Source organism: Ictidomys tridecemlineatus, chromosome 6 (assembly GCF_052094955.1).
Source record: "Ictidomys tridecemlineatus isolate mIctTri1 chromosome 6, mIctTri1.hap1, whole genome shotgun sequence".
In the NCBI taxonomy this organism is placed as follows: Eukaryota; Metazoa; Chordata; class Mammalia; order Rodentia; family Sciuridae; genus Ictidomys; species Ictidomys tridecemlineatus.
The window spans coordinates 15,492,960-15,637,138 of record NC_135482.1 but is presented as its reverse complement, the minus strand read 5'-3'; the positions used below and the strand labels follow the sequence as shown (position 1 = coordinate 15,637,138).

Genomic DNA, 144,179 nt, shown 5'->3' with positions numbered 1-144,179 from the left:
GAAAAATTTCCTCCCAAATTTTACCAAGGTTTTCTTTTTTTTGTTGTCAATGGTGCTGAGAGCCACAGCCAAGTCAGAATGGCCCCTGGCATTTTGCCAGAAGTAATGGTTGAGAGGCGAGCCATTAAGATGATGCTGCATTGAAACAGGCTGTGCATTCAATTGTATATAGACACCTGCTGTCCTCGGGCACCCACTACTTTGGAGTTCTCACGGGGATTCCTGGGGAGTTCAAGTTGGTTGGTGAGATTCTGGTGGAGGGAGTTTCGGTGTGTGTGGTGTGCCTGGAAGGGCCGAGTGGGTGGCGTTTGCGTGAGTTTGGAAATAAAGTTTGTTCCTGCTTGAGTGGCTCGTGATTTGTGCCCAGCCAGACTGCGGCAAATGGACCTTTATTTTTATTTATTTGTATATGGTGCTGAGAATCAAACCCAGTACCTCACACATGCTGGGCAAGTGCTCTACCACTGAGCCACAACCCCAGCCCCAAATTTTACCAAGTTTAAATAAATACAATCTTCCTCTAAAAACTCAGCCTACATTTTAACATCAAAAATAGAGAAAAAAAAAGGAGCTGAGGTTGTAGCTCTGTGGTAGAGCGCTTGCCTAGCATGTGTGAGGCACCATGTTCGATCCTCAGCACCACAGATAAATAAGTAAAATAAAGGTCCACTGACAACTAAAAAAAAAAAAAAGTTTAAAAAAATGTAGAAAAGACAAAACCTCAGACTAAAGAGCAGTCCTTTCCACTGGGTACATTTGGATTTATGGAAAGATCCCTTCCAGGTTCCCTGCTACAACCTTGTCGTGGTTGGGTCAGAGGGTGTGTGACTTAAAGGAAAAGAAATACCAGGCACTCCTTTATGAGTTCAACTGCAGTTATAAAAATCCAACATTATTGCTAAAATTGTTTATTTTTAAAAGTTGAGGGAAAAAAGTATACTATATATGTGTGTGTTTACTAAGTCAGACTCTTTTTTTTAATATTTATTTTTTAGTTGTAGTTGGATACAATACCTTCATTTTAACTTATTTATTTTTATGTGCTGCGGATGGAACCCAGGTCTCCCACATGTAAGGTGATCGCTTTACCACTGAGCCACAACCCCAGCCCCTAAGTCAGAATCTTGGAGAAACCTGCCCATTGTGCCTGAGGAGTTATTCTATTCCATTGCAAAAGTTAAATAGTGCTTAGAATATCCAGCAAAGGCCAGGCACAGTGACGCACACCTGTATTCCAGCTGCTCAGGAGGCTGAAGCAGGAGGATCGCAAGTTCAAAGCCAGCATCAGCAACAGCAAGATGCTAAGCATCTCCGTGAAACCCTGACTCTAAAATAAAATAGAGCAAAAGGGCTGGGGATATAGCTTAGCGGTCGAGTGCCCCCAGGTTCAATCTGTGGTTAAAAAAAAAAAAAAAAAGAACATTCAGCAAAGCTGTGTTGGCAGGTATTAATTGTGCCTAATCATTCTGAAAGGTATGAATAGTAATTTAACAATTCATAACAATAAATAAGAGTTTTGATGTAATCTATTACCGGTAATTATCACATTTGGTCAAAACTTTAAAAACATGTCACCTGCCACACCACGGGAGGGCGACACTGTCTCCAGGGTGTCAGGTATGGCCATGAGAATGCTTAGGCCATCGAAGGGCAGCAGGAACAACCCAGTTTATTGATATAAACATATTTATATCAATACACTAAAAACCACTGTCCCATCACACCCACAGAGGCACACAACCACCCACTCGTGGGTCATACTTTGGTTATTACCTCTTCTTTCTTAAGCCCTCCTGCAAGCATGTTTTCCGCTCCTTTCAGTTCCTCTGTGTGTCTGATGTTTCTTTTTGTTATTAAAATGCACTAATCACAAAACAAGATATGTTATGTAGTCAACTCAATTAACTTCTAGAAAGGCCATGCCAAACAAAACCGGACCTCAGCTGATACAGTACAAATTATTTTCTTGTTTGATAAATTGTTTTTATTCCTTTGAATAACACTCAGTACTTCATTGTGGGATGGGTTCATAAAGATAAGGATGATGCTCACTCCACTTGCTCTTTGCAGCACTCAAGCAGCAAGCTGATTCTATGGCTGCTCAATTTTCTTTAATTATTTTCATTTAAAAATTCAAATCTGAATAAATTAGGCTTCACTCATTTTCCCTCTTTTTTTTTTCTTTTAAATAAAGATACCAGGGGCTGGGGATGTGGCTCAAGCAGTAGTGCGCTCATCTGGCATGCGTGCAGCCCGGGTTCGATCCTCAGCACCTCATACAAACAAAGATGTTGTGTCCGCTGAGAACTAAAAAATAAATATTAATAAACTGTCTCTCTTTCCATCTCTCTCTCTCTTTAAAAAATAAAGAAAGAAAGAAAGATACCAGGGGTCATACAGGGTCTCACACATGCTAGCCAAATACTCTACCACTGAGCTACATTCCCCGTGCTTTTTTTGTTTATTTTTGAAATTACGAAATTGTGCCTGCTGGCCTTGAACTTGCAATCCTTCTGTCCCAGCTTCTTGAGGAGCCAGGATTACAGGTGGGCTCCACCATGCCCAACTCCTCTCATTTTAAAGAGAAAAATTTAAAGTCCTAGCAGACTATTAGACATTAGTTTTATGATTCTGAACTTAGCTTCTTTATTTCTAATAAAACAAAAAATCCCTCTTGCCTGAAGAAGCTACCATGAGATCACATGTCTCCAAAGAGTTCTCCCTTGGGTTTCCATAAGAACATATCAGAACCCGCAAAGACCATGAGTCTTGATAATGGAATCACACTGAAGTCGTCTCTTCTCCACCTTGACTAGCTCTAAGCTTTTATTAAACCATTTTTACCTTTTCATTATTCTTATCCACAGGGCTTCTGAGAAAAATCTCAACTTTATTGGCTTAAACTGGAAGCTTTCTGCCTAAACTCAGCTCCAGAGCTCACAGTTTCATTTAGGGCAACAGGTAGTGACATCAAACATTTTTGACAAGAGGGGAAAATGAGAGAAGAGTGAAGGGCATTTAACCTCCGCATACACAGATTGCTATAAAACTGGTGGCCTCGACCCGGCACACAGAAGCTTGAGCAGTCCCAGGCATAATTCAGCTACTGACACCCAGAAGCCAGCAGAACTCCCTGAAGCCACCTCTCACTTCTAAGGTCGCCCACGGACAGGAAAGAGCAATGCCATAAAAGGTATTAACCCCAGCGTTTCTTCATGCCAAAGAGATAGCTGAATATTTGCAAAGAATTTGTTTAAGCCTGCAGAAATAATAGTGGGAATGATAAATCCTTTGTATAATAAATCCTCAATATGTGTCATAACCTTCCAAATGACCCAGAGCAGCTCATTTCATTCTCAGAATCATGAGAACCTCTAATCCCCCTCACTAACAAAAGAAATTTATTAGTTATTTTTAAAGAATCTTTATTTGGAAGAAGGCTACACCAAAAAAAAAAAAAAAGCCAAAATCAGCTACTGGGGAGACTAAGGTGGAAGGCTTGGCTAAGCCCAGGAGTTCCAGGCCAGCCTGGGCAGCCCAGTGACACTATCTCAAAAACAAAACAAAAACAGAAAACAAAATCAATAAGCCAATGGATCAACAAAGACGGAATCAACTGTTAAAGCAACTCTACCCACTGGGAAAATGTTGACAGATTAAATACCGTAGGTGTCCAAAGAACAAGGTGCACCGCCTAGGACAGTACAGTGTGTTCTACCAGGGCCACCAGGCAGGTCTTATCTACCCCCATGGAAACCAACTGGAAGGCGAACAATATCATGGAACTAGGGATTTGATTAAATAATAGCAACAAATAAGCAGTTTTATAATATAGGAAGCAATTATTCTAAGTTTTTGTGCCGCTATTTGGAACAGGACTAAGAAGGGCTGGAGGGCAAACAAGCTGAACCAGAGAGCTATTCTGAAGTTGAGGAATTGCCCTCAAACAACAGAAAGGGTGTTCCCCCCCCCCCTCTCTCTCTCTCTCTCTCTCTCACACACACACACACACACACACACACACACACACACACACACACACACGGAGCCTTGACACTGGAATACTGGTATTTTTGCTTTTCTTTAATAGAGATGGAGCCATCTGTTTTTAGCAGGGAGGAAACAGCTCCATCTGAAAGTCAAATCTTATGATCAACTTATTCACCTAATATTATATTCCTATTCTGGAATGATTTTGTACTTCTATTTTTTTTAACTCAATATTTCTTGTAGGGGTTTTTATAAGCTGACACAACACTTGTGTAACAAAAGATAGAATACATGATAATAAAACATATCCTTAACTATTTCTCTAACACTTATAAATCTGTAATAAATCTGAAATCCTCATATTTAGAAGCTAAGCAACTATAGCTCATTATCATTTCAAATGAGTAGAAACTGTTATTTGGAATTCATACAAAAGTACACTTTCATATTTTATTCTTTTATCACATTCTAATACTCTTAGGGTCCCATTTTTAAAAATGCATACCCACTTCTACAACCAACTTAAAACATAATTTGACTCACTGAATAAATAAGCTAAAAGTTAAAAATAAAAGCTTCCAGAATTTTAAGGTGTAGAAAAGATGCCAAGGGGCCAACATTTAAAAGGAAGAAAAGAAGTCGATGTACCAATGTTTAACAGAAAAATGAACTTTCAAGAAAAGTGAAAGGGGAAAAAAAAAAAAGTACTTGCCACAAGTAATCATTTCACTCCAGGCTCTAAGATCATGAAGGCCCCATAATTTTCCAGGCTATCGCATTTCAAATATTTACTCAGAGCACTTCTGCCCATCCTCCATATGTCCTTCCCTTTCCCTGTGCCCAGCATGCATTGACACCCTCCACCCGCGAGCTGGCCACTGAAGTCCCTTACCTCCTCTAGGTGACTAAGCAGCACAGACAGCTCCCACAGAGGGTCCCTGGGGACACCTTCACACTGAGGATGAAGCTAGACCTTTTGCCTCCCCAAACTGCTCTCCCTAAGAGGTTGAGTGCACAGACTCCTGAGCAGAGACTCCATGCTGCTGAGGTGAGGGACAGGTACACAGTGTGGTTTCAATTGGCATCCAATTGAAACAATGACCTATTTCAGTACCTTTACCCCCTGCAATCATCTCTCTTCTCTACACTTTGGTCAGGGCCGAGCACTTTTTAAAATTCAATACCAGTTAACACAAAAGAAAAACAAGGAGCCCTTTTCTGGAGGACTCGCAGTCCAACTCAGAGCTCAAGATCAAACTACTCCCAGGCCACCCACCCAATTTCCCTGCCGTACATGGTCTTTGCTCAGAAAAACACTGGACAATCCTTTGCTTCTCATGTCCACAGAGTTCTCTTTTATTCTTTTTCTTTCTACATAAAGAAAGAACTGAGGGTAGACAAAAACTGTCGATCCTGGAAAGCCATCATCCACAGATGATCACTGGTCTATGCAATGAACTTGACTGTTCCAAATACATGTATAAAACAAAAACGGGGTTCATGTTATACATAAGGTTTTATGTCCTGATTTTTGCATTTCATAAAGTATCAATAAAAATTTTCCTGGTCAATATTATTCTACACTTATTTTTAAAGGTTACTTGCAGTTTCCTCTATTTTTAAACTCCCAGGAACTCGAAAATCTCTTCTACTTTCTTTCCTCCTCTCTCCACACATTCTCCCAAAGAACAGCACAACTAAAAGACAACAGCCCTCATTCAGCTAATAGATCCCAAACACTCTAGGCAAACTCGTTAGTCTATGACATTCTATTTTTCATACCATGATTTCATTTATAGCTTTTATTTGTTGGGATGACTGTGAAAAATAACTACATCAGGCCCAAGCTACTTCAGAGGGCCAGAATACCATGAGGACTGAGGTACATCTTCCCCTAACCCATCACGTGTACTCAAAAGCCAAACAAAATAAGTTCAGGTGTCCAAAAGGCCTGATTTCTCCCATGAATGCTTCTTGTTTTAAGAATTATAAAACACTGTAATCCCAACAGCTTGGGAGGTTGAGGCAGGAGTATTACAAGTTCAAAGCCAGCCTCAGCAAGTTAGCAAGACCCTAAGCAACTCAGAAAGACCTTTTCTCTAAATAATACACAAAAATGGGCTGGGAATGTGACTCAGCGGGTAAGCCTCTCTGGGTTCAATCCCCAGTACAAAAAAAAAAATTATAAAATATTGAATTATTTAAGTTTTCTCTCTCTTGTGGTACCCCCTTGCTGATGCTCAAATACATGCCTACTAGCCTGCCTTTTAAACACTGCCTTTTAGGGATTGAGAAAGGAAGAGTATGTGTTCTTAGGAGAAATAGAAGTGCTTAAATTCAGATTATAAAAATCCATACATGATCATAATTCCAGACCTCAATTTATAGGTTTCGGTCAGGTACATTTTTTAAAAGGAGAATAATAACTATCTATTTAAAATTGTATTATTCATGTGGAATCTTTATAGCAAATGCTTTGTGCAATCTGCAACTGAACATAGTTTAGAGAGCTATTTCCTATGCTATTGTTAGGTACGTCAATAACATGATTTATATTGGGTGATTTTTATGGTGAAATAATAAGTGACTAATTCAACAAATTTTTCACACTTCAGTTAAGAGGGAAAATTTGTTTCCAAATTACATCTTGATTGTCACTAGCTATGGAACACTTGCTTCTAGACTTCAGTTTCCTCATGAAAAAAAATAAATATCCTCTTTATTGGGTTATTGTGAGGATTAAGTGACTTAATACATATCAATCACTTAGAAAATTGTACTGAGCTTTCAGTAAATGCTACCTAATGTTATCATAGTCACTATTAGTAAATATTTTTATAAAAGGCTCAAAACCTAACATCCTACCTCATTCTCCTCTTACTAATGAATATGCTATGTTACACAGTCACAAAAATGCTGTACATTGCTGTACTGAATCTCTGGTTTATAATTTTCAAATGAGCTGATACTGTAATAATTATAAATATCTCTTATATTATAAAAATAAAGACACGGGATTTGAATTCAGGACTCTCTAACCACTGTTAGTGATACAGAAGCCACTGCAGGTATTTTTTGGTATGATCTACACCAGCTTACATGGCCATAGGTACAAGGTCTGCTGCAATCCTACTGACTCTGCAGGCTGAGACAGGAGGATTGCAAGTTTAAGGCCAGCCTCAGCAACTTGGCATGACCCTATCTCAAAATCAAAAATACAAAGGGGTGGGAATGTAGCTCAGTGGTCTCACCTCTGATTCACAGTTTAACTCTCCATATCATTTATTAATAAATAAATGTTTTCTGAAGACCCAGAAACATAACCATAGCATAAACTGCCTTGGTTATAGACGTCGGACCACAGAGTCCAGAAGCTCCTGTTCCCATAGTGCTCTGACCTCCTTACATCTTACTGCACTCATATACATGAAGGTCATCCTTTTCAAGGCCATGAGCTTTGAAACAAATTCTACATATTCCCTACTCAGCATCCAACCAATTTGTGTATATGACAATATGTATTTATTCGGCAACTAAATGAATAACTAAAGAGATCATTAGCTGAACCTAAAGGAAAAGTAAGATTGAGAGATGGGAGAAGAGGAGAAAGTATATCTAACACAGAGACCAGCAACCGGCAGGAAACTGCAGGGATGTGGACAGGTCCCAGCAGAAGCTTCCCATGACCAAGCAGCAGGCGGCCATCTGTGCAGACCTGCAATTCCTAAGGAGGCGGCTTAGGACTTCATTTTCTAAACTGGACCAATTGTTTATAAACATTTGTTTTTAAGAAGAGCAACACTTTGATTAAATTAAACCCTATGTGAAATGCCAACACACCAAACGGTTGTGTGAACTCAAAGCACACCAGTTCCCGCACCCTGTACCCCAGCCACTCTGCCCCACCTTACCTGACCCAAGAAGACACCGAGACCCCTCCTCAAGATTGGAAACCACTGGGCTAGAAGAAAAGTCAGAAAGCACAAACATTAAGTGCTCAAAGAACTCACCTCTGGGGAACCGTCTGCCCAGGTGGGAGGAGAGAGGGAAGACTCGGGTTCAATGGCCTTAGGTGTCCTGCCGCAGGTTAATGCATCACTGCCCTACAGCAGGACGTTTTCTTGACAAAATGACATTGCAGTGAACAGCTGTGTGCATAATATTTTCCCACACCTGGAATTATTTCCTTTTGTGAATTTATACAAGTTAATAGTTTCCATTTGGTCCTATGGTGCGCTGCTTAAAACAGGACACAGTGGAACATAGAAGTATCCAATTCAATGAGTATTTTTAAAAAGCCATCATATATTAGCAAAATTTGACTCTAGCATTCTAGTTCAAGATGTGTATGCATGTGTGTGTATAAAATCTTACTACAAAACTAATTAGGAAAATTTCCACATCTCAAAAATACACTACAATAAACCTGAATCAGAACTGAAATCTCTACCTTTCATGAATTTTTCATAACTTCTCTTGCCACTTATCAGAACGATACACTGGAAGAATTTTCCTTTCGTGATTGGGTTTCACAATTAATTCTGTGAAGTCATAGTACTCTGACAGTAGATTCTCTGGCAACAAACTGAGACATCTTCATATTCTTATTTGTAAGATCTTTGAGGCATATGGATGTTCTATTCTTACTTCTAAGAGCAAAATCTATTTCCTCTTACCTCTAATGATTGATATGTTTTAATCTAACTTACCTCTCTTTGTCCCTAGCAGCCTCCTAAAACTACTTTTGGGCGAGTACTCAGAGAAATGCCTCTAAGTTCAAACAAAATATAAGATGATCCCTAAGCAGGCCGTGGGGGTTCTCGCCTGTAATCCTACTGACTCTGCAGACTGAGACAGGATAGCAAGTTCAAGGCCAGCCTTAGCAACTTGGCGGGACCTTATCTCAAAATAAAAAACAAAGGGTGGGAATGTAGCTCAGAGGCAAAGCCCCTGGGTTCAATCCCCAATACTGCCCCCACCAAAGGCAGAAAAAAAAAAAAAAAACAATTGCTGGATTGCTAGTTCCTATGAATCACCTGTGCAGTTTTCCTGTACTCTTTGGGAGGAGAAACACCAAAAATAGAAAGCATATTGGCTTTTTTTCCTTATCTCTAGTACTCTTTTATTAAATTTTGTTAAATTCACTTATTTAAAAGGTAATTTATTTCTATCACTAATATGACTTCAATTGAGAAAAAAATTCTAATAAAAACCTTTTTTTTTGTTCAAAAGCAAGTTATTACTAGGAGCAGCAAAGCCACGTCCACTACTACATAACATTTCTATTAACTGAATATAATTAGACTGTATTAACAAAAATTTTCTTAGTCTACAGCTGTATCAGGCACCACGCTACTTGCAAGATTCACTGTGAAAAGACAAAAGTAAGATCTGTTCTCTTTGCCTTCATGATGCAAAGGTAGGCAAAGAATCTTTATGAAATAGAAGATTCTAATAATAAAAACAATGGAAAGCTGCTTTAGAATGGACTGGAACCAGATTTTAGAATACCTGGAACACGAGGCCAAGAGACTTGAAGTTTGAACTTGAGTTGAAAGACTCCACACTGAATGAGACCTTCAGAAAAATATGGATCTAATCAGGCCCCAACTAAATTCAGTGCCTTCTCATTTCCTCTGAGATAAATCCAAACTTTCATAAGGTTAACTCGTCCTGCATAAACAACCCCACCCACCCTCACCATCTACTAAGTAGCTACATGTGACCCATCCTTCCTATTTTATTTCTTTTTTAAAAACACACTGGTGAGGGCTGGGGTTGTAGCCCAGAGGCAGAGTGCTCGCCTAGCACGTGGGTAGCCCTGGGTTCGATCCTCAGCACCACATAAAAATAAAGAAATAAAATAAAGGCATTGTGTCCAACCACAAGTAAAAAAAATATTTTAAAAATTAAAAAAAAAAAAAAGAAAAACACTGGTTTGCTGGGCACAGTGGCACACGCCTATGGTCTCAGTAGCTCAGGAGGCTGAAGCAGGAGGATGGTAAGTTCAAAGCCAGTCTCAGCAACTTAAGTGAGATCCTAAACAACTTGGAGAGGCTCTGTCTCAAAAAATAAAGGGGCTGGGGATGTGGCGCAGAGGTTAAGTGACCTTGGGTTGAGTCCCCAGTACCAAACACACACACACACATACACACACACACACGCTGTCACACAAGATACTAAACTGACGCCACAAAATACTAGTAAGCACTTGCAGTTAGAAAAGTTCCACCCTCAGGTACTGCACATTCTCTTCCCTTTCGCCTGGCTTCTCTGATCCTGCTCATGATCTTGGCTCTTAGACATCACTTTCCTGGCCTTTGAAATTCATTCCCCTCCTCTGGTCCCAAAGTTCTAGGCTGTAAACTCATGGCCACTGAATCCCCAGGGCCCAGCCTCATGCTTGTTAACATATTAGACACTCGGTAAATATTTGAGTAGTAACACAAGGAAATGGACTTGTATAATCTATGTATTTAACCACATAATGAAATGGTCACCCACTTTAAGTTTTTTTTTAAGAGGTTTAGTCTTTTCCAAGGAAAATATAATAGCAGTTATTTTTGTGAATGGTGACTGATTCCCTAGGCTAGCCCACAAAACCCTTTTACTCACCACACAACTCATGAGGAGACTGCTTGTGTCCCCCTCTGAACGGCAACAGAACTTTCACACGTCTAAGTAAAAGCAAACAAGATTAAAGAGACACTTCTTTTTCTCCATCCCTATCATTAGTTTCTCTTACAGTAACTTATCTAATTGCTAAGACAGGGATAAAGGTCAGTAAGACAGGCTCTCACTGGCTCTTTATGCGCTTATATTGCCTTAGAGAAAGTTTTCCTTTACATTTCACCTCCTATGAGGAAACACCTTAGGGCAGGACTTTCCTTCCAGCGAAGGAAAAAGTTTTTCAGGTGCTATGGTTTCATCTGAGTAGGTATGTAAATTAAGAAGAAACAGCTGGGCACAATGGTGCAAACCTGTAATTCCAGGTGCTTGGGAAGCCAAGTCAGGAGAATCACAAGTTTGAACCCAGCCTGGGCAACAGAGCAAGACCCTGTCTCAAAACAAAAACTTTTCAAAAGGTCTAGAGATGTAGCACAGTGGTAGAGTATCTACCTTGCACCCCAAGGCCCTGGATTAGACCCCCAGAATCACCTCCCCCCCAAAAAAAAATCTCAATAGCTAAAACAAAACAAAAACCACAAGTTATACACTGAAAATGTCAACCTTATTCTTCTAGTAAAGGCAGCAAGGCATAAAAGAGTCAATAATATTAGCACTGTTTATAATATTATTATAATAATAATAACATTATTATTATTATATTACCACTGTTTATAATCCATAGTTTGAAGTAGAGCTGAAGCTGCTCTCCACACACTTTATTTAGTGGTATTGGGCATTGAATCCAGGGGTGCTCTACTACTATGCCACATCCCCAGCCCCTTTCTATGTTTTATTTAGAGACAGGATCTCATTAAGTTGCTTAGGGCCTCGCTAAATTGCTATATTGCTGAGGCTGGCTTTGAACTCCTGATTCTCCTGCTCAGCCTCCCTAGCCACTGGAATTACAAATGTGCACCACTGTACCCAGCCCCAGCCCCAATCCTTGTTATCTTTTTTGTTGATAGGGACACGTCAAGTTGCACAAGGTAGCCTTGAACTTGAGATCCTCCTTTTTCTGCCTCCCAAATAGCTGAGATTACAGGATATTGGCACTGTACTTCACATACTTTTAATCAGTTGCTTTTTTCACTGTTTCTATTTCAAAATTTTTATTTTCTATAACGCTTCTGAAATTTGGTAGTACACTTTTAAACACTGACAAAGATTCTTGCATGACCAAACTCTAATCCAATTCCTGAACCTTCTCCTAGGGCCATCTGTGCACATTGTAAAATTCAGGTTTAGCAAAGAATCCTGCTGAGTTAGTTTAACCAGAAACTCCCACCCTGACTATCTAATCAGCTCCTCCTCCTCCACAACCCCTAGGTGATTGATCATGGGATCTATCTTTACTAAAATCCTGTTATGTTGGACTGGCCAGAAAACCCCAACCCCTGATGTTTCCCCTTTGTACTTCTCAAGGAGGCCTTTAAATTTTTATTTTACTAATTTTTTTTTTTTTTTTTTTTTAGCACTTGGGATCCAACCTAGGGCCTCAGGCTTGCCAGGAGAGCACTCTACCCTGAAGCCACACCTTAGCCTCCCTTTGTACTTTCCTATCCTTGGATATCAATTCCTACTTGCCCACACTGTATTCAGAATTGAGCCCAGTCTCTCTCCCCAACTCGGCAAAATCCTATTGCTATGGTCCCTATATACTTTTTCTTTTTTTAATATTTTTTATTTGTAAGTGGATCTTTTATTTCATTTTTTTATTCATATACAGTGCTGAGGATCAAATCCAGGGCCTCACACATGCCTTGCATTCATGGGGCACTGGGTTCGATCCTCAGCACCACATAGGTAAAATAAAGGTAGTGTGTCCATCTACAACTAAATTTTTTTTAAATAAATAAATCTTCTTATTATACTTTATCAGGTATTGTTGAATTTTTTTCTTTAATCTATTAGATTAGTGCAAAAATGAGTCTGAATTCTTGGAGGTGCTGTCAAAGCAATTTTTGCTATCAAGATCTGATGCTGAATTGGTGCATACTGAAAAATTAACAAGCAGTACGCATAACAGTGCTCATTCACCTGTAAGTGGCTCTTTAATGCCATCAAAAATATTTACCACCCATGGTTGTACTAAAAATGACACAAACTGAGGAAAATAAGGCCCTCTGTTTTGCAAGAAGCATATAAAATTCTGAGTAATTTAACTGAGTAAGCTATTATTAGCTCATCTAACTAGACACCAATATAAATTATTTGTAATTAAAGTGATAACCAGAACTTTTCAAACTAAGCACAGAATATATGAAAATAGCAAGTACAGATTAGCCCTCTTGACTCTGGTCAGGACTTCTGAAGCATCTCTCATAAGAGAAAATAGAAGGGGGACAGGAAAAAGGCCAATAATAAGTAGAGTGTTGTGAAAGGATTAAATAGCACTTATTCAACATCTACCCAAGTACCTGTATACCTGTATAAGCACTACAGGTGTAAGAATTACAGATTTTAGTATTGTGTTGGTTGGCTTTTTTTTTTTTAAATCAGTGCTAGTCCCAAAACCCAGAATGCCTTTTTTTTTTTTTTAATAAATGAACACCACAATTCAACAGTAAAAAGTCAAATAACCCAATGACAACTAGGGCAAAGAATTTGAATAGCTATTTCTCCAAAAAAAGATACTCAAATGACCAATAAGCATATGAAAAGATGCCTGATATCCCTACCATTAGGGAAATGCAAATCAAAACCACAAAGAGGTACCACTTCACACCCACTAGAGTGGCCAGAACTTAAAAGGGAGTCAATAGAAAATAACAAGTGCTGGTGGGGAGGTGAAGCAACTGGGAACCCTCATACACTGCTTGAAGGGAATGCAGAAAGGTACAGCTGCTTTGGTAAAGCCTGGGAGTTTTTCAAAAAGTTAAACAGAGTGATTCCACTTCTAGGTATATGCTCAAGTGCACTCAAAACATACGTCCGCAAATATTCATGGCAGTATCATATTCAATAACTAAATAAAACCAAACCCAAACGTACATGACCTGGTGAACAGATGAGCAAAAGGTGGAACTGTGTGACACTTCAGAGAATCATTCAGCTATTAACAAAAATAAAGTACTAATACACACGAAAGCATGAATGAAACTGGAAAACCCTATGCTACGTGAATGAAGCCCGACGGAAAGACACCCATCCTCGATTCCATTTATCGCAAAGGTCCACCGCAGGCAACCCACAGGGACATAGAGCAGCTCAGTGGTTGCGAAGGGGTGGGGTCGGGGGAAGCGAGAAGTCACTGCCAACGGGGACAGGTTTCTTGGGGGACGAGGTAAATGTTCTGAATAGTGGTGGCAGTGGCAAAACTCCGTGGACACTTCGAGGGACGAGTTGGATCGAACGTGGCGTAAATCTCGATTTTTAAAATCACTCATTTACCAAAAGATGACATGTGTAATCTCCACACAAACGTAATCCACAAGTCACAGGCATCAGTGTGTCATCTCTTCCCACAAATGAACACTGGGGTTTGTTATTATTATTATTATTATTATTATTATTATTATTATTATTATTTGTTCTTTTCTTAATGGAGACACACTGTACAGACAGAAAGACAAGACCCGGGTGACAGCCTCCAAGCCGGACTCGGTGTGCCCGAGGCCCCCGCCAGCATCCGCGTCCGCGCTCGGCCACCGCCCGCGCTCGGGTCGGGGCTGCGGGGCCGGGCGACAGGTCCGCAGCGGCGGCGGCGGCGGGGCGCTCGAGGAGGGTCCGGTGTGCGCGCCCCGGCCCGGCCCGGCCCCCCGCGGGTCCCCGCCCCACCTCCCTCCACCACCTGGGATGCGCCGGGACCCCGCGCCGCGGACGAAGCCCGGACTTTCCCTCCGCGACCACCTGCCGGGGCGGCGGCGGCCAGCGGGAGCGAGGCCGGTCCCTCAGTCGGGCCGCGGCCGCCGGGCGCGCGGGGAAGGGGCATTCACCTAGAGCCCGGCACCGGCGGCGGGGCGGGCGGCGGCTCCGGCCCGCGGTCCTTCCTGCTCGCGCGCCTCCAGGCGCCGTCGCGGCCCCGCGCTGACAGCCGGCGCCCGCGGCCCGCCCCGCCCCGGCCCGCGCAGGCGCACGCCCCGCCGCCGCCCGCGCTGGTGATGTGGCCGCCCCGCGGCGACCCGGCCACCGGCGCCGCCCCCGGCCCCGCGCCAGGACGGTGCCCACCGGGGGCCGCTCGGGGAAGCGGCGCGGTGGCCGCGGAGGACGTTCGCCCTGCGCGCCACCCCGCCCGGCACCCCCACGGCGCCCGTGCCGACGTCCGGACCCCCGAGTCCGCGACTCACGGCGTCTGCTCCCAGACCGAGGGCCTCGGTTCGGCGGGGATCGTGCTTCTTGCGGACTGGGATTAAAACCCGGGCACATGTGACCCTGCGCGTGCTTTTCCTCCGTGCAGCGCAGAGCGTGGGCCGCGCAAGAGCCAAGGTCCAAGGGAAGGGGAGAGATGCCGCGCAGCCCGCAGCACCTTCCCCGCGCGAGGGAGGTGGGAGCCTGGGCGAGGGGCGCCGGGAGGCGGCTGCACGCGGAGCGGCTCTGCCTGCCCACGTGTCCCTTCAAACCCAGGTGAAGGTGAAGCCCCTCCTGGGAACAGCTGCTTACGGGGGGCATCTATTGTCTGCGACTCGGGCGATGGGATGTGCCCCTGGGCAACTCCAGAGGAACACTTATTCTGAAGGGAAGACTCGTTTTAAAAATCAGATCACCGCTTCCACCAAGTCTGAGTTCCACCATGATTTAATAGGTTTTCAGGTGGTGAAGGGCACCAGCGAATGTTTATGCAGATTTCCCCTCCTTTCGTTTTACAATCAAACTTTGAACTTGAACCTTCATCTTCAGGGTGAAAGGTACTTCCATGTCATTCTTGGCCATTTGAAGTCATGCATGTGGAGGCCACTCTCTCCGTTCTGATGGTTTTTAGGACACCTTTTAAGAATGAATGTTCCATTGCAAACAATAGGGGTGTTAAATGCTAAATACAGGAAGCCACCGGGTTTTTTTTTTGGAATGGGCTCTTGCACTGGGCCTAAGAGCAGGCTAAAACTCAAAATGGAGTGGCCAAAGTTCTACATCACCAAGATGAAGCTAAACTGTTTGACCTCAAGAGCAACAGCAGTTTTGATTGGCCTGACAAGGAAGTGGTCTCTAACTTAATTCTTGTACAAAAAAAGGTAACCCGAAGTAACCTGATGTAAATCAGGTTTTTTTTTTTTCTATTATTCTGTTTCCTTGTCTCTACCTTAACAAGAAAACTCACTTTGAAATGATCAGTCTACTTTTCATTTTTCATTTCTTCTTTCTTCAGCCCTTTTGTGTCCATAAAACAAACCTGTTCTGCTTCGCTTATCTGCTTACTCTATTTTGTGGAGTAAAATGTTGACCCGTTCTACAATCAGAAAATAAAACCCATTAAAAAACAGTTGAAGTAAATTGTCATTTTGTCCTTTGACCTAGGAAAGCAGTGTTTTGACTGCATTTTCAAATGGTTCTTCATGTGTTGTTGTTGTTGTTTTAACTGCACTAGAAAATAACTAGGTGCTCTTGAAGATTTGCCAGAAGTTCCAACTTAATAGGTGTTCCTCCCCTGGGTCATATGTCTTTCAAGAATTCTACACACCGCACATATAGGAGAAAGCAACCTCTGGTGGTTTTGAAATTCCACCATTTTTTCCCTGAATGAGTTGGTGGTTTCTGCCACACTTCATTTCAATTAATTGGCATATAGCAGACAACTTTCTACTTATGTTCTTCATTCTGTGTGTCACAATGTAGTGTTGTTGGGAGCTATGTCATTAACCCAGACTGGACTTGTTTGTGTCTTTCCACAAGGTCAGAATTTATTGACTAGCAATAAATTCATAGCTGTATCCATTTCAGTAGCTTTAATTCACAGAGTTCTCATGGTTCACTTGGTGTCATGAGAGTAGCAATCACCAATTCTTTTATCCTGTTCCAATTTTAATTGTGAATCTCTATAACACTAGGGACATACATCACACGTTACCAATGACATATAGGTTGCAGAGCATCTAATAAAGGGTCAGTAGTGGCCACAGAGTTGAGAGGCATGACGAACAGCAGAGGCAAAGAGCTAATAGAGATGTAGAAGAGTCCCTGAGAGATATTCTGAAAAAGGAAGAACCAACCCAGCCTTGGAAATTTCTGGAGGCATGGAGCTGCTCAGGTTTCAGGGAGCTGGTCAAGGCCCAGAGGGCAGGAAGTTCCAAGTGGGCCACGTCAAGAGTGAGATCAAGCTGAGCTAAAGCCCCAGAGTTGGGATCTTTGTCACCTATTGATCTCAGGTGGTGTGAAAAGATGACAGTACAGGTTGGGGTCGCCATCTTAGGTGCCCTTCTTCTGAGTGTTTCAGGTGAGGGGGTTGTGTCATTTGATGGGCTTGGGTGTTTGATAAGCTCTTGGGCCTGGTTTCTCTAGCATGGATTCCATACGCCCCTGCATCCAAGTGCCTCAGATTTAATTCAGTAAGTTCCCAGGCAATGATTTTCATAAGCATGATGTTTTAGTCAGATTTTTCATGGCTGTGACCTAAAGACCAGACAAGAACACCTTAGAAGAGGAAAGGTTTGTTTTGGCTCATGGTTTCAGAGGCTCAGTCCATGGTTGACTTGGCCCAAGGTCAGGCAGCACATCATGGCAGAAGGGCTAGCAGAGGAAAGCAGCTCAGGACGTGTCCACCCAGAAACAGAGAGAAAACTCTGTTCACAGGGACGTCCCCAGTGCGGCACGTCCCCAGTTCCCTACTTTCTCCAGCCATACCCTACCTGCCTGTGGTCACCACCCAGCTAATCCTTATCAGTGGATTAATCCACCAGTTAGGTTAAGGCTTTCATAGCCTAACCATTTCACCTCTTAAACTTTCTTGAATTATCTCACACATGAACTTCTGGGGGACACCATATACCCAAATCATAACATATGATTGATTGATTTATCATATTGTGCCTTATGATTGTGCTATGCACCTGGGGATTATTTTTTTTCAATAAATTCTTTATATCAAATATCAGGTATTTATTTGCCTAGACGAGTTACCAAGTCATTCTGCCTTAGGATGGATACGCAAAATGGAGTGGATCATGGCAAACTGCTGCTTTATAAAAGGAGTGACTCGGGGTTAGGCACAGTCTGGAGACTGCTGTTCTACACCACCTGGAGTAACCCAGAGCAGGCGCATCTTGCTCTCCACGGGTGGGTGTTTTTGAAGATGTTCAGCTTCGAGTTGGAACTGAAATGTAAATTCAATTTCAGCCCTGAAAATAACTCGAGCTGAAATCAGGTGAAGAAGCCTCCCCTTCTGAACAGCAAGTCCGGAGCGTGCAGATAAAACAATCACATTACTCTCTCGTCTGCTGGCAACTCAAAATGTGAAGCAAGAGGCACAGAATTGAGGCCAGGGAGCAATCATTGTGATGATTGCCAGAAGAAAACCTGGGAGTTACAGAAGTGTGGAACAAAGGGGCCGGTCTGCTCTGGGCAAGCAAGATCTCGTTGAGGAAGTGACATTTAATCTGAGCCTTGAAGAACAAGGAGGAGGACAGAGAAGGGTTTAGGGGCAGGGAATGCACTTGCTGAAGGAACAGCCTTTGCCAGACCCCTAGTAGGAAGGGGCTCTGCCTGCTAAGGCCTTGGGCAGAGACCACCATGGTTAGCGTAAGATGGCTAGTCCTGAAGGAGGTGTGGAGCAGAGCCCTTGAGGGTCACGCTGAGGACTTTGGAACTGAGCCTAATGGTATTAGGAAGCCACTGAAGAGCTGGAGAGGGTCCAACTGGACATGATCAGAGTTGTATTTATAAAAGATGGTTCTGGCAGTGATGTGAGGAATAAATAAGAAGGTAGCAACAGAGGATGCCTGAAAACCAGTTTGTGAGCCATTGAAATTAGGAGATTGTGGATTAAAGATATAGACCAAGGTTAGAACCAGTTCTGTGTGAACCGTGGAGGAGAAGTGCCAATTGACTTCTGAGTTTCTCATTTGAAATGGGAAGCTACAGGAGAAGGCTGGGAGGGGACAATTTTGAGTTGCTATAGATACGTTGAGTTTTTTTGTCATTCAAGTGAAGTGGCTGGGTATATATTTGGGGGAAAAAAATCTGGGAGTAAAAGTAGAGATTTAGACAGAGATGACATCAAAATTAAGTTTAGGGGAAGCATGTTATAGGTCTTACGTGTAAGAATGTAACCTCTGAACTTTGGAGACAGCTTGAGCAGAAGCAAAGGGACCCTAATACTTACCAAGTGTGAGGCACTTCACAGAGATGACTCTATTTAATTCTTACATCCATGAAGATAGTATGATAATTCCATTGTGCATATGAGGAAACCAAGGTTTAAATCTTTGCTCAGGGACAGCCGGTATGGGGGTAGGAAGGAAGTAAAATGAGTGGGACATTACCCTATGTGCACATATGATTACATGACCAGTGAATTCTACATCACATACAACTAGGAGAATGAGAAGTCACGCTCCATTTATGTATGATGTGTCAAAATGCATTCTACTTCTATGTATAACTAATTAGAACAAAAATAAATCTTTGCTCAGAATTAATCCCCCAGCTTCACCCCAGGCCCGTTAAATAAGAGCCTCTGTGGATAATTCTGATGATCACCAAGGTTCAAGAACCACAGTGTAGACTACCTAAAAGGGGTCCCACAAACCATATAAAATGCCCCCCAAAGAAAAAGCATTGGAGGAAGCATCATTCAGGAGACACACAGCCCAAGCAGCAAATGTTCCAGACACACAATCTGGTTTCTGCCCTCAGCCCCAACATCAGCACCTTCCTAGGAGGTCTCCAGAACATTCAACCGTGCATAGCTATTGTGGGACTTTTGTGTACCAAATATGGGTTTTCATCTACTCATTTGCAAATATTTATTGAGCACTTAACTAAATGCCATTCTCTGTCCTAAGCTCTGGGAATGCAGTTGTGAGTAAATTAATTATAAAAGAGTTCCTGTTCCATTGAGGAAAGACAGTAAACAAGTAATAGATGCATAGATAACATAGATCAATAGATAGAGAGAGATATATATATGTAGATATATATATATATGTCACATATATGTAGATATATATATATATATATGTATATCTACATATGTCTACATACACGTATTCATATGGTGATAGCCACTATGAAAATAAATAAAGCAGGGTTAGGGGCCTCAAGAGTTTCTGGGCAGGGTGGGGAGATCATGCAGAGGAGGGGGCACTGTTTTATTTGAAGTAACCCTGGGAGATGTTGATGGCTGGATGGAAAGGCTCGTGGGAGCAGTCATGATACACGAGGAAAGCCCAGCGTGTGTCGTGTTGAAGAGACAGCAGGAGTCCTGTGGCCCGGAGTGCAGTGGTAGCAGGTGCAGCGAGAAGTAGCTGGGGTGGGGCATGAAGCTCACCGGCCTTGTGAAGGCCTTTGGCTTTGACCCTGAATGAGACAGAGCTGCTGAAAGGATCTGAGTGGAAGTGGTCCACTCTGAGTTAGGTTTCCATGGGGTCACTGTGGAGAGCTGACCAAGGGAGCCAAGGGTGCAGGACCCGTAAGGAGACTTTGACAAAACCCAGGTGAGAGGGAGGTGGCCTGAGCCAGGTGGTTGCCCAGTAAATAATAAGGAGGGTGGACTCTGGGTCCATTCATTGGAGTGGAGCCAAAGGATGGCATTTGCTCGTGGGTTAAGTGAAGGATAGGAAGGAAAGAGAGGGGTTAAGTGGCCTCCAAGGTTTTTGGCTCAGCAACTGGAAGAATGGAATTCCTGCCGCTGCAATGGAAGTGGGTATGGCAGTAAAGTCACGAGACAGGTATGAGATCACCTGGTGAGGGCTTGTGCATTGCTCTGTGGCCTGATCCATCTTGCTCCTGTGAACTATTCTGGCCCCACACCTCTCCAAGGTGGGTGCTGTGATTATCCTTGTTGCAAGGGATGAGGAATGGACCTCTACCCTGGGATGCACATCAGATTCTCATCTGAAAATGGAGGCCATAGACAGCTGAGTTCTCCACCTCGTTGCCTCTCAGGGAGATGGACAATGAAATACAAAATGACGAGGATGTGGAATTGTTCTGTGCAAGAGCAAGTCTGAGGTGCCATGGGTGTACCAACTAACTTCCGGTGGGGAGTAAGAGAGAAGATGCCTAAGAGGACACAATGTTAGACTGTAAGGCTCAATAGTCGTTCGAGGGGGATTTTTAGGAAAGATAGAGGACAGGAAGAAGGAAGAGCACTCCTAGCAGCACAAACTACTTAAGTAGGAAAAAACCAAGAGAGACACAATGTTAAGTAATTGGAAGTACTTCTGGGTGATATTGGTATTAGGGAGAACATTATGTTGACAGGGCCCTATTTCGAGATTCTCCCCACAAGCACAGGGTAATGCTGCCAGTATCCCTGTCCCTGTGTCTTTAAAGTGCAGCTCTGAGGAAGCAGAGGTGGATGTGTTCAGGTCTCTATCATTCCTCAGCTGTGCCCACGAGTTCCTGGCTTTGGACCTGCTGTTCTCTTTACCTAGGACACTCTGTTCTCCCAGATACCTGCCCGGAGTCACACAGGACAGGTAGATTTTTTTTTTTTTATTAGAGAGAGAGGGAATTTTTAATATTTATTTTTTAGTTCTCGGCGGACACAACATCTTTGTTGGTATGTGGTGCTGAGGATCAAACACGGGCCGCGCGCATGCCAGGCGAGCGAGCTACCGCCTGAGCCACATCCCCAGCCCGGTAGATTTAAGGTCCTCTCTTTTTCCCCAACAGCCATTGAAAACCATGATTGTAGCTCTTAAAAATGCCAAAGCATAAAGCTTTGCTGATCTTTCCACTCAAGAGTATCTTCTTTTTTTTTTTTTCTTTTTTTCTCACAGTGCTGGGGTGGAACCTGGGGCCTTGCACTCTTCCACTGAGCTACATCCTAACCACATCCTCAATAGTACCTTTATCTTAGGGCACAGTGTTGTTAGCCTTGGTTTTCCGTTTCTCCCTCTGCTTCTCTTCAGCCTCCCTCTTCCATCTTGAGGACCTTATGATTACACTGGACCCACCCAGATAATCAAGGATAATCATTTTTTTTTTTTTAGTACTGGGGATTGAACTCAGGGGTGTTTTACCACTGAACCACATCCCCAGCCCTTTTATTGAATTTTATTTAGAGACAGAGTCTCAGTGAGCTGCTTAAGGCCCTGCCGAGTTGCTGAGGCTGGCCTTGGACTTGCAATCCTCCTGCCTCAGGTTCCTAAGCTCTGGGATTATGAGTATGGTGGCTTGATTGCCCTATTTTAAAGTCAGCTGATTAGAAATCTTAATTGGACCACAATCTTCATTCCTTTTTTGCCATGTAACTTAAATATTCATAATTTCCAGGAATTAGTGTACCTAGGTCCTGGGAGAGAGGTTATTATTCTGTCTACTCCATTGTGTGATTCATTTCACATGCAATTCCAGAAAAGGCAAGGCTCATCTATGGTTAAGGAATAGAAAAAAAAAGGAGAAGGGGGAGAGGAAAGGGAAGAAGAAGGACTAGGGGGAGGAAAGAGGGGAGGAAGAGAAGAAAAGGAAAGGTGACTGCCTTTAGGTGGGAGAGACTGACCACAAAGAAACATAAGGGAACTTTCTGGAGTATTGAAATATTCTGTTTCTCAATATGCACATGGGTTTAACATGCATACAGGATACTGTCTCATCAAGTTGGACACATAAGATTGATGCCATTCATTACACGTAAATTTTACCCACAAAAAAGAAAATTATAATACAAACAAATATTGACCTCTAGATTTTCACAGTGCTATGGATAAGTAATTCTGAAACTAGTTTCTGAATATTCTGAGTAAATATATTGAGGATAATGAAAGTCAGGTTTTCAGTGATGTGTTGTTCACCTGGCTCTCTAGGGGGAAAAAACTTGATGTGTAGTATTTGCCGATTACTATGGTGTAAATTCTACCATAATTGATTTCAATTTACAGCCAGCTCACAGATATTTAGTAATCACCCCAATGAGCTGAATCAAGCCAGCCTATAGCTGTAGGTTTCTTTTGTTAAAGAAATACGAATAGGTAAATAGATACAAAAATAAATATAGATATAGGAGGACATGCGTGTGTTTGTATGTGTATACATGTTACACACCCAGCTTCTGGGTTTAACTTTCTAAATAGGATTCTCCACCAGAACACAGCCCTGTGCTCCTTGAAGAAAAGGCTCATTTCAGGGTTGTAGTAGAAAAAGTACACAATGTGCCTGCAATGACTTGTTGCACTGGAAATAAAGGAAGTGTTCAAAGAAATGGTGGAGACAGCTGAGCATGGTGGAGCAGGCCTGTAATCTAAGTAAGTCAAGAGGCTGAGGCAGGAGGATTGGGAGTCCAAGGCCAGCCTTCGCAATTTAGGAAGGCCCTAAGCAACTTAGAGAGACCTTATCTCAAAACAAACAAACAAAATAACAAAAAATAAAAAGGGCTGGGGATGTGGCTCAGTGATTAAGTTCCCCTGGGTTCAGTCCCTGGGAAAAAGAAGGAGAGGGAGAAGGAAGGGAAGAGGGGGGAGGAGGAGGAGGAGGAGGAGGAGGAGAATTGTGGGGACGTATAGCACAGAGATTTGCAGACTGAAAGAGAATCTATAACGATGGCATATGCCTGTCATCCCAACTACTCAGGAGACTGAATGAAGCAAGAGGATTCCAAGTTCAAGGCAATTTAGTGAAACACTGTCTCAAAATAAAATAAAAATAACTGGGGTCTAGTTCAGTGGAGAGTACTTACCTAGCATGTGTGAAGCTCTGAGTTCATTTCCTAGTATTGCAAAAAAGAAAAAAAAAAAGAAAAAAGAAAGTGCTGAGAGCCATTGCCAAAGGATTTTTAAGGGGTATATATCCCCCAAAGATAAACTTAAAATAACCCTTTTTACCCTAAACTTTTAAAATTTGGATTCATCAGGTCTCCATGCTGCAGAAAGGCATATGTGTCCAAAAAATGTACATAAGCCTCAGGTACTTTGGAAAGATATTCTAACAGGACAATGGAAAGGTTCTGACCCAATGATTGTCTGGAGTCGGGGTTCTGTTTGTGTTTTTCCACAGAGAGAACAGCAGCCGATTTGGATTCCAGAGAGATTAACTAAAGCAATTTCTACAGACCAAAAAGAAGATGATTTGACTCAAATCCATAACAGCTGATATCCAGAGCTCCAGCTTGGCTATTCTTACATTTGTGACAGTGATTAACCAGGATGCTTTTTTCAATATCTATTTTATTATTGCATTTTTCCCACATCATAAAGTTCTATTTTATTTTTTGAGCTCATACAGACCTAGGTTAATGTTTTTCTGATCAGTTTTATTTTTTTTTATAGGATTTTTTTTTAACAGAGAGAGGGAGAGAGAGAGAGTTTTTCTTTTGATATTTATTTTTTAGTTTTCAGCGGACACAACATCTTTGTTTGTATGTGGTGCTGAGGATCGAACTGGGCCGCATGCATGCCAGGCGAGCGCGCTACCGCTTGAGCTACATTCCCAGCCCCCTCATTTTATTTTTTGACTGTGGAGTTTTTAAACATTGCAATGGAGATTTCACATAGGTAAAGCTACAAGGCCTTTACTATTGTCTTATGTATATTGTACTATTGTCTTATGTTGTATGTCTGTGTGTGCGTATGTCCATAATCATATATGAGGAGTGCTCATGAAAAAATGGATCCGAATTATTTTTTTTTATTCATGTGATTTAAATGGTTTAATTTAAATTAGGTAAACAGCTGTTAAGGATTGTTTTTAAAGGAGGTTAACAGATCTGTTTGTTTACTTTCACCTTTCCTTTTCATTATATTTAATAATTCTTTTCAGGATAATGTCTCTTTGGCATCTTTGCCAGAATTCCCATCTCTATCCCAGTGCCGGTGAAGACTAAGATAAAACCAAACTACAGCTTCTATGATAGCTATCACAGTAAACTGTATAAACTGATGCATCAATGAATATAACTCAACAAGTAATGCTCAATCAAGGACTCAATTTACTTTGGGAGGAAATGGACATATTGATAGACTCCTCTGCTTTGAACTGCTTGCAGAACTTGCCTGGACTATATATCAGTTGTATGCATTGTGAACTATCGTCTGGTGCAGCAAATTGTGGTAGTGCTGGTATATCTTTGCTGATGATGTCACCAGTGATGCAATTTTTATTTCCTTGCCAGCGCACCCCATGTTAATTGTGGTAGTGCTGGCATATCTTTGCTGATGGTGTCACCAGTGATGCAATTTTTCCAAAGGAGCCATCAATTGGCTTGGTGTTGTGGCATTTCTGTATCCTCCTCCCTTCTGCTGATGATGGTCTAGAATTTGGGGGCCAACAGAGGTGAGGCAAGAACCTCACCCCCCCACTGGTGCATAGGCCTATCCACAAGTATGGCTGTATGCTGGACCGGTAGTCAGTGATGGGTATGATCCAATTGCAGTGGTATCAACCTAAGACAGGAGGCTGATGCCTAGAGGTCAGTTTTTCCCATGACGGGTAAGAACCATATGTTGAATTGGACAACCTACCAGGCACGGTCCTTAAGCCACATTGCTTGTTGTTTAATTAATCAGAAGGGGGGAGATGCTGAGAGCCATTGCCAAGTAGGAATGACGCATCGAAATTTTCTTGTCAGCCTACCCCATGTTGCTTAGAGGAAGGACTCTCCATTGTGGAAATGGGCTTGTCTTAGACTCAGGTCATTTGCAGTGACATTGCATGTATGCTTGAGTAAGGTGACCTTGCTCAAGGACCAGGGCTGATCCGGGTTTAGGGCGGATCAGGTTTTAGGGAGTATCCAGCTCCTTGGGTTTAGGGCGGTTCCAGGTTTAAGGTGTACCCTGCCCGGAATAGGGCGTATCCTGCTGATTAGAGCCTGGTGGAGTACGTGAATTTTCCCCAGAACGTGTTTGTAGAGGGCCGGTGTGAGTTCAGGAATAAAGAATTGCTGTTTAAATCTACAAGGCTGTGAGTGGCTCGTGATTTTGTGCCCAGCCAGACTGCGGCAAGAAAGAGCTCCCAGTGAGACAATTTTAGTATCAAAATAAATTAAAACAGCAGGACATGGTGATGCACGCCTGTAATCCCAGCTATTTGGAAATCTGAGGCTGGAAGATTGTAAATTCAAGGCCAGCCTGGGCAATTTAGTGAAACCCTGTCTCAAAATAAAATAAAAAGATCTCAGTGGTAGAGCACTTGCCTAGCATTCACAAGGTCCTGGGTTTCATCTTCTCCCTTTACTGCCCCCTCCCCACCCTCCAAAAAAAAAAAAAAAAGTTTGGGAGTAGAGAATAGGATAGAAAAAATGGGAAGTGGGAGGGGGATGCCCATTTCTGTAGCCATTTTTAAATCGGCACAATAGGAGTTGTGCTCCTTGTCTGTAAATACAAAATTTTATCAAAATAAAAAGCTACAAAAGTTAGGAAGGAGGACTCCGGGCTGAAGCTACTTTGGCAGGATTGGCCACAGGATGTGTTTTTCTGCTCCTGTTCTGTGAGGCCTCCTCTCTTCCAATACCTTTGTGTTCTTGGCTAAATAGACCAGGGACTCATAACCAGAGTGTGGGGAGTTTGCCTTGGCAGTTTGAAAGAGAAAGACAGGTATTATGACCCTATGAAAGTATTTATTCTAAAATAATTAAGCCCTCTCTGTCCTGGATAAGAACTGAGGGCGGGAATCTTGTAACCTTCTGTAATCAGAATGTATAAATTTGTAAAATGTTCTTAACAGGAGTTAAAAGGAGATAGTGTAGGATGAGAAAAAGGGAACAATACAAAGGGTACACAGTTGACTAACAGAAAAAGGAAGACACGTGCAGAATTAGGTCAGTTTCTATGCATTTCAACAATCGTGTTGAATAGGATCGTCAGAATAGGAATGGGCCTAATTTTGTACATATCTTCTAAATGGTTTTGAGGAGGTGCTGATGACCCAGTCCAAGGTACCTTGCTTTGTAGAATAAGATTCTGGAAACTTGACCTAGGAGAAAAAATGTAAAAGGTATGAAAATAGATAAAATGGTTTTGATCAAAACCCAATGAATTATTCAGCAGGAAATGGTCCTACCTCCATCTCTTACTATGGTCTGGGTGTTTGTGTATCCTGAAATCTAACCTCCAAGAGGATGGTATGAAAAGGTGTCACCTTGGAGGTGGTGATTAGGTCACCATATTGAATATGATTAATGCCCTTATGAAAGAGATCTTCAGGAGCTTATTCACCCCTCTGCCACGTGGGGACGCAGCGGAGGGACCGTCTTGGAAGCAGAGAGGGAGCCCTCACACACTAGCTGAAGTTCTTGGAAGAAGCCACATCCACATTTGAGACCCTGCAGACTGTTGAGCTTGGCTGACCAAACACTGTGATTGTGGAGGGACGGAACTTGACCGAGAGAGAGAGCCATGTTATCTTGGCTATATTTAGTCCCTTTTCGTAGCTATTTACTCTTCAACTCTGTATCAGCCTGAGACAGATTTTCCTGCATGGCTGTAGCCTCCCTATCTGATGACTCCATCCGTGGATTTGGCAAATGCACACTGATTTATGACTTTATTTTGTTAATGTAACCTCTTCCATAGTGGAGCACATCATTCTAGAAAACCTGACCGTGTTTCTGAGCCTTGGTCACTCATATTTGGCTCAGAATAAAATATTTCTTATTTCTTTTGGAGCAAGAGTTCCATTTTGTGTCCTTACACCAAATCTGCTGGTTCCTTCATGTTGGATTTCCCAGCCTCCTTTGGAAGCATGAGCAATAAATTTCTATTGCTTATAGGGCTGGGGTTGTGGCTTAGTGGTAGAGCACTCATCTAGCATGTGTGGGTTCCATCCTCAGCACCACATAAAAGTAAATAAATAAAACAAAGGATTGTGTCCAACTACAACTAAAAAATGAATATTAAAAAATTTTCTATTGTTTATGAATGACCCAATCTAAGGTAGTTTGTTATAGCAGCTTGAACAAACTAAGACAGCTCCCCTGTCCGACCCACATGCACACTTTCACCCTATATTGAAATACTGTGTTTTCATTAGTGCCACATGCCTTTACTACCAGTGTTTGGAAAGGCTGAAGCAGGAGGATTATAAGTTTGGGCCAGAGTCAGAAACTCAGTAAGACCCTGTGTCAAAATAAAAAAATTAAAAGGGCTGGGGATATAAGTCAGTGGTAAGTGCCCCTGGATTCAGACCCTAGTACTGGGAGAAAAAAAAACAGAAACAAAAAACCAAAAATCTGGGCATGGTGGGGTACGCCTGTAATCCCAGTGGCTTGGGAGGCTGAGGCAGGAAGATCAAGAGTTCAAAGCCAGCCTCATCAATTTAGCAAGGGCCTATCTCTAAATAAAAATATTTCAAATAAACAAACTCTATGTTGTCATTTCTGATCCATGGATAATTAGCACAATCTAACAACAGATTTTCTCTGTGACATGCCATTATGGAACTTCCAAGAGGTGATATCTTGCATTATGTACAAAACTCAACACTTAAAGACGATCACACAAAAATTCCAGCAAACGAGGCAGAGAATCAAAGTGACTCTAGTTTAAGATGACACTACTCAGGACACTCGTCTATTAGTAATTAAACCCTGCCTCCCCACCAATGAAAATTTTATGTTTCTAGAAAACTAAGCAGTTCTTTGACACAAACATTTGATTTTATCTGTAGAATTAAGAGCTAACCAAAATTAGTCATTTGCAATATAATTATACCATAGTTTTCAGGATTAAGCTCACAGGGCTTTAGAGAAAGAAAATAGTTTTGATTTGCAAATTGGGTCATTAAATCAAGTAGATAAAGGTTCCTATGGGCCTGGGAGCCAGGTACAAGCAATCTGATCACCAGGGAGGTGATTTGGTCAGTCTCCTGAAGGTAAAGAATAAAGCTGAAAGAATAAAAATAATCTTTTAGAAAAAACTCTTGAAATTATTTATGCACAAATAATTGTGCATAAATATAAATCCCAAATGAGTTTGCAGTAGACATTGTGAGGCTTTCTTATGCCCTTGACACCCTCCCCCACCACTGGACACTCAGACCTCCAGAAACAGGACTGGGACCTTTACCAATTAGGATAGTCCCTCCCCTAGCCTCCTCTGGCTCAAGGGTGGGCCTGGGACCCAAACTGATTAGTTACATTGTAACATTTGGATGCCCTTCTTATTTGCCTCATTTCCAATTTCTAGAAGAAAGCTTCCTACTATCCCCAATCAGCACTCAGGTACAGCTCCAGTTCTCTTATTGATACTGGTGTGGCCTCCAGTTGGGGTCCAGGTTCAGGTGTCCCAAACAACGAATTGAGCAAGACATGCAGAAGCGACAAAGCATACATTTATTGAAGGTGAAAATAACACTCTGTAAAGCAGAACAATTACACTTACGTGGGGGGACGGGGAGGGAAGTCAGGGAGGGAGGTGCCAGGCCCTGAAGTCAGGGATTCTTGTCTGATCTGCTGAGCTGGGAGCCAATCCCTTGCCTCCCGGGGGACCTGATTGAAGTGCGGGTCCCCTTTGCCAGCGAGTCCCCTTTGCCCTCCCGGTTACTGTATTTTCACCTAATAAGAATACTGAATCTGGGATGGGAATTGCCTCAAGAGACAAGCCCTCGGTGGCAGGGGTTGCCATGGTAATGGAACCTATCGTACACTGGGAGGTGATGACTCATCTCCGGGTCTGTCCTGCAGTCATTTTTCTTGTGTCCTGCCTCCACCGTCTTGATGTCCCTAAGCTCCTACCTAACAGCAGAGCTTGCCTGGACTCATCACTGCCAGGTCGATGTGAATCAGCCAGCGAGTGCTTACGCTGGGAGTCTTTCAAGTATCTCAAAAGGTATAATAACAGCTCCTCCTCTTTGCTCATATCATTTTCTTGTTGAATATAATAGATATTTACCCTGTAGGATTTCCCATGATTGCTTCCTTGAGTGGTTTCATTTGCCCTTTTATTCCTCATATTTCCTGTTAAGTGGTCATCAGTCTGATCCAAGAGGTATTTAATATTATTATTTTTTCTCTTCCTCTTCTTCTCCTTCGTTTTCAAGAAAACTGATCACGTGGCTCTGTGTACTTCCTGACATCAGAGGCATCTATGTGATATGTGGTTGTCACATTTTTAGTGGCAGCCGGGTGACTGACAGAGCCAGGTCTGACAGCTTGAGCTGCTCATTAGGAAGTTCCTAATCACCTTAGGTTACTGAATTCAGATTCCAAAGCTCACGCCACAGGAAAAAAAAAAAAAAAAACCCAACCTCTAAGAGGCTGGGGAGAAAGCCTTGGAGAGAAAAAAGACTTCAATCAGTGATCAAAGAGTGAGAAGAGGAATCTTTGCTCACCACCAGCTTCTCCATTTTCGGAGGCTGAGGGACTCCAGATGGAGGACGGCAATACTAAGGGCGAGGGAGAGGCTAATAAGGGGGAGCAATATTCCTGCCTTTCCTGAGTGGAAACAAGTGGGGGTCTTCCAGGAATTCAGATGCCACCTGTTTTCCCTCTTTTTCATGGCCTGGTGTTTCTGGTTAGAGTGGCTGGTAGGTGCTTTTAGCATTGAAGGGAGAAGGAGAGATTAGGCCAGTCTGGGTCAGGTGAATCCTACTTTATAGTTGTGGAAAAAAACATTGCTCAAATGATCGACGTGTCCCCATGCAGTGCTGAATAGAACCTGACCCAAAGGTTAAGGCGACCAACAGTCAGGTACAAGATGAGGACAGAGATGCCAGGCATTTCCATCCCTGTCCACCCACCCATCCCAGTCCACCCTCCCATGCCACATCTGTAGGTCCAAGAGTTGGTATGTTAGCAAAAGTGGCCTTGGGTCCCTGAGAGTAACCTAAGCCACAGTTATCACAACTCACGTCAGAGGTGTTATCTACAACAAAGACTGTGGGAGGCTAGTCACAAATGACCTATCTCTGTGACCTTTAAAATAAGTGATTTTTAAATCTACCAAGAACACAGAAGCTAGAGTTATTCAGGGTTTTTTCCCTCAGTAACACTTTTATTTAGTGGTTTTTAGCATCTATTGAAGGTTGTTGCTTTGATTTCTTACTTCCTCAAACTCTGTGATTCTGCCTCTATTGATCAGTAAGAATTATTTTCTAAGAACTTTCTTCCCACATCAACTGATGAGTACCCCGAACTACAGTTCTTGCAATCAAGTCTGGGTAAATGCTTACTTTTCAATTTTCCTTTATCAGTTTCCAGAGTAATAAGTTTGTGTTCCAACATCAGCAAAGGTGAATAATGAGAGGTTTTAAATTTTTTGTTGGTTTTCCTCTTTAACGGGGGCTTACAGGTTTTTATGGATTCAATGCATTTCAACCAACTCCAGACAGTGTTTTTATTTTTATATTTTGAGACGGCGTCTTGCTAGTTTGCCCAGGCTTGTCCTGAACTGAGCTCAAGCCGTCCTCCTGCCTCCTGAGCCACCAGGACGGCAGGCATGCACCCTTTATTTTCATTTTGAGATAGGGTCTTGCTGAGTTGCTAAGGAGCATACTACATTGCTGAGGCTGGCCTTGAACTTGAGATCCTGCTGCCTCAGGCTTCCAGGTTGCTAGGATTGCAGATGTGCACCACCGTGACTGGCTAGGGAGTTTACTTCTATATTTTTCTCTTGCATAAAAACTAGCATCCAAATATTAGTATCACTGCTTATTTTATCCAAGAATATCCATATAACAGTTTTAAAATAACCCTATCGATATTCTTATTAAAGCTTTTGATGATTGACTGCATTGTAAGATTTCTCAGTGGGTTTGTTGTCATTGTCCTTTAGCTGTGTCTTGTGAAGGAGGCACAGTCCAAATAGTGTGTTTTAAAATAATTATTTTCTGAATTGTTATGCCACAAACTTGTTATGTTAGATTCAGGTATTTCAGTTTGTTTTTAATTTGGGGAAATTTTCTTTCCTTCTTTGCTTCCTTTCTCTCTCTCTCTCTCTCTCTCTCTCTCTCTCTCTCTCTCTCTCTCTCTCTCTCCTTCTCTCTTTCTCTCTTGTGCATGTGTGTGCTGGGGATTGAATGCAGGACATCAAGCATACGAAACATATACCCTGCAACTAAGCTACATCCCCAGACTCTTTTTTTTTTCTTTTAAAAACAATTTTGTTTATATGTAAGGTATTTACATGACCCCAAAGTCAAAACGAGAAAACATCCAGCTGTTGTGGCATACACCAATAATCCCAGCAAGTTGGGAGCCTGAGGCAGGGGGACTGCAAGTTGAGGCCAACCTCAGCAACTTAGTGAGACCCTCTCTGAAAAATAAACAAAAAGGGCTGGGATGTAGTTCAGTGGTAAGTCCCCTGAGTTTATCCTCGGCACCAAAAAACAAAAACAAACAAAAAAATAAACTGTAAAACAAAGTATATTAGGAGATGTTAGAAGTCTAACATCCTGTCCTGTTCCTTCCTTTCCCTTCTGGTTAATTAGAATTTTTTTTTTGGGGGGGGGTCTTATTCTTTATTGTCTCTCTTTGAAAATATATGTGCATGGGTATATGTATCTCTATACACATGCATAGGTATTTCCTTCCCTTTATTACACAAAAGGTGGTAAGCTACGAATACTCTTGTGATTTGCCCCATTCATTTATAATATATCCCCAGGTCACCTCACAGCAGCACAGACAGATTTCTCCCATTCCGTGCTACAGTTGCATAGTACTCCATTGTGTGTCTAGGCAACCAGATCCCTGTTGATGGACATCTGGATTATTTCAGTTTCTGACTGTTACTAATAGTAGCACAGTATTATAGTAGCAGCACAAATTATTTTGTATTTTTCTCAGAGTATTGTTAAAAATTACTGAGGAAAAAGATAAATGCACATGTACTTTTGCTAGATAATGCCAATTCCTTTCCATTGCAACTCTACTATTTTGCATTCCCAAAATTAATGCTGACAGGGCCTGGTTCCCTACTACCTTCCCAAAAGCATGTTGTAATTTTTAAAAATTATTTCTAATACAATAGATGAGAAGTGGATTCTCAGTGTTGTTTTCATTTTCAGCATTTTTTTTTTACTAACAGTGAGTTTGAACAATCTTTTATATGTTTAAGCAACACTTGTATTTCTATTTCTGTGACTTGTATTTCTTTTCTATGTCTCTAACCCATTTTTCCATAGCATTATTGGTCTTTTTCTCCTCAGGTTTTAAAAGTTCCTTATGCTATTTATAGAGACACTCTTCTGAGATCTAAATTGGAAATCTCGTTTCCAAGTTTTTGCTGATTTTTGTTATGTAAAATTTATGTTTAAAATTTTATAGTCAAATTCATCAGTCTTTCCATTACTGCTTCTATATTTTTAATCATAGTTTTTCCCATTTTCAAGTTATAAAGAAAATTTCCCTCCCTCCTTCCTTTCTTCCTTTCATCCTCCCATCTCTGCTTTCCTTCCTTCCATTTTTTACACTTGAATCTCTGCTACATTTGAAATTGATCTCTGTTAGTCAGCTTTCTGTTGCTATAACAAAATACCTGAAGTAATCAACTTTTAAGAAAGAAAGGTTTATTTTGGTTTATTGTTTTGGTGGTTTCAGTCCATGAACAAGTGCCCCACTGTTTTTTGGCTTGTGTCAAGACAGCACTTCATGTCAGGAAGCATGTGGCAGAGCAAAGATGCTCACCTCTTGGTGGATGGGAAGCAATCAAGAGAGGAAGAGGAAGAGGCCAGGGTCCCAAAATCCCCTTTGGGGCATGCCCTAATGGCCCAAAACCTTCCAAGAACCTAAGACCTCCCATTAGGCCTAACGTCCTACAGGTTCTACCACCTCCCAGTTGTGCCACTCTGGGGAATGAGCCTTTATGTTTTGGGGGGCCTTTGGGGACATTTCGGACTCAAACTATAGCAATCTGGACGTGTGCTGTGCAGAGTAGATCTAATTTTGTCTCTTCCTCCGCTCCCCTCTACCCATGACCATCCTATTGTTCCAAAACCACTCATTAAAGAATCCGTTCAGCTGGGCATGGTGACACACCCCTGTAATTCCAGCAACTCAGGAGGCTGAGGCAGGAGAATCACAAGTCCGACACCAGCCTCAGCAACTTATCGAGGCCCTCAGCAACTAGGGAGACCCCCGTCTCAAAAATGAAAAGCAAAAAAGGGCTGGGGATGTAGCTTAGTGGTAAATCACCCCTGGGTTAAAACTCCAACACCAAATTAATTAATTAATTAATTAATTAAAATATAAAAAAATAAAGAAGCCATTCATAAAGACAGTGTTACTGATCTAACGACATTCAGTGTATGCATGCACTGGGATCTATTTTTGAATTTTATTTTTTTTCCACTGCTTTGTTTTTGCACCCATCCTGTTTTTAGTTATCATGCAGACTTCATGTTTTAATTTCTGCCAGGAGTAATCCCTTGCTATTCTTCTTTGTTCAAGTCTTCCTATTCTGTTCTGAGAGAGGGTATTATAATCTCCAATTATTAAAGTTTCTGCTTATGTCTCTTTGTACTCATTTTAGTTTATCTGAATGCTTGTGGCTGCGTTTCTAGGCACGTGGACATGAATGATAGATTCCCCTTTAACTTGTGGCACTTAGCGTTACAGCATCATCTGTGTCCCCTCTTCCCCCCGCCCTGTTATACTGGGGATGGAACCCAGGGTCCTGAGCATGCTAGGTAGGTGGTCTACACCACGGAGCTACACCATGAAGCTACACCATGGAGCTAAATCTGAAGCTCTTGTCTGCTCGCTTTTTTTATTTGCATATGCCTATTTTATCGATACCATCATTTTATTTTTTACCATTTTTATCTTTTATTTCACTTAATTTATTCTTGAGGTGAGTCTTCTCACTAAGTTGCCCAGGTTGGGCTCTAACTCCTGGGCTCAAGTGATCATCCCCAAGTATCTGGGACCACCAGCACACACCACCATGCTCAGATGTATCTTTGATTTTAAAGAAAGTCTCTTCCATGCACTATTAGGGTTGGACCTTCACTCTTTAACCAATCTGAAAGTCCTTCTCCTTTTATAGATGAGTTCAGCCCATTTTCAAGTATTAGAGGATTGAAGTGCCATGGTCCAGAATGTCACAAATCACACAGCCTTTCCCTTAAAAACTCTTTATTCTCCCTTTTCTCTGTCTCATTTATTTTGGTTTGAAGCAAGATGTGTGTTTTCTTCTAGTAACTTTACATCATACAGTCCAATTTTGATGGTGTTCATTGTCCTTCTATGAACAATGTTGACTTTAGCTAGTAACCTCCTCTTTTCCTTTCCTTTGACCCCAGACACCTAATTTAATGTATTATCATTTTATTTTCAGCTTTTTTTGCTGGTGGGGGGGGGTACCAGGGATTTAACCTAGGGACATTTAACCACTGAGCCACATCCCCATCCCTTTTTTGTATTTTATTTAGAGACAGGGTTTCACAGAGTTGCTCAGCGCCTTGCCATTGCTGAGGTTGGCTTTGAACTCATGATCCTCCTGCCTCAGCCTCCCGAGGTGCTGGGATGACAGGCATGCTACACCATTCCTAGCTATTTTCAGCTTTTGAAAAGCACAATTTTCTCTGGTGGTCTAGTCTCTGCTTTACTTCCCATTGCTGGTTTTTGTATTATAACTACTTGATTGACACCTGTAAGAGTTAAATATAATTCTTTCACGCTTTCCTTCATTATTTAGCCTCAGGTCTGCTGTAAAATGCTCATCACCACAATTTCTCCAATAATTTTCTGAGTACTCTGAACTTTTTGTCTGGTAGATTCCTCAAGAAGGCTATGAGAGCCATGTTTCCTGAGTCCTCGTGCATTTACAGCTATCTGTGGCTTTGAAACTTACATTTCAGAAACAACTAAGTCGAATCTTTAGCTTAAATTTTCTTTTTTGAGTATCTCAAATATGTCATGCAATTGCATTCTAAATTGCAACTGCTGTTAAAAAGTATGATTCTCATCTTTTCTTTCCCCACGACTGACTGGGTTTTCTTTTGTTGTTTTGCCAAAATATTTTCCCCCTTTTTAAAAAAAATGTTTTTGTAGTTGTTGATGGACCTTTATTTTATGTAGCAGTTCTGAGAATCAAACCTAGTGCATCACACATGCTGGGCAAGTGATCTACCACTGAACTACGACCCGCGCCCCTAGCCCTCCCCTAATATTTAAAGTTCAAAGTCTTACCAGAATGTGTTCTGATAGTAACTGTTTTGACTTGGTTTTTATAGTTAAAGGACATGTGTTTTTGATATATATGTATATCAATGCATATATATTCAAGTTGCTAGATATTTTAGAAAATTTTTCTTGATCACTTTTTAAAAATAAATTCTTAATTTCAAATAATTATAATTTTATGGAAAATAATTATAATTTTATGGAAAATTCTGAAAGACAGAGAGTTCCCATATGCCCTTCGCTCAATTCCTCTTCTGCCTTATTATCATATTCAACCATGGTTATTTTCGTCAAAACTAAGAAGCTGAGATTGATACATCACTGTTAACTAAAATCCAGATTCTATTTGGCGTTGAGTTATTTTCTAGTACATATTATCCTCTGTACCAGTCCATTTTTCACTGCTATAATGAAAGAGGTGAGGCAAACTACTGAGGAAGAAAGGAGATCTCTTTAGCTCATGGTTTTGAAAGCTGAAGGTGGGAACAGCATGGTGCAGACTCTGGTGAGGGCCCCCGGCTGTGTCATCCCATGGCCGATAGCAATGGCAGGATCATGTGCCTGAAGAAGGGGTCATACCTTGAACAGAAAGCCAGAGAGACACCCAGGGGTCATACTGAGGCTGTGATAACAACTCTCTCATGAGAACTCATTTCAGGAGACCATCATCCCCTTCGGCAGCAGCAGCCCCAATGACTTGAGGGCTTCCAACGAGGCCCCATCTCTTGAAGTTTCCATCAACTCCCACACCACCACAATGGGGTCCAAGGTGCCTACACATGGATTAGGAGGGACAACCCACATGCAAGCTAAAACATCTTCTATTCCTTAGCTCTTTCTCTTCAGGATGTATGGTTTGGATGCTTGTTTCCTCCAAAACTTGTGCTGAAATTAATTGCCATTGTAATAGTATCAGAGGTGGCATCTGAAGAGCTCTCTAGGCCAGGGGAGACTTGCCCTCAATGGCACGACTAATGTTCTCCTAAAAGGGTAGTTTGGCCCCCTTTCCTTTCCTTTTTGTTTTTCTGACTTCTGCCATGTGAAGAGGAGGCATTCTTTCCCTCCAGAGAACTCAGCCTTCAAGGTGCCGTCTTGGACTCTGTTGTGAATGAGCCATGCCAGTCACCGAGACTCGATTTACTATTCTTTTCACCATCTCAGAATTTGTCCAGTAACAATAAGTTCACAAGCTACATCAGTTCCACTGGCTTCGATTTGCCAGATATTCATGGTTCACTAAGTGTCATGACCGTGGCAATCGCAAGTTCTTTCATTGCATTTCAATCTGAATCATCTGGGACACCCAAGCCATATCACGCTTTGCACAATGATATATATATATATCGATTACAGAAAGGCTAAGAAAGGATCAAGTTTACCAGAGGATTTAAAAAGATGTTTATCTGAGAGCAAAGGCCGAGAGCTGATACAGATCACGTCCTGAAACATGCTGGAGAAATTGTTGGAGGCTTGGAACAAGTGCAAGGTGCAGAGTTTTAAGGGCACAGAGCCGTTCAAAGCAAGGGTGGAGTTTTGAAGTGGGCCACATCAAGCAGGGAGATCAAGCCGAACTGAAGCCACCAGGTCAGAGCTGGGAGTTCATCACCTGTCAATCTTGCAAGGCATTCGCCAGGAAGTATGATAAGAGGTCAGTGGCCACGGTCCTACCAAATCTTAGGTGCCCTTTCTTTTCTACCTATAAGGTGAGGGGGGTCACATCATTGAATGGTCGGATGTGTTTAATAAGTTCCCAGTCCTGGATTCCCCGATATGGATTTGATACACCCCTGCATCCACGTGCCTCTGACTTAATTCAGTAAGTTCACAGGTGGCCATTTTTTTATTAGCACAAATTGATTTATTTATCAGTTTGTGCCATATAGCTGGGGGTTCTCTTTTCTATAAATTCTGTATGCTCAACATCTGATAGTTGCCTAGACAAGTTGCCAAGACACCTGCCTTAGTCCTTACACTCCAAAGGGAGTGGTTCATGACAAACCGTTGCTTTCTGTGATGCAGCAACTCGGCACCGGGACGAGGCTGAAAGCCAAACACTGTGAAGAGACTCAGGGGAGGGCACAGCCTGCTCTCCACAGGATCAGAATTGCCACACCTGCCAGCACCATGATGGTGGGCTTCCCAGCCTCCAGAACGGTCAGCCAATCACTATGTGTTCACTATAAATCACTCAGTCTGTGGCATCCTGCACAAACAGACTAAGACAGAAATTGGTCCCCAAGGAGCAGGATGTTGCTAGAGCACATGCCTGAAAATATAGAAGCAGCTCTGGAATTGGGTATGGGATCGAGGCTGGAATAGCTTTGAAGTATAGACTGGCAAAAGCTATATTACTGTAAATGGAGCACTAAGAGCTATTCTGGCCTGCCGTAGTGTCACACGCCTGTAATCCCAGTAACTCTGGAGGCTAAGACAGGAGGATCACAACTTCACAGAGAGCCTCAGCAACCTAGAGAGGCCCTAAGCAACTCAGCGAGACCCAGTCTCTAAATAGAAAGTTTTAAGAAGAGGGCTGGGTATGTGGCCCAGTGGTTTAGTCTTCCTGGATTCAATCCCTAGTATATATATAAAAAAAAAAAATCTGGGTGAGGGAAAGTAGAGAAAGCCCGATTATTCTTAGAGATCACTTAGGTGGTCAAGATCAGAATGTTGGTGGAAATGTGGACAGTAAAGGCCATTCTGATGAGGTCTCAAGTAGAAATGAGGACTATCTTACTGGAAAGTGGAGAAAGAGCCATCTCTGTTCCAAAGTGACAAAGAGCTTGGCTGAGTCATGTCTGTACCCAAGGGTTTTAAGGAAGGAAGAATTTAAGAGCAATAAACTATTGCTCATTGGGCAACGGGGAGTTTTTGACCCTCATTGGTATTTTCCAGAACTTTCATGGGGCCACCCTATTCAGGAGGGCTTATCTATGAATCTTTATTACTTCAGCAATATCTGGCTGAGGAAATCTTTAAGCAAAATATGGAGAGGGCCACGTGACTTCTCTCAATTGAATGTACTGAAGTGAGAGGAGAGAGAAATTATTATTATTATTATCGTCATTATTATTATCATTCCAGGGATAGCATCCAGGGTGCTCTACCACTGAGCCACATCCCCAGCCCTGTGTGTGTGTGTGTGTGTGTGTGTGGTGTGGTGCTGGAAATTGAACCCAGGGCCTTGTGCATGTGAGGCAAGCACTCTACCAACTGAGCTATGTGCCCCTTTTTAATTTATATTTTGAGACAGGGTCTACCCCAGTTACTGAGGCTGGCCTTTAACTTGTGATCCTCCTACATCTGCCTCCTTTTTTAGATAGTAACTAGCAATGAGCAGTGGAAGGCATAGCAAGGTCACAGGTTTATTTTAAGTTACTCTTAAATTTTTCTTGAAGTTACTGCCAAGACAGAGGAGCAGATAACTTGTAGCTGATGATAACCTGTCGGAAAGCACAAATACCAGACCTTGAAAAGAAGCAAACGGTAGCTGGGGCTGGGGCTCAGTGGTAGAACGCTCACCTAGCATGTGTCAGGCCCTGGGTTCGATCCTCAGCACCACATACAAATAAATAAAATAAAGGTCCATTGACAATTAAAAAAAATATTTTAAAAAAGAAGCAAACAGAAACAAAAGGAGCTAAATGGGGAAAAGCATCAAGAAGGAAGAATTAATGGGACTAACTCCTGACAGGGTCCGCTGAGGTCGTGGTAAAGCTAGGAATTATGGCCCCAGGTGTCTCCGTATTTCAGAAAGGAGGTTTCTTTAGTAACTCAGGCCTACTAAGATCAATTCTGATAGATCGCTGACCCCAGCACCCACATTAACATAGGTATGACTTGTACATAAGCCCCCCTGAATAGGGTGGACACCATGACAGTTCCAGAAAAGACCAATTAGAGTCAAAAACGCCACTGCCCAACATGAAGGAGAAGTTTAACACCTGAGTGGCAGAAGGGGACCCCCAGATCTCAAGACAAACAAATAGTAATAAAGTTTTTTTTTTCTTTTTTTGTACCAGGGATTGAACCCAGGGAGCTTAACCACTGAGCCACATCCCCAGTCTTTTTGATTTTTTTGTTTTGCGACAGGGCTCACCAAGTTGTGTGGGGCCTCACTAAGTTGTAGGGGCTGACTTTGAACTTTCAAGACTCCCAAATCGCTGGGATTACAGGCGTACACCACTGCACCCGGTTTAAGCAGTAAAGAACTTAAGAGACACCATTGTTTCCTTTGCGGTTCTCTGCTCAGAGACGGCTTGCCCACTCTCTCCCTTGGGAGTGCAGTGCTCTCTGCTTGACCTTGACCCTCACCCTGCTCTCACTTCACTTCCACTTTACCTTCACTTATAATAAAATTCTCTTGCACGACTTTTGGTGTCTGACCTTAAGTTTTCTTTTGTTGGAACACAAGGACTGAGGTTTGGAGCTTCACTTCCCTGCTCTCCTGTGATATCCTGAGTTGCTAGGATTAGAAGCGTGTGCCACCACGCCTGGCTGTAAGAGGAGAGAGGATTTAAGTACAGAATTCATAATTAAAAGGGAAGCAGAACATACAGATTTGGAAAACTTTCAGTCTGGCTGTATAAAGCCCAAAAAAGCATGCTCAGGAGAAGAAGCCAAGATTGTGGTCAAGTGACCCTCTGATAAAGAGATCAGTAGGATAGAGGGAAGCCCGGTGCTGTCTCAGGATGATGGGAGAATGACTGAGCCTGAGAGCATTTTGGAGATCCTGTGAGATCTTCCAGGCTGCCTCTCCATCCCAGGGCCTGGAAAGGAGAACTGTTTCAGGGAAGAGAGGGAGAGGCCCAGGGCATCCCTGAAACCTCTGCATTCACTGCCCAGGGCTACCTCAATGTCCACTCTCTGCATTCCACATTCCAACATAGCAGCCCTCAGCCACCCCAGATAAGGCTCAAGAGGGCCCAGAAGTGGCTCCCGTCACCCCTGTGGAAAGTATAGGGCATAAACCTTGACGGCATCCATGAGGTGCTAATTCTGCCAGCCACAGAGCCCGGCTGCCTTCACCTGGATCTCACAAGATGCTGCAGAGATCTGCAGAAGTGAAGCCACCGTAGAGCATCCCCACTGAGGCAATGACTGTGGGGCTGTGGACATGGGGCCACCTCCAAGATCCAGAAGTGAAGTGCTACCTGTGGACTAGGAGAGCCGCAGGCAGGAGACTCCAGCCCTTGAGAGCTGCTGCATGAACTGAGCCTAGCAAAACTGCAGGGTGTGTCTGCCAGGCCTTAAGGGTTCAGCCCTCATTCCAGAGAGTCCAGAGGGAATCGAAGGTCCTTCATAAAGTTTAAATGTAGTGTTGTTTCCCTGGATGGGTTTTGCATTTACTTGGGGCCTGTGATCCTTTCTTCTTGCCCATTTCTTCCTTTTGGAATAGGAATGTCTGACCCATGCCTGTCTCGGCAGAGTATTTTGGAAGTGTGTAACTAGTTTTGATTTCTCAGGCTACCCACACAGCTGGAGGGAATTTGCTTCAGCATGAGTCACATCTCGAGTCTTACCCATATCTAATTTAGATGAAATTCTGGACTTTTCAGTTGGTTCTGAGCCAAGTTAAAACTTCTGGGGCTTTTGGGATGAAATCAATCTATTTTAGTTGTGAAAAAGATCAGAGTTTGAGGAGTTCAGGAACAGAATGCAATGGTTTGTCTGCCTGTCCCCTCCAAAACTCATATTAAGATTTAACTGCCACTTCAACCGTATAAAGGGATGGGTCTTTTGAGAGGTAATTGACTCTGCCCTCACAAGCAGGATTGATGCCCATAATTATAAAGGGCAAGTTTGGCCCCCCTTTTTTTTCTTTCTTTTCTTATTTATTTATTTACTTATTTTACCCTATTGCCTTCTGCCAAATGAAGACAAAGCATTCATCACTCCTGTGTACTCAGCATTGAAGGCGCCATCTTGAATTACTTGGATTGGGGATGGAACTCCGTGGTAGAGCACTTGTCGAGCATGTACAAGGCCTTGGGTTCAATACCCAACATCGCAACAACAATAACAAAAATACCAAATTCTTCTTCTTCCTTCTCCTTTTCTTCTTCTTCCTTGGTGCTGAGGGTTGAACCTAGGGCCTTGCACATTCTGAGTACCTGCTCCAACATTAAGCTATATACCTAGCTATTCCTTTCTATATTTTGTTTCCTTATTTACTCTGTATTTATTATTTTTTGTGGTGTTGAGCATTTACTCTTTTTTCCTTCTAGTTTAGTTTCACTTCTGAAATAATTTTTAAATTACATTTATATGATCCAATGAATTCTGTATTCCACCATCACAATCATTACATAGAGTGATTTTCCTCACCCAGAAGAGCTTCCTTGAGCCTGTTGGTAGTCAGCCCCCTCCCTCATCCCAGGCCTGACCATTGATGACTTGCTTGCTGTCATACATTTCCGTTTTCTTGAATTTCAAAAAGACAGAATTAGACAATATGTCACTTTTGGGTCATGTTGACTGACTTCTCCATTTAGCACAGTGCTTTGAAATGTTTCCCTGCAGTCTGTAGCAATGATACTGAGATGGGAACTTCTGACTCACTGACAACTTCGTTGACCTCTTTTTCCAACTTTTTCAACTGAGCATGAAGACACAGGCAAGGCTGTCACTGGGACATCAGCTGAAGGGAGATGACTCAAATCAAGGGACCTGGCTGTTCTCCAAACATAGGGAGATGCAAGCTTTTGTTGATTTTCTGAGGTGGGCTTCACATCTGGTCATTTTCCACTGTCCATGGGCACAGTTCCAAAAGATGTTTCTTCTTGCCTGAGACTCAGACCACCAGGTGGTCAGGGTCAAGTGTGTTATTCTGGTAGGCCAACATCCTGGGCTCATGACTCAGTCTGGGCCTTACGATGGGGCTGATGAACTTGGGATGCTTGGGCTGCTGCAGCTGCTGAAAAAGTTTAAAGCGGGGTAGAAGAAAACACACACCACCTCCCCCCGCCATCAACGTGTCTGTGTGCAGGGCCAAGTAGAATCCAAACCAAAAGTTAAGGCTGCAAAGGGGGGTAGACATAATAGGAAGACAGAGATTGCATATCCAGTCACCCAGCAGACATCTGTGGGCCCAATGAGGAGTCAGTATTATTTTTTTTAATAGTATTTGATCTATTTTTTTTGTTTTGCTTTGTTTTAGTTGTTGATAGACCTTTCTGTATTTATACAAGGTCCTGAGAATCGAACCCAGTGCCTCACACATGCCAGGCAAGCATGCTACCACTGGGCTACAGCCCCAGCCCAAGTCAGTATTTCTTTTTTTTTTTTTTTAACTATTTATTTTCTAGTTATAGATGGGCACAATATCTTTATTTTTTTTTAAATTTTTATATGGTGCTGAGGATGGAACCCAGTGCCTCACGCATGCCAGACGAGCGCTCTACCTCTGAGCCACAACCCCAGCCCCCAAGTCAGTATTCTTAATCAAAAGTGGCCTCTAAGCCCCTGAAGAGTAGCCCACATGCTAGGCCCTATCCACAGCAAAGCTAGCGGGAAACCAGAAATATATTGCCCAACTGTGTGACCTCCAAATGAGTGATTTTTAAGTTGACTAAATTTAAGTGAAGCTGCAGGGTTTATTTAGGTTCCTCAGTAACAGTTTCATCTTGTGCAAACATTCTGCTTTTGTGGTTTCATCGGAGTGTTGTGGTGGGTCTGTGGAAAAGAGCAGAAGTGTGCAGAAGCCACCTGCCATCATACAGAGTTCAGGGTGCTCTGGGGGTTATGTCACTGTCCCAGTCGTTTGTCCCACCATGATGCTTCCTGGTTCTCATCAATAGTTTGATTTTTTTTTTTTTTTTTTTTTTGCTATGTGGTTTTTCCATTGTACTGAAGCACCAAAATATTTCAATCCACTCCCCAAGCAGTTGTCTTGTTTCTAATTTTGGCTACCATGAATGAACCTGCTACAAACATTCACGTGTAGAATATTCTGTGGAAATACATTTCCATTTCCTCTAGTCATTTCAGCTATCTATTGCTATGTAAAAAGTCACCCCAGAGAAACATTTATCTCAGTTTCTGTAGGTCGGAAATCTGGAGCCGCCAGTGCAAGGTCTCTGAAGGGGCTAAGTGAAGCCCTTGAAAGGAGCTGTGGGGGCTGGGGATGTGGCTCAAGCGGTAGCGTGCTCGCCTGGCATGCGTGCGGCCCGGGTTCGATCCTCAGCACCACATACCAACAAAGATGTTGTGTCCGCCGAGAACTGAAAAATAAATATTAAAAATTCTCTCTCTCTCTCTCCCTCCTCTAAATAAATAAATAAATAAAGTTAAAAAAAAAAAAAAAAAAGGAGCTGTGGTTTCATCAAAAGGCTCAACCAGGATCTGCTTCCAAGCTCTCTTGTATGAGGAACTGGTAGGATTCAGTTCCTTGTGGGCATTTATTTGAGTCTCAGTTTCTCCCCTGGGTGTATAGGTCAGGTTTCCATAGCTGTGACAAAATCCCTGAGAAAATCCACTTAAAAGAGGAATAGCTTGTTTGGGCTCAGGGTTTCAGAGGTTTCAGTCCATGGCCAGCGGTCTCCATTGTTTCTGGGACAGTGATGAAGCAGAATGTCACGTTAGAAGGACATGGTGGAAACAAATTTACTCACCTCATCGCAAGAGAAGGTGAAAGAGAAGGAAATCCAGGGGAAAAAAACATATCCTTTAAAACATGCTCCATTGACCTCTTCTTCCAACTGGGCCCTCCTTCCTGGTAGCCCATTGGGCTATGAATGGATCAACAGATTGATCTATTGGTGAGATTAGTGCTCTCAAGATCCAGTCACTTCCCCAAAGCAAAAGCCCATCTCTAAACAGTGCCGCATTGGGGACCAAGCCTTCAACACGAGAACCTTTGGGGGCCGTTCCAGATCCAAGACATAGCAACGGATGTTGACTGGAGGTCATCTTCAGTTCCTTGCCATGTGCAAGTCTCCACAGGGTGACTTACAACATGTCAGCTGTCTCTGACTTGACCCCGAGAGCAGAGTATGAGAAAAGAGAAGTCGCAGTCCCTGGTAGCCCAATCTGAGAAGTCATGCCCCAACCTATCCTGTTCATTGAGAGCAATTCAATAGATTCAGCCCACACTCAACAGAAGGCGATTACAGAGGTCTTAAACACTGATACCAAGTGTTTAAGGGGCTATCCTTGGGACTATCATATGGGTGACTACCTAGTATTGGAACTGTGTCACAGGGTAAGTCTATGTTTACATGAAACACTGAACTTTTTTTTCCCAAGTGGCTATACCGTTTTTCCCCCCACCAGTAATATATGAGAGTTCCAGTTTTCCTCAGTTTCTCAGCCTTGACATCATTGACATTTTGACCCAGATAATTCTTTGTTCTGGGAGCTGTTCTTTGTTTTGTGAAAAGTTAGCATCATCCCTGGCCTCTGTCAAGTAGATACCAGGAGTTCCCTTCTTGTTGTGGTGACCAAAGATGTCTCCAGGCCTTGTCAAATGTTCTCTGGGGGCAAAAATCACTCACAGTTGAGAACCATGGATTATCCACATCTTCATCAACGTGGTCTTTCCAATCTTTTTAGTTTTAGCCATTCTAGTACTTATTTAGTGTTTTCCTACAGGAGTTTTAATTTGCATCTTCCAAAGGACAAACGATGGTGAATGTCTGTTTGACATTTGCATGCCTTCTCTGATGAAGCACCTCTTGAAATCTTTCACCTGTTTTTAATTGAATTGTCTTCTGAATATTAAATCATAGTAGTTTTCTTTAAAAGTGCATTTTATGTACGAGTACTTCTATAATTAGAAGTTTCAGAAATATATTCTTCCAGTCTTGGCTTGTGTTTTCCTTTATAGTAGTATCTTTCATAAACAAAATATCTTAATATGACTGAAATCAAACTTCTCAATGTTTCTTTCGTGGTTTCTGTCTTTTATGTCTTGTCTTAGTTTATTTCGGGATGCTATAACAAATTACCATAGATGGAGTAGCTTTTATAAACAACTGAAATATATTCGTCACAGTTCTCGAGGACAGAAAGACCAAGATGCGGCTGCTCATGAGGATTCTGACCTCATGATCTAATCATCTCCCAAGGCCCCCACCCCTACCTCCTTTTCCTCACATACTTATGTAGACAGGGTCTTTCTATGCTGCTCAGGTTGGCTCAGAATTCCTGGGCTCAAGTGATCTTCCCACTTCAGCCTCCCAAGTAGCTGAGTCTATAGGCCTCTGCCACCAGGCCTGGCCTGGCTCCGATTCTTAATACCATCACCTTGGCAGTTAGGATTTTAGCACATGAATTTTGGGAAGACACAAAAAAATTCAGATAGTAGCATATCTTATTTAGGAAAACTCTGCTTAAATGAAAATTACAAATATTTTCTTTTTTTCCCCAAGAGTTTTATAGTTTTATCTTACTTGCCTTTCTGATCCATTTTGAGCTAACTTATATGCATGGTATAAGGTAAGAATCAAGATCATTTTGCTTATGGATATCCAACTATTTGAAGACCATTTGTTTTAACAAGAGTATCCCAATTATACTATCTTGATACCTATGTTGAAAATCAATTAACTGTATATGCGTGGATCTATTTCTTAAATTTCTGTAATGTTCCACTGACCTAATTGTTTATCCTTACACGGATATCACATTGATTTGCTATTGTATCTTTATAGTATGTTCTGAAATCAGATAGTGTAAGTCCTGAACTTTTGATCTTCTCTTTTTTTTAATTTTTTTTTATTTGGACAGAATGCCTTTATTTTTTTTGTTTATTTTTATGTGGTGCAGAGGATTGAACCCAGTGCCTCATGCATGCTAGGCAGGCACTCTACCACTGAGCTACAGCCCCAATCCTGATCTTCTCTTTTAAAAATGTTTTGGCTTGGTTGGGTGTGGTGGTGCATGACTGTAACTCCAGCAACTCAGGAGGTTGAGGCAGGAGGATGGTAAGTTCAAGGCTAGCCTTAGCAATTTAGCGAGGCCTTATGTAATTAATCGAGAACCTGTCTCAAAATTAAAAAAAAAAATTAAAAAAAAATGTTTTGGCTTTTCTCAGTTCTTTTCCTTTGCATATGAAAAAAAAGTTTGGCAGTGCTAAGGATCAAATCTAGGGCCATTCACATGCTAGGCAAGCATTCTCCCACTAAGCTATAATCCCAACTCCATTTTCCTGGAAGTTGTAAAATTAGTTTGTCCTTTTTTTACAAAACAACCCCTTATGATTTTGACTAGATTGCATTGAACCTATGTATCCATTTGACATTTTAACAATAAAGAGTAATCCAATCTATTAACATACTTTAACACATTTTTAGGTGTTCTTTAATTTCTCTCAGCATATTTTATAATTTTCAATGTAAACACTTTTTTCAAATTTTGTAAATTTTATCCCTCAATATTTTGCATTTTATAATATTGTGAATAGCATTATGTTAACTTTAATTTCCAATTGATCATAGTTAATATGTAGAAAAATGATTGATTTTTGTTTATTGACTTCATATCAAGCCACCTTCCCATACTCATTTATTAATTCTAGAATCTTCTATAGCTGGTTCCTTGGAGAAAAAAATGATAAACCTTAGAAATTTCTATGTAGATGATCTTCTCATCTTCGAATGAAGACATTATAATCTCTCCTTTCCAATCTTTATGCCTTTTTCTTTCTATTTTTTTAATAAGAGCTACAGCACCAAGAGTTTTAAACCTGCTTTTGTAATTTTTTTTAAGTTATTGATGGATCTTTATTTTATTTAATATGTGGTGCTAAGATTCGAACCCAGTGCCTCACACATGCTAGGCAAGTGCTCTACCACTGAGCCACAACCCCTGCCGGCCTTTTTATTTCTCGTTCTCTTTTCTTTTTCCTTTACTGTACCAGGCAAGACCTCCAGTATAATGCAAAATAGAAGTGGTAAGAGTGAACTTATTTTTCTTATTTTCAGAATTAGAGGCAACATCTTCATGATGTTAGCTGTTAGGTCCTCATAGATGTCCTTTATCAGGTTATTGGAATTCCCATTTATTCCTTGTTGAGAGGGTTGAGTTGTTGTTTTTATTCTTTTCTTTTTTTTTTTTTTTCCTCGCACTGGGAATCAAACCCAAGGCCTTGTGCATGCTAGGCAAGTGTTCTACCACTAAGTCCTTCTTATTATTCTTAAAAATTTGAGCAGGGTCTCACTAAGTTTCCCAGGCTGGCCTTGAACTTATGATCTAGCTGCTTCCAAGTAGCTGGGATTACAAGTATGCACCACCATGTTCAGCAGCTGAGAGTTTTTTTATGATGAACAGGTGTTGACTTTTGTCTCTCTTTTCTTCTTCTTTTTTTTTTTTTTTTGGTAGCAGGGCATTTTACCACCAAGCCACATCACCAGCCTTTTTTTTTTTTTTTTAATATTTGAGACAGAGTCTTGCTAAGTTACTTAGGGCCTCGTTAAATTGCTGAGGTTGGCCTTGAACTTGTAGTCCTGCCTCAGCCTCCCAAATTGCTGGGATTACAGGCATGTACCACCACACCCAGCTTGTCAAAGGATTCCTTTTTTTTTAATTGGTTGTTCAAAACAATACAAAGCTCTTGACATATCATAGGATTCCTTGCATGTATTAAGATGATGCCTGTTTTTCCCTTTCACCCTGTTATTAGGATAAATCACATCAATTGATTGTTTATTTTTTTTAAAGAGAGAGCGAGAGAGAGAGAGAGAGAGAGAGAGAGAGAGAGAGAGAGAGAGAATTTTAATATTTTATTTTTCAGCAGACACAACATCTTTGTATGTGGTGCTGAGGATCAAACCTGGGCCGCACGCATGCCAGGCGAGCGTGCTACCGCTGAGCCACATCCTCAGCCCTCAATAGATTGTTTAAAGTCAAAAGGTTTCTGTCACTATAGCCAAATATACCTGAGGCAACTAACTTATAAAGAGCAAAAGTTGATTTTGGCTCATGGATTTGGAGGTTCCACTCTATGATCAAGCATCCATTGTCTGAGCCACTAATGAGGCAGAACATCATGGTAGGAACGTGTGGCATAGTAAAACCGCTCACCTAATGAGCCAAGAAGCAAGAAGAGGAAAAGCCGGGTGTTGTAGTACATGCCTGTAATCCCAATTACTCTGGAGGCTGAAGCAGGAGGATTAAAGTTCAAGGCCAACCTGGGCAATTTAGTGAGACCCTGTCTTAATATTAAAAAATCCTTCCTCAGCATCCAGAATAGCTAGGATTATAGGCACCACCACAACCAGCTCCTAAATGTATCCTGTAACACACCAGCGGAGCCACTTGGGCCTGGTATTTTCTTTGTGAGAAGATTTTCAACTATAAATTCAATTACAGTTTTTTCCTTTTTTAGCTTATTTTTATTTTTGCAGCACTGGGGGTTGAACTGTAAGGGTCCGGCGGAGCGTTGGAGAAAGAGACCACACAAGAGACTGGCTCCATGCAATTGGCAAAAGGGGATTTATTGGGCTTCCATTCCAGCACGCTGGGGCTCCGTGCTCACTCAAGAAGGGAGAGCAGCCCAGAGCCCAGAGCAGAGGTCAAGCAGAGCTTAAGTGCACTTTCTGGAGAGGGCGGTGGGCTTTGCATACATCAGAACAAATCATCATGAGGCGCGGGAAAATTGAACAACAACTCTGAGACGTGATTGGCACATTCATTGGCGGGAACAGGTTGGGCAGGGGTGATTGGTCATTTCTAAGCGGGGTACACATTCAAACTGATTGGTTCGGGCCCTGTGACAAACTGCACAGGGCCCTAGGCTAAATGGCCAGTAGGGCGTTTTTTTTAACTATCTCAGGAATTTCAGGTTCTGGGTGTAACAGAGGAATTTAATAATACCTAATCTTTTATATTTTAATTCAAGCTTTCCAGCTTAGAAACTTTACCCTTTCAGAACCAGGGTCTTGCACAGGCTAAGCAAAGCACTCTACCACTGAATCACGTCCCTATTCCTTTAACAAATGCTTTGAGACAGGGTCTTGCTAAGTCTCCCCTGCTGGCCTCAAACTTGAAAACCTCTTGCGTCAGCTTCCTGAGCAGCTGGGGTTCTAGGCTTGTGCCACTGCACCTGGCCATTTGCTCCTTTCTTCAGTTAATGCAAAAACTTAGATAAATTTTTGAAATTTTGTCTCCTCCTTTTTTTTTTTTTTTTTTTTTTAGTGAGAGAGAGGGGGGGCACAGAGAGAGAGAGAGAGAGAGAATTTTAACATTTATTTATTTTTTCTTAATTCTCGGCGGACACAACATCATTGTTGGTATGTGGTGCTGCTGGGGATCGAACCCGGGCCGCACGCATGCTAGGCGAGCGCGCTACCGCTTGAGCCACATCCCCAGCCCTGTTTCCTCTTAAGCACAAGCTTTTACTGGTATAAAATTTCCTGTTTGCACTGCTTTCGTTTTTATCACATAATTTTTCATATTTTCTGTTTTCATTTTAATTATATTTGAACTCTTCTTAATTTCCCTTGTATTTTTTTTTATTTGACCTCATGAGCTATTTAGAACTTACTTGTTCAATTTCCAAATACTGGAGATTTTAAAGGTATGTTTCTGTTATTGATTTCTAGTCTACTTTTATTGATGTCAGAGAACTAATTTTGTATCATTTCAATCCTTTTGATTTTTGAATTTGATTTATGGCCTTGCAAATGATCTACATTATTGACTGCAATGAACAGTTAAAACAATGTGTATTCTGCTGTTTTCGGGGTCTGTGTGCCTATATCAATTGGGCTAAGTGGGTTTTATATTAAGTCTTCTTTATGCTTACTGGTTTTGTTTATTTGTTCTATCAATTACTGGTAGAGGAGACTGTTGAGATCTCTAAAGATAATATTCTCCTCTTGATTCTATTAGTTTTTGCTTCTGATATTTTAAAATTCTGTCATTAGATGCATGTACAATTATTATTTTTATATCATCATGATGAATTTATACTTTTGCCATTATGGAAAGACCCTCTTTATCCTTGGGTAATAGTCTTTGTTTTGAACCCTATTTTGCTTGATCATAATACGGGATCCTCGAGCTTTATTTATTTTAGTATTTGAATTGTTGAATCTTTGCTTTACTTTTAAGTTTTTAATAATTAAAGTGAATTTCCTGCAGACAACATGCAGTTGGGTGGGTTTGAACCCAGGGGTGCCTAACCATTGAGCCACATCCCCAGCCTGTTTTTATATTTTATTTAGAGACAGGGTTTTACTGAATTGCTTAGGGCCTCGATAAGTTGCTGAGGCTGACTTTGAACTCGTGATCCTCCTGCCTCAGCCACTGGGATTACAGGTGTGCACCACCTGGCCTGGCTTATTTTATCTAGTCTGACATTCTCTGCCTTTTAAGACTTTCGCCAATTACTGTGGTCTGAGTATTTGTGCCTAGGCTAGAGGCCAGATTCTGGAGGTTCCAACAAATCAGGTTTGGCCACTTCTCCCCCCAGAAAATGGAAAAAATAAGAGTGAAAAGCCTGTTGATCTACATAATACATGGATGCTATATATTATATAGAAGCATATGAATCAATATATCAATATATTAATCAAATAGCTACACTGGGAAGGCAAGTGAAATCAAGCATCTCAGTCCTGTATTCAGTGTACTGAGCTTTGGGTTGAAAAGAGGAAAAATTGGGGTAGAAGGTGAGAAGTGTACATAATTAAGCAGTTCTGACCAAAGTGGTCTGGTTGATCATTATCTCCATTCTGGTTCTGCAAGACCACTCTGGAAGTCCTTTGCCATTTGAGAGGGGTAATCTCCATTGGCTGCTCAGGATCTTTACCTTTCAGATCTGCAATCCCGGAAAAGGGCAATTCTGTTCCCATTAGAAGGTTGCTCCTGCTCAAGGAGGGCAGTCTTCCCTTGGTGTGATCTGCCTGCAAGATGTCACTATTCCTGGAAGGGGTGAGGCAACAACTGGAGACTTCCAGGTGTCATTTCAGGGGTCTTGAACAGGACAGTTGATTATCCCTGCAAATCTTGAGAATACCTTAGTTACTCTTATTTTGGTATCCTTGGTTGTGAAGGGGACAAGATAAGTTAGGTACATTTAGGCCTAATAAACCTTGTAATAGGCCCCTTATGTGATTAAGATGCCTACCCGCAGAGCCAAAGACTAAGGTAATAAAGAAGACAGGTACAAAATGAAGGCAGAGATGCCAAGCTTCATCCTGCTTTGAGTTACACACTGGGCATCTGTCGGCCCAAGTGAAGAGTCAGGTGGTGCACACCTGTGATCCCAGCGACTCAGAGGCTGAGGCAGGAGGATTGCAAGTTCAAAAGCAATTTCTAATTCTCTCTGAAGCCCTCATCAGACACTGAATCTCCCAGCAGCCTGATCTGGAACTTCTAGCCTCCAGAACTATCAGAAATAAATTTCTGTCGTTTAAAAGCTACCCAGTCTGTAGCATGTTAGTGTAGCAGCCCAAAGGGAGGAAGACACCAATTTACATCTCCTTAAGGCAAGATTGTAATAAATCACTCAGTCAATCTTAAAGCAGGAGAAAGAACCTTTATTCACCAGCTGGTTGGGATCCACCAGCTGGTGGGCCAAGGGGCAGGCTGCAAGTCTACACTCTTTGACCTCCTCCCAGGGTTTGAGTACACCTTTTATGTTCCCAAACCATATTAATCATAAGTGGCTGTTGCTCTGATTCAAAACCATAAACAAACGTCATGAGATCTAAAATCATACACAGAGAGTGGGCCAAAATGTCGCTAGTTGAGTACAAGTTAAAGAATGGTTACTAACATCTACACAATCAAGAAAAATGAGAACTGAAAAGAGAACATTTTTATATTGTATAAGAATTGCCATTTTGTGTGGTCCAACATGCTAAGCTAAGCAACTGTTGATGGGCACAGAGGCGGGTTGTGCCCATGGGAGGAGCATTTCTTGCATGAGTCTGAGGGCAAATGGAGTCTATCTGTTTGGTCCTTGCCCATATAGCCTGGCCCATAACAATCTAATGCAATTACTGATATGGGGATAGCTTACATCTCCTATGAGATTATTTATTATCTGTTTGTCCCATCTGTTCCTCATTACTCTTTATCTTTTATACTGATTTCTTTTAGATTCATTCAATATATTTTATGGCTCCATTTCATCTTTGCCATTAGCCGAGTAGATATTTACTTTTAAATTTTCTTATATTTGCTCTAGTATTTATAAAGTTTTAACTTATCACTGCCTACTTTTAAACACTAATAAAACACTTCACATCAATAAAAAGATCCTTAAAATAGTATATTTTCATGGACCACCTACATCTTCTGTGCTATATTTTCATAAAGTTTGCTTCTATATTTGTTTTAAATCTCACATATTTTGTGCTTTAAGCATCCATTTACCTCTTAAAGAGATTAAAAAGTAAGAAAACTATGTTTTATATTTATCTTCATATTTTATAAAATGGCTTTTCTGGCTAATAATATCATTTTTTTAGGAGGGAGACTAAATCTATCAGCTTGTCTTCTATTCTTGGCAAGATCTGAATCTCTTAATTCCTAAGTTATTCTTACAAACCAGCAATGTCTCTTGAGTTTTTTTAAAATAATTTTTTGTAGTTGTAGATGGATACAATACCTTTATTTTATTTATTTATCTTTATGTGGTGCTGAGGATCAAACCCAGGGCCTCACATGTGCTAGGCAAGTGCTTTACCACTGAGCTACAACCCCAGCCTCATCTCATGAGGTTTACAGTGTTGTAACTCTAGAGAGTGCTTCAGAGTTTAGTCAACAATTCACTTAAGAGATCTGAGGACATTTTCAAAGACCTGAATCCAGGTTTAGTTTTGTTTTGCTTTTAAAAGCACAGAGAGAGTTCATATGTTCATCTTCTTTCTCATTGTTCATTCATTCATCAAACTTGGATCAATCATTAACTGTCTATTCCAAGCTACAGTGATGAGAATACAAAGATACTACACTTTCTCAGAAGGATCTCTAGACAGTAAGCTTTAGCTAGGAAGAAGGTTTAAAAAAGCAGATCAAATCCAGGTTTAGGGAGGTGATCAGTCAATCAATGAAACACTTTTTTTTAAAAGAGAGAGAATTTTTTTTTAATATTTATTTTTTAGTTTTTGGTGGACACAACATCTTTATTTTATTTTCATGTGGTGCTGAGGATCGAACCCAGTGCCCCGTGTATGCCAGGGGAGCGCGCTGCTGCTTGACCCACATTCCTAGCCCAGTGAAACACTTTTAATAAAAGTATTCATGTGTGGGCTGGGGTTGTGGCTCAGTGTTAGAACGGTTGCCTAGCACATGTGAGGCACTAGGTTTGATCCCCAGCACCACATAAAAATAAATAAAATAAAGGTATTGTGTCCACCTACAACTAAAAATATTTCTAAAAATTATTCATGTGTTCATCTTCTTTCTCATTGTTTATTCATTTATCAAACTTATTCCAAGCTACAGTGATGAGAATACAAAGAAAAAAAAATACTATACTTTCTCAGAAGGATCTTTAACTAGGAAGTAGGAAGACAATAAAATAAAAATTTAAAATGCATTATTTAGTGTTTCCTCCTCAGTGCCTACTATCATTTATCCCATAATTCTTTGTTCCCTGTGTTTTATAACTTGGTTACTATATGTGTGCTAAATTATAATTACCATAATAATAATAATGCAGATAGTAGTGTTGTTACATATATTTTACGCCTCTACTTTTTGAATCCTTAGGAAAATTATATGATTATTCTGCTTTTGCAGAGGAGGAATGAAGTCTCAAAGAATGATGTGCCCAAAGTCACAGCTATTACATAAGTGATCTGAGACAGGATTTAACCCAGCTCTGACTTATTAAAGCACTCATGTTCTGTCAGAAATATGCAGAAAGGTTGGTCCAAGATTTCTACTTCTGCTCTGAACCTCATAATAGAGGGGTTTGGGAGGAGAGAGAGAGAGAGAGAGAGAGAGAGAGAGAGAGAGAGAGAGAGAGAGAGAGAGAGAAGAAAGGGGGGGAGAAGAGCGCAAGAGAGTGGAAGCATGAGAGAAGAAAGAGAGAGAGAGAGAGAGAGAGGGGAGAGTTTTTATAGCCCAAATCTAATGGAGTCTCTGGTCTGCAAGCTGTCTTGTTGGTGTACAGTGATTGGGTCACCCAGTAGTTGCTAAGGGTGTCATCTTCTGTCTTCAGGCAGACCAGGCAGGGGGTTGGATATGGGTTTCCGTTGCATCAGACAGGTGGGGGCTGAGTTTAGACTTGAGTGGGGCTGAATGTTCAGACTTGAGGCAAACAAGCAATAAGGAACCAGACAGAGGGGGGTCCAGTGTCCAGGTCGAGTGTCCTGCAGCGAATATTGGTTCAGCCTGCTCCGCAACTTACATGAGCAACTTAGGGAGACCTTGTCTCAAAACAAAAAATAAAAATGGCTAGGGATGTGGTTCAGTAATTAAGCTCCTTTGGGTTCCATTCCCAATTCCAACCCCCACAAGCAACAGCAACAACAAAATAATAATCAGCAGTGAAAAAGAGCAACCTACAGAAGGGTAGAAAATATTCGCAATGACTATATCTTATAAAGGGCTAATATTTAGATATATAAAGAACTCCTATGCTGCAACATAAAAAGCTAAATAATCCTGACCTTCTGATTAATTCTATAAGTTCACAGGTGGCCATTTTTGTTAGCATGGTTAATTTATTCACCAGTTTGGGCCTTGGGTTATGCAAGGCAGATGGTGGTTGTTTACTGGTACAAACAAGGTGCAGAATCATTCCACCTCAGGACTTAAAATGGAGTAACTCCCAGCACACCACTGCTTTAAAAAATAGAGTGGCCCAAGATTAGGCACAGTCTGAAAACGGCTGTTCTATACATCATGGAGTGACTCAGAGCAGGGCACGGTCTTCTGTTCATACCTTGCACACCATTGGTGGGAATGTAGGATGGTGTCAAGAACACGGTGTGGAAGTTCCTCAGAAAGCTATCAGTAGAATTACCATATTATCTACTAGTCTCACCTCTGGGTAGATATCCAGAAGAACTGAAAAGTAGGATCTTGAAGGGATATTTGCACACCCTTGTCCATTTCAGCATTGTTCATAATATCCAAGAGGCTGGAGGATCTCAAATGTTTATTGAGGGAGGAATGGGCAAAGAAATGGCATATAATTCAGCTTTCAAAAAGAGGGAATCCTGTCCTATTCTACAACATGGAAAAACCTTCAGGGCATTATTTTAAGTGAAATAAACTAGTCACACACACACACACACACACACACACCAAACCAAAACAGAACAAATACTATATGATTCTGCTTATATGAAGTAATCAAACTCATAAAATCAGCAGAATGTTGTTTCCCAGCTACTGGGAGAGGAGACAATGGAGTGACATTCTTCAATAGGTATAGAGATATTTTTTATTTACTTTTTGGTGCTGAGGATGGAATCCTGGGCCTCCTGGATACTAAGCTGCCATTCTACCACCCCGAGCTGTAGGGTGTTTCCTGCTACTTAGAGATGGAACTCAGGGGTGCTCTATCACTGAGCTACACTCCGGCCCCAGATATTTTTACTTTTTATTTTGAGACAGGATCTTTCTAAGTTGCTAAGGCTGGCCTGGAACTTTGAGATCCTTTTGGCTTAGCCTCCCGAGTAACTCTGATTATAGATGTGTGCCACCAAACATGGCCACAGTTCCGATTTTGCAAATTGAAAATGTACTAGAAATCTCCATACTGCTTTCCACATTGGCTGCACCAATTTGCAGTCCCACCAGCAGTGTATGAGTGTACCTTTTCCCCCACATGTTCGCCAACACTTATTGTTGTTTATCTTCTTAATAGCTGCCATTCTGACTGGAGTGAGATGAAATCTTAGAGTAGTTTTGATTTGCATTTCTCTAATTGCTAGCTATGATGAACATTTTTTCATATATTTGTTGATTGACTGTATATCATCTTCTGAGAAATGTCTGTTCAGGTCCTTGGCCTATTTATTGATTGGGTTATTATTTATTTATTTTTTTGGTGTTCAGCTTTTGAGTTCTTTATAAACCTTAGAGATTAGTGCTCTATCTAATGTGTGAGGAGTAAAGATTTGCTCCCAAAATGTAGGCTCTCTATTCACCTCACAGATTGTTTCTTTTGCTGAGAAGAAATCTTTTAGTTTGAGTCCATACCATTCATTGATTCCTGATGTTAATTCTTGTGCCAAAGGAAGTTGGGGCCTAATCCCACATGATGGAGATTAGGGCCTATTTTTTCTTCTATTATATGCAGGGTCTCTGGTCCATTTTGAATTGAGTTTTGTGCCTGGTGAGAGATAGGGGTTTAATAAGCAGTATGGAAATTTCTTGGAAAATTGGGAATGGAACCACCATTTGACCCAGCTATCCCCCTCCTTGGTCTATACCCAAAGGATTTAAAAACAGCATACTACAGGGACACAGCCACATCAATGTTTATGGCAACACAATTCACAATAGCTAAACTGTGGAACCAATCTAGATGCCCTTCAATAGATGAATGGATAAAAAAATGTGGCATATACACACTGGAATATTACTTAGCAATAAGAGAGAATAAAATCATGGCATTTGCAGGTGAATGGATGGAGTTAGAGAAGATAATGCTAAGTGAAGTTAGCCAATCCCAAAAAACCAAATGCTGACTGTTTGATATAAGGAGGCTGATTCATAGTGGCGGAGGGAGAGGTGTATGGGAGGAATATATGAACTCTAGATAGGGCAGAGGGGTGGGAAGGGAAGGGAGGGGATATGGGGTTAGAAATGATGGTGGAATGCGATGGACATTATTATCCAAAGTACATGTATGAAGACACAAATTGATGTGAATATACTTTGTATATAACCTAAAAAAAAAGAAAATGTACTAGAGATCCCTTGTACAGCAATGTCAATACTGTGCACACTACTGAACAGTCGTGCACTGAACAATACACTTACAATTCTTAAAATGGTAAATTTTGCTACGTGTTTTCCACAATTTTAAAAACAAATTTAAGAAAAAATGTGCAGAGGAGGGCAGCTTCATGCTATGCTCTTAATGTTCGAATTTGTTTAAATAAATAGAGCGTTGACAGCTCTAACGACGACCACAGTACCTCAATCAGCATCAACCTTGCTTTCCCCAAAGAGGGAACCTCCTCCTTGCGCTAGGTGTCACGCTCGCCTGGCCGCCCCTCGCCCCGCCCTATCCCCGCCCACAACTTGGTTTAATCCAATCGCAGCCGTGGCTCCGCCCCCTCGGCTGTGTCTCTTTCCTGCATCCGGGCTCTTTCCTGCAGGCCGGCTGGAAAAGCATGGAGGTCCACGGTGAGCTTAGCGCCAGCCCCAGCTCAAGCTGTTCGTCGTCCACCCGGAACTGCTCGGGGGCCTCCGTGTCCAGCGAGCTGCTGACAGCGGGGAGCGATGGCCGAGGAGGTGAGGGGCCGGGGGCGGCGGCGTGGGGCGCGCACGTGCGGCGGAGGAGCCTCAGGGACCGTGCGAGGCCGCGGCGGGGCTGGGGCTGGCGCGGGCGGTTCTGTTCCGCTAGAAGGTGGGCGTCCACGCTGCGGAGCGCGGCAGCGGGGCTCCTCGGGTGCCTCCAAGCTGGGGCGCAAATCGGAGCGAGGGCGTCGGGTATGGCGGTCTGGGTCCACGCACCTGCTGGTCGGGAAGATGGTGATCATTCAGCTGAACACTGCGCTCCTCCTCCTCCGCGCACAGAGCTCCCCCAGCGCCGCGCTCTTGGAGGGAGACGTGCACAGAATTTCAGACACTAACAGAATTAAAGGATGGCTTCGAATCCTGTTCCACAGTGGGACTTCTAGGAGACTTATTTACCCTCTCCAAACCTCGGCGTTCACTTTTCGAGAATGGAGGTGGTAGCACCAGTAGAATTTCTGTGAGCAGGAGGAGAATGCATAAAAGGGCCTGCGACTGTTCTTAGTAGGTAGAAGAAAAGATTTTCTTCTAGCTTGGAGAAAAGATGATAATCCAGAGCATGAGAAGGAGCTATAATGACAGTGATAGCCAAAGCTCGTGTAGTGCTTGCTATGCCTCAGAGTTTAGTACTGAACAAATTTAATACTGCACGAAACTGAGCAGAAGGTTCTCTTGTTTTCTCCGTTTTATAGGTGAGCAAGTTGAGGCATGTATTCATTAAAGAATACATCTGAAGGGATTGGGGCTGGAAAGTAGCAAACCTGTGATGTGATTTCAGGTAGTCTGGGTGCAGCTCTGCTTTTAACTCTAATCCAATGACTAGTCCTTAAGTAGTAAATATTCAGTGGGTATTTCTTTAACTCTGCTTTGAGGATTAACTGGATTTTTGTACCAGAGAGTGAATAGATTTTCCAGGTATTAGAAATGGTGGGTAAATCCAGTAGCTGGGGAGGCTGAGGCAGGAAGATTGCAAGTTCAGGGTCAGCCTGAGCAAATTAGCAAGATCCTGTCTCAAAATAAAAAGGATTGGGGATGTAGCTCAGTGGTAGAGCACCCCTGGGTTCAGTCCCCAGTATCACAAGAAAAAGAAAAGAACAAAAATAATAGAGAAAAAGAAATAGTGTCAAAGCCTTGAGTTTTAAAAGTTCTGTTCTCAGAGCTCTCATAGGCTAGAAAGTTAGGTTGACTGGAGGAATAGTGGGCGAGAAAGCTCAAAAGGTGGAACAGGAAACAGAATTTCCCTGAAGAGCTGCTTTGCCTAGCTTGGGCATCTCTGAAGAAGTAACCAGATAAGCATATTTTACAAATGAAGAAACAAATGCTCCAAGTTGACTGATTTTACAGACTTAGAAACCATTTCTGGCTTTACTCAACTAATATTATACTGGTGCTGCTTCCTCTATCATTGCAGGCTCGCATTTGTGCACTGATGCATTTCTGACCTAGAAAAATGGAGTTCAATGTGCATTTATTACTCATAGGTGTAATAATAGTGATGAAGGAGACAGGCTTAAGAAAGGATATACACACACAGTCAAAATGTACTGAAACTCCGAGTGCCTCTTTTTTACAGTGCAAGAGATTGAACCCAGGACCTTGAATATGCTAGGCAAGCACTCTTTCACTGAGCTACACCCCTAAACCTCAGTCCCTGTTATTTTTATTATACTATAGTTAATCAGTTTCTGTGTGTTTTCAGGTATATGGGACAGGTTACTCATCAACTCCAAGCCTAACTCCAGAAAGGCCTCCACTCTTCAGACAGTTCGGATAGAGAGGAGCCCGTGTAAGTACCTCATTCCCTGTCTTGTGCTAAGAATGCCAAGGTTTGTCTAATGAAGATGTTATTTGATGGGGCTGTCTCTGTCTTCATAAGGCAGACATCAAGCCACAAAGTCCAGTAGAATAAGTCCTATTGTAAAATCAGTATACAAGGATAGAATTTCTTGTATCATTCCCCTGCCTTAAGCTGACTTTCCTGTAAAGCTATTTGAGGTATGAATTTTTGGAAGCCAAAAACAATTATTGTTGTTAGTGGGGTGTGCTGATCTGCTCCCCCAATCCTGGCACTTGGAGGCTGAGGCCCAGGGTTCACTTGAGTCCAGGAAACCAACCTGGGCAGCATAGGAAGACCTACACTCAAAAAAGAAACCAACAAAAACTAAGTGTTACTGGTACCGTGTCACATGCCTCTAATCCCAGATACCTGGGAGGCCAAGGCAGGAGGATTGCAAGTTAGAGCCCACCTTGGATATATTAGCAAAACCCTCTTTAAATTTTTTAAAAAAACAACAGCAGTGGTTAGCTTAATGGTAGGATGCTTGTCTACCATGGGAGAAATTGCTGGTGCTGCAAAAAAAAATTAAAAAAAATTATGGTTAATCTCCATGTTATTTTTTTAAGAAAGCCCCATGACATCCCTCAATTGGACACAGGTACTTAAATGGTAAATGTTGCTTATAGTATGACATAACCAAGCCAGTTCTGTTTATTAATTATTCTATATTATTATACTGCACATTTATAAGTTTGTTCAGCACTCACTTTTCAAATGGCTCCTATATAAGAGTAAATGTCTGTTAATTCAGATGTCAAATATTTAATGAAAACAATGTAAATGATGCAGGAGGTTATTGCATCTATAAATTAAGAAATCATGAATACTCCAAAAACTGAACCATTCCGTGCACTGAATCTATAGTAGCTAAAATGACTACATGGTAGCTTTTTGTTCAAATTTTGTGTAGATGTAGGTTTTCATTTTGGGAAGGTGCATACTTAGAAGTGAAATTGTCCAATTGTTTGCTTAAATTCATCTATCATTTTGCATTCCTGAAAGCAAGGTAAGAGGGTTTAGTTAGTTGCTGCATATCCTCACCAACATTGAGTGTAGTCTATTCTATTGTGTGTGTAATGGTATTGGTTTGTGGGTTTTTTTTTTTTTTTTTTTTAATTTTGAGACAGGATCTTGCCAAGTTACTGAAACTAGCCTTGAATTGCAGTCCTCCTGCCTCAGCCTTTTGAATATCTGGGATTACAGATGTGTATCACCACACTCAGCAAGCATCTTTTCATGTGTTACTATTTAAATGTTTTTGGTGAACTATTGGTTAAAATCTTCAGTCCATTTAAAATATACTACCTTATTGATAAAACACCATTTTTTATAGTGGAGGTGTGCTGGTGATGACTTTGCTAGCCTTTGTTTTATTGTTTTTATGCTTTAAAAAAGAATTTTTAAAATTTTTTTTGGCAATACTGGGGATTGAACCCAGGTGTACTCTACCACTGAGTCACATCCTAGCCCTTTTTATGTTTTATTTTGAGACAAGGTCTCCTTGAGTTGCTTAGGGTCTCCCTAAATTGCTGAGGTTGACCTTGAACTTGAAATTGTCCTGCCTCAGCCTCCCAAGTTGCTGGGATTACCAGCATGTGTCACTGTGCCTGACTTCTCTGGCTGCTTTTAAGATTTTCCTTACCATTGGTTTTCATCCACTTGATGATGTGCGCTATGGTTTTTCTTGTGATTCTGGAGTGTGGAGATTCATTTGCCTTATTGGATCCATGGGGTTATGGTTTTTATCATTTTGGGGAAATTTTCACTTTTTCTTTCCAATGTTTTTCTCTGCCCCTCTTCCTCTCTTGCCTTTCCTTGAGAAATAAACATTTTTGCCAATTGAAGTTGCCCCTTTGTTCTTTAATACCTTTTATTTTTTTTAGTCTTACTTTTTGTTTTATTTTGGATAATTCTGTTGCTGTACATTCAAATTCACTAATCTTCATTATTGTCTAATCTGTTAATCCTGAATCGGATATTATAGTTTCCTTCTCCACATGTTCAATTTGAGTCCTTTTATCTTTTATTGCTTTCCTCATTGTGCTTTGTTTGCTTTGTTGAGTGTATGCAGTATATTTATGGTAACTATTTTAACATTCTTATTGTCATCAGTGTCATTGCTGGTTATTTACATGTTTGGAAATTGTGTGTGTGTAACTGATGATTGAACCCAGGGCCTCACACATGCTAGGGGGGTGCTCTACCTATGAGCTATGTCCCTAGCCCATTTAAAATTTTTATGTATTTTATTTATTTGTTCATTTGTTTATGTTTTTTTTTTTTTTTAAGTCCTGGGTATTGAACCCTGAGTCTCCCATGTGGTGGGCAACCACTCTGCTACTGAATTATAACCTCGGCCCTTTTTTCTTTCTTTTCTTTTTTTTGGGGGGGGGGCGGAGATGGGTCTCACTGAGTTGCCCTGTCTTGCCTAGAACTTGCATCCTCGTGCCTCCCCTTCTCCAGTAGGTGAGATTACGGGCATGCATATGGCAGAAATATTTGGCTTCTGAGAATGATTCAGGCTGAATATGTTGGTATTTATTTTGCTCCACTTGATTCGTTAGTTAAAAACGAAAGCAGAGCTGGGTGTGAGAGCATACACAAGCAGTCCCAGCAACTCTAGAGGCTGAGGCAGAAGGATTGCAAGTTTGAGGCCAGCCTTAGCTACTTAGTGAGGTCCTAAGCAACTTAGACCCTGTCTCAGAAAATAAAAAGGGCTGGTGTTATAGCTCAGTGCTAAAGTGCCTCTGGGTTCAATCTCCAGTACCAAACAACCAAAAATAGAAGGAGATCTTGCCTGTGATAATACATTTTAATGTTTAAACACAGAAATACCTTGATTGTATCTGAAAGGGGAGGAAAACTAACAGTTATTCAGTATTCAGGATGTGCCAGGCTGTGTGTGTGTACATAGTCTCTTCTTCTGTCTGCTGGATATTTTAGTCATCTGTCATATAGCCCTAGTAGTGGCTTGTTGAGTTTTGAGAGTCCGTTATGGGGATAGTTTTGCTAGGCCTCTTTTGAGATACTAAGACATTAAATACCCCTTGTTTGTTGACTCCTCTGTATTTAGCAGAGTGCCTGGCAGTTATCACACCTCTATCAGAGGAGCACGGTCAGGTGTTGAGTGGTAAAATCATATTGATTGGTTAGCACTCTTTTTTAAACAGGTACAACATTTTTTATACCTTTATTTTATTTATTCATTTTTATGTGGTACCAAGGACTGAACCCAGTGCCACCTGCATGCCAGGCAAGCACTCTACCACTGAGCCACAACCACAGCCAATAGCTTTATTTTATTTATCTAGGTTTTTTTTTTTTTTTTTTAAATGTGGTGCCGGGGATCTAACCCAGTGCCCCATGCATGTTAGGCAAGTGCTCTACCTCTCAGCTCCAGCCCCCAGTTAGCACTCTTGATTGCAGATGAGGGAAACACGGCTCACATTGTCTAAAGAAAAGAAAGAAATTATGTTGGCTTATATTATTGGGGTAAAAGAACCCAGGGGCAGCAATTTCAAGCATATCTGGATCCTGGGACTCCGTGTCCTGAGGGGCCTGTGGCTCTGTATCTTTAAGCTCTGTTTTGGTAGGTGTTGGCCTGGATCTAGAGTAGGCTCAATCTTCTCTGTGGCAAGTTACCTGCTCTGTTAGAAGGTTGAGCCTTTTGTTCAGCTGCTCCCTGAATCAGTCACTCAGAATGCTTCTTGACAGTTCAGACAACCACAGTCTGATGAGGTATTAGCCCGACTAGAGTGCTGCATCTCTGTGTGCCACCAAACAAACAGTAGCCCAGGTGTGGAATTGTAGGCATGTGTAGGAGGAGAGATGAGTGACTGACAGTAACACAGGCTTAAAGGGAAGACCAGAAAAAGGGGAGCGGATATTGGCAGGCATTGACAATCATTGCTTACTTAACTTGCTTAAGGTAAATTAGGAGGCGGAGCTGGAATAAGTCAGTAACCGTGACAGTCTCATCGTAAGCTTTAGAACCTGGCATACTTAACTGTTAGGTCATTGTCTCCTTACTCAGGTACTTTAGAATGCCATCCTTTCAGGAGTTAGTAGTGCTGGGGTTGTGTGAGGAATAGAAGTAAAACATTTGAGCCAAGCATAGTGGTGCACACCTGTAATCCCAGCTACTCAGGAGACTGAGGTAGGAGGGTTGCAAGTTTGAGACCAGCAAGTTAGCAAGACCCTGTCTCAAAATAATAACATAAGGGCTGGCATTAGAGCTCAATGGGAGAGTGCTTACCTAGCATGTGGAATGCCCTGTTCAATCCCAGTAATGCAAAACAATTTTTCTTTTTAAAAAAATAATTAGTTGCTGAATTGTGTAGTTTTGTTGCTTTCGGTGGCTTGGTGTGAAGAGGATCATAAGATCATTGCTACCTGGGGCAACTTAGACTTTGTCTCAAAATAAAATTTAGGGCTGGGGTTGTGGCTCAGTGGTAGAGCGCTTGCCTCCTTGTCAGCGTGAGGCACTGGGTTTTATCCCCAGCACCACATAAAACAAACTAAATAAACAAAATAAAGATATTATGTCCATCTACAATTAAAAAAATATTTTAAAAAATAAAATTAAATTAAAAAAACAGCTGGGGATGTAATACCTCAGTGGTAAAGTGCTTGCCTAGCATATGTGAGGCTCTAGGTTCAATTCCTAGTACTGGGGGAAAAATAATTCAGAAGTGAATAGAGATTTTTGACATGGAAACATTGAATGATTTATTATTGTTACTATTCAATGCAGATGAATTTACAGAGAATCCTGGATTTTGGATTTACTAACATGAATGTTGCTATGCCATTTTCTCTCTCCATAGTGTTAGACCAAGTTCAGAACTTTCTCCCCCAGATGGCCCAGGCAAATGAAAAACTACGGAAAGAAATGGCTGCTGCTCCACCTGGTCGCTTCAATATCGAGAGTCTCGATGGGACTCTCGGGAAAGTGATTCAGATGGTAAGTGTGCTTTGCCTTCATTTCATACAGTGAAATCAGCATGTGCCTTGTCACCTAAAAGTCAGAGTGAGAACTTGCCCACTGAATCTTTTTTCGGGGAGCAGGAACCGGGGATTGAACTTAGGGGATTGAACTTAGGGGCACTTGGCCACATCCCCAGCCCTATTTTGTATTTTATTTAGAGATAGGCTGTCACTGAGTTGTTTAGCGTCTTGCTTTTGCTGAGGCTGGCTCTGAACTCGCCATCCTCCTGTCTCTGCTTCCGAGCCACCGGAGAGCGCACTCGTTTCCAGTCTGCGTAGGAACTTTAGACGTCTTATGGTGCATTCACCAGTCTGAGCTTCTGTGGGTGGAGTTTAGGGATTTAGTCATGTGGAGTCACTGGTGGACTTTTTCAAGCCAAATATTACATTTGTTAACTTGAAGCATTAATTTGTCCTAGCTGATTTGATTTTTTCCCCAAAGAGGCAATTATAATCTGATTCATTGAGTGTGTGGAAATAAATGATGTGCTTATAAGAAATGATCAATCCCATAAGCTTCCAGTGAAATTGCCCCATTTGTACTCATTCCGTGGCCACCTGGAATTCCCTGTGTAACACTAGTGTCTGAACAGAGCTGGCAGCACGGTTAATAGCATCCATTCATCAGCGAATCCCCTTCAGATTCAGGACTGCTTCAGAATAGATCCCCCTCCAAGCACTCTGGGTAGCCTCCACGGCTGCCTCTCTCCGTCCAGGTAATTGTGTGGTTTCTCCTGAACCACTGCAGTAATTTCCTAACAGGGCTTCCTGCTTCTGCTCTGTTCTCCCTGGGGTCTGTTCTTCTCACAGTGTGTGGCACACAGTTTAGTCCCTGAGGCCTTCCCCATAGTGTTCCTAATAATGGAAATCCTTCCCAGGGCTCCGTGATCCAGCCCTCCAGCTCACTGACTCTGACCCTACCTTCTTCACAGCCCCTTGTCTGCTGTGCTCTGGTTCCCAGTGTCATTGCTCCAGGGCTTCTCCTGCGTGACTATCTCACCTACAATGTGTGTGTCTACATTTCTGCATTTTGACTCATCTCCTCTCAATTGTCACCTCATCAGGAGAACTTCCCTGGATCTTGCCCTATTTTATCTTTCTCTGTTTTCACTATGCTTTATATGTATTTGTGTGTTTCCTTTCTTTCCCCTCTAGAACGGGGGTCAGTAAACGTTTTCTGTAAGAGGCCAGATGGGTAAATACTTTGGGCTCTGTGGGCCATTCTTAGTTTATAAGCTGAGCAAAAGTGGTAGCAGGTAGGGTTTGGCCTTCAGGTTATAATTTGTTGGTCTCTGCTGAAAAATGAAGGCATGGGTTTTGTTTTGATTTTGTGTTGTTGAATCTCTAGAATCTAGTGGGATACCTGGCTCATGTTAATATTTAAATGAAGGGATGTTGAATGTGTCCAGGATATGTAGAGTAAGGTATAGGAGACCTTTTAGACCTTAATGTCAGTCATCATTCTGGTGGATCTTGGCAACTGAAAACATGATAGTGCCATGTTCTATTAAAAAACATTTCTTACCCTTTGTGCATGTTTTTTTTTTTTTAACAAAGTTTTATAGATTTTTTATGAAATAGATCTCTCACCTGATATGTTTTGCAGGATGTGGCCTTATTTGAGATGGATCACTCAGATTCAAAAGAAATGGACAGTTCAGAGGAGAGTTCACAAGAGAGTTCAGAGGACAGTTCAGAATCTGAGGATGAAGATGACAGCGTCTCGTCCGAAGTTACCGTAGATAACATTAAGCTTCCTAATTCAGAAGGTGGAAAAGGCAAGATTGAAGTGTTGGACAGTCCAGCAAGTAAAAAAAAGAAACAGTGAAGAAATTGATCTGAAAAGAAACAGGTGGTGTATATCTGCTAATTCTGTGAAAAAGAATGTGGTTCACTGGCTGTTTTACATTTCTGAAGCTGATAGTGTTCTTACGTGTTGAAAGAAAAACTTTAGACGAAGTTAATGGTTTATTTGTGCAAAGAACAGTTCATGAATGGGGTAGCTTTCAAAACGGAAAGGAAGAGGTTCGGAGAACTCCAGTCTAGTGATGGCTGACACGAAATAACAGAAATGACTTGATTTGTGACAGTGAGGCATTTTTCTCATTTGGACATGTTTAAAAGGAAAACTTTTGCTGGGCTTGATGGTACACACCAGTAATCCCACTGACGAGAGTCTGAGGCAGGAGGATCACAGGTTCAAAGCCAGCCTCAGCAACTGATCGAGGCCCTAAGAAATTTTGTGAGACCCTGTCTCAATAAATAGATAAATAAATAAAAAGGGCTGAGGATGCAGTTCAGTGGTAAAGCCCCTGGGTTCAATCCCCAATACCCTCCCCAAATAAAATAAAAGGAAATTTTTTAGATAAATTTAATGGTTTATTTGAGCAAAGAACAATGCATGAGTTGAGAAGTACTGAAAATGGAAAGTGATTCAAAAAGCTCTGCTTTGTAGTGAGGGCAGACGTGGAAATAGAGCGCAGAAATAACTTGATTTGCCACAGTGAGGCTTTTGCATTATTTGGACAAGTTCTAAAGCTCAGCTGTTTGTTTGGATGAAACTGTTATTTGTTGAAATCCCTCCTCCTAAATTAGATTTCAGTTTATTTCTGGGCTGAGGTAATGTACTCATTACATAAGATCTCAGAGTACTGGAGACAACCTCAGGATAGTGGCCTCTTGCTTATTTAATTTAGCATATGTGACTTCCGGTGTGTTTTGTTTCTCAGAGAGACCAAAGCTGGCCCTTGAAGATTTGTGATATATAACATTTCTGCATTTTCCAATGCTACACTAGATTTTATCTTGTACTAAAGAGATTTGGTGTTTGGAAAGCTTAACTTTGTGTATGATGATGATTGACATCTTTCTTCAGTATGGGTTTCTAGAAATAACAGATTTATTTTAAAGTAAAAATACAAATTGGCAGTTTGTTTCTATTTTAAATTATCTCATGGATAAAACAACCCAGGTTTTCTGTAGGTCACCCTGGTGTTACAGTTGATGCTGCTGCTGAGTGGCCATCATTGTCCCTCTCCCAACTCACATTGAGGCCGAGGGACAAAAAAAGACAAGCCTTTACATTTGGGTTAAATCTTCTAGTTGTTGAAGGTACTGCCCACTAGAGAGTCAGAGGGAGCTGACATCAGGTTTGCTGCCTGTAGAAGGAAGGGAGTGAGTACAGGGTCTTCACATGAGCAGATGTCTCTCTCCAAGTATCCCTTTGGTTGGTGACCAAGCTGGGCATCCCCTCAAGGTCTCCCAAGGTAGGTCCTGACTAGTGGCCACTGACTGCCGCCTCTGTGCCTTGCTCAGGCATCTTGGCTCTGCAGTGCCCATCCCCAGTCTTTATCTCAGACTTTTCAGTATTTTACTTAATACTGTCCCGGAAGACCTCAGTGGGCAAAGGGAGGGAGGTGGCCTTTCCTTGCTCCCACACAGTGCCAGTCAGGGATTGCCTGGCTCAGGGAATAGTGTCTCCAGGTGGGGTCGTGGTAACAACAAATGGTGGCTAAGATCAGGGCTGTCGCCCCTGGACACATGATGTCTGAGTACCCTGACCTCAAAGGGAGGCTGCCCAGATCTGTTCCCATTACCAGGGTCTAGGCCGGCAGATAACAGCGAGCCTTGCGAAGCTCCTGTAGGACAGGGGCTCATTTTCCCACAGCCGGGAGCCACATGAGCAGAGTGAGTCCCAGGAAGGACAAGGGCCCACCTCCTTTCTGCCTCTCTAGGTGCCCTCTGAATAAATTGCAGAGGCTCCTGTCCTTTGGGTTCGTGGCGTTGATGGTCATTGTGCCACACGAGGTGAAGCCTGCCCTGTCCCTGTGTTTTAACCCATGAACCCTGAGACTGCTTCAGCCTAATTGTTCCCTTATCCTTTTCCCACTTTAGACAGTCAGTCCTTTCACTTCAGGGTGAAGTCTTCTTTTGTTCTTCACTTTCTGTCAAAGGTATCCTGTGACCACATACTCACCCTCCTGCTCCTCCCCTTCCCGCTGGCCGTTGCTCTCCTGCACACTCCCGTGTAACTGCTGTGGAGCAGAGCTCCTGGCTCGCCGGCCTGTTCCCCACACATGCTTTCCCTGCTCTCCCGCCCTGTGTGATGGCCATCCTGCCGGCCTGCCCCTGCCTGCCCCTACCAGGCTGGTGGCTTCCTCCGGGGCTCTGCCCTCTGTCCTGCCTCTCTCCACCTTCCCGTGAGGCTGCCCCTCCGAGGTGGTGGACCTGATCAGGGCTCCCCCTTGCTCCCTCACACTCCATGGCGCTCCCGATCCAGGGCTCCCCGGCTGTGCCCGCTGAGTGGGGCGGGACCTGGGACCTGGCAGTGGCGGGTGAGTAGCATGTCATTTAGTCAGTGTTTTTGCCACTGTGATGAAAGGACCCGACCAGGACAGCTGTAGAGGAGCAAAGGTGTATTTGGGGCTCAGGGTTTCAGAGGTGCTAGTCCATGGCAGGCCAGCTCCATTCCTGGTGCCGAGGTGAGGCAGGACATCCTGGCCGAGGAGTGTGGCAGAGGAAAGGGCTCACATGGCCATCAGTCAGCGGAGCCTCCACTCGCCAGATACAGATACACCCCGGGGCCACGCCCGCCACTTCAGACCCCTCAGGTAATCCAGGGGGTTGATTCACTGATTGGGTGGAGACTCACAGCCCATCATTTCTCGAATCTTCTTAAACTGTCTCACATGTGAGCTTTGGGGGGACACCTCACATCCAAACCTTAACATATAAATGACCCCAGAGGGGCATGAAGGACATTCTGCCTCTCCCTGTCAGGAATAGATCCCAGAGCAGGCTCCTCCTGCCCCTCCCGTGTGCTCCCCTGGAGCTGGGCCTGGCCAAAGGCAGCGATTTCCACCCTCACCACAGAGGAGCCCCCTGCTGGAGAAAGCGTGCATTGGAGAGCCCGTGTGTGGCCCCTTTAAATGGCCACTTCCCATAACCCTGCTTGGGTGGTGCCCACCCTCTTCTCTGTAGAGTCAGTGCCAGGCAGATGTCAGACTTACCCCATAAATGCCTATAGAAAATGAATTGAATCACACTCCAACTCCTCAGTGTCTGCCCCTTTACCCATTTCTTCTGGTCCCCCACCTAGTTTCCTCTCTGGTCCTCGGAGGCCTATTTGATGTGTGACCCCTCCTTTTCTGTCTTGCACCTCGAGGAGGCAGGGAGGGTGGAGGCCCTCCTCTTGATCCAGCCCTTTTTCCCTCCCTCTTCCTGTGGCCTTGGTAATGTCTGTACTAACTCTGAGGCTGGCCTTGAATTTGCCACTCCTGCCTCAGCCTCAGTAGCTGGGTTTACAAATTTGTTCTTGATCTTATTAAACTTTTGGGGATCTCATCTGGGGTGGACCCGACTTTTCTCAGGAAAGAGACCGAGAATTTACGGTCAGTCTCTGAGTCTGTACAGGTAATGGGACTTAAGAGTTTTCAGGTTCTCTCCGATTCCTTTTCTGTCCTATTCTCAAGGGCCCAGTGCGTCTTATAAATACTCAGTAGATAATCCTCAGGATTACTTCTTGTCTTTCCTGTTCGAATTTGGAACCAGCTGTGCCTCACTACATGTATGAAGGTCTGGACACAAGTGTCTCTGCTGGAAAGGTCGTACAGTACTCTGTGGTTCTGTAACTGAACAGCGGTTTGCCCCTTGGTGAGTGCAAAGCCAGTAACACAACCAGGGGATAAAAAGCGGGAAGAGGTTTACTTTTGTTAAGAAAAGAGAGCAGCAGGAATGAATCCTAAAGTCGTGTCTCCCTGAACTCGAGTGGCAAGAGGATTTTGTCAGGGAGACTTATAAAAACCCATACTAGAAATATTGTACTCACCTGTAGAGGCAGCACATTCCTGAGCATCCTCAGTTTGAGAGCAGCTTTGTATTGTCAAAGTGGCCTGAATGCCACTGAGGAGGAAAACACACAGCATTGTAGGGACATTATAATGAGCAAAGTTTACTCTGTGTCACGTAGTGGAGGGACTGAGTGGCTTTGGCTAGTTTAAACCAGTTCCTTGTGTTTTGTTCCCTGGGGGTCTTATCTGAGACTAAGTAACAACTTGAAGGGACTCAGCAGTCCCTTCAAGTATCTTCTTTCCCTACCAGCACAGATGGTTGCCCCTAAAAGTTCCTAGTTAGTAGCAAACAATACCAGACAAAAAACTGAAGAATTATTAAGTACTTCCAGTGCATCCCCCTTGGAAGTCATGTCATGGTGTAAGAGTATCCGTCAGCTTTACACAGTAGGTGGTACACAGTAGGCACTGTCAACAAGTGAGTCAGGGGACAGTGTGCAGGACATTGTGAGCGCTGGTAGACTGTTCTGGGTAGGGCAGTGTGAAGGTGTAACTTCACACTGAAATATCCTAAGAGAAGTAGACTGAGTGGCCAGGGAAGAGACTAGTCAGTGTGAAAGTAAGTCTTGTATGTAAAATCCTCACACTCCTCTCCTGCTCTGGCTGTCGGGTGACACAACTGTGCTTCCTGTTCAGCGAAGGGTGGCAACTAAATACGTCCTCTAGACATTCTTATGAGATGCTGGAGAAAAAAAGAAAACACAAAAATGTAGTACACGGTAAGGATGTTATTTCAGTTAAGTATATAAAATGGATGAATTATTCATAAAGATTGTCAGGATAAGCTGTTTAAAAAAGGCTTGATTCTAGCTTCATGTGCCAAGATCAATTATATATGGATTAAATATTTAAATGTAAGAAAACCTATAAGGGTGAATACCACAGCATGGTCATATTTAATAATATAATTGGAAAGTTTTTTTTGTTTTTAGAGCATAACCTCAAAGCTGGATGTTACAAATGAGAACAGAAAACTCATACAAATAAATATTAAAACCTAGTGAATTCCAAAGAAATTTCAAAGGCAAGGATAAACCAGGGAAAGTATTTTTTAAAAAATATTTTATTAGTTGCTGATGGATATTTATTTATTTGTTTGTTTGTTTGTTTGTTTGTTTGTTTGTTTATGGTGCTGAGGATCCAGCCTAGTGCCTCACACATGTCAGGCAAGTGCTATACCCCTGAGCCACAACCCCAGTCTCTGGGGAAAGTATTTGTACATGTGACAAAGAATGAGTATTATAAATGTATAATGGGCTATTACAAATTAGGGGGATAAAATAATATTTCTGTAGTGAGAAGATGATAGGACACAAGTAATTCACAGAAAAAGAGTTCAACTTGTTAATCACAAGATGTGCAAATAAAATCAAGTATTTTTTGTTTTGTTTTGTTTTTGTTCTAGTACTGGGGATTGAACCCAGGGGCCTTGTGTATGCCAGGAAAGTGCTCTACCAGTAGTCTCCATCTCAGCCCCAAGACGTTCTTTACCTGTCAGACTGGCAGACTGTGGAGCTGGCATTACTGAGCCAGTTCTGTACTTGGCACTGTAATAGTCAACACTACTCACACAGAAGTAAAAATTCTTTGAAGCTTGTGTTTCATGTTTGTTGACTTCATTCTGTGGAAGTCTGTCTGTGGAAAGTAAATCTCTTGTACTTTGGTTTGTCCAGCCTGCAGCCTGCTCTGATAGGAGACGATGGCAGCCATTCCAATAGTTCTCTTCCTACAAAGGTGAATGAAACTTTCTCTTCCCACTTGTGAAGCACCTACTGCCTTTCAGAGGTTCCCTGACAACCATGAGTCAGGAAATTAGGCTGAATGGTCTTGGATGTGACATTTTCATTCTAAATGAATATCCCAAGCAGTGATATTTTAATTGTGTGTAAAATATGGTACTTAATTAAAAAAAAAAAAGAAGAAGCTATGTTGCAAAGTATTGTGTGTTATTGTGTCCACTAGTGTGATAAGAATTCATGTATTTCCCTCTGCCTAGCAAGTGCCTTTCACTTGTTTGGAATATACAGTAAGTGTACATTAAAAGATTTTTTTCCTTTTCTTTACGTAAATAAAGTAATTCAGCTTAAACATGTGTTCACAGTCCTGATTCATAATCTCAAAGAAAAAAGACAATATACGTATATGTATGTAATTCTTTTCCCATAAGTTTAATGTTGTGCTCTTTGGATTCCCCATCATGCAGTCATGGAGCACGCTGGCCCATTACTGGTTTGGGGTCAGTATGTGATGTGAATCTTCCTGGCAAGGAGTAAGGAAAGGCTGTCGGACTTTTGGGAAGAAGGTATGTCTCAATCCTGAAAAGGAAGCACTTAGACAATTTGTTTCTTCTAAAAGTTGTGTTATGAGGAATCTGTTTCCTGGAGCTCTTGTCTCGCGGCCATGCACGGAGCCAGCTCTGGAGGGTAGAGCCAGCAGGGACAGCAGAGAAGCAGAGGCCATCACTAAGCTTCGGCATCCATCAACCCTGTGTACTGCTCTACTCAGACTTCTTTTGTGCTGGAGTAAATTTCTTTATTGTTAAAAAAGAAAATGACTATCTCCTTATGAAAGGTCATGTTTCTGTCCACTTGACAGATGAGAAAACTGGCCTAGAGATGCTAAGCACATTGCTAAGGCCTCACAACACCAGGTCAGTGAGGAGTCAGCGGCCTGGCCACCACGGGTGCTCTAGGCATCGGGCCACACACACACTCTGAAGCTGTCTGAATCAAGTCCCAGCCCAGCCACTTATTTCAGTTCTCCTTCTGTTGTAAAGTAAAGATAATGGGATCTCCTTAATATGATATTGGAAGAGATTAATGAGTTGATACACATTGCATTCCTAGAACAGTGCTCAGTAAGGGTGAGGTGTTAGGATGCTATAAGAAAACTCCCCAGTGGACAGAGATTTGGGGAAACAGATTATAGATAGATCACTGCATTGTTTGACTCAGGAATTCCACTTTTGGAATTTATAGAAATTAAATAAGTATGACTTTGGTCACAGATTTTTATGAAGATTTAGTGTGACATTTAAAATAGCAAAAAAGCGAATCTAAATGTCCAAGAATGGCAAAGAAGCTGAGTTAAAGCCATCAAAATAGACAGAAGTGTATTTATTGGCATAGATACTTATGATATATTGTTAATTTTAAAACCAAGTAACAAAATTATGTTCAATTTATACTAAATACAGTTTAAAAAACCTGTTCATGGGCTGGGGCTGTAGCTCAGTGGCAGAGCACTTGCCTTGCATGTGTAAGGCACTGGGTTCAATCCTTGGCACCACATAAAAATAAAATAAAAGCATTCTGTCCAGCTACAACTACAAAAAAACAAACAAAAAAAAAACTTGTTCATTGCAAAAGTTTGGGACAGTGTCAAATATCACCTGTTGTTTATTGCTGTATGAAGAGATGATTCTTACCTTCCCGTTTTACATATTTTTTATGTTATTTAACCACTTAAAAAAATCCACTTAGGCATTATTCATACAGAAGTTGTAAAATAACCCACCCATCATGTCTGATGTCTGTCCACCACCTTTCGTAGCTTCCTTCTAGCCCAGGTTTCCCTCTGCTTTGTTTTCTTGGAGAGCAAGTGAGGAAAACCAAGTTTGGTTCCTTACCCTGGGCTGGGGCAGACAATAGCTATTGTGCTTTTTTTTTTTTAATTTTTATTTTTTTAATTGAGAAATGCTTAGTGTGTACCAACTATTTCCTACCCAGGTCCTGATTTAGGCGTCGGGAATAAAAATTATCTCAGCTTCATAAAGACCACCAGCCTTGTTGCTGGAACACTCAATAGCTGTGTGATTTGGGCAGATTATTAACTTCTCCTTTGAAAGCAAATATTTATTGAGCGTCTCCTACATTTTAGGAGAAACAGTATTGAACAAAACACAAAGCTTATACTCTAATGGGAACATATCAATGGTAAATACATGCCAGACAGCGATAAGTACTATGAAAACATAAAGAAGGTACGAGTGGAAAGTCATGTGCTATTTAAGGAAGAGTAGCCTGGGAATGTGTCCGGAATAGGACGATATTTGAGGAGAGACCTGAAAGAAGTCAGGGAGCCCTGAGGCTGTGTGGGAGGGTTGGAGGAAGAGGTGATGCTCTGCTGGTGCCCACGCTCAGTTGTTGACCAAGTGGATCTCTTCCCGACTCCATGTTCAGAGAAGTCTGATTGGTAGCTTGAAATCTGCCCTAAAGATGCCTGCAAATGCTACAAATCAGGGTTCCTGCCCCAGCCCAGAAAGACGTCTGTTAGATGGGAGAAGGGAACAGGAAGTCCAAAGGCCCCGAGATGGAAGCATGTTTATTGTGTTTGAGGAACATCAGGGCAGATCAGAACAAGAGGGAAAGGGACAGTGATGGGTGGGAACTGGCCAGAATCGAGGTGGACGGGCCATGAAGAATACGCTGGACTAAGTTATTGTAAGCAAAACGCGGGCAGAGGGGCAACACCATCCGACTTAAGCTTGAGGAGGAGCCGCTGGGAGACTTTGACAATGGTCTGGGTGTGAGAGAGTGGCAGTTGGTGATGGTGGAGGTCGTGAAGAGCACCTCAGTTTATTTCTTCAGATAGTGCGATTGTGAAGAGAGGTCTCCAGGGTGCTTGGCATGACGTCAGACACACAGCAGGCCCTTGGCAGGTGACAGAATGCCAACCCTGGAATGCCGCACATCTAGTGGGCAGGCACACACCTCCCGTACCAGGTGATGAATGCTGAGTTTAAGTGGGAGCCTAGCGAGCCGGGCAGCGGGGAGGAAAGGCCTAGAAGGGAGTCAGCCAAAGGAGCCACCTTCACAAAGACCTGAGGACGGGGGTCAGAGGAAAATAGAAGGGCTTGGTGTCCACCCTCGCAGTTCAGGAGTTCATCAGATCATAGCTTTATCCTCTGGCTTAGCCAGATAACTGGTGATTTGAAGGAGCAATGATGATTTAATTACCCAATGTGTTAATTAAGCCTCCGAACTCACTGTAGATCATTGTGTTTAATTTAAATTCATTTACTAATTTTATTGGAGCCTGTGACTATGATAAGCACTCAGATATAGAAACTCAAGCTCATAAGAACTTTATAGAACTTGTTACGAAGACAGAAGCTGTTAATCTGGGGCCCATTTGTAGCCTCTGGGAGACCTGTGAATCCCTTGAGGATACTTGCAGAATGATGTGTGCGCACATGAATTTGAGAGTAGAAGTGGGACAGAGGGATCTAGCTTTATCAGATTCTCAGAGAAGCTTGGGATCAGTAACACTGCTACTGAGATTAATGCTAATTAGAGAATAAAATCTGTTCAGAAGAATAGGTATATTTTTGTCTACCATTCTATTATTAAAATAATTTGAAAAAGTGATACTCCAAATCACATGAAATCGGTTAAAACACTTCATAGAGAAGTGGTCACTTTCCAGGTGTGGTGGTGCATGCTGTAATCCTGGCTACTCGGGAGGCAGAGGCAAGAGGATCTGGGGTTCAAGGCCAGTCTGGACAACTTCAGGAGTCCCTGTCTCAGCAAAGGAAACAAACAGACAATAAAAGTGGTTGCTTATCATAGTGCCTTTGTCATTTTATTCAAATTTGCACTGTCATTTTGGGCCCAATGTTCATTCTGACCGAATTTCTGATGGCAAATGGACTCTAGTATAATTTAAAATACCTACAGGCCACAGTTGCTCTGTTGATCATGGCAGCATCAAACGGGTATCCTTCCCTTTGAAAGTGTTTCTGCCTCTGTTTTTGTTGCTGTTTATGGATGCCTTACATTTCCTTCCTCTAGTCTCCTAAATAATAAGTAATGGCTTCTTCAAAGCCTAAGAGATAGGCATGTTCACTGAAATTGTAATTCAGAAGGAGGATTAATAGAAGTTAATTGACTTCTGTGATTCAGGAGGTCCCCTCTTGACCCGTTAGGTCATAACGTGACTACTTTTGACTGAAGTGGGAAATTATGTGAGTACGTTGTGGGCTGTGGTGGCTGCCATTTCTTGAGCACTGTGGTACACCACTTGTTCAGCGTGTTGTATACGTAACTGAATCCTTGCCATACCCCTGGAGATGGGGATTCATCTCCTCTTTTAGATACCAGACCTAGACTGGGGCAGGTTGATAGCTGACTTTCTCAGGGGCACACAGCCAGCGAGCAGCAGAACTAGTCAGTAGAAAAGTGGAAAGGAAGGTGTCCTGTGACGGACAAGGAAGCCACTGGAAGGAAAGTGACTTTCCCTGGTAGCATCGCCACTGTTCTGCTGTATCAGGCACTTGTTAGGAAAAGTAGGCAGAGAATTGATGATTACTGGAAAAGGTTGTGGGGAACCAATTAATTAACCTCTAGTTAATTAACCTCTCAGTGTCATCCTAAAACAGTGGTGGAGGGCAACAGCTGACCTTAGCATTTACTCTGAGCAGCACCCAACACAAGGTGCTCCTCTCCTCCCCCCAGTGCAGGGATTGAGCAGGGCCTCACACACTGGACTGGTCTTCTCCCCCAGCAGCCTCCACAAGCCTGACATTTTGAGACAGGGTTTCACTACGTTGCTGAGGCTGGTCTGGAATTTGTGATGCTCCTGCCTCAGCCTCCCGGGCAGTTGGGATGACAGGTGTGTCCACCATGCCCAGCTGTGCTTTTCTTATATTGTCCCATCAAATCCTCATCATAGGGGCCCTGCGGAAGGCATTGCTATCCCTGTTTTACACATAAGGAAACGGAGGCTCAGAGAAGTTGTGTCGGTTTCCTAAAGATAGTAAGATGGTGTGATATGAGTCAAGATCGGCCTTCAGAGCCTGTTACTTTCCACTCTGTCTTATTATAAAAGTCACTTTGTAGGCTATTTAGTAAAATGTAAGCCACGTGAGGTCAAAGACCACATTATTAAATTTTGTGTATGCCTCAGAACATAATAGAGTTGTAATCCCATGTCGTATCTACTAGGTGGATCCCCAGGAAATGTTTTGGGCTGATCACCCTCACAGTGGATTGAAAAAGAGAACATCAAAGACACAAAGAAGGATCTCACTCCAAATATGAAAAGAAAAGAAATTCCCTTCACATTCTTTTTAGGATCTACTGTTCCTTGAAAGCAAAATTATAGAAAATCTTTTCAGTAACCTATAGGTTTGCTTCAGGAGTTAAAACCTGTACACACAGATTCTAATAAATGCACCTTATATCTTATAGCTGCTTGATATTGATGTTTTCAAGATGGACAGCCACGGATAGATTAGTTTTAGAAGAGAAAATGACCTTGATACTTTAGAAATATGTATGATGCATAACATTGTCAAAACCCAACACTTGCCAGTCATTTTAAGGTATAAAAGGTGTATTAGAAAATACTCAGGCACGTGTGCAACTGCCCAGACAAGTGGCCTGACCCTCTCATGGTCCAAGTGCACAGGTTTTGGCTGCCGGCTGGTCTGCCTTCTTCAGCACACCAGGCTTCTCCAGCGTTCGGAGTTGAGAAGTGGGGCCGCCTGTCCCGGGTTTCCTGATGATGATGGCGTTGTTCTAATACTCCAGAGTCACCGTTTTGGTTTTGAGGTATTCGTTTAGAGCTTCCTCACCTACGGAAGAGAAAAGCAGTTGATGGACCAAGTTCAAAGTTGGATGTGGTACTACTGGCCTTCCAGACATGGGCACAGGTCACAAAGTAAAAGGAATGTCACCCAGACCAGCGCTTCTCAAACTTTCAGGTTCACGTGAATCAGCTGAGGACTTTCGTAAACTGTAGGTCCTGATTCAGCTACTTTGGGAGAAGGTTAGACATCCTAACTGTTCTCCACTGATGCTGCTGATGGTCCACGGACCACACTTTGTGTAGTGAGGGCTTAGGTCAGCTGCCAGGCCTTCTCAGAATCAGTGTTGGCTGGTCAACCTTCCTGCTTCATTTCCCTGCATAGTGATGAGTTACATCTTTTTTCCTTTGTTCATAGGAGATACACAGAAGTGACCAGGATTCTGTGTTTTAGATTACATTAAATGAAGCAGACTGGAGCACAGGAAAGAGTTGGGAATCATTTGTTTAACCTGATTTTAAGGGTAAGGAAAATGCAATTTATATCATATCAGAAACACAAAAGAGCACATTTAAGCAAAAAAAAAAAAAAAAGAAGAAGAAGAAGAAGAAGAGGAAGAAAACAAACAGACCCTTCTACCTTTCTTCACCTGTTTCTGTTTTTGAGCTATATAATCACTGGTACCTACAGTGGCTAAGGGCAGTGGATACCATGGTAAAACTAATGAGCATGTGATTCTGGAAGCTGAGCTAAAATGAGGGCCTTTGAAAACTCTTATCTCAGGTCACATACCACAGCAATTGGATCAGTATCTCTGTATTTTTTTTTTTTTAAGGCTTTCAGATGCATCTAATCCAATGTGCAGCTAAGGATGAGAAGCAATGAGCTAAGGGGTTTTAAATTGTGGAGAGGAAGAAACTGTTAGGCAAACTGGAATGCTTTATAGTAAAAGCTGTCAATTATCCTGTCAAAAGATAAGTGAGAAGAGTTGCTTCATTTCACAATAAAAATTTCCCAAGTGTTTCACCGTGCTTTGGATCCAGGGATAAAAGCCAAGATAGAAGACGTGGGGCGGGGAAGCCTTTGCCTTCACCCACTTTTATGGCTACAAATAACATTGCTGAAAATCATCTGGAAAGAGAAAATGTAAAAAATACCCCAAATGAACCAAACTTATTTAAGATGGTGATTTTACTAAATCACAAATGTTTCATGTTCTGAAACCTGTCTGACTGGAGATTTGAGAGGTGGAATCCACAGCCAAACTACCTGCCTTTTAATTCTCTCTGCTGTTGCCTGGCTGTGTGACTTTTGACAACTCACCCATCTTCTCTGAGCCCCATTTCCCTAAACTGTACAATGTTACCATAATAGTACCTATCTCCTTGAGCTGCTGTGACAATTGCTTATACTCAAAGACTTAAAGTACTTAGAATAGGACCTGTCACAAACTTAGCTCCCGATCTACTGCTTGAAAGCTGAATTACATTTTAGGCTTTTTACAAACTCTAAATCTGAGCTCTTGGACTTCCAGCAAACCTGCCAGTTACAGTGTTGATTCTGAAAGACTGCCAGCCAGCTCTGAGACAGGCCTTATTTTTGGAGCTAGCTAGCTATTATCACCCTCCACCCATTTTCCTTTCTTGGTTCTCTTGAGCCCCACAAAAGCCCAACCAAGTTCATGGTGAATGTCAGATTTTTAAAAATTAACATATTTTAGCTAAAATGTATTCCTTTGGGGGGGGGGAAGATTACCTTCCCTCACAGTTTGTCTTTTTTTTCTATAAGTGTGTTATGTTCATAAAACATGCTGAACATTAAAAAAAAAAATCAGTACCTTTATAAACCCAGATCTAACTGCCACGAGGGAGACGCCCTTCAAAACAACACTCAAGAGTTGCATAAAACACAGGGCAGGGTTTTCTGTGATGCAGCAACACGGGACTGTGTAGGATAAAAGTAAAGCCACGGGGCTGCGGCTGGGGCTCAGCCATGGGCGCTTGCCTCGCACAGGTGAGGCACTCGGTCTGATCCCTGGCATCGCATAAAAGTAAGTAAATAAAATAAAGATACCGTGTCCATCTACAATTCTAAAAAAATATTAAAAGAAAAAAAATAGAGCCAGACACACCTAAGTCTTTCCCGAAGCCGGACTGTTTCACTCCACCAAACGGGGCTGCCACGTCTGTCTTGTTGTACGTGTTGATAAACACGGTTCCCGCCTCGAGTTTGTCACTCACGTACATGGCTTTGTTGATGTCTCTTGTGAAAACCCCGGAGGCCAAGCCGTACTCTGTGTTGTTGGCTCTCTGCAGGACACCGTCGATGTCCCTGCGAGGGTTGTCAGGAAGACGGGAAGCTTCGTTACATGAGAAGCAAAACACTCTCCTTTGACACCCTAGAAGTTTTCCTCTCTGAGGAGAAATGGGGATCCGTGTCTGCCACCTGCTTACATTACAGGTGAAATATTCAAGCTCACGTGGAAATTGAGCCTCAATGAAATATGACAACGCTAGTTTAATTGGGCTTTGCATCCATATCTAAAATCTGACCTGAAGTCATCTTTGTGACTTTGTGACAATGGTGTCATCCCTGACCCCCTCGGCCTCCCCTCTCCTTGAGCCCCGTGTCCAGATTTTCTGAGTAACCCCCCTTTCCTTCCATCTCTTCAGAATCTGCACACACAGCTGAAGTCCCCGTCATGCCTCCCCGAGGCCTTTCCAAATCCCACACAGGCAGCAGGGTGGTGGCTCAGTGAGCAGGCTCTGTGACAACCCGCCTGGGGCAATGTGATGAAATGGCAAAAGCAGTTGTCTCAGTGTCATGGGATGACATGAGCTAAGAGTGCCCAGAGCACACTACGTGGCCAGTGGAAGTCAGCTATGACCAGGGAGCGCCACTCCTCCCAACTAGCATTATGGAAGCCCAAACCCGGGGCTGGTTTAACCCCTGGTTTGCCATTTGGAAACTGGAAGACAGAAGCTCCCCAAGGGCAAAGATAATTATGCCTCATATTTCTTTATACTGTGATGTCACATCATGTGAGAGTGAACTCTGCCTTGATTCCAGGCACGCCCCTGGAATCTCAGCACCTCTGGAGGCTGAGGCAGGAGGATTTCAAGTTCAAAACCAGCCTCAGCAATTTAGTGAGGCCCTGTCTCAAAATAAAAAAAAGGACTTTGGATATAGCTCAGTGTTTAAGCACCCTGGGGTTTAATCCCCGGTAGCAAAAAACAAAAAACTGAACAGATGAACTCCATGTCTTATGCTTATTTAGTAAAATAGGAAAACAAGAAGCAAAACACTGAAAAGCAAAACACCCAAAAGCATGGAATATTTCATCTATAAAATATAGGCAGGTGGCAGTGACGTGTTCCCGTTTCTACATAGAGAGGAAAACTTCTAGGGTGTCAGAGGAGAGTGTTAAGACGTCTGGTTATTTTCCTGTCTTTCCACTCTGTATACAGTGATCTTTGTGTCTGAGGGGCATTAGCTTCAGGACCCCTGCAGGTACCAAAATCTGCGGAAGCTCAAGTCCTTTACAAAATAGTGTAGTATTTGCACCTGACCCAGGCACATTCTTCCATTCATCCCATATACTGTATAGAAGTTTATGGAAGTTTTTGTTTGTTTTGCGGTGCTAGGAATTGAACCTAGGGCCTCACGCATGCCAGACAAGTGCTCTACCACTGACCTACACCCCGAACCTCCTCCCATATACTTTGAATCATCTCTAAATTACTTACAATATCTAATAGAACATAAATGCTGTATAATATCTGTTATTCTTTGTGGAATAATGACAACAGTCTGTACGTGTTCATGACAGATGCAGATTTTTCCCTCTGTGATGCTAGGGATTGAACCCAGGCCCTAGTTCATGCTGGGCAAATGCTCTACCACTGAGTTACTTCCTCAGCACTTGAAAAAATTCCTATTTTGAGGCAGGGTCTGGCAAAGTTGCCCTGCCTGGCTTTGAACTTGTGATTTTCTTGCCTCAGCCTCCAAAGTAGTTGTAAGTAGAGGTGTCCACCACCACACTTGGCTAGAAGCAGTTTAAAAAGAAATTTCAGCTGGGCACAGTGGCACGTGCCTGTAATCCCAGCGGCTTTCGAGGCTGAGGCAGGAGGATCGCAAGTTCAAAGCCAGCCTTAGCAAGGGAGGTCCTAAGAAACTCAGTGAGACCCTGTCTGCAGATAAAATACAAAAAAAGGGCTCAGGATGTGGCTCAGTGGCCCCGAGTTCAATACCCAATATCCAGTAAATAAATAAATACAATTTATTTTCGATCTGAGGTTGTCTGAATTGCAGATATAGAATCGTTGCATATGGAGGGCCAACTCTGTGTACACCCCCAATAAGAGGAGATATGAACCTGCTCTAAGAGCCCAGTTCTATCGTGCCTTCCATGGTGTATCTCCCCTTATTCAGTGTGGTCCTAACGGTTAAAAATGCATGCATTTTCTATAACACGGCCAGTAGATGAAGCAAGAATTTCATCTGATGCTCCAGCAAAGAAACAGGATTTGTTCCAGAACCACAGGAAAAATAAGTTGTGCTGCATTTATTGAGAGACAGCACAGGTTTCAACATAGTACCTTCCAGAGGGATTTTCAAAGATCACCTTGACTCTTTCCAATTTCAAACTTGCACTGCCTTTAAACTGACTTGAAGGGAGCTAAGACTCTCCTACAACTCCTGTACTCTCCTTTGGGGGAACTGAGAGAGAAAAGGGGAACAAGCATCCTCAGATCCACATGCAAATGACCCCTCACCACAGCCTCCTGTGCTCAAAGACCTCTCACAATGTCTGCTGATGACCAAGAAGTCTTCCCAAAGTAGGCATTTGTTTCCCAGTTTCCCATTGGTTGAGGTAAACCTAAAGCCACTCTGAAGAATTTCGTCAGGTGCACTGGGAGAATCCCATCATATGCAGTGTGGTTTTACAAACCCAGTTACCATGTGGTCCTCCTTGGTATGTGGAACATCTTGGAAGTTTCATGTAGGATGACAACCAGCATGCCATTTGCAGTTGAATATATGGCCACTGGGGGCATAGCTATAAAAAGCTGAGTATTGGGGCTGGGGATGTGGCTCAAGTGGTGGCGCACTCGCCTGGCGTGCGCAGGGCGCTGGGTTCAATCCTCAACACCACATAAAAATAAAATAAAGAGATTCTTTCCACCTAAAACTAAAAAATAAATATTAAAAAAAAAAAAGCTGAGTATTTGGGGCCGGGGTTGTGGCTCAGTGCTTGCCAAGCATGTGTGAGATACTGGGTTCCATCCTGGCACCACATAAAAATAAATGAAATAAAGCTATGGTGTCCATATTCGACTAAAAAAATATTAAAAAGAAAAAAAAACCCAGTATTTGGCTTATGGGCCATGCAGAAACCAAATAATTGCAGCCCCCTTTCTTTGACAAAATCAGATTTCCCAAATGTTACCTTCCCTGAGAATGTAAATGTGAAAACTGGTTATTTCTCAGGTATCAACCTATTCCACAGAGATTTCACATGCCAACTGTACAAAAACAAATTTAACCATCTAAAATCTCAACACACCTAACCTTAAAGTAAGCTGAGAAGCAAACATAAATTACCATCCACAATGGTTAGCAAAAGCATATCCTTCTAATTATTTAGTGAGTTAATTACTCTTAGGGTAGAACTGCATGTTTGTTGATGTCATGCTCTGTAAATAGTATAACTGCAGAGGGGAAAAATTACCAAATTGAAACCTTATTGTGCCCGAAGAACATACCCATTTTGGAATTTAGAAATGACCATTATAGGCCCAAAGGATTCCTCTTTGGCAAGGTACATGTGGTCTTCCACGTCTGTGAACACAGTTGGTTCCATAAAAAAACCTGTTTGGGAAAAAAAGAAGAAAAGAATGTCAATTCTAGGTGAGGCCATACTTCAGTTAACAGTTGTCTCAATTACATTACAATTTCCCCTTTCTGCCTTGGGAAAACCAAAAGGATGTCTCTACTCAGTGTTGGTATTCCTAGGTTCTTGTTTTTTAATATTTTTATTTGAAAAATTCAAATATATATTAAAAGTAGAGTCAATAATACAATGGACAGTAAAATATTCTTTTTTTTTTTTGCTGTATTTTTCCTTTGCTGAAATATCTTAAAGCAAGGATATAATTTTAACTCCCAAGTACTTCATGGCAAATCAGTAAAAAATAAGGACCTTTTTTTAAAAAATATAACCACAACACAGCATCACACCTAACAAAATTAATGCTCATTCTTTATTTGTAATTTATATTTCACTTTCTCTCATTGTTCAGAAAGTAACTTTTTCCAATTAATTTAATTAATTTTAAATTTAGTTAAATTAATTTTCCAATCAATTTGTTCAATTTAGGATTCAAATAAGTTCTACATATAGCATTTGCTTGTTAGATTTCTCAATGGTCTTTTTATCTCAATATTTTGGATGCTTTTGCCCTCTCCTTGTGTTTTCAGGCAGGTGACTTGTTAGAGATACTGGGTCGGTTGTTCTGTAGAAGATCTTATATTTTAAACTTGTCATTGCTTCCTTGGAGTGAAATTTGTTTCTCTAGTTCATGTTTTTTTTTTTAATTGTGATAAAATACACGTAACACAAAATTTACCATCTTAACCATTTTTAAGCACATAGTTCAGTGTTATTAAATACATTCACAGTGTTAGGTAACCTTCATCACCATCTGTCTGAATCCATTAAACAATAACTTCCCACCTCACCCCCCAGCCCTTACAAATTGAAAGCTGGACCTAATGGCACCACTGTGTTTGGTTTTTAGAACATGTCATAGGTGACCCTGGGCATCACACATTGTATTTCGTGAGAAGATGCATAATATCCAGTGTCCTTCTTTAAGTGCTCAAGTGGACCAGGGGCTCCAGATGGTGACCATGGGATCCCGCCATTGCACAGCTGTGCTTTTCCCCACCAACCTTTTTCCTAACAACTTCAGCCTACCCTGACTCATTTCCTGAATCAATGGTATCATCTATCAGAAAAATGCAAACTGATGATTTTTTTCCTACTCTTTAATTTTTTTTATATGAATTAGCCGGGATGCCATCATTAGGAAAAAAAAAAAAAGAGTCTCTTTTATCAGCTACTCAGTTACCTAGAAATTCAGTTCATATAGGAAACATAAGATACATATTCAATTTTTTTCTTGTAATTACCAATGTTCAGAGTAAGGTATTGGTGTACAATCTACCTGTAACAGTGGAACGGAAGGTTTTGTTATTTGCTGTGTGTGTGGGGGCGGGGTACTGGAGACTGAATCCATGAGTATGGTACTTTTGAGCTATCTCCCCTTCCCTATTATTAATTTTGTTCTGAGACAAGGTGTTGCTAAATTGTCTGCACTAGCCTTGAGCCTGTGGTCTCCTCCTGCCTCAGCCTTCAGAGTTTCCAATCCTGACATGGGCCACTGTGCCCTTGAAAAAGCAGTTTTTGTGGTTGGTTGTTAGTTCCTTCTTTCAAGAGTCATAACATTAAGCCGTTCACATACTTCAGTACCAGGTCCTGCTTTAGGCAGAGGAACAAATCCCTCCCAGGCTACGCTGGCTGAGATCAAATCTCAGTGCCAGGAATCAAGACCACGGTTTCTTTCTTTTCTTTTTTTTTTTTTTTTTAAAGAGAGAGGAGAGAGAGTGAGAGAGAGAGAGAGAATTTTCAATATTTATTTTTTTTAAGTTCTCGGTGGACACAACATCTTTGTTGGTATGTGGTGCTGAGGATCGAACCCGGGCTGCACGCATGCCAGGCGAGCGCGCTACCACTTGAGCCACATCCCCAGCCCCATGAGACCACGGTTTCTGATAACAGCTATTCATTACACTTGTTTATAACAAAGGGCCTGTCATTTTCATAACTTTGTATTGTAGGGTGTGCACATTTCATCTTATTTTCATAGGAGAAAAATGAGACTCAGGAAAATTGTGTTGTGGAGCTGGGTGCTATAATCCCAGTGGCTCAGGAGGCTGAGGCAAGTTCAAGGCCAGCCTCAGCAATTTAGGGAGGCCCTAGGCAAATTAGCAAGACCCTGTCTCAAAATTAAAAAATAAAAAGGGCTGGAGATGTGGCTCAGTGATAAAGTGTCCCTGGGTTCCATCCCCAATACCAGTTAAGAAAACAAAAAAGAAAAGAAGAAGAAGAAGAAAGAATAAAGGAAATAGTGTTGTGAAGATATCCCAGCTAATTGCTCAAGCAGGATGTAGAAATTAATTCAGACCCATATCACACATGCAAGTGTTTACTTTGGCAGTAAGGTGATGCTGAGGTGAAAACTGTCACCATCTACTCCAATTTAAGAAGTCAGGCACTGCACCCTGAAGCCCTCTACAGGGGGGACCTTACCTGGCCTTTGGACTTGTCTTCCCCCGTACACCAAGGTGGCCCCCTCCTTCACTCCAGCTTCACAGTATTGCAGCAGCTTTTCCAAGTGGGCCTTATGATTTTGGGGCCCATGATCAGTAGATCTGTCAAGTGGGTCACCAATTTTCATCTTTTTAATTTCTTCCACCTGAATAGCACCCAGGCCACAAAAGACAATTGATTCACTGTTAAGAATGGATATCCTTGACTGGGTTCCGACCATGCGGTGGGTGTTGTTTGAAGCTGTCGATAGATGGCTCCAGAGCAAGCAGGTATTTATGATTTCTGCCTTACAGAAGAAGAGCCCAGGGCCTAGACAGGTTAAGTGACTTGCCCAAGTGCACAAACCACTACGTACTATGAGTCGAAAGCCCAAGTTCTCAACCAGCCAACAGGATGTAAGATACCTAGGCTTTAAAATTATCCAGAAGGTTAGTCCACTAAAATAGCCAACTGATGTTCTGGAATTTTCATAAATACAGCACACACACACTCTTCATGGCAAAAGAATTTCTGAATGACCACCTTGTTGTTTTTTCCCCTTGCTCAAACATGGCAGACTGCCTTTGTGAAATTCTCATGGTGTAGCCAGAGGAATTGCTAGAATATTCTGAGGAAAACCGATGGCACAAGCTGCTTGCTTGTTTTGATCTTTTCCTGCGTTTTCTGATGCTAAGTCTAATTCTAATAAGAAGAAACTGTGGCAGCCACCGTGACCACGAAGGGCCATGAGTTTGACTCCAGGTGTGGCAATCCTCTCTCAGGGGCTTGAATGGAGTCCTGGGCTTGAGGAGACGCTCTGAGTGGGCAGGGATCACGTCTACCTTATTCACCTTGATATTTCCAGCACCCAGCACAGTGTGTGGTATTAAGTGGTATTAAGCAGGTGCTCAAGAAACAGGTGTTGAATGAGCACACAAAGCTCCTGTGCAAAAGGTGCTTGCTGATGGGCAGAGAGAACACATCCTTGAACTTTCTGGTCTCAGCATTGAAATTTCATCCAGTTATTGCTGACCCTGAAAGCCTGTGGCGTTTAGTTCTGCATGCTGCATTTTACTGAGACACAAACTAAATTGCAGAGTTCAGGAGGCAGCCCCTGCCCACTGCCTGCCCCGCCTGCCACTCTCTGACTTCTTGGAATCTGCTCTCATGCAGAGGATTCCTTTGCTTTGGGGGCAGGATGGGATGTAGGAAATTGGTTCTGGGGAGAAATAAAAAAGCTAGGTGGTGGTTTTGCAAATATAAGCAAGTTCATAATTAATATTACCTATATAATGATACAACATGGCATAATTTGGAGTTTATTTTAGCCACAGAGTTCACCTTAACAGTCCTATTAATGACTTTTAGTTCCATGCCTATGGATTCATAACCAGCCAACAGGAGCTATTTGTGGAGTTAGTTATGCTAGTGGAAGAAATGATATCCTGTCATGTTAAGTGCAAAATAGAGTCTTGTAAGGATCTAGTGATGCATCTCTCATGGATAATTCAGGGATTCATAAAAATCCAGGAGTATAGCTCTCTGAAGTGTCAAGGATCTAATGGGCCACAAATGCAGGGCAAGGTGTAGGTACTGACAGCTCTCAAGTAGATTTAAGGTTTTCACACAGACTTGTAACTTGTGACTATGAAAAATTAGAAACACATATAAAAGCAGAGAGATCATAAAATGAATCCACAAGTACTCCTCACACAGCGTCAGAAACTACCAACTCTGGCCCATTGATTCCCCTCCTCACCTCTGCTTTTCCTGGTTTATTTTGAAGCAAATTCTAGATGTCATATACTGTAACTGTAAATATGTCAGTATACTGCTAGACAAAATAAAGGACTGTTGGTCATTTTTTTGTTTTATAAAAACATAATGGACTGGGGGCCTGGGGCTGTAGCTCAGCGGTAGAGTGCTTGCCCAGTATATACAAGGACCTGGGTTTCATCCCCAATAATGAAGAAGAAAAAAAAAACAAACAAGAAAACACAGGTTGAATCCAGGACCTCCTGCATTGTAAGCACATGCTCTGCCACTGAGCCACACCCCCAGCCAAGGCTGATTTAAAAAAAAATAATAACAATATTGTTATCAACCTAAAAATTCATGAAAAATCCCAGAAGTACTTTCCAAGCAAAAGCAATTTCTTTGTGTGTGTGTGGGTGAGGGGGGGGTATTAGAGATTGAACCCAGGGCTTTGGGCATGCTAGGTAAGTGCTCTACCACTGAGCTACACCCCAGCCCTTTTCAAATTTTTGAGATGGGATCTCATCAAATTGCCCAGATTGGCCTTGAACTTGGGATTCTCCTGCCTCAGCCTCTCGAGCCATGTGCACTACCACACTCAGCTCAAACAAAAGCAATTTCTATGCAACTGAAAGCAAATCTGAAGATGCCTTACCACTTTGGTCACAAATTCATCGTGGATGGATTCTTCCACAAACAGTCGCCCAGCGGCAATACAGTTCTCTCCTTTGTTGAAGAACACGGCGCTCATGCCCTTCAACACAGAAGGCAAAACAGTGACTGCACCGCCGAAAAGTCAACACTGACGTACAATTTTACAGAGAGAACTAGGTGTTACTGGAAGACAGCAGGCAACACAGAGTCACTGAGACTTAAGTCTCAGTGGTGAGAACTGCTGGGGGATGTTTAGTCTTGACTTAGCTGTTTTTGGTCCATGAGCACTTTCCAAAATGTTTATAACAGTAAGTCTATACCACGAAGAACAGATTGTATACTGCAAGAAAAATCTCGATTATTCTGTATACATTTAAATATAATACTTGTATAATAAGTTTTGCTTTTAAAATCTGTATGTGGGTTCATAGAAATCACAGGTTTAGAAAGCCTTCCTTATCATGCCCCTCATGGAAAGGAAGATCCATTTTTCAAGAAGTTTGCAAAATATTTTAAATGAAGGCGCTCAAAAAAACGAGTGCTTAAGAAGATTCATTGTGTGTGTGTGTGTGTGTGTGTGTGTGTGTGTGTGTGTGTGTGGTGTGTGTGTATTGCTAGGGATCAAACCCAGGGCCTTGTGCATGCTAGGCAAGCACTCTCCCACTGAGCCCTAATTAGCAGGGTTTTGTTGCATCTTCTTTTTCTAAATTTAGGGAATAATTCACCTCTTGGAACCTCCCTAAACTGGGTAAAATAAATAAATAAATAAAATATATATATATGAAATAGCATAGTATTTCCTGTACTCACAAGTTCTTACATGGTGGGAACCAGAACTCTATGTAAAGGCACACATTCCTATGCTGTAGAGGCTAATGGTGGCCGGTAGCAAACTATTTGTGAATATCTGATGATAGGAAAAAGGAAGGAATGGCCCTCTCTAATCATTTTATGTGATTTTCTCCACATGTAGTTATTTCACCCTCAGCACTCTTTGGTTGTTCCTGTTGATTCATGTTATATGAACAAGAGCATGAGAAACCTAGTGAATTGATACTTAAAAAAAAAAATTAACAGTATGGTATAGGAAAAAGTCCCTCCTCCCTTTTTCTACTCCTCAGTCTTTTGCAGAAATCTAGACGTCCAGGGGAGTCCTGACCCTGATGTTGACCTGCGTATCCCCAGCCACTGCCTGCCAGTGAAACCTCAAGAAGGGCCACCTCTTATGCACGCAGAAGTTGGGTCTCCTTCACTCCCAGACCACGCTTTCTCTTATGGGCCCTTGCACAATGAGGCTTGGCTATGAGTGTGCATTAAGATCACAGAGAGGGGGATGCGAAAGGCTTCTCAGTGCACAGACTGGGGGACAGCACAGAACAGGAAATCCTGACTTCCCCCAGAACTTCCAGGAGGCTCAGCACAACCACGCCAGTGGTAGCTCTCTGCAGGCCTGAATCTCAGAAGTGAAGAATGAGGACTAGTCCACCTTTTTTTTTTTTTTGCACTGGGGATTGAACTCAGGGGCACGCGGCCACTGAGTCACACCCCAGCCCTATTTGGTATTTTATTTAGAGACAGGGTCTCACTGAGTTGTTTAGCTGCTCTCTTTTTGCTGAGGCTGGCTTTGTGATCCTCCTGTCTCAGCCTCCTGAGCTGCTGGGATTATAGGTGTGCACCACTGCGCCCAGCCCCAACTCTTTTTTTTAACCTTCAAGTTTTACTTAAAGTAAGTTTTTATACTTTGATATAGCTTAAGACTCGGTGGTATTGCAAAAATAGTAGGAAGCCCTATGTACCCCCACTCAGCTTCCTCCCTAGTAATACCTTATAAAGCCACATCGCTAAAACCAGGAGAGTGACACTGCCAATTACTTTTTTTGTTGTTGTTGTTGTTTTAAGAGGCAGGGTCTGGTTATGTTGCCCAGGCTGCCCCTGAACTCCTGGGCTCAAGATCTTCCTGCCTCAGCCTCCGGAACTGTAGACGTGCCACTGTGTCTGGCTGCCAATGATTTTTTAATAGAAGACCCTTTACTGTGTCTTGATTTGTATAACAAATAAAAGTAGTGACCTTGGAAGGGGCGAGGTGTTAGGGGAAAGGAGGGAGAAGCCAGGAGCAACATCAAAATGTCTTTGGAAGTTTTTCGACGTGACTACTGTGACTTATGTTCCATTTTTGAAAACATTTTAACTGGAGAAATTATATGAATACTACTTTTTAAAAATGTTAAGTGCTCTTAGTATGAAAAAGATGGTGCCTGTTTATAACTAGATAAGATCAAATCTCATTTAAGACCTCCAATAAAGAAGCAGGGGAATGTGTTTCAGAAGCGGGCTGTTCACCCGCCTTGAACGGCTCTCACCATTCGCACGGCCTTGTCAAGTTCACAGTCATTGAAGATTATAAGTGGGGACTTGCCGCCGAGCTCAAGGGACACTTTCTTCAGGTTGCTTACCGCACAGCTACAGGAAGATAGACGGGAAATGAGCATTTTGTCAGTGTCCCCCCTACACCTCCACCGTGGCTTTATTTACTTATTTATTTATGGGGTATTTGGGATTGAACTCAGGGACGCTCGACCACTGAGCCACACACCCCAGCCCTATTTTGTATTTTATTTAGAGACAAGGCCTCTCTGAGTTGCTTAGCGTCTCATTTTTGCTGAGGCTGGCTTTGAACTCACGACCCTCCTGCCTCAGCCTCCCCCTGCCCTTGCTTTTTTAATTATAGGCTACTTACAGTTGGCCTGGAAAGCATAGCTGAAGCTCAAAAACAGTAAGAAACCCATCCAAAGACAAAATGTGGGTGCAGAGCAGTGGCTGGCGGGGAAGCTGGGTGCTGGGCACATGGGCGTCAGTCATTGTATGTTTCCGTGTGTTTGGCATAGTATTAGGAATTTTTCATGATAAAAAGTCTTAAATTTTTTGTGTGGTCAAATGATCAGAGATCCTTGCGGGTAAATTCCCATTCTCTAGGAATTTGGGTTATATAAACACCTGCCAAGAAAATCCAATCTTTAACTAGACTAGTGGAACACTGGGGCAGGGGGTGTCAATTTTAGAAGCCGGCTGTTTCATTCCTGTCTTACGTAAGTGTTCTTATTTAAGACATGCAGACAGAAATGTAGACAGATTGGGAAAAACAATCCACTCTATGGCTCCATGACCTTTGTTTTTACCATTTCCATGTACTTATTTCTGATCTGTGTCCTATCGGAGCTGTTATGTTTTTTAAAATGGTTACAATCACTGGATAGATACAATTTTATATCCTGTTTTTCTCTCTAATTATCTGTGTGTGTGTGTGGCAGGGATTAAACCCAAGGCCGTATGCATTTGAGGTACCCTATTATCTTTTTTTAGTGGTGGTGTGTTTTTTTTTTTTGCCTCTGGGGATTGAACTCTGGGCCTCATGCTGAGTAAGCGCTCTATCTTGGAGTTACATCCCCAGCCCTTTCTATTTTTGAGTTTGAGTCAGGGTCTTACTGAGTTTCCTTGAACTTGACTGGCCTTGAACTTGAGCAATTTTTAAAAAACCAATATTACTATATTTTGAGAATCCATGTCATTTAGAATATATAAATCTATCACAAACATCTTTTCAGTTTCTTACTTAGGCTCCCCAAACAATCTGGGCCACAGTGTTAGTGCAGAAACTTTTTGTGCTGAGTTGTTGAAAGTTACCAACAGGGTAGATTTCAACATAGCTCTGGCTTTATTTGCTGTGGACTTTAAGGCTTTGGAAAGTCTTTTATTCAAATAGTTCAATGTGCAGCAGTGATAAGTAGATTTCTCTTCTACATCTGATGTGTTTTTTTAACCCCAGAAGTGCTCTGTTTAAACAAAAACAGAACCCTGGATTAACGTGTCTTTAGCGTTGACACAGTAAAGTCTATACCTCTTCATGATCTGTTTGCCAATAGAGGTGGAGCCAGTGAACCCAAGTTTGCGGATATCAGGGTGCTCAGAAAGACGTTGTCCTGCTACCCCACCTGTAGAATTAGGAGATAAAACAGTCGTTAAAACATTACTCAGGTCTTGCATGAGAGAGGTTTGAATTCATGGAATTAGAATTTCTAAGCTTTTATTGCATGATAGTTTTATATTTTCTGTATTAATTACTAACAGACAAAAATCTAAAGTAAGATCCTCTAAGTGACTGTCACCCCCTCACCTAGAAAAACTGGTGGGTAAGCCATGCTTGTTATCCTCCAAAGTAGTTACTGAAAAATCAAAATGGATTTTACTGAGTTTCCCAGACTGACCTTGAACTGGAGATCCTCCCACCTCAGCCTCCCCAGTGGCTGGGATTACAGGCTGCACGATGGTGCCTGGCTCCTGATTGTCATTTTAACAATGATTTTTGATGTTATTAAAATTCTCCATAACCGTGACTACTGAATTCTATCATGTCAACACACTTTACTGCCTTATTTTGAACATTTACATTATTAGCAGTTTTCAGAAACCTGACCACCTCGGGGTCAGTTTAATGATGTTGTACACCGCCCCCCACTACCTTCCTCTGCTCACTGGACACTACATTTCTACTTTAAGATTGCAGCACATGGTAGGGTACATTACACTTGGTAAACTGTATTTAGTTTTAATACAACTCAGGGTTAAGACTCCAGTGGGAAAACAGCCACTGGGCTACCCCATGCCACTCCCACCCCATGCCACTCCCCGGTCACAGCAAAGTGGTCCCTGAGGGCTTACCTGAGCCTGGAATGATGTTGATGACCCCCTTGGGAAAGCCTGCCTTCACCGAGAGCTCTGCAAACTTCAGGGCGGTCAAGGGCGTGACCTGACAGGCAGACAGCAGTTACCTTCTCACACTCTCCTGACCTTTGCACCTGTACCTGGTTCTCCCCTTGATGGTTGTGAGAGAGCTCATTTCATTTTACATTGTCCTGTTATTTTTGTATTTTGATGTAATTTCAGACTTACAGCAAAGTTACCAAAGTAATAGTGCAAAGAATTCCATATTCTTCACCCTCATCCCTCAAATGTTAACCTGTTTCTACATTTGCTTTACCCTCTTTATATATACATATATTTTCTCCCCACACTACTTTAGAGGTAAGATGTATAGTATGCACCGTTTGCCTCTCAATGTTTCTATGCACATTTACTAAAAGCAAGAAATTCTCTTACATACAAACAGTACAATTTTCAAAATTGGGGGAATCACAACTGATAGAACACCTATCACGCTTTAGATTTAGCCAGTTGTTTCAACAATGTCTATTATTGCAAAAGAAAACCCAAGAGCATGGGTTGTTTCTGTTTATCTTTTTCTTTTGTTTTGTTTTGCATTTAGTTGTGCACGTTGTCTCCGTTCATCTGGGAGAGTTTGAGTTTTCCTTTATATTTCATTGAACTAATATTTTTGAAGAACACAGGCCGGTTATTTCATGCACTGTCCCCTTGGCCTGAATTTCTCACAATTAGGTTCAAGTTATGCACTTTTGGCAACAATACACTGGAGTGGTACTGCCCAATCTCTCTACGTGTACCAGTAGTCCTTCCACTATGAGCCCCTGCCCTTCTACGTTAGTCTCCTGAGTAGCTGGGATTACAGGCATATGCCACTGCACTTGGCTGAGAGGAGGCTGTAGAAAGTAAGTCTATCCCATGTGCTTGGTTCCTTCTGCATGTGGCCAGTTTCCTTTCCACCTCTCCACCAATTTGTGATGCAGCCATCAGTGTGTGTGTGTGTGTGTGTGTGTGTGTGTGTGTGTGTGTCTCCAGGATGCTGGCATTATGTTCTTTGGACCCTTCATCTACCAGAATCATGAACCAAATAAAACTCTATACTTTATAAGTTACCCAATCTCAGGTATTTTGTTAAAGGAACACATCAAGGATTAAACCAATGTGTAAAATATACAAATATATAAACAAACATATACACACACATACACAAACACACAATATGTGTATTTTTGTGTATTTTACAAATACATATATATATATATACACAAATATATATATACATATGCATATATATGTATTTTGTTTAAAAAAATCTGTGTTTTTATGTACAGGTATCTATCTCTGGAATACCTAAGAAACAAATAAATAACCATTGAAAACATTTGATTGCCACTAAGGAGGGAAACTGGTTCACTGGGGAAGAGTGATAGGAGAGAGAATTTATTATTTACTTCTGTAACTTAGGAATTTTGAAAAGGTGGCTGTGTTTGATTTACCATGTAGCTGTGCCAAATGAGATTTGGCATAGCTACATGGTAAAAGAAGAAATTAGTTGATAAGTAACTAACTGTAAACTGTTCCAGAACAGACTCCAAGTTTTCTCCCTGACTTATGCACTTGGAACTGTAGCACTGTCTGTAAGTACTGTACTTAGTACATGCTCTCTGTTAAACTGGCTACTACATTTTTTCTTGAAGAGCTATTGTATGTGGCAGTAATGAATGTATTTGAGAATCGCCTAATTTGTTTGGTTTTATTTGTTTTTGTACCAAGGATTGAACTCTGTGGTACTCTATCACTGAACCACATCCCCAGCTCCTTTATTTTTAATTTTGAGAAAGGGTCTTGCAGAGTTGCCCAGGCTGGTCTCAAATTTGTGATCCTCCTGCCTCAGCCTCCTGCGCTCCTGAGAATGTGCCTGGTTTACCTGATCTATTTTAAAAGTATTTCCTTGCTATCCACACATATTCTTATAAAATTGCCACGATCATTGTTTTTTTTTTCCATATTCTTCCCTCATTTTCCACCTCTTTACAACATTTTGGCTGATCATGTTTGCATGCCTGCATATTTGAATTTTGATGTCTCATAGTTCCTTGACATAATTCTCCACTGTTTGGGCACTTGGCATTTTGCAAGTTTTGAACTGGTTTGTAACAGGGCAATGGGTTTCACGGAGCTACACCACCTTGGAAGTTCTAAATTATAGAATCTCCATAGGATGATTAGGTGGCTGTTAAAAATGCACATTTTAAATGAAGGCACCCATGACACAGGAAAAGGCATCGCGGTATTGGATCTCGAGGCACCGTGCACAGACGTGTGTGTGTGTGTGTGTGTGTGTGTGTGTGTGTGGCTGAGCACACAGAGGGCGACTGCCCGCGGGCCCGCTCACCTGCGCGGGCTTGAGCACTAAGGTGTTGCCGGCGGCCAGGCAGGCGGCGCTCTTCCAGGCCAGCATCATGAGCGGGTAATTCCAGGGGATGATGATGGCACAGACCCTGCAGCGGGGAGATGCGACATCCTCAGCTGCCTCAGACTCACGCGCAGGGGAGAGTCACTCAGAGGCGCTGCGAGTCTTACCCCAGCGGCTCCTTCTTGGTGAAGGACAGGTTGCGACTTGGACGGGCCTGGTTGATGGGGATCGTGGAGCCCTGAAGAACAGAACAAGTGGGCGCTTCCTTTACCAAGGTAAAGTAGGGAATTTCATCTCAAAGAATCCCTCTTCGGCCCTCCTCTCCCATTGTTCTGAGGTGATGTGAGAAGGCACCGTCAAACACAGAAGAAATACATCCCCACCCACCCACGAGGGACGGCTGTTCATTTCTCAAAAGAACTAGGAGACACAAGAGAATAAAGGGTTCTGATTAAGTCACCTCCATTTCCAACCTCAAAGCATGGCAGAGAATGTTAAGTGCCCACCCAATATCCACTCTCCTCTCTCTCCTTCCTAGTAGGACCCCCAGTTAACAATGGCGACAGCACTGTGCCCAGGAAAAAAAATACTGTGTCTCCTGGTCAGTGGAAAATATAAGCCCAAAGCTTTAACGTAGACTGACTCAGTTACAACAAACTCTCTTTTACCCTACCCTTTACTCCCACTTCCTGCTTAGAATGTTGCTGAAATGGCTGGCACTGCCGTGGTTATCTTGAGACCAAGAGACAGCCTTGAGGGTAGAAGGCACATGGAAGTAAGGATGGCCTGGCAGAGATGGAAGGAGCCTGAATCTCACGTACTAGTTCTGCCTGCCTGCCTGCCTGCCTTGGGACTTCTCAAAAATGAGAGAAAAAGAAGCTTCTTATTTGGGTTTTCTGTTATACACAGCCAAACTTAATCCGAAGGAGTTCACAACCTCAGTCTTTAACCGGAGCTATTCACTTGCTTTGTCAGGTAAGATCATTGCTCTCATGGATGCCAGGGCACCATCTCTTACCGGAGCCCCTTGCAGCCAGGTCTATTGCGGAATTCAGAATTTTTTGGCCTCTAGAAACAACATAGTGCACATATCCTATCTACTACCCATCGTAAGATCTACAAAACCCTCCATAATCAAACACGTTCATATTTACTCAGTGAAGCATAGGAATCTTGACTCGAAGTGATACAAATAAAGATTATAAATAGACTGATCCTCACTCAGGCCAGTGTCTGGCAGCCCTTGGGTCTGAACCAATCCAACCAATTTTCAGGTTCCAGAGCTATTTGGATCTCACATTTGAGGAGAAGAGGTGGCCTTGAAGCACTGAATGTCTGCAGGTGCACGACCCTGTGGCTGAACAGCATCAACACTTCCTTCAGGTGTCACTTCCTGTGCTTCAGGCTTATCTTGTCCTGTAGAAGCACTTATTTCCTATCCTTATAACTTTCAATGGATGTATCACTGCAGCCATTTTTCAGACAAGGAAAGTAAGGTGCTGAGAGGTAAAATAACTTTTTAAAATTATTATTAAAGAACTGGGATGAACCCAGGGATGCTCTACCACTGAGCCACATCCCCAGCCCTTTTTATTTTTTATTTTGAGTCAGGGTCTCGCTAAGTTGCCCAAGCTGGCCTCAACCTTGGGGTCCTCCTGCCTCAGCCTCCAGAGAGCTGGGATACAGGTGTGCACACTGTACTGGTGCTAACACAGCTTTTACACTTGGTAAATGGCAGAGTTGAGACTGGACCCGGGCCTCTCTGACTCTATGCTAATGTTGGTGGCAGCGATGCTCACAGATAAGGTGTTTCTCAGTCTCCTTAGAGACAGAGATGGCCCATGGGTGACATAAGCACAAGGCATGGAGGGGGGAGGGGTGGTGGGTGGGAATGCTTTCTAAAGCCCCTTTCCCTTCCCCCTCCCCCTTCCTCCCTGCTGCTAGGATGCGGCAGGAGAAGCTCCCAGGGTGGTCTCAGGCTTCTCTCTGCGGTGGCCCCCCTTTTTCCTTTGTGTCTGTCCCCAGTGCTGAGGCCAAGTGTAGTTGACACTCACCACCAAGCATGCCCTGTTTCTTACCATAGAATAAAAGGAAAATTAAATATTTATTATACCCTTGTTTTTACCAAAATGTTCTTGCGCTCAGTCGGCCTCCACCACCTACGTTCGCCCTTTGGCCTCTGTAGACGTCTGCGTTGGCAACCCCCGCCTGACCCCAGGGTTCTCTCTAGTCAAGTAGATGACGACTCGATGTGTTATGGCAAAGCCCAAGGAAGAGTGGGGTCTGCAGATTCGCAAAAGCCTGCGGTGGAACCTGGCCCTGCAGTTGACTTGCTGTGGGTCACAGGAAGGCATGCATCCCTCCAGCCAGTTTCCTTGTCCACTGTTATAATCACTGCTATGGTCCCACTGTGCCCCCCATAATTCCTGTATTAGCAACTTAATCCAAAAACCAAGGATTTGTTTGTGTTGTGAGGTGGGGTCTCATGTGAGGTGCTTATATCACGGGGGCTCGGTCCTCATTCGAGGATTAATGCTGCTGTAAAAAGGGCTAATGGGAGGGGAGTCTCTCTCTCCTGCTCTTCTGCCATGTGAGGACACTGTTCCGCCTCTCCAGAGGATGCAGCTACCAGGTGCCATCTTGGAACCAGAGACCAGACCTGCTGGCAACCTGAACTCACACTTCCCAGTTCCTAGAACTGTGACAGAATAAATCTCTGTGCTTTATAAATGGCCCAGTCTCAGGTAAGCTGGTATAGCAGCACAAAACTGACTAAGACAGCCATGCCACATAAGTGAGAAAAACCTATGGAAAAAACAGGTCCGACCCAGTACCTGGTGACAACTCATGGATGTTAGTCCCTCTTCCTTTCGGAACAAAGATCATTCATGCTTACCTGAATTTTGTCACACCAGCCGGCAAAGTATCTGAACGTTTGCACAGACATTCCAATGTGAGTCTTCAGAGCCAAGGTGTAGACAGCCCCGGAGTCAAGGGCTTCGATGGTTGCTAGCTCTTCTTGGTTTTCTTCCAGTAGGTCTGCAAGTCTGCATGGCCAGCGAAAACAGTCAATCAGTGATTATTGATTGCATCCTTATTATAAATATGATATCCTAAGACTGAGATTTCTTTTTCCTCCCATAGCTTTATTGAGGTAAAATTGAAGTACAATAAAATGTACCTATTTGAAGTACGCGATTTGATCAGCTTCGACTTGTATGTAACCAATACAATCAATATAAAAACCATTTCTATTACTTTTTTTTAATTTGAAATCATGCATTTTTTATTACATTAGAAATCAATCGCCTTAAGATATATAGAACCCCACCCCACATGTCAACGACTTCAAAATTAAGTGGCACACTTACAAATATCTCAGAGGTCAAGGAAGAGAGCACAAGAAAAGTAAATAAAAAATGCTTTGACTTAATAGATAATAAAAGCTTAAAATATCAGAATATCTGGGATGAAAGAGTACTCAGGTGAACATTTATAACTTAAAGTACTTGTATCAGAAAGAAGCTAAAATAGCCAACAAGTTGTTTTCAAAATACAAAGTAGGAAGGAAGAAATAAGAGGAGGAGCAGAAATTCATGAAATAGAGAAGAAATAATACAGCTAAAAGTTGATAAAAACCAAACAAGTGTATTCAAGAAAAAAGCAAGATCACAAAAATTAATATCGGTGGAGAGGGAGCTATCAAAATACCCCAGAAGGTGCTAAAACATATTATGGTAATATTATAATTCTAGGACTGAGATTTCTGAGGTGAACACAAATGCACCAGGTCTCTGCCCTTAGGAGATCAGGGTCCAGTACGGAAGGCAGATCTTAGACGATCTCATTCGTGATTTGTGCAAGAGTGACAAAGGAGACACAGGGGCTAGTGCCCACAACTGGCCTGAGTGACCAAGCACCGCAGCCAGGGAAGGAGCTCAAGCACAGGAGACAGAAGGAACGAGGAGGAGGCAGACCTCAGAGCGCAGCCCACGCGCCTCGAGAACCCCACACCTGCCCAGCGCCCGCTGCTGCAGAGATGTTTTCTAAACTAACTGGAGAGACATGGAGGGACTACAATCACCACCACAGAGTCCAAGGCCATCTTCTGTGTCCACCTCCGCTGCGTGTTTCCCCTCCTTCCTGGAGTGGTTCTCCGAGCTGCTCTTTTGGGGCCCCCTAGAGTCCGGCCTGAGTGCTCCCTCCCTAACGTTTCTCCCATGACTGGCTCCTAAGAGATCACTTAATTAAGATCAAATATTTAGCTTTAGGTGAGCGGAAAACAGAGTTGATGATAGCCTGATTCCTGCCGGCCTGCTCAGTTACTCATCTGTAATGTTCTCTCCCGGCCCTGGTACTCCTCGGTGGTGCTCCTAATCCCTACATATCAAAGAGATTGAAATTGCATCCTTGAAGGCAAAGGGGTGCTGGGTATCTCCATCTGCTGCTCTCTGTCCATTCTCCACCCTGCTCCATGACCTTGGAGGATGACCTTTATCGACTCCATCACCTGGCTCCTGGAGACACCTGCGGAGGCTGGCACGCTGGAGGAGAATGTGGTTGGGGATTACATTTTCAGCTCCCTCTCTTGACTGGCTGTGGTTCAGCAGCTGCTCTGTCTCCCCAACTAAGATCTCTGCAGTGTGGCCTCCCAAAGAGACAGATCTTGCCAGAGTCTAGAAACAGCTCCTTCCTCTGTCCCTTCTGACCTTGGAGGAGTAGCAGCTTCCCCTGCTTCCACCTCTGCCTGGGTGCACCATTATCCTCTGTGGGAGTCCCTTGACCTTGCCCACATCTTTGTAAAAACTCCTTCATTCAACTTCTTTTCCCACCAGGACCCAGGCTGACGCAAGCAATGACTCAAACGTCAGGAGCTTCCAGACACAGGACTGATAGGACTTGAGTTAAAGAAGACAGAATATAGCAAGTGCCTACCAGAACGTTTTGCAGGGATTTACAAAGTTTTGGCAATGCTAACCGATACCCAAAGGTGACAGACTCCCTTTTCTAAAAAACACACCTGTACATCAGCCTTCCTCTTTCTCTGGCGTTCATTCTTCCCCATTCGCCGTTTTCAAAGGCATCCTTTGCCGCGGCCACTGCTTTGTCAACATCCACCAAAGAGGCATAGGATACTTTGCATATTGTCTGTTTCAAGGAAAGCAAAAAACAAGGTATATACTGATATAGATATAGATAGATATAGATAGATAGATATAGATATCTGTATATATGGATTCTTGGAATTGACATTCTGTTACGAGGAAAAAGCAGAGTATCACTTATAAAATTCAAATTGATGGAAAATGAATACCTCTACGAATATGGTAAAGAAAAAGGGATCATTTGGACATGAGAACTGTGAGCATGAAACTTGGCGCTTCTCGTGTCGCACCTCATTATGGAAGAACACATTTAGAAATACTATATATTTCTCCTCGTGCCTTAGGGAAGCTGGATTTCTTGCCACAAGTTTTCAAAGTCTGAAAAAATTTTTCCCATATATAGCTTTCTGCAGAGAGCTTCCTCTGACATGCCCTTTGTCTAAATTCATAACAAATATCCACCCTATTAAAAAGGTTACTCTGGTTAACAGCAGCCGCTATCAGAGTTGACTCATTGAAAGAAACGCAGAAGTGTATTGCGTGAGGTGCCTGCAGGCAGCGTGGCAGATGAAGGGATGTCTTTCTGCAGCTCTGCGGGAGCTGAATCCCTGGCTGCCTGTCCCTGCACACACCACAGTGATCACTCACCGACCCATCTGTTGGGTTGATGGTGTCGTAAGTCTTTCCATCTTCTGCATCCGTGAACTGTCCATTTATGAAACACTGATATGGCATTTTTACTGTCATTTCATTGACCTCCTTTGCAACCTAAGAGAGAGAATCATATTAATAGATCCAGTGGGTTTTTGTGCTTACCATTTGATATGGAATGTCAGTAAAGAAGATAATTCACTAATGCTGCGGGAGAAGTGATCAGTGGGGTTCCAGTTTCCATTGTCTACTCTCGATAAAAGACAAGAATAGGTAAGATTTGGGGCTCAAGGTGCTTGGTGTGGCCTCTGAGTCAGGAAGAGCTTAACGGGTCTCCTAAGGAGGGAAGAACTCGGGAGTGGTCCCGCCTGCAGCAACACCGCCATCTAGTGGAACATCCGTGACGCGCAGCCGCTGCTTTCCCAGGTCGTTGCTCGCGCCTTTGTGTTAAGTTTCCCCTGGGTGTGGTGCCATTATAAGTTCTGTTTTCTAAATTCCTCCCTGTACTGCCTAAACTCTATCCCTGCCACTGGCTGACATGTGAATTAGGGTTACTCAGTTAACTTGTATGAAGCTCGGTTTTTTCAAAATAAAATGGGGATACCTGGCTAAACTGTCTTTCAAAAAATGGAAAAGAATTACAATGTTTCCAAATGAAGAAAAACAGAAAATTCATTGCTGTCCCAAGGTGTCCTCCAGGTGGAAATGAAAAAACTCTGGGCAGTAACTGGGATCCACAAGAAGAAACAAAGATCATCAGTAAATGTAGCTACATGAGTAAATACAGATGCCTGCTTACATATATTTTTGTTTTTACACTTCTTGCTGATTTAAAAGACTACTGTAGGAAGCGATAATTATAAAACTGTGTTGGTGATCTTACAACGCCTGAAGATGGAATTTGTATGCAAATGTCACTGCAGATTAGGTGCGGGGGGGGGGGGGGTCTAGCCATACTGTGGCTGAGTTTTCCTGCAGTATTGGTATTACATTGGTGTGAATCTGAATGGGATTGCTTTTAGCAAAAACTCTAATTGTAATCCTCAGGACAACCACTAAGGAAATACCTAAAAGACACAGTGAAAGAGACAACAGGGATTAAGATGGCATGGAAGGCAGAATCTGCTTAACACAAAAGGCCGAAGTAAAGGAGGAGGAATAAAGGAATAAAAGACGTTACCAGAAGTAGCAACAAACAAACAGATAAATCAGACTTTGTCAAAATGGAAACCTGCTGTGTGTGCTGTCAAGAAAGTAAAAAAGAAAATCCACAGAACAAGAAAAAATATTTGCAAATCCATATCTGATGAAGTTCTAGGATCAAAAATACACACAGCACTCTCATAACTTAACAACAAAAAGATAATCCAATCTAAAAATGCACAAAGGATTCAAATAAATATTTATCCAAGAAAATATACAAATGCCCAGTAAGCACACAAAAAGATGCTCAAGATCATTAGTCACAGGGAAGGCAAATCCACATCGCAGTGAGATCCTCACCTCTCTGCCCCCCACTAGGACAGCTACAAGAGAAGACAGTAACAGCAAGTGTGAGGATATGGAGAATTGGAATTCTCGTCCTTTGCTAGAGAAATCACGAAGTGGTGTAGTTGCTTAGGAAGACAGTTGAGCAGTTTCTCAAATAGTTAAACGTAGGACAACCATATGACTCATTGATTCTACTCTTAGGTATATAACCAGAAGATTTGAAAACATGGACACAACAACTTATACATGAATTTTTTTTATAGCATATTCATCATAGTAAAAAAGGGAGGGGACCCAAATGTACTTCAATTGGTGAATGGATAAACAAATTGTAGTCTATTCATGCAGTGGAATATTATTTGGTCAGAAAGAGGATAGAAGTTATGATGCTTGCTACAATGTGGATGGACTCTGAATACATTATGCTCGGTGACAGAAGCCAGACACAAAGGCCACAAATGGCCTGATTCTATTTATATGAAATGATTTAAACAGGCAAATCCAGAGACAGTAAATTAGTGGTTTCCTGGGCTGGAGGAAGGAGATGAGGGGAAGAGAGTAGACTACTGCTAATGGGTATGTTCTTTCTTTTGGGGGTGATGAAAATACTCCGAAATTAGATGATGGTTGAGGATTGAACAAGTCTGATGAGAATGTTCTAGAGAACACTTAAATGTATATTTCAAAGTGATGAAATGTTATGGTATCTGCATATCTCAATAAAGCCATTTTTAAAGGTTATAAATATAAAGCAAATGGATGAAAAGCCCAGTAGTCTTTTTTTTTTTTTTGGTACCAGGGATTGAACTCAGGGGCACTCAACCAAAGAACCACATCACCAGGCCTATTTTGTTTTTTATTTAGAGACAGGGTCTCACTGAGTTGCTTAGTGCCTCGCTGTTGCTGAGGCTGGCTTTGAACTCCCGATCCTCCTGCTTCAGCCTCCCAAGTCTCTGAAATCACAGGCGTGGGCCACTGCACCTGGCTCCTGCATTCTTTTATAGCATACGCATCTTAATGAGGTAGAGTGGAATCATGGAGGGAAAGCTTACATAATCCACCACAAGCTCCTCCTCTTGGTCTTCTCCTCGTAACTTCCTCACAACCTTCTGGATGAAGTCTTCGAACCTGGTGGCCATGTAGACATCTTCGTTCTGTAACTGAAGGCCACTGCATTTCTGTCTGATCTCTTCAACCAGCCTGAAGGTTAAGAAGCAGCTCATGTTACTCACATTTTCAAAAGAGTTTTGGGGAAATGTATTCCTCCCATCTGTCAAGTTGATTTTTTTCTTTATTTTTTATTTTATGATTATTATTTTGGGTACTGGAGATGGAACCCAGGGGTGATTATCCACTGAGCTACATTCCCAGCCCTTTTCACATTTTATTTTTTGAGACAGGGTCCTGCTAAGTTGCTTAGGGCCTCACTAAGTTGCTGAGCTGGCCTTGAACTTGCACTCCTCCTGCCTCAGCCTCCTGAGCTGCTGGGATAACAGGCGTTCTTTACCACACCTGGTCTGTCAATTGTTTTGAAGTGACACTTCTGTATTATGCCTACTCCTGTCCTAGGAGATCTTTTGTGATAATAATCACAGAGGTTGCTAAGACTAGGGGCAAGAAAATTAAAAATTTGTCTTAAAGGACAGTGACATTTTTTTTTTAACTTTACCCATGATTGACTTTATTCACTTAAAGTCCGTTAACTTTCCTTTCAAATGAATTCAAAGAATAAGTAAGAAAAAAAGGCAATTCTCCAACTATAAAGACCATGAGAAATGAAAATCAATATTATAGAACAGTTTATCTAGACTATGCACAAGAGCAAAACAGTCATTTATTCGTATTACATGTTTAACATAGGGACTAGCTTAGAACCACATGGTAGGTCAATATGATTTTGTTGAAGCCCCTCTTCGATCCTTTGATTTCCGGCTAATTTGTTGAATCCCAGCTGTTCCCTAACAGCTCTTGGATGGTAATGGTGTACTGGGTTAAGTGTAGAAAGCCAGCAGAGTTCTTGTTCAATTATTGATTCTCTAAGAAATGAGGTGCCTTGGCTTTCAATGTAATGATATCAGATGATGTTATCAAGATGTTAATATCAGATCATTGTGGTAAGTCAGGCACTCAAACAGGAAATGAATAATTCCTGCAGGCATCTAGATAGTAAAAAAAAAAAATAGTATTAAGAATACACTATTGAAATCTTTATTAAGCTAGTTAGAAGTTTCTAGAAATTTATAAATCATTGCTGAGAAATCTATAATTTGAGGAACCAAAACTCTTGACTTCTGATAATGCTTTATGCTCTTGAAATGATTATTTTTGGTTTCAGGAATCAATGCTCCATGAATGAAGGGACTTGGTCTAGTTTGCACCTTTATCCCCAACTGTCCTGATATGTAGTAAGTATTCAATCAGTTTTGTTAAATTAATAAGGGAATAAATTAATAAGGGAATAAATTAATAAATAGAATATTCAAGAATAAATGCTTTGGAGCTGGGCACAGTGGTGCACACCTATAATCCCCACAACTGGGAGGCTAAGGCAGGAGGATTCCAAGTTCAAAGCCAGCCTCAGCAATTTAGGGAAACCCTGTCATACACACACACACACACACACACACACACACACACACAAAGGTGGGGACGCTGGGGATATGGCTTAGCAGTTAAGCCTCCTGGGTTCTGCTCCGGTACCAGAGCTGGGGGATGGGACGGTAGAATAATGCTTTGTGGATACAAAGGACCATATCATGAGGAGGACAGTTTTTTACCTGTTTAGTTAGTGAATGACCACAGTGTGCCTGAGATCAAAACACCCTTAGCTTCTGTTCTCTGCTCCCACCATCAAAGGACGGCCCGGCCCTGGTTAGTTAGCAGCCTCTCATTATCCCAGTTACTCAGGGAAGAAAAGCCTCTGCTAAGACCACGAGGATCCTGGCACTTGCATTACCACAGCGAGGCTGTGACTCCAGCCCTTTAGCTCACTGTAAACCTGTGTAGAGACACTCTGACTAATGGCAGCCCGATAACCCTCATTCTAGATCTTTCTACTTGGGTAATTTGGGGGGATGTGAGAAAATGATTTGGGGGCAAGTGTAATCAATGTCGGGTGTCCTTCTGGGTCAGGCTGCATAGAAAAATCCCCGCTTAGCATTCTCACCCAGAGCTCAACTGCAATGTCATGCTGGAGGAAAATCAGACAATTAGAAGGATTGGTTGTCTAGGTACAAAGGAGGGATGAAAACAACTCTGGGGGCTGGGGCTGGGGCTGCGGCTCAGTGGTAGGGCGCTCGCCTAGCATGCATGAGGCACTGGGTTCGATCCTCAGCACCACATAAAAATAAAGATATGGTGTCCACCTAAAACTAAAAAATAAATATTAAAAAAAAAAAGAAAACAACTCTGGTTAGCCACAAAGAGACGTAAAGATATAGATATATGTGTCTGTCCTGGAAACCACGACAAGAAAATGAAGAGATATGCAATTGACAGGTCTGAAAAGGGTGATGACATCCAGAACTAAGGACTGGGACTCGATTTTCAAAGTCAAAGTCAGAATCCCTCATGGAGGCCTGTGCGTTAGCAGGGGTGGTTCTACCTCACAACGTCCATTGATCTTGCTCCAGATTTAAAGAAGTCGGTGGAGTTTTCAATAACAGGGATGTTGCTTAAAATTCCAGCCCAGATGACCTGCACAGAAAGGGAAACCTTTGCCAGTGGGACACATGTAGAACCATGTAGCAGAGACAGGCCAGCTCTTACAGCCTGTCTCCTCTTCATCTTGCATTACAGCTCGACGACATTTCCCAGCATCCCTTCAGTGAGATGCAGCCATAGAATGTGAGTGCAAGTGACCCACACACCCTGGTCTTGGCCATGGAAAACCTGCTCCATGCAGGACTGTGCTTTATCACCCTTCTGGCTGCAGGTAATAGAAATGACCTTGAAAAAACTCTGGGGGCTGGGGCTCCACTCCCCGCCTTTGCCCCAGCTTCACCCCTGCCCTCCAAGCCAACCTAAAACTGCCTTGAAAATTTGCATACACTACGTTCAAGCATATTAATTTTGGAGTCAATTTCCTATTGCAACTTATATATAAAAATAGGAAATAAACGTTCAACCCCACAACTTGGAGGACAATGATACCAGTTATGAATATGCTACATCTTTCCAAGGTAAGAGTAATCGGAAGGACATCACATGCTCACCTTGATGGTCTCTGCCACCTTCATCTCTTCAGCCGTAAGTTCTACCACTGATGTCTCACCCCTTGAAAAGTATTGGGAGGCAGGAATCATTTTTCCATCTTCAAACTGCAAGCTTTTCACCATCAGCTAAAATAGCAGCAAAGCAACATAAAAATTGAAGATTGAGATGGTCCAAAAGTGAGCGTGGTGGAATCTAATTTATTATATGGTAATAAAGACCAGTCTGTTTGATAAAAACAAAAATGTATTTAAAATAAATACTCTCCACATGTGCAAAAGAATTGATAAGGCACTTTAATGGTTGCATCAGGAAGGATAAACTCAAGTCTAGAGCAGATACATCTCAAAATGGATAGGAAGACCAGGAAAAATGGACATTTAGCTGTAGGTATTGGACTGAATCTACTATAGCAACAAGGGACACTGCCACTAACTACAAGTCTGCGGCTATCCTTGTGTGAACCCTCGCTCTGTTTTCTTGCACAGTGTATATGAGCTGAAATATCTTATTTAATCTCAGAAATCCTAATGGAGGCAGATGCTATTATTATGATGCAGAAATGGAGGCTCAATATGGTTGATTCATTGGCCCAGTGCCACTCAGATAGTAAGTAACAGAGCTGTCATTAGGACCTGGAACTAGCTAGATGCTAAAGTCTACCATCTTTATAAAAATTTTTGTTTAGTTGTAGTTGGACACAATATCTTTATTTTATTTTTATGTGTGCTGAGGATCGAACCCAGGGCCTCGCTTGTGCTATGCAAGCACTCTACCACTGAGCCACAATCCCAGCCCTAAAGTCTACCATCTTAACAAATGATTTGTCCCCAGTAACTGGGAAATGTCTTTACGCTACAAATTCCCTTTCACACTGTTCATTGGGAAGCTGCCCAAGAGCACACTGAGGCCTAGAGCCACGCTTCTGAGCATGGCAGGGTGGGTGGTGCCTGGCTAGTGAGCAATGGCAGTGTACATCAGGAGAGGGCCACATGCATCTTGATGGATCTTCCCGGATGTGGGCAGTGGGAGGCAAACAGGTGGATTCCCCTCTGCTTTCTAGAAGAAGAACGTGAGTTGTGGAGGGGTGACCCATCTCGCCCAAGTCCAGAGAGCGGTAGAACAGGAGTTCAAACCCCTGGCTCTTAGGGTCCAAAGTCTTCTCCTGTATCACAAAACAGACTGCAGGTTCTGGGGCAGGTTCATCCTGAAGAGCCTGTCTTCATGGGGGCACAGAGAGGCAGCTCCTCACCAGAGGAGAATGGTTCAGATATCCTGAGCTTCCCACACCCAGTGCAAAGCCAGACGACCCTGTAAAAGTGATTCCCTTTACAGCTAGGGTTAGAGAAGGAAACTGATATTTCCCAGGTGACCATGCTGAACACTCACAGCTTTTCCATCGTTACCAAAAAGAACAAGTCCATTTTTGGTAACAAGGCCAGGCTTCTTGGCACCTTTAATTTCCAGCGGTTCTCCGGGAGGCACAGAGCTACTCAGTAATGATGAGCCATAGAAAGTGACCATCTAAGAAAGAGATCAAAATCAGACTGTAAAATCAGGAAGTAAAAGGCATTCACAGGGGTGTGTGCAAGCATTGCTCTTTGCAGAAATGCTGGAGTTTGAATTATCATCTATAATAAAAGTGAGACATAATTACATGATATATTTTGTATCTGTAATATATGTGAGAGACTGTATCAAGCATCAATATAAATTGGCACCAAGCAAGAAAACATTCTGCATAAACTAGGTGTGGGGGCACAGGCCTGTAATTCCAGAGACATGGGAGGCTGAGGCAGGAAGATTGCAAGTTCGAGGACAACCTCAGCAACTTAGCCAGGGCCTGTCTCAAAATAAAATAAAAAGGGCTGGGGATGTAGCCCAGTGGTAGAGCACCTCTGGGTTCTATCCCGGGGTAACTAACACACACACACACACACACACACACACACACACACCCCACAGTTGAACAGTTTAAAACTTGCCCCACATCCAGGTGACACAAGTAAGCATTCACCATGTATTGAAATTGATACAAAGACGAGCCTCTGTAGCCTGAAGGTAGGGGTTGCAGATGCTGGGGGAGGGTGTCAGGGAGGGGACGGACAGACAGACTCCCACAGTGCAGGGCAGGAAGTGATGGGAAGTACAGGGTGCTTTGGGCTCAGTTCATGGAAATAAGGCTAGATCCAGACTGCAGCCAAGAGCAACTCTGACTCTAACTGATTGGTTATTATGAGTCTGTGACTATTGGCTGGCATTTCCTGAGCTAAAATAACATTGACTGACTACTCTGTACCAGGGACTGAGTGCTTACATGAACTAACATGTATTGACTCGTGTAATCTTCACAAGACCTCATAACCTACAGGGAGGCAGTGTTATTCATCCCATTGTACAGATCTTCCTGTTAAAGGAGGTGGACTCCTCGGCCTCTGGGACCTCATCTCTTTGTCTTGCTCTCTCCCTGGTTAACTCATGTCCAAGTTCTAGCAAAGCAACCAGCTTTTCAAGGAAGCACTTCCCAACATACTGGAGTCTGAGTCTCAGCCACAGCATTTATCTGACAGCAGCATCTGTGTTTATTCACGTCTCTGCTTTCTCCACAAAACCGCAGCCTCCCGAGGAGCAGGGGCTGTGCCTACAATAAATGCCAACTACACACTGAATAAAGAGAAATCACGGATCGGCTCATGCCCAAGGGAAGAACCAGGGGAAGCCCGGACTTCTTTGTAGTACCTCTGATGAAGGTTATGAGGGACAATAGAGTCCAGAACATACCTGTCCATTTATCTCCGACCAGGCTCCAGGGACTTTATCATGACCTCGAATCCAGTTATGTAAAACTTCAGCAGACTGATCCCAAGAAATCTGAGGAAGCACAAACACAGCCTGTGAGTCTCACAGGCAACAGGAACATTTCTCCCCGTCGCTGGTAAGATTGGGATGGGCTGGCTCCAAGGTCTACCTTTTTGCCAGGAAATAGTACCCTGGGAACTTCCAAAGGGAGAGGGCCAGGAACTTTGAGATGGATTCTCAAGCTGATCTAAGTACCTCAGCATTTTCCTTTTTTTGGATGCCTTCATATGTTGCCCCCTCCTTTGGCTGAAGAACTCGAGGCGCTTTTCCGTCTGCTATGAGTTGGACAGCTTCTACCTAAAGCCAGAAACATCAGCTGTGTTACAGTCCAGTGATCCACAACAGCGTGGTCTGTTTAACTGAAGTCTGTGCAGAACAGAATCACAGAATCGTATCTGTTCAGAGAGAGTCCGGCTGTGATGATAACTGCTATTTCTTCAGATTCATCTATTGTGCCAAGCACATCAAATGGGCATGACTGCATGTAAAACATCCTTTGCAAACATCACGCAAATTCCACAAAATGGATATTGTTATTCCTGTTTTATGGGTGAGGAAATTGTGGTTCAAGGCAGAGCTGAATAACTAGCTAAACAGCACAGAGATGGCTTCTAGGTGTCAGAAGTGGGATTTGCATTCAGGTGTGTCCATTGCCAGTTACCAAGCCTGCACTCAGAAATGACTCCCGGGGCTGGGTTGTGGCTCAGTGGTAGAGAGCTTGCCTAGCATGTGTGAGGCATTGGTTTTGATTCTCGGCACCACATTTCAATAAGTAAAAATAAAGGTCCATTGACAACTAAAAATAATTAATAAAGAAAATTACTCCTGTCTGGAGCTGAAGGTATAGCCAGTGGTCCATTATGTGCTAGCACATGGAAAGTCCTGGGTTCAAGTCCCAACTTTCTCTCTCTCTCTTTCTCTCTCTCTCACACACACACACACACACACACACACACACACACACACACAAAGACTCCTGTTTAAACAAGCTTCAGTTCCCTCCTTGGTGATTCAATGTATTTCAGGAATATAATTATAGAGTAAGTCATTGTGGGTTATTGTACTCATCAGGATGATTCTAGAAAATGTGATAAATGAATTCATGTAATCCATGAATTCAACTTGCTTTCTAGCTTACTCTACCTGGAATTTAAAAAGTTAAATCTGTCCATGAGTGTGATTGCCTTTGGAATGTGTCTTGCATTCTCCCTTTGGCATTTTTATATTTGCCTTGAGTTGAGAGCGCGCCCCTTCACTCGAGACCTATATATGCCCATGTTCTCAGATCTCTCTCTCTCTAAGGATTCACAGCTGCTGAACAACCTTCCCAAGAACACATGGAGGAAGCCATCTGGGAACAGAGCCAAGTTTATGGCACCTCAGATACAGTATCTGGGCTTGTGCAAATGTCACCTGAACACACATAATACTATTTGATCGTAATTATCACCTCTGAACACCTGCTATGTGCCAGGTACTTTATACAGAGAATGTTATTTAATTTTCACATCAATCCTATGAGTCAGGCAGTGTTATCCACATTTTATCAATGAGGGGATCAAGACTAAAGAGGTTATAGTGACTTGCTTATTGTCATACAACAGTGTCATTCTACAAGTGGTAGAATGTGAATTTGAAAACAGGTCTTTCTGATGCCAAAGCCCTACATTAGGTGATACATATGAAGCATTGCTCCCCTTCCTCCTAAATCAGTGGCTACTACTTTATATAATCTTGCTACTTCTACTACGAAACTCTGGAAAAATTGAATGAAATGAAAATTATTTGCTCATTCTCTCAATGGTTTTGCCAGCTCATATTTTTATTTCATGATATACAGGCATTGGGTTTTTACCCAGAGAACATCTGAATAAATAAGGTAACCCTAAATTCCCCCTTTTATACAGACTAACTCGAAATACATTTAAAGGAGGTTGTTATGCCTTGGATCTTAAATGTCCCCCAAAGGTTCCTGTGTTGAAGGCTCAGTCCCCTGCTGATGGCACTGTTGGGAGGTGATGGACATTTTAGGAGGCAGGGTTTTTTAGTGGGAGGAAATGGACAATTGGGGATGTGTCCTTGTAGGATATATTGGGACACTGCTTCCTTCCTCTTTCTGCTTCCTGGCTGCACAAAGCAGCTGCTTTGTTCCTCCAAGCTCCCCACCATGATGTTGTGCCAAACCACCATGAATTGAAACCTCCAAAACTGTGATTGAAAATAAATATTTTCTTTTTTAAAGTTTTTTATCTCAGGTATTTTGTCACAGAAATGGAAAACTGACTAACACAGAAATCCAAATTATACAGCAAAACTTTTAAGATTCTGTATGCTTCTTTACAATTAGTCGTTATAATCAGGATTGGAAATTCAAGTATTATTTGTCAAAAAATAGTGGAGCAGTTTAATTGCTGTTTCATTCATGTAATCACTGCTCGCAGGAACAAGTCAGCATCATAGACAAAAAAATTTAAATTCAAATTTCCACTATAAATATGAAATATAATTTTGTTTTTAGGTTTCATATTTTTAGTGAAAATCACATGGCAAATTCTTAATACAAGAAAAAAAGTTCTCCAAAACTTAAAGGTTTCCTAAATTCTTCTTGATGGCACAGACATACTGACCATGGCCTTGATGCCTTCAGGAAAGAGGAATCGATTGTAAAGTGCATCCACTGTGTCATTGGGTTCAACATCACATGATCTCTGAAGGAGGATGGGTCCTGTATCTAAACCATCATCAGCCCAGAAAACAGAAAACCCAGCTTTCTTATCTCCCATAATTAGAGTCCTGTGAAAAGAAGAGTTTCAACTTAAAATGTTGCTTGACTATAACATTAAAGATTTAGTGATATTAAAGGACAAGGTAGTTACAATGGAAAAGCAGACAGTGAATGAAGTGACCTTATTAAGAAATTAACAGTAGAGATGGGAGATGTCAGAGCTTATAAAAAGTGACACTGATGGTACTGCCATTTTATGCATCCTATTGTCAATATATGGTAATGACTTGTAATAAATTCAAAAGGCTTCTGAGTCCATCATTACTACCACTCATTGACTCCCAAGTGTCAGTTTTCTACTTTAGGACTAAGTCACTTGTACACTGAGGTCCAATTCCTACATTGCACTTGACCTTGTCCTAGAAAAGAAATGGAAGGGGGAAAAAATACTCCGTGCAATGTGGACAGGAGAGCTATTAATTTGGGTTCTATAATTGAGGTATAAATGTCACTTAGGATTAGAATTAGCTCTTGATTGTCTACATAAATTGTAGTAAAGGTCAGTTGATTAATACAACTATTGGTATTTTGTGCTCTGTAAAATTTACCCTAAGAGGAAAGCTTTGCTTGGTCTTAGAGGAGCTTATAACATAAACAATAGGCTGGATATGTGGACAAATACCTATAATTACACATCAGAGAATAGATTAACACAGAGAAAGAATGAAGTAGTAAGTAAGCAAAGCCTACAGTCTAAATTGTTTTTACTTCCCTGATCTACTGTTCAAGACTTTCACCAATAAATCATTCTTTTCAGAATTATTGAGGAATTAATTGGTATTATGTTATTAAGAGTTTTGAAAATACTTATATGCTTTGACTCAATGATTCTGCACGTGAAAACAATGTGAAATTTAAAAAGTGCAAATTTAAATGCAATGAAAGGATTATTTATAAAAGCAAAAAATAAATCAATTCACATAATTAAACTTTAAATACAATGAAATTTTTTCATCACAGTTAAACCAAGTGTAGATTTTCTACCTATTTAGTAATTTTGACACTGAGAGATATCAAGAAGATGTGCAGGCAAAGGAAAGAAGGCCAAAAAATGTGGGAAAAGCCCATCAACCCACAGCACCATGGAACTGTGGTATTGAGTACTTATAGTGTATCAGGCACTGTTCTTAAAATAGCCATAAAAACATTACACAAAGTCCTTCCCTCAAGAAGCTTAGAGTCAAATGGGTGAACATGGACAATGAAGAAGATAATTTTAGGTAATACAGCATTTTCTGGAATGTGTTTAACATTCTATGCAAAAAAAAAAAATTGTGGTCAAGTTTTTTTGGTGGAACATTATACTCAGATTCCCTCTCAGAGAGTATAATGCAAAATTAAAGTTCACAGTGAAAACTCAAGGAAGCCCTTTGATAAAGAATTCTAGCATAAGGTCCAGGAATGTAGCTCAGTGGGAAAGCACTTGCCTAACATATATGAGGCCCTGGGTTCAATTCCCAGTATCACAAAAACAAAAACAAAAACAAAACAAAACAAAACAAAACAGTCCAGCATAAACCAATATAATCTGACCCCAGAACTTCTGTTTGCCTAGTTACAGTCATTGGAATAGTTCCCACTGACTATTCTTGTAGGATATGCTGTCCTGGTTCGTGCAGTATGTCAAGATCTCAGGGGGAGTTCATGTACTAGAAGCAACTGCTCAGGACCTCACAATTGTTCAAGCATACCTGGTTTATTGATCACCTAGGTTAAAAAAAAAAAAAAAACAGACCATAGGCAATGAAAATAGGCCCAGCATCTGTTATTTTTGAAAACCTCACCAGTTGATGGCAGAAGCTCCTCTGTGCCTGGGCAGGATGGACGGGTGGTAAATGATGGAACCGTGCTTGGGGTGATCAATGACATCCATGGGGATGAACTGCGTGCAAAAGGGAAGCACGTTCAGCTCGGCACCCACAGATCTGTAGGCCTCCACCACCTCCTTGATGGTCTTGCCCTTGACCCTCCATCTAGGAAACTTGAACACAGGTGTCCCATCTTTCTCTGCAGCCAAAGCTGAGCATGAAAAGAAAATATTTTCATTTTTTAAAAGTTAGCCAAGTTTTATATTGCTCTCAACTCATACATTGCAATTTTACATTTCATGAAACATGTACAAATAAACCATGGTGAACAACCATTTAAACGGTGATCAGAATTTGACATATATCATAGCATCATTTATTTTTCTAGTGTGACATTTATCTATTGAAGGCATAATATGTTTGAACCCAAAAGCTTGAGCCTAGGGGTTGTGGCTCAGTGGTAGAGCATTTGCCTAGAACTTATGAGGCACTGGGTTCAATCCTCAGCATCACAGAATAAATAAAATAATATAATAATATAACAAAAAACATAGTTCAAAAAAAGAGCTTGTGATTAGATAATATTTTGAAATTTTAATGGAAGTTTTTTTCTTTTTAGAAAAGTTATACACAGTAAGTAGAAGAGTCTGCATAAATCCCCTGACTCCAGAAGAAATGTAATAGTGTTAGGTTTGGAGCCACGTGCCAGTATGTCACTCCCAAATTAAACATGCTCGAATTTTGGAACATTGGAAAACCTGGGTCTCCCCCTCCCCATACAAGACAAACTGTAGAGCCCAACACATTCTCCCTGCTGAACAGGTAGACACCAATAGGTGAAGGGTTACAGCTGGTGAGCTGCACTAGTCTAGTTCCTTCTCCCGGGTTCACCAAATGGATAAGTGAGTGGAGGAGTGTAGGGATGGCCTTAGGCCTTAGCCTAAGCAACTCCATTTTAAAAACCTGCATCCTCCCCAGGCACAAGCCTATAGAGCCCTCCAATACATCATCAGGCATAGCCTGGTAAACACATCATAAACAAACCTCTTGGTATAAACAAGTCACTTTCACAACCCTGACAAGAGTCAGAGTGAAGTCACTTAGTATAAACACATCACTTGCTTTAACCCTGAAAAGGATCAGAGTGTAAAATCAGGGTGGAAGCCACCAAACCAAATGGCTTGGCTCTGAAATGTAAAACATCTCTAAGAAACCTGGTAACAGCTGATAGGGACTCAAAGGGTGAGCAGAACCTCCAAAACTTAGTATAAATGATAGAGTAAAAGGACAGACATTCAGCCAGCTGACACTGATGCCCACTTGCTGGAGAGCCTGATGAGGACCTGGACTGACATCCCAACTCTTCTCATCACCTGTCTGATCCTCTGCATCGTCCTGACTGCTCTCAAATTCTACAGCAGCCTCTTGACTCTAGTGAGATCGGCGACACCTCCTCATGACCACCTCCTCCGCTAGCTGTCCACTCCACACCAGGAGAAGCCTCCACTGGTTGCTGATGTGATCACTGCAGTCTGAGTGAGTGTGCATCTGCTGGACTTAAGACCTAAGCCTTAAGACTTTAGATCTGGCACTTGAGCTTAGCATGCAGAGGGGATGTCTGTAATACGTCTGTCATGATTAAGTGTGTTTGCAGTGCTTAGAGTTAACTTAGAATTCTTTGCTTTAATTGATTATGTCTATTGCAGTGCCCAGCATTAAGGATTGTCAATTTCTTGATTAATAACCAATCAAGTGAAATTGTATGGAGTGATTTGAGTGAATAAGCATTGAAAAGAGCAGAAGCATGTGGACATTCTTCATTTCTCTCCTTGGCTGCATATGTTGCACCTTTGCCCACTGCAAAAAGGAGAGGGGCTAAAAATGGAGGGGACCTACTCAGCACTTGGTAAGGATCTAGCCAAGACTGAACAGATCAAAGTCTCCATCCAAGCATCGTCCCTTCCCAGACAATGACTCATCCTAACTCCCTGTGAAAATGAATTTGCCCTCCAAAGGACAGACAAGGCAAGCCTGTTTTTTTTCACAATAAAATGTCATTTTTACCAAGTATCGTACATCTTAAGTGTACATATTGATTTAAGTATGTATAATCACCTAAATATCACATATAAATATTTTATAGTAATATTATTACCTATTAATAAATACTTTGACATATTATATAATATACTATCTACTAATACATTAATGTGTTAGTATATTATGGTACATTAATATACAACTATATATTTTTATGCATCCACAGTTGATAATATATATATAAACAGATAAAATACATATTCTATGTATACTATTACATATTCTATAATAGAGTATATGTAAGTGTGTATATACATATATGTGTGTATATATGTTCCAAATCTTTCCAGAAACCTTAACTAAATCATTTTGTCTGCATTTTTGTGTGCTTTTTCCCTTTTTCCCTATCCAATCATTTAAATTCATTGACTAGGATAGATTGATGGGGGGAGATGATGACTCTAGCACAAAACTCAAGTTCTAAAACCTAAGGAGGTCCTGAAGGACTCTGGCCACTAAGGTGAGGCCTTCCTCAATGCATTTGGGGAGTTGAGAGATACAATAAAATATCCACAAACTGTGACGCTCATAAAATGTTCAAGAACATAATTCACATGTCAGATGACAGGAAAATGGACAGATGGTGGTTAGAAGTGTGATAATGGAAGAAAAATGTGAAAGATTATATGAGAAAGAGAAATGGGGTAGAGGAGAGAGATCTTCATTGTGAATGTGCATTGTAAATAATATACTCCAGAGACCGGATGGAGGCACCAAGGTGTCCATCTCCTATTTTGGTTTCTGGCTGTCCCAGATCTGTTTTGGGCTTCCCCAATCAACTAACCTGACAAGAATGATTAGCTACTGTCATTATTGATTGCTTATTAGGATCCTGATGTACTGCTGAGCACTTGATGTACATTATCTCTTTTAACCCCCACAGCAGCCATTGAACTGAAAGAAGACTAAGCAACTTGCCTGAGGTCACACAGTAAGTGGCAGAGTTTGCATTACTCCCCTGACTCTAGAACATATGCTGATAAAACACAGGCTGTACCATCTCCCAGGGTACCCTATAAAAACCAGATTGCTATTTTTCCTTCTTCTGAGTTATGTGTTGAGTTCAAACGGTCATGGCCAACAGAAAATGGGCTAGTCACCCTGGGTCCAGTCACCAAGGAGAGTTCATTTCCCAGGACCCCTTCTAAAATGAGGCCTGAAAGTCAAATGCTTGCCGTTCTGAAACCCATGAACACGACAGAGAGTGCTAGTCCCCCATTCATCCTTTAGCAATGGATTCCCTTAGCTGACTTGAACATATATACACCCCCCAATAAAATCTCTGTTTCTCTGTCTCCTCTGAAAATACAATCAAATGCAACCTCTGGATTATGCCCATAATAAAAGTTTAACCTCAGCTTCCCCTCTTGCCTTTCTTGCTTGCTGGAATGCAAACTTACTTGGGGCTGAGGCAGCTTCCTTGGCCCATGAGATCGAAGCCCTGCCAAGGTCATGGCTAAATAACAAGTAGAGGGCATGCACATTGTGAGCAATGCGGAGCTGCTGTACCAGCTCTGATCGCCAGCCCGGATGGGAGAGTTCTTGATCCATGCACCCCAAGAGCACTCACCCAGTGGATCAGCTTTGCCATCCTTGTCTGGAACTGTGAACACCCCCACTACTCGGTGGCCCTCTTGCCGGAGGTGACTGTAGACTTCCTGTCCAAAAAGGCTCTGGCCAATAAGTGCCAACTTCAGCTTGTTTTTGAAAAAAACCTGTGAAGCAAATTCAGTGATGGCAGATGTCAACGTGGATAGGGGATATTGGATATCTGCAGTCTTGCAAGATGACCTGGGAACTGTGACAGACTCCAAGGTCTATAAAGTAAAATTTTTATTGATGTATAACATTGAACCCAGACTACCATACATGTACATGAGAGTAAAAATACTTCCACACCTAAATCTCGCGCATTTTCTCTTGTTCCAATTCCCATGATTATTCATTTTAATCACTGGGATTGCATGTATTCTTATAAGCAACCTCAGCTTCTTAGTGAAATGAACCAGGGGTAAACAAATAAGTTTGTCATAGTTAAAAGGAATTTAACTCTGGGAAAGGTGTCCCTAAAATGTAGGAATAAGAACTGGACTCACCTCTGACCTCTCAAAAAGGCCAATATCTAGTAGAACATAGGGGTCAAAAGCATAGCCCTAGAGCTAGGGTTCTTGAGGTCAAAACTCAGTGCCACCCCTTGGCTGTATTCAAGTAACTACCTTTCTCCTCTTAAGTGTAATAATACCAACCTCGTACAATCTTGATTGAAGTAAAGGATGTAATATGCAATAAACCTATTGCACTGTGTGGCACAGATTTCCTAATGTTTAAGTCAAAGATTTCTAACTTTTTTAAAGCTCTTGTTCTATTTCAGACTGTGTTTTATATTTTTTCAAATAGTCTAGAATTCAATGCATTTGGGGAGTTGAGAGATACAATAAAATATCCACAAACTGTGATGTTCATAAAATGTGTTCCATATTTTTTCTTGGTAAGTGCCCCAAACTCATTTGGCCTTACAACCTGGTTTGATCTAATGCAATTCTCTTTATAGTCCTTACAGATTTCTTCTAAGTTTGGCACAAACTCATTTGACTTCAAATCAGACCTGGATTGACATACACCATTTATAGTCATTAATAACATTTATAAAGACTATAGGAATAGTCATATGTTTGCCACAAGAAAAAAACTGATGTTGCAGGTAACACCCCAGAGCCTGCTGGGAATTTAATGTAAGGTATGATCTATATATTATAGTAACTTTCCAAATATGAATAATCCTGAACTCTAATCACAGTTGGCCCCAAAGTTTTCAGAAAAGGGACAGAGGCCTCCATATCATTTCATTTTATTTAATCTTTACATCTATGCTGTTTCATTATTCCTCATTTTGTACCATTTTATGAATGAAGAAACTGAGGCTTAGAAATGTCAAGTGCAGGCCAAGTGAGGGGGCGCATGCCTGTAATCCCAGTGGTAGGGAGGCCGAGTCAGGAGGATCCTGAGTTCAAAACCAGCCTCAGCAACTTAGCAAGACCCTAAGCAATTCAGCAAGATCGTGTCTCTAATAAAATATAAAAAAGGGCTGAGGTTGTGGCTCAGTGGTAGAGCACTTGCCTAGCATGTATGAAGCACTGGGTTAGATTCTCACCACCACATATAAATAAGTGAATAAGGGCTGGGGATATGGCTCAGTTGGTAGAGTGCTTGCCTCACAAACACAAGGCCCTGGGTTCAATCCCCAGCACCAAAAAAGAAAGAAAGAGAAAAAGAAAGAAAGAAAGGAAGAAAGAAAGGTCCATCCACATTTTAAAAAAAATTAAAACAAAACAAAACAAAAGACTGGGGATGTGGCTTAGTGGTAAAGCACCCCTGGGTTCAATTTCTGGTACCAAAAAAAAAAAAAGAAAGAAATGTCAAGTGCATCCCATGGTCACACATATGCACTTAAAAATAAAACCATTAAGGGCTGGGGTTGTGGCTCAGTGGTAGAGTGCTCGCCTCGCATATGTGAGGCCCTGGGTTCGAGCCTCAGCACCACATAAAATAAATAAAATAAAAATGAGAAAAATCTCTTAAAAAATAAAAAAATAAAATCATCACAATGAAATATTACTACCCATCTCTTCTATGCTCTTTGTGATAAAAACTGACATGCACAAATGCAGTGGTTATCAGGAAGTATGCACACCACACAGATAAGAGTGACGCTGGAGGGTGGACTTTGGAGGAATCTCTCTGAGCAATTACACCTTCTGAGACGTCTCCCAAAGTGGAGGCTTTCTGCTATGCTTAAGGCCACACATTGACATGAGGACTATGCTGTTTCATTATTCCTCATTTTGTACCATTCTATGGCCCCAGTGAACATCCTCAGGTGAGGGAGGCTGGGTGCAGGGTCCTGGGCGTGGAGATGGTGATCCGAGCACCATGACCTTCTGAGCGCTTCCCTTCTTGGCACAGGGCCAAGCTCCCCAGGACTCCACCTTATCTTCTTCCATTTTAAAATAGGGTCCTGCACTATTTGGATTATTTTTTGAATGTATTTTTTTTTTTTGCCCTTTCAAACTAAATGGGATTCTTTAATGATATGGAAAGTCATCCAAAATGGGTAATGCTTCACTGTGACAATCCAATTATGAAGACACTTAATTGTCCCTTATTTCCCACTTTTTAAAAGGTGTGGATAACAACTCTTTTTAGTTGTGAACTTAAAATGATGCCTGACACATCTTCTTTGTAATTGAACTGATAATTAAACAATTATGGTTTTAGTTTTTAAAAAAGTCCTTTTCCAGGGTCAACCAAAGTTTATATCCCAAGTAAGTTGAATTAAGCTTTAGGGTCTAACAAATACTTGCAAACAGATTAACTGTGTAGCAACAGCAAATTCACCTACATATAATGCATAGCTGAGCATTGAATTTCCTCTTCTCAAAAAATTAAAATGGGCTTCACAGTGGTGCATGCCTGTAATCCCAGCAACTTAGGAGGCTGAGGCAGGAGGATGACAAGTTTGAGGCCAGCCTTAGCAACTCAGCAAGACCCTGTCTCAAATTAAAAAAAATAAAAAGAGCTGGGAAAGTGCTCAGTGGGAAAGTGCCTCTGGGTTCAATCCCCAGTATCCCCTCCCAAATCAAAATGTTCTATATATATCCTACTTTCATATCCTATAATTAATGCTGCTACTTGAAATAGGATCTACATGTTGGCCATCTTACAAAATTTTTGGCTATACTTTATACCATTACCATTGCCAGATATGTAAAGACATGTACATACAACTTTAAAAACACACAGGAATCAAGAACATGGGAAACACAAGAATTTCTGTGTGTTCCTGTGTTTCCTGTCTATCCACAGGAATAGAGCTGAGGTCTATGTAATGTGCTGTTCAGCTGTCACCTGGCTATTTGAAGTTCAATTCCAAATTTGATACTCCCTGAGAAAGAATGTTTAAAGAAATCATGTCAGTGTCTTTGAAAATACTGTATTCATTCAAACACTTTCTGAACTTAACATCAAAGCTAAAGATATAAAAATGTTTCTTTTTCTTTCTTTGGGGAGGATGGGGGCTGCTGGGGAGGGAACCCAGGGCCTTATACATGCAGCATAAATTCTAACACTAATTTATATGCTCAGCCCCAACGTGGGTTTGTAACATGGGAAAATTTTCAGATTTTATGACTGTCAATTACGTTTATAAGAAACTTGCAGGATTCTAAAGACTGGAGAGGGACGTTTTTCAGTCTAATTTCTCCAAGTGTGATCTGAGCTTTGACGAGGTACCATCAATGGGAAAGATATATTTAAAATGTGAACTCTAGGCCCCCACCCCAGATACACAGGCCAGGGAAGCTGCATTTTAGTGAACTCTCCGGTGACCCATGGGGACACTAAAGAGAGTGTTTACGAAACAATAGATTCCACCCTGGAGAATTGGAGAGTGTTGGGACTCTCCAAAGAGAGTGTTTACCAAACAACAGATTCCACCCTGGAGAATTTGGAGGAGGAAGAAGCAGAGGAAATGATAGCTAGCTCTAGTATGTGCCAGGTATTTAACACATATCACTGTATTTGATTGCCCAAGGGCTGACTCATTTTTACAGATGAAGAAATTAAAGCACAGAGGTGTTAACACATAGCCAGAGGGCTGGAGTTGTAGCACAGTGGTAGAGCACTTGCCTCGCAAGTGTGAGGCACTAGGTTCAATCCTAGCACAAAAATAAATAAATAAATAAAAGGCATTGAGCCCATATACAACTGGGAAAAAAAAAAAAAAAAAGACAGCCAGGAGTCAAATAGCTACCAAGTGGCAGGTCTGAGAGTCTTAACTCTAGTTATTATTCCAGCGTGGGTTAGTTTTCCCCTAACTCCAGCTGTGCAATCTTGAGTGGGGTCCCAGTTTTCCTCAACAGTTAAAATCAGAATAATAATAGTACCTATCTCTTCAGGTTGTTCTGAGAATTCCACGGGATAAAATCTGCATTGCATTAGTGCATCGTGTGGCACTTGGAAAGACTCAATAAATGTTAACCATTGCTTTTGCCATAACGCCACAAATGATACCTAGGTAAAGAAGAATGATGAGACTTTTCAGTAAATGGGTGGGTCTGGAGATTACCAAACTAAGTGATATAAGCCAATCCCAAAAGGCCAAAGGTCAAATGTTTTCACTGATATGTGGAAGCTAAACCACAATAAAGGGGGGAAGGAGAAGAAGAGAAATTCAGTAGATTAGATAAAGGGGAAGGAAAGGAAGGGAGGGGAGAGGAATAGGAAAGACAGTAGAATAAATCTAAGATAATTTTCCTATGTCTACATATGAAAACACCTAAGGGAGCCTTATCATGTGCCCACCCACAAGAATAGGGTCCTAATTAGAGTAAGATATAGCCCATGCTTATATAATTTTATCCAAATGGATTCTGCTGTCATGTGTAATTAAAAAAAAACAGTAAAGTAAAATAAATAAAGATAGAGGGAAATTTAGTGGAATAGGAAACTGAGGGGGAAGAAGGAGGGATGGGAGAAGGGAGGAAATGTCAGATGAATTTGACAAAATTACACTACGTGTTGTATAAATATACCACAGTGAATTCCACCTTTATGTGTGGAAAGCTCCAATTAAAAATGAATAAATGTGTGTAGGACAAGACTAATTAAAAAAAAAAAAACAAAGAAGGATGATAGGGGTAGCTCCATTGGGAATGATCCACGAGCCAGGCACTATATTGAACTGTTTTCACTAAGTCAAAGACTTTTTATTGGGCTGGGGGTATAGCTCAGTAGTAGAGTGCTTGCCTAGTGTGTACTCAGTCCACAGCACCACCACCACAAAAACAATCGACTGCTTATTACAGGTCTTTAATGCCCAGAGTGATCCTTTTTACAAATGAAAAAGCATAGGACCCAGAGAAGGTTCGTAAGCTGCCTAAGAACAGAGCTGATCAGGAATAAGACAACATTGAAATTCAGACCCATCTTACTTCAGTGGATGAGTTTCTGGGGCTCTCCTGTGTTGAAAGTCCACCCATCTTTTTCAAGAGACAGGTCCTCTCTATGTTGCCCAGGCTGGTCTCCTGCTCCTGACCTCAAGTAATCCTCCTGCCTCAGCCTCCTGAGTAGCTGGGACTACAGACACATCCCACCATGTCCAACTTGCTCTCCCACCCCTTTTTATTTTGCAAAAAGAAAACATGGCAACAGTTTGACAGGTTAGTGGTTGGAAACAGTTCTATAGCCCTTCTAAGAGAACACTGTGGTGGCCCTGACGTGGGACACAGCACCGTTGTTTAAGGGGCTCTCATAGTAGGTGCCTTCTGTTTGGCAAAAATGAGGAAGGGGCACAAAATGACACAGCATTTCCAAATCTGGGTGACAAGTCCTAGTGTCTTGGAGTTTTCTAGAGATGACATCTGCAATAGGAACCTTTTGCAGGGAACATAGGTTTTGCTTTTGAAACTCCCAAATATTGCCTTCCCAGACAATCTGCTCTCTGGTGGAATATCTTAGAAATCAGAGGAATGTGGGCTCTGGCCATGCTCCAAAGATTAAAATACCTGACAGTATCTAGTCTTTCTTATAAAACTCAAATGTGCAGTGCTAAGAGTCTGCCCTGATCAGAAGCCCTTTTGTGAAGATGTGTCCATGCCAGAACCACTTAAGCAGAGCGTCAAATAAGGCCAAATGTATACACATTAGGAATTGTGAGAATTGGCAGTATTTACACAAAAGATCTTTACACGAAAGAATACAGCAAAGTGTATTTTTCTGAGACAATAAGATGCCTAACACTTAGTGGAGCATTTGGTGTACAGGCACCATTACTGGGCCTGACTATGTAAGATCAGTCCAACTAGCATGTTTGGAGGATTTGCCATGCTCTGGGCATGGGGCATGGTAGAGACTGCACATCAGTGGCCTGGGGTGGGTGGAAGGAGGAGTGTTCTCGTTGGCCCTCAAAGCATTTTTAAAAGAGCTCTAGGGTTTTTTACGAGGTTTCATATCAGCAGGTTGGAATTCTTGAAAACTCAGGTTATTAATCCTGGTTCACATTCCCATGGTAGAGATGAGCAATGGTAGCCTACTTGATCTTTGACCTGGTCTTTCCCTTCACCCAGCCTCATTTGTCTTACTTGGCCTCTGTGGGTATTTCTTTTGGGGACCCCTATGCTAAGTACACAAGGAAAAAATGGTCTCTGTCCTCAGGGATTCTTCAATTAGCAGGGAAGATGCCCAAGTAAAGATGTACTGGTAACACAGGAGGACCAGGGTGGGAGACCAGTGTGGGTTGGGAGGGGAAGGACTTCCCAAGAAGGGCATTCCTTAGCAGAATCTCAGAGGATTCATCTTGGAGTTGGCCAAGAAAAGAGAGGGGATCTCGGGAGGTGGGGACAGGAGGATCACAAGTTCAAAGCCAGCTTCAGCAACTTAGTGAGGCCCTAAGCAACTTAGAGAGACTCTCTTAAAAATGAAAAAAAAAATTAAAAATGGAGCCAGGGACAGGGCTCAGTGGTTAAGCACCCCTGGGTTCAATTCCTGGTACCAAAAAAGGAAAAAAAAAAGAGAGAGAGAGAGAGAGAGGGCGGGATGGATAACAGGACTTAACAGGACATCCTTGGGAAGTTTCAGGCACAGAGGGAATGAGGGGATACAGGGTGACCAGTCCTGGGAGTCAGGGAGTGGCCACAGCTGATAAGCTACAGAAAGGCATCATGGAGGGCTTCATCTGTGTCAAATAATTTGGATCTTACTGTGAAGACCACAGGAGTCACTGAATGAGGACAGTGTTGCACTTCCATGTTACCAGACCCCTCAGACACCCCTGTGGAGGTGTGAACCAGCTTGGGGCAGGCACACCTCTTACCTTTGGGAATTAAGCAGAGAAAGTGAAAAAAAAAAAAAGTTCAATAACCAGCCTTCAGTATTCACAGGATGCTACCTAGTGTAACAAACTCTCATCCTAATAGTCAGAAGCAACAAGTTACATTTCTCATGGAAATAAATCTGTGCAAGATTTATTTCAAGCCAGGCTCAGGATGCCACCATAAATGACAAAAGTATACAACTTTATTTCCCTATTGCATCATTAGGGAAAGAAGGTATTGGTAACAACTTCCTTGGATAGCTGGCCAACTTTTTTCTCCTTTTTTTGCAGTGCTGGGGATGACATCTGGGCTCTGTGCATGTTAGCCAAGCACACTGTTCTGCTGAGCTACGCCTGAGCCCCCTTTTTTATCAGAGGAGAATAAAAGATTTTCTGATAGAAGGACATTAATACAAGGGATTATTAGCAGATGAGGCAAGAAGGGGGCTGCTGAGCACCTGGGGACTAGAGAGAACTCCCGGATGAGGCTGGTGACCAGGGAACATTTTAAAGACTGAGGAAACTGGAGAAGTCCAAAGGGCTGGAGTCCAGAGACAGACTCCAGTCCCCACCAGAGAGGCAGGACTGCAGTGCATAACATTTATCTATAATATTTTAATGACATAGCAATTTAAACATTAATTTTAAGTATACATATAACATATACACATAATATCCTTTTTAGAAAAGAAGAGGAAAAGATCACAGACTGGGTCCCCTTTGACCATGACTCCCAACTCAGAGAAAAAAATTACTACTGTATACTTTGGTGAGCATTCTATAGACCTCTAGATTTTATATACATGGAAATGTACATGCAAAGGATTATTTAGTTTTTTTAAAAATAATATAAATGAAATAATGAGCTTTCCGTCAGTACATATGCTCATTCTTTAAAATTGCTGTACAATATTCCATAGCATAGCTATGTCTGAATTTATTTGTTCATTTCTTTACAGGGACATTTTAGCATTTAATATGTCATTGTTACAAATGTCACAGCATAGAATATACTGTACATCCTTCCTGAGCCCATGTGGTAGCATTTTTCTCAAGCACCAGAATCATTTTTAAGCTTAAATATTAATGGAGAATATAAAATTTGCTTCTCGTGTTTTTGAGGAACTATTTTCTCACTTGTTAACATAGAAAATTGTCACACTCTTTTTGCCAAGTTGATGACTGAAAAATGATATCTTGCTTGTATTTCCATGATTACTAGTTTGGTTGAGTGTCTTTTAGTATTTTATTGTCCATTTACTTTCCTAGTTGGTGTATTGGCTTATTTAGTGTATTACGTAATATTATCCAATGCTGAAAAAACACTTATGAATTCTTTGAGAGCAGAGATTATTTCCTGTTTATTATTTTATCCTTTTTTGGCTGTGAGACTCAAAAAGTTAGTTAACTTCTGGGTCTCAGTTTTCTGATATACAAAATGGGTGTAATGATCATCAATACTTCAGTGAGATGTGATTAAAGGAGTATCTATGTAAAACATTTAGAAGACTGCCTGGAAATAGTAAAGTGCCATACCAGTTCTATTAATATCATAGCCTTGGTACTTAGACAAACAGCTCATAGCAGACAATTAAATATGGTTTGAAGTTGAATTTCGACTTTCTAAGAACAGACTAGACATCAAAGCAGGTCAGGCAATGCGAAAACAAGTTGAAGACATGGATACTGAAAGGTTAAGATCTAGGAGAGTTCCAGCCCCCACCAGGAGTTCCTCATGCCCACTGATAGTCACTTCCTCCTGTTCTCAGCTCCTGATCACCACTGATCCTTTTTCTGTCCCTATAGTTTTACCCTTTCCAAAATGTCAGATAAATGAAATCATTTGAGTGTGGTTTCTTAGACTTCATATACATATTTGAGTTTCATTCACATTATAACAGTAATGCATCCCCCCCTTAACCTAACCCACTGAGTGAAATCCCATTTTATGCAGGTATATACCAAGTTTATCTTGTCACTAGTTGAGGACACTTAAGTTCTTTCTAGTTTGGGGCGATTATGAATAAAGCCCCTATAAACATTTGTAATAGGTTTTGGGTGAATGTAAAGTTTCATGTCTCTTGGGTAAACCCATAGAAGTGTGATTGCTATGTAAGAAACAGTGGAACAGTTTTCTAAAGTGTCTGTACGCTCTTACATTCATAGCCAGGTATATGTGTGACTTTAGTTCTTATAGAACACACCCAAAGCATTGCCAACAGGGTAAAATAACTCCAATTTTTAAATATTTATTGTTTAGTTTTTGGCGGACACAACATCTTTATTTTATTTGTATGCAGTGCTGAGGATGGAACCCATCGCAGCCCGCATGCCAGGCAAACGCGCTACCGCTTGAGCCACATTCCCAGCCCCCAATTGTTTTTCTTATTAGATGTCCTCCTTTTGGCCATTGAGAAACCTATCTTCTTCCCAGCCACATCTGTCACTGCTTTTCTGGAGTACTCCTGAGAAGAGTCAAACCCTGGGAAGCCAGTGCTTCTGGCATCTAGCTTCTTGCTTGATTCATTTGCCACCTGAGATGTTCACCTTGTGTAACTGAGATCTTATACAGACTCCACTGTGGAAACATTTTCATTCTTCAAGACTCCCTCCTGCTTTCCAAAAAAAGACAGTTCGTGGAAAAGTGTTGACAGAAAAGGCCAACGAAACTGTGTTGGCACAAGCCCCTTGCTCTCTGCCATCCAGCCTAAATCCCCAGGTGCCACGTGGAGGAAGCAGCTAAGGAGTTGTACAAAGCATTGCTTAGTAGAGTAAGCAAAAGCCCTGCTAAAGTCCTAGAGCAGGTCTTTTCCTTTGCATTTTATAACACGCGAATATTCCCCAAAGTAACTAGAACTGATCATGAGGAGTAAAATGAATTGCCACTATTCGGGCTTATGGGAGGAGGACAGAAGTTTTACCATTTATGCGAATTTGGGACAGTTCTTAGTGCTACTCACCACTCTCTCCCTCTAACTTTTTTACATCTGGATATATACATATGTACATATGGCTTTGGCAGAGAGAACAATGAAAACCCCGCATCTTTCATAACACAGCGCCCGTGGATTTCTTGTAAAAGAGAGAATATGCCCGGGATGGAGTTCTTTTTCTTCCCTGACAGCCTGGAGTCTGTCTAAACTCGAAAGGCATCTCTCTTGAGGCCCCCAGAAGTGCTGAGGGCAGTGCCACATGCAACGTGTCCAAGCTGATGCAATTTCAAGCCTCGGGGCTGGGCCAGGACTCATTTCTTGAGCTACAATTTAATATGTTCCAGCGTGGCTGCCTCTGCAGCGCCTGGAAATCCTTGAAATCTTGTCGCCTGCAGCCCGGGTCTGCAGTACTGAGCATGCAGCCATCACTTCTAAGTGGTATTATCCGAAAGGGCCCCCGCATGCCAGTCCAGAGCGCTTCCACCACTTAGGAGGCTAAAACAGATCCAACTGACATGATACTACCGTCTCACTTGTACACTGCTCCATCGACCTTTCTTTCTCCCTAACCAAGCGACTGTCCCCACCTTGTTATCTCAGCCAGATCTGACGTGTTCAAAAACTATCTGCAGCTGCTTCCCCATCGAAGACAATAGCTCGTTTGACAATTCTCATCCAGGACCCTTCCCGGACCTTTCTCCGAAGTCTCCCAGTAGCAAAACGCTGCCTTTCCTTTTGGCAAAGTCTAAGCATCGCCGCCCACCCGCAGCCCCACCTCCCGGGCCCTTCCACCCTGGGGTCTGCAAAGCTGGACGAGGTGAGGGTGGGCCGCTCGCCGGGGCCGGACTCACCCGGCCGGTGGAGAAGCGCCGGAGTGTCTGGCTGCTCCGCCGCAGCATGCTGGAAAGGAGCGCGCAGCGGCGCGGGAGGCAGGCGAGGGGTTCCCCGTGGGCGCTGCCTGCAGCCTGGGTGCCCAGACCGCCCTGCTCGCTGCGTGGGCCTCAGCGGGTCGGGGACTAGACTCGCGGCCCCGACTCACGGCCCCGCCCCCTTGGCTGACAGGCCCCACCCTCAGATGGCAGGACCCCGCCCCCTCGAGGCTCTGAGGGCATACCCAGTGCAACCCAGCGGAGCTCACTGACTGTCTCCTGGGCCTTGAGGCCTGGGCTTTGGAGCCACGCAAGGCAGCTACGTGATCCTTCCCTTGGTTCCAGCCACGGCAGGAACGTGGAGTGAAGAATACTGATGGCTGCGGAGTCCTCTACCAGTTACTAAGACCTGTGATGTATATAGAGACTGCCTCAATGATGATAATCAAACTGACACCCCCAACTCATATCCATTACCGTCCTGAGAAGGCCTGTATGCGTATATAAGGGGTAGGTGCACCTTTGCTATATATAGGGATCCTGATATCGATCTTTCATAGGATGATGAAAGGATCAATGAGATTCTGTCCATTGGGCCTGTGAAGAGCTGGTACCCAGTGGAAAGAAGACACATGCCCTTCTCCCCCACCTCTCTGGAAGCAATGCTGAGACAGGCTTTAGCCAAGTACTTATCTCAACCGGAACTTACAGTTTGGCATTTACTGATTTTTCACTGCTCTCTTTTGCACGCATAACTCAAGCCTGACAGCAGTACTTGACATTTCTTCCTGGACAAGGCTTCCCAGAAAAGTTTGGCATTTGTTACCATCTTGGCACGACCAAATTCCTTCCTTTCTAAAGGTACAGCTCAAATATTGCCTCCTGGAGGCACTCCACCTCCCACCCCACCCACAATTCCTTCCTCTCTTAACTTCCTTATTCCCCTAAGCAATCTTTCACTCCTCTAAGTTGGGAAGAATTTTTGACTATGCCGTCTTATGAACCTCTCAATCTGTTATTGATATTTGTTATTGATATTTGTTATCTTCTCTGCTGCAAGCTCTTTGTAGACTGAGTCCATGTCAGTTTTATCTGGATTTACAATATCTGGCACTAAGCAGAGCTTTAAAAAGAACTTTGTAAAAGAGAAAAAGCTAATGAATGAATGAATGTGATTAAGAAGTAAGGAGAAAGAACCTTTAAAAACTTGGAGAATTGTAGAAAACATTCAGGGTTTAGCTTTGGGTACTAACCTTTGCCATTTCAACCCACTTTTCTATGTTTTGTGACTTCTTGTTTCTTTCAAACTTCCAAATATTGATGTTCATTTTATTTGTTCATTGTATTTGTTCAGATCTGTGTATCTTAAGGAGTGTGGTCTTTCTCTGAGTGATGCACCACAGTTATATACTGCCTTTCTCAACTTTAGGAAATGTAGAGTTCATGTTTACATTAATATGATGTAATACTTGTGGGAGACCAACCTTGCAGTGATTGGGTCACACTCCCCTGCTGGGTGCTGAGGAGATCAGTCGCAGAAATGTGGCAGAGCTTTCCCCACCCTTCTTGGGTTCGAGGGTCTTGTGCATGGGTATGTCTTGCTACAGCCCCATGGGTGGAGCTATGCTCACCTGTTCCTTTGTAATATAACCCCTTGCCCTGTTTAGGATAGTATCTTCCATGGAAGTGCCTTATGTGTGTTCCCTTCTCTTACTGTGACCTTGGGTGTGGCCTACCTAGGTGTCAATCAACCTGCTGGCAGTGGACATCATGAAGATAGACTCAGCCCCTGAAACCTGACCCCTTGCCTCATTTGAATAGCTTCTCCTCAATAAAAGGGGTAAGCCAATGCTCATGCTCTCTCTTCCTGTGGACCCTTAAAGTCAGAGGAGCTGTCACAGTGACCCCAAAGAAAAAGGTACTTGTGTCTCTTGTGTGGTTATTTTGTGTAGCCCAGTCAGCCCAGTTAAACTGGAGTAAACCCTGAGCCTTTTAGTCGCGAGAACAGAAACCCGGCAAATACTCATGTGTCTTTTTTTTTTTTTTGGAAGAACCCAAACTGTAGTTCCCTTGATAACTGGAAGTCAGCTATTAGAGAGTTTGGCAAACAAAACACTACTTCAATAATGAAGATGAAATAAGATTTTAGAAAACAAAAGCTTAAGAGAATTTGTCATCATCGGGCACAGGATAATGGGACTATTATAGAGCATCCTCCTAGCAGGAGAAAAATTATCCACATGGAAGCCTAGAAAGGTAGGAAGACAAAAAGAAGAAGAAGAGGAGGAAGAACAATAAAATATTGTGGATTATATTTGTATATATATGAAATATCAAATAAGTCTACAAATAACTATAGAAAATTATTGGATAATTTTGGAGAAAGGGAATGTCCATTAGGCAGAAAGAAAACAATCCCACATAAAAGCTCAGAAATGAAGGAATGAATTGAGAGCAATGGAAGGCATAAGTATGAGGGCAAATGTACATCAATATTAATTGTATACCCCAATAATGACGATGTTCTATGTAGTTCAAAAACATATAGACTCAAAATACCTGAAAACAATGGCATATGATTTTCACAGAGAAAGAAAATGGAGCTAAAGCATTTTAAAGTTGCAGTATTGCCTTGCAAACAAGTTAAATGTTAATTTATGGTAAATTAAGGATGTATATTACATAATAATTTCTATACAACTATGAGAAGAATATTAATAGAAGGCATAACCACCAACTTAACATAATGCATGGCTATCAAAATAATAGAATGATTTAAAAACAGTCCAAAAGAAAGCAAAAGGAGAAAAAGGAACACAGAACAGGTGAGGGGAAAAAAGAGTGAAAACAGCAAGATGTACACTTAAGTTTAAATATACTAGTAATTTCATTACATAAAAATGGAAAAAAGATTGTTAGATTGCTTACAAATAAAACTGCTAAAGATTAAATTTTTATGTAGTTATTAAAATAACTTCAAATTTTATAAAGTAAAACTTTATGACTCTAAAAAAGGATAGAAAAAATTAAAATCATAAAGATTTTAACATACATTTTCATTAAAGTATAGAAGCAGAAAAAATCAGCAATGATTCAGAATATTTAAATAATTAATGTATTTGACTTAATTAGCAAACATAGAAGCATCCAACTACCACAAAATTTTATATATTTCAAAATTTATTTATTTTATTTTTTTAAATAAACTCCTTAAGGACAGATTTCTTTTTTTTAAGAGAGAGAGAGAGAATTTTTAATATTTATTTTTTAGTTCTCGGCGGACACAACATCTTTGTTTGTATGTGGTGCTGAGGCTCGAACCCAGGCCGCATGCATGCCAGGCGAGCGCGCTACCGCTTGAGCCACATCCCCAGCCCCTCAAAATTTATTTTTATTTAAAATTTTATTCCAGTCTGGGAATTGAACCTAGGGTCTCATGCATGCTAGGAAAATGCTTTACCACTAATACACAACCTGCCCCACATTCTTTTTAAATATATAAAACATATTTTTAAGATTCACCAAATGCAAGGCTATAAACAATTAAAATTGCAGGGTATGGCTTCTGACTGCAGTGGAATTAAACTAGAAATCCACACCACAAAGATAACTGGTGTAATTCTCACTTCTTGGGCACTGATGAAGAACCTACCCCCACCCCCTGCAGCCCCCACCACCACCAGTACTGGGGATTGAACCCAGGGGAGCTTTATCACTTAGCTACATCCCCATCCTTTTTAAATTTTTGAGTCAGAATCTCACTAAATTACTAAGACTTGCCTCCAGCGTTTGATCCTCCTGCCTCAGCCTCCCCAGTCTCTGGGATTATAGGCAAGCAGCATTGTGCCTGGCAATGAAGAAAATTTTAAATAAGAACAGAGGAAGTTCTGGAAAAGATAGCAAGGTTTTTGCTTTTCCCAGCATTTAGCGCGTAGGAGGGAGCCCGTATCTGTCCACATTTCCAAGACATTGTTGCTGAGAAGGAAAAAAATGAAAGAAAAAATAGTTTAGAGAAACTTACAGAAGCAAAATGGAAAACAAGAGATTCTTATCTGGCCTGAACTTTGGGTGTTCAGATTTCTTGAGAAAATACTTGTTAAAGGGCATTTGACACATTCTGGGCATTACAACAAACCAAGTGAGAAAGTGAAGATCAAGTGACTCCCACTGCTGCCTTGGAAGAGGCCCAGGTGACAAGTGACCACATTCCCACATTCCCTACAGGGATGGAGACCATCCCTGTAGCCAGCAAACTGGCCAGCTGAGTCAAGGACGTCAACTGTGAACCTTCTGCTTTTTATTATTTCTTCTTCTTGGATTTTATTATTGTCTCTGCTCTTTGTTTCTCTCCATACACTAAGTCACTGAGACTGACTGCTTCGCAGGCGGCCAACGGATGCGCTATTCTTCAAACGCTAATGTGTCTAATTTTTTATTAGTTAAATAATGCATTGATGGAAAAGATGAATTAGAACAATAGAAAGGAATTTACTGAAAATAAATATATGTATTTCCTATCTTCCAATGTAGTCCTAATTCTAGAAAGTAATAAATAAGTTATGATTTTAATATTTTGGCTTTCTTCACTTAATTATAAGCACTTAATATTTTTTATTTTATATAACCTCTGTTGTGTTACTTTCTTCTATCTTTTCCTTTTTGGATTTTTAGAAAACAAGTTTAAGGTCACAGAATGGTAGATTAGATATTTCAAACAGAAAAATTAGTGGGGTTCTGAAAGATCTTTATCTCTATAGTTGAAATTGATTTGCTTTAGACATGCTTCAATTATTTAATTTGTTCATTTTAGATATTCATGACAGTAGAGTGTATTTTGATATATTTTACATGCATGGAGTATAACTTATTCTACTTAGGATCCCATTCTTGTGGTTGTACATGACATGGAATTTCACTGGCTATGTATTCTTAAGCTACTTGCTCAGTGTAGCATAACTTTGTGTGACTCTAGTACTTTCTTAAGAACTGCTCTTTGTACCTAGTGTTAGAGTAGCTTTTGTTATTTGTGCTGAAGACGTAAATGATGTGTGCATGCGCATAGACTGTTCAATTCACTTTGGTGCCATTTTTGTAAATAAAATTATTTGTACAGTCTTTTGCAAAAGTCTGCATTAATTTCACACCTGTAGATGACATGCCATGGTGAAACACAAGAATTCCCACATAAAATTATACAAGAAAGAGCTTTGTATAGTAAGAGTAGTTTTTTAGCTTGAGGTTTACGAAATACCAACTAAAGCCAGGTGCAGAGGTGCATGCCTATAATCTCAGAGGCTAAGGCAGAAGGATAGCAAGTACAAGGCAACCCTGGGCAATTTAGCCAGGCCCTATCTCAAAATAAAAAATAAAAAGGGTGGGAATGTAGCTCGGAGGTAGAGTAACCTGGGTTCAATCCCCAGTAGAAAAAGAAAAAAAAAGTTTTAAAATATCAACTAGGAATTTTTATTCAGTTTTGCATAGACAATTGTTTTGCAACTAGTATCAGTACCATTCAGGGCTTTGCAGAAATCTGATAAGTTGTTCAAGGATCTATTTTGTCCTCGACATAATATTCAGAATTTTATGAAATTGCAAAGCATACAATTTAGCCTGTAATCCCAGCTGCTTGGGAGGCTGAGGCAGGAGGATGGAGAGTTCAAAGCCAGCCTCAGCAACTTAAAGAGGCACTTAGCAACTCAGCAAGACCCTGTCTCTAATAAAAAGGTTGGGGATATGGCTTAGTGGTTAAGCACCCCTGGTTTCAATCCTCAGTACCAAAAAAAAAAAAAAAAAATTGCAAGGCCTACAATTTATACGCTTTTTTTAAATGTGGAAAATATTTACTTCTACAGTAACTTTTGGAGTTTTTAGAACAACATTCTGTGGGTTTCCATGACCCCCTTTTAAAATATATTTCTTAGTTGTAAATGGATATTTTATTTATATGCAGTGCTGAGGATGGGACCCAGTGCCTTACATATGCCAGGCAAGTGCTCTATCACTGAGACACAACTCCCGCCCTCGCCTTTTTTTGGTTGCTTATTTGACTCAAATCAATGTATGGATTTTTTTGACTATTTGGAAACATTGCTGTCTCTCTATTTTTAAAATTAGCTCTTCTGAGTACTCCATTTTATAGTATATAGGATTGATGCTATATTTGTATATCTAATTTTTATTAACCACCCTTGAAACTATATTATCAATGCTAATTATTGTTCAAACAAAAATAATTTTAGGATAAAAACAAACACTTGAGAGTGCCAGCCCGGGAAAACTTATAAAACAGGGAGAACTGAATATTAGTAAATAATTTTAATGAGATAAGAAAATTATGCTTTAAATTAGATTATCTAACATATAGACTGTATGGAATTTGTCACTGATAAATAAGGTCTTCTGTAAGTGTTATTTTGCCATGGTTTGGATATGGTAGATTGACCCCCAAAAGTTCATGTGCTGGAAGCTTAGTCTCCCGCTAAAGGGGGTAGAATCTTTAAGAGGAGGGGCCTAGTGGGAAATGATTACATCATGGGGGTGCCACCTCTCAGGAGTGGATTGGGTCTCCTGCGAATGGATTAGTTCTGCAGAGAACAGGATATTATGTGGTTGGTTTCCTTTCTGTTTCTCTACTATGTTGTAACACAGTTAGAGAGGGCCATTACTAGATGCTGGTGCCATGCTTTCTGGACTTTCTAGCCACCAGAATTGTGAGCTAAAATAAACCTCTTCTTTATATATTACTCAGAGTCAAGTATTCGGTTAGAGCAACACAAAACAAAGACACACTTTGAGGTTAATAGTCATTTCAGTTTTTCTTGTGATTGATCTCATTAAGCATATGAATTTTTAAAAAAATATTTTTTAGGAGCAGGAGCTGGAGCTGTAGGTCAGTGGTAGAGCGCTTGCCTAGCATGTGTGAGGCACTGGGTTTGATTCTCAGCACTGCATAAGATAAATGAACAAAATAAAGGCCCATCAATGTCTAAAAATTTTAAAAATATTTTTCAGTTGTTTATAGATATTTTATTCATTTATTTATATGTGGTTCTGAGAATCGAGAATCGAACCCAGTGCCTTACACATGTGAAGCAAGTGCTCTACCACTGAGCCACAACCCCAGCCTCAAGCATATGAATTTTAATAGTTTTCTTGGGATAAATTCATAATGATGCATCATAACAATTGACTATCAGGATCCTAAAATAAATTTTTTCCAGTTTTTCCTCTTTGTTGTTATTTGTACAGGAACACGTGAATGAGGAGAGGCTTTTGGACCAGGTATTCCTTTTGGACCTTGTTTCCATTGGTATACCAGTTATTCTGTGACCAAATTAGAGAAGACTGCAAGATGGAGATGTAACTCTGTGGTAGAGTGCCTGCCTAGCATGTGAGTTCCTGGGCTCTACCCCCAGAACTGCTATGTGCACACGCATGCACACATAGACACACACAGGAGAAGGTGGCAATCTCAAGTATGCCTACTGACAGATCTTCATCATAGGGAGTCCTGGGGTGCTAGAGATCAAATTAAGGGCCTTATACATGCTAGGCAAGTGCTCAACTACCAAATCACATCCTCAGCCCCTAAAAGGAATTTTAAGATAATGATTTTTTTTTTAAAAAATCATCCTATTTTAATAAGTAAATTTTTATTTCAATATCTGGCAAACAGGAACTGATCTGCTTGACTGCAGATTACCAAATGACTGGGTAGTGTGATTACCATGTATTGCTTTTACCACTTGCCATCTCAACCCACTTCTTGTGACAACAGTTTCCTGGTTTTCATCTAAGGATCTGCTTCTCCTTCACTCTCAGACTAAGTGGTTCCTATGAAGTTACCTCTCCCTTTCACCACTCCACGCAGGGTGGAGCACTTGACCCACACTAAACCAATTGGCGCATTCCTTCCATCTTTTCAATTACATTGATTGGTTGCAAAGTGTGCACAAGTTCCCTGAAAGGCTAATCAATACTGGCAAGACTTAATTCTGGGACTTATCAGTTAAGTGATGTGACTTATCAGTTAAGTTATTGTGATGATGTGAGCCTGAAGCTGCCAAAGGACTACCATATGGAGCCTAAAGAATGTAGCCAAAAATGTGGAAGATTTAGAAAAGAGACAGTGAAAATCCAAACAGTGAGTGTCATTTGAATCCTGAAGCCAGATGCACATGAAGGCTGAGTTAGCTTTCTGTCACCATAATAAACACTCAAGACAATCATCTTATAAAGAGACAAGGTTTACTTTGTCTTACAGTTTGGGAGATTTTGGTCCATAGTTGGATAGTCTGTTGCTTTGGGGCCTGGGCAGGGCAGTACCTTATGGCAGGAGCACATGGTAGAGCAGAGCCTCTCACTCCATGGCTGAGATGAAAAGAGACTGGAAAAGGAAGGGGATGGGGTTCCATAATCCCCTTCAAGGACACTCCAACGACCTCAAGACTCACCACCAGGCCCCACCTACTTCCGAATTGTGCCAAACTATAGCTAGATGTTTTAAAATTGACATATAGTCAAATCATATGTAGAAATTTGTGTAAGGAACACCATGATCAGGATACAGAACAGGGCCATTTCCTTCCCTCTGAACAAGTTCCTTGCCCTATTTCTTTATAGCTGTATCTGCTAGCCACCCTTAATCCTGAAAACCATTCATCTCTCTACAGCTATAGTTTTATTTTGGGGGGAATATCAAATCAATCAAATCATATAGTATATAAGTTTTTGAGACTTGTTCTCTATCACTGTTAGTTTTATCTTTTTGAGAATGTCAAATCAATAAAATTTTACAGTATATAAATTTTTGAGATTTGCCTTTTTAAAATTCAGTATGATGCCCGTGAGATTTGTGTAGATATTTACAGGTTTTCCATGAATTTGAGGATGCTTCTCTTACTGATTTCTAACATAATTCTATATAATAATACAATACAATTGGCTAGAGAATGTGACTTTTTATCTATTGAAATTTCCAGAAATTTGCTTACCAAATGACCCATCTTGCTGAATAGTCCTTGTACATCAAAGAGATGTTTATTTTGCTGTTGTTGAGTAGAGTATTTTACAAATATCAATTACGATGATTGAGAGTAATCTTTAATTCTTTGATATTTTCTATAATCTGTAAAAGCAGTGAGAGAGGAGTGTTGAAATCTCCAAATATAATTGTAAATATATCTATTTTATTCTATTTCATCATATTTTATATATTTTAAAGTTATATTATTGGGAAATATATATATTTAGGATTATCATGTCTTTTTCATGAATTAATCCCTTTGTCTTTGCAACAAGTCTCTCTTTACTGAGGTAATATGCTTTGTACTCTGCTTTGTATGATATTAGTGTAGTCAGTACTACTTTCTTATAGAGTCAGCATTGCGCATGACTTGCTGTATTTTTGTTTTTAAAACATTTATGTCTTTATATTTAAAACATTGCTGGGTTTATTTCATATCCTTCTTCTTTTTAAACCCAGTCTGTCTTTGCCTTCTAGTTAAAATGTTTAGAAAATTTTGATTTCAATGCAAATATTAGTATGGTTTGGTTTTAAATATTAACCACTGAGCCATATCCCTAGCCCATACCTATATATATATGTATTTTTTGGTATTGGGGATTGAACCCAGGACGCTTAACTATTGAGCCACATCCCCAGCCCCACCTCCCCTTTTAAAAAATATTTTTTAGTTTTTGATGTACCTTATTCACTTATATGTGGTGCTTAGGCTCAAACCCAGTGCCTCACACCTGCTAGGCAAGTGCTCTGCTATTGAGCCACAACCCCAGCCGCCCCCCCCCAGCCCTTTTTTAAAAAAATTACTTATTTTAAATTTTTTTTAAGAGAGAGAGAGGGGGGGAAATTTAAAAAAATATTTATTGTTTAGTTTTTGGCCAACACAACATCTTTATTTTATTTGTATGTGGTGCTGAGGATCAAACCCAGCACCGCATGCATGCCAGGCAAACATGCTACCACTTGAGCCACATCTCCAGCACCCCCAGCCCTTTTGAGACAAGATCTTGCTAAACTGCTTAGGAACTCACTAAGATGCTGAGACTGGCTTTGAATTTGAGATCCTCCTGCCTCAGTCTCAGGAGCCAGGGATTACAGGTGTGGGCCACTGTGCTAGGCTCATCTTCACTTTTTTTTTTTTTGGTGGGGGGTACCAGGGATTGAACTCAGGGTACTCAGCCACTGAGCCACATCCTCAGCCCTATTTTGTATTTTATTTAGACACAGGGTCTCACTGAGTTGCTTAGTGCCTCGCTTTTGCTGAAGCTGGCTCTGAACTCGAGATCCTCCTGCCTCAGCCTCCCAAGATGCTGGGATTACAGGCATGTGCCACCGTGCCTGGCTCTGGCTCATCTTCACTTTTAAAGTATATTTCAGCTGGATACAGAATGATGAGGGCTTTTGCCTTGTCTCTCCACACTGGGGGCTCAAACCAGGACCTCACACTTGCTAGGCAAATGCTCTACCACTAAGCTACTTTTCATTTGCCCAGCCCTTTTTATTTTTTATTTTGAGACAGGGTCTCACTAAGATACAAGCTGGCCATGAACTTGCCATCCTCCTGCCTCAGCCCCACCCCTAACTCCACCCCCAGTAGCTGGAATTATAGGCATGTGCCATGTGTCTTTGAGCACTTTAAGATTTTTGGTCTACTGTCATCTAGCTTGAATAATTCCTGATGAAAAGTCTATAATTCCATCCCTGCCCCCACTAGGGATTCAACCCAGGGACACTTTAACCATGGAGTCACACCCACAGTCCTTTTAACTTTTTGAGACAGGGTCTCCCTTAGTTGTTCAGGCTGGCCTCAAACTTGCATCCTTCTGCCTCAGCCTCTCCAGTCACTCGAATTACAGGCATGTGCCAACACACCCCAAAGTATCTTTTTTTTTCTTGCTTCCTTTATTGTTTTTTTTCTTGCTTCCTTTATTGTTTTTCTTTCATAACTGGTTTTTGGTCAATGTATCATGATATGATTGTGTGTGTATGTATGTGTGTGTGTGTATCTGATTTGTGGCTCACTGCCATTCTTAGCATGTGATTTTGTTAGCTTCATATTTGCAAAAGTTTTAATCATTGTTTCTTCAGATATTTTCCTGTCCTCCCTCTTCTGAGAGCCCAATCAGATGTGCAGTATAGCACTTGATACTGTTCTAAAGATCACTGATTTTTTGATGCCCGCCCCCACAAATTTACTGGGATTTTCTTTTGTGTCCAATCTTCTGCAAATCTCACTCAGTAAAACTTTCATTTTCATTTCTAAAAATTCTGTTAGACTCTTTTTATATCTTACATTTCTTTCCTTATTATGTTTGTTTTAAAAAATTGAAACATGATTGTAATTGCACTTAAACATTTTTTTGCAGTTGTAAATAGAATACCTTTATTTTGTTTTATTTTGATGTGGTGCTGAGGATCGAACACAGTGTCTCAGGTAAGGTAGGCAGTCTGCCACTGAGCTACAGCCCCAGCCCTGTAATTGAACTTTAACATCCTTGTCTGCAAATTCCATCATCCTTATAATTTCTGTCTCTATTACCTGATTTTCTTCCTAGTTATTGGTCACCGCTTCTTAGTATGTCTCATAGTTTTTAACTGGATGTTAGATATTTGAATCTTATACTGCTGCAAACCTGGATTTGGTTTTCTTCTTATAAAGATTCTTGGGTTTTTTTTTTTTTTTTTTTTTTGGCAGGCAATTAAGCTACTTACAGGTCAGTCTCGTCTCCAGAGCCCCATGTTTAGAGCTTTACTAGGACAAATCTAGAGTAGTTTTCATTCCACTGACAGGTCTGTCCTACTACTAAGGGTGACCCCATGGGGAGGGGCCAAAGGATGCACTGATGGTCATGGAGAACTTTCCTCATTCTTCTCAAGTCATGGGAATTATCCAGTTTCTAAGTCTCTGTGGTTATTTTTCCTGTCTCTGTGGAATCTCCTTCTGTACCCTGGTAACCTGGTAGTTGAACAGAGACTGTGGTCTAAGCATATTTCTTTTTTTTAAAGATGGGGGGGGGGGAGAGAGAGAGAGAGAGAGAGAGAGAGAGAATGAATATCGGTGGACACAACATCTTTTATTTTATTTTTTTATGTGGTGCTGAGGATCGAACCCAGCGCCCTGTGCATGCCAGGCTAGTGCATTACCGCTTGAGCCACATCCCCAGCTCCTCTAAGCAGATTTCTGAGCCTGGTTTCTGTGAATTTCCCAGCAATTCCAGCTCACTAGGCCTTTGACCTTAACTCAGCAAGGTTTTACACTCTTTGGATTCCTTTGATGTTCATAGTCCCCAAATTGCTTCCAGGTAGAAATCTGGGGATATTATAGAGGTTACCTCATTTGTTACATTTATTAGAGAACAGAAGTACTGTTTCCAAATTTCTGAAATAGCATGTCTAGTTTCATATATTTTTCACAGGTGCTATGTATTTTCCAACTTTCTAGTTGTTTATGACAGAAGATTAAGTTCATTCCTGGTTACTTCATCATGGCTGGAAGCAGAAATCCAAACTTTCCTTTTTAATTGGCATATTTAGTATATTTACATAATTTTTACATAGTAGAATTTAGGTGTGCCATTTTGTTATTTGGATTTTGTCTCATTTATTTTTTTTCTTCTTTTTTCCTATGTTCTTTTGTTTAGCATTCCATTTAAATTCTTCCATTGACCCTTTTAGTGACACTTCTTTTGCTTTTTTATTGGTTGACCTGGGTTGCATCTTTAACTTAGTAATATTTACTTAGTGTTAATAGTGACTGACTTAGATGAAATATAAAAAACTTAAAAATGTATGTTTCTTCCAAAGCTTCATTCTTTGTATTATTATAGAAAGTATCATATTCCTATATACATTATAAACTCAACAATTTTTGCTTTTGCTTTTAATAAAAATGTATACTTTTAAAGAACATATAATTAGTAAAGAATTTTTGGATTTACATAACTATTTTGTATTTTCAATCTTCTTTCCTCCTTTCTGAAGTTCAAGGTTACCATCTGATGTCATCTATCTTTAGCCTAATGAACACCTTTTGGCATTTCTTGTAGTGCAAAGCTGCTGGAAATAAAATTTTTCGGTTTATCATTTTCTAAAAATATCTTTATTTCACTTTCATTTTTCAGGAACAGTTTTTTCTGGATATAAATTTTTAGTTGACTGTTTTCATTCTCTTTTCAAACACTTGGAATATGACATTATAAATGTCTTATAGCCTCTATTTTTTAAATGAAAAGTAACTATTAATCACATTGTTGCTTACCTGGGATGTGTCATTTATGTCTTGGTGCTTTCAAGATTTTCTCATTATCTTGGTATTCAGTCATTTTGCTGTAATGTACTAATGCATGTTTTTTTCTCTAAGTTATTTGGATTATATGGTTTTTATTGACCTACCTTTTCCCGCCTTATGTTGACTCTCTAGTCAGTTATTTTTATTTCCAATTATTGTTCTTTCCAGCTCTGTAGTTTGCATTTGATTATTTTGATAGCCCTTATCTATTTACTAAAACCTTTAATTCCTTGAATATAATCCCTTAACTCTTTGAATATAACTCGAATACTAGAACAAACACTCTGTCACTGAGCCACATCTATAACCCCTATTACTTTGAATTTGCTGCTAAATTTGGGCTTACTTAGAGTTTCTGAAATCTCTTCCCACCCCACCCCCCACCCGTATCCCATTTATCCATTTTGCTTTTCTTGCTAAAAATAATTTTGAGGGCATGGAAGACCCAGGATAGAGAGGACTTGACCCAAAATTCAGGAGAGAAAGTCTAGAGAGGTGAACCTGTGATTTGACACCACATTTCACCTGAAGGGATTTAGGTATTTGCTGATTTCTTTTTTCTTTTTTTGTGCCGGGCATTGAATCCAGGGGTGCTTAACCACTGAGCCTCATTCCTAGGCCTTTTTGTTTTTATTTATATTTTTTTTCTTGTTGATGGACTTTTCTTTCTTTCTTTATATGTGGTGCTGAGAATTGAATCCAGTACCTTACACATGCCAGGCAAATGCTCTACCATTGAGCCACAACTCCAGCCCTTATTTTTTTTCTTTTTGACACTGGATCTCACTAAGTTGCTGAGGCTGACCTGGAACTTTTGATCCTCCTGCCTCAATCTCCTGAGTCATTGGGATTACAGGCTTGTGCCATTGCACATGGCTCACACTTGCTGATT

The 144,179-nt window shown here is 41.7% G+C and overlaps 3 protein-coding genes and 2 long non-coding RNA genes across 15 annotated transcripts in view; 3 read left to right on the top strand and 2 right to left on the bottom strand.

Annotated features, from left to right (window-relative positions):
* Positions 1–15,068, bottom strand: part of Slc41a2 (solute carrier family 41 member 2) — a 121,472-nt gene extending 106,404 nt beyond the window's left edge. For 2 of the 7 annotated variants that reach the window (XM_078052906.1, XM_078052911.1), the window contains exon 1: positions 14,595–14,700. The gene's annotated coding sequence lies outside the window, so the exon portion shown is untranslated. Of the gene's footprint in view, positions 1–4,882; positions 5,069–14,594; positions 14,701–14,945 lie in introns of those variants that run through there. The other 5 variants (XM_078052909.1, XM_078052910.1, XM_005322339.5 and 2 more) reach the window with 4 other exon arrangements.
* A 42,943-nt stretch (positions 15,069–58,011) lies between these two features.
* Nopchap1 (NOP protein chaperone 1) lies at positions 58,012–79,525 on the top strand. 5 transcript variants are annotated; one of them, XM_021724468.3, is made up of 5 exons: positions 58,012–58,177; positions 59,880–59,966; positions 64,844–64,980; positions 66,610–66,855; positions 78,263–79,525. In XM_021724468.3, exons 1-4 carry the CDS (start codon positions 58,057–58,059, stop codon positions 66,829–66,831), a joined length of 567 nt encoding a protein of 188 aa, XP_021580143.1. In that variant the 5' UTR covers positions 58,012–58,056; the 3' UTR covers positions 66,832–66,855; positions 78,263–79,525. The 5 variants fall into 5 exon arrangements, with proteins under 5 accessions (XP_021580143.1, XP_077909031.1, XP_077909030.1 ...); XM_078052905.1 differs by lacking the exon at positions 78,263–79,525 and adding an exon at positions 77,797–78,039; XM_078052904.1 differs by lacking the exon at positions 78,263–79,525 and adding an exon at positions 72,526–72,940.
* Positions 78,170–130,160, bottom strand: Aldh1l2 (aldehyde dehydrogenase 1 family member L2). Its single transcript, XM_005322337.5, has 23 exons — positions 129,960–130,160; positions 118,877–119,021; positions 115,183–115,417; positions 113,241–113,406; positions 110,809–110,910; positions 110,536–110,625; positions 109,144–109,278; positions 107,757–107,882; positions 107,147–107,238; positions 104,595–104,742; positions 102,049–102,168; positions 101,316–101,443; positions 99,192–99,342; positions 96,463–96,533; positions 96,275–96,380; positions 93,880–93,967; positions 93,059–93,152; positions 91,524–91,623; positions 89,165–89,263; positions 86,755–86,920; positions 84,146–84,251; positions 80,512–80,711; positions 78,170–78,428 (listed from the first exon to the last, which is right to left on the bottom strand). The coding sequence occupies exons 1-23, from the start codon at positions 130,005–130,007 to the stop codon at positions 78,373–78,375; spliced, it is 2,772 nt and encodes a 923-aa protein (XP_005322394.2). The 5' UTR covers positions 130,008–130,160; the 3' UTR covers positions 78,170–78,372.
* Positions 105,745–113,668, top strand: LOC144378552 (uncharacterized). Its single transcript, XR_013440328.1, has 2 exons — positions 105,745–105,947; positions 107,341–113,668. It is a non-coding gene; the product is annotated as an uncharacterized LOC144378552 (long non-coding RNA).
* Positions 130,110–132,779, top strand: LOC144378553 (uncharacterized). Its single transcript, XR_013440329.1, has 2 exons — positions 130,110–130,838; positions 131,718–132,779. It is a non-coding gene; the product is annotated as an uncharacterized LOC144378553 (long non-coding RNA).
* Positions 132,780–144,179: the final 11,400 nt, after the last annotated feature.

Excerpts from the sequence above, each read along its gene's own strand:
- Nopchap1 (XM_021724468.3), top strand. The coding sequence starts at position 58,057 with ATGGAGGTCCACGGTGAGCTTAGCGCCAGCCCCAGCTCAAGCTGTTCG. Across the intron at positions 58,178-59,879 it reads GGGGAGCGATGGCCGAGGAG|GTATATGGGACAGGTTACTC; the intron begins GTGAGGGGCCGG and ends GTGTGTTTTCAG. Across the intron at positions 59,967-64,843 it reads TCGGATAGAGAGGAGCCCGT|TGTTAGACCAAGTTCAGAAC; the intron begins GTAAGTACCTCA and ends CTCTCTCCATAG.
- Aldh1l2 (XM_005322337.5), bottom strand. The coding sequence starts at position 130,007 with ATGCTGCGGCGGAGCAGCCAGACACTCCGGCGCTTCTCCACCGGCCGG. Across the intron at positions 115,418-118,876 it reads TGGCAAAGCTGATCCACTGG|CTTTGGCTGCAGAGAAAGAT; the intron begins GTGAGTGCTCTT and ends TTTCATGCTCAG. Across the intron at positions 109,279-110,535 it reads GGTCGGAGATAAATGGACAG|ATGGTCACTTTCTATGGCTC; the intron begins GTATGTTCTGGA and ends TCTCTTTCTTAG.